This window comes from Trachurus japonicus, chromosome 20, assembly GCF_045865225.1.
Source record: "Trachurus japonicus isolate A0001 chromosome 20, Traja_1.0".
Taxonomy (NCBI): Eukaryota; Metazoa; Chordata; class Actinopteri; order Carangiformes; family Carangidae; genus Trachurus; species Trachurus japonicus.
Genome location: NC_140926.1, coordinates 4891246 through 5008166, shown reverse-complemented (window position 1 = coordinate 5008166; position 116921 = coordinate 4891246). Strand labels below are relative to the sequence as shown.

Below are 116921 nucleotides of genomic sequence, written 5' to 3'. Positions count from 1 at the left end.
AGAGACCTGTAGCGGTTCAGCGCTGTCAGTGTCAGACAGCTGAGAGCCGTCGACTACATCAGCCCCGTTACTTTAGGGACGGTGTAACGACAAAATAACGTTACTATGTAACTTCAGCGTAAAACAAACAGCAGCAGAACATATATTCATCTGAATGAAGCGACGACGACTTGGGAAAAAAAAATAATAATAGAACGAAATGAGTTAATTAAATGGTAATACCCTCCATTTAAACGTTACATAGACCTACCTATATCATCTATTGCATTTCTACCCATTTATTCTTTCTTTTTATTTTGTGTTAGTGAAGTGTAAACACAGCTGAGTTTCATTTCTATATAAAATATTCAGAAATAAAAATAAAACACTCTGGAAGGCCTCTGTCAATGTTATTTTATCTTACATAGTTTGATTTTTAGAAATAATAACAAAAATGAGCAGCTTTTAATTGCATTTGATAAAGTATACTGCTAATATAAACTTGTATTAATATTTTCTCCTATAATATCAGTGCAAATGATGATGTCATGGATGATGCCTGGGTCTTGGTAAGGCCTTAGTAATTTATAATAGGCTAAATATTAACAATGGAAATGATAATAGTCTATTTTATTAATTGTGAATTTGATTGGGAATGTGCACGATTACTGTTCACTACCAACTCCACTAGCATTTGCATATCATTTAGTCTTTGTTGTTCTGTATAGTGACAATAAAGGCTGATTCTGATTGTTGTCCCAAGAGAGAAAGGAACGCACATGGGAAGTATGCAGATACATGCAAAACATACATTGAACATATGGTCACATGTACCTATAGAAATTCACCTTCCTACATGTATAACCAGATAATTAATATACACATGGACAAACACACATATTATACACATTTTATGCAGTAAGGGAGGAGAGAGAGCGATTTGGAGAGAAATTATCATATATAGGCTACCTTAGATTTTCTAAATGTTGTGAGACGTTGGTAGAATATGTTGCACAATAAAAGTAAAATCATAAAGTAGGATGACATGACATTGAAATATTCAGCTTGTGTTGCATCACACTGCTGCATGCTGGCCTGACACGTCCTCATTCTCTCCTTGCATATAAAGGTATTAGTATTTATCTTATTAAAGAAAAGACTGTAAGCAAACCTTCCCCGGCTGAAGGCATGAAATTGCATAAAGAGAATTGTACCAAAAAAAAAGATTATATTTTTCGTATTGTTATGTGTTTGTTGATGCTGCAGGCAGCTGTAGGAATCGTATTAAAGTCCATATTAATTAACGAAATACATTATGGGGTGAGTCAGCTATGACACAACTGCATACCCGTAAACATGCATATTTAGACACAGATGTAAATTGACACGCACACACACACACGTCCTTTCTGCTGGTGTTTCACACCGCGCTCCTGGTGCAATGAAGCATGGTGTTGTTAGTTTTGCAATTTGAGTCACCTGGGGCTACGCATGTCCTGTTGTGTTAACCACTGTCACAGGTCACAGTGTATAGTTTGTGGCAGGTGGCGATGCTCTCAGCCACTGTGTTTGTTTGTGCACGAGGAAGATGACAGACAGACAGTGACTGAAAAAGGTGCATTCAGGATTTTCTCTGGGTCTTTTTTTTTCTGTCTCTACTTCACACATACACACACACGCACACTGAGACGCCAGCAGTGACAGAAGCCTTGAGAACAAAGACGTGTGATCAGGAACTTCAGTACAGGTGTTGTCACTGCTGCTTCTCTGAAAGGCTCTGTTTCACGCTGATAGTGCTCGCAGTGTAATATCAATATTTCTCATCTCCCAAAACAGGATATGAAAGAGAGCTGCTTTTTTTTTTTTTCTCCTGCTGCAACCCTTGATGAAACACAGAGGTACCACTCACGACTGTTAGACCTGATAAGATCTTCAGGTATCACACTCAAACATATGTTTAAACATCTCCAATGATATCGCTCGCTCACCTCAGCAGCATGTGAGTGTGAGTGTGCGTTTCTTAAAGGGATAGTTCACCCAAAATTCAAATTTAACCTAACCCTAACCCTCTCATTATCTACTCACCCTCATGTCAACTAAGAGCTGTGAGAATTTTCAGTTTCAGAGTCCTCCGTGCCTTCTCTGAGTTATGGGGGGGGGGTCTGTGCAGCAGTATTTGTCCATATCATGGTTGTCAATGGATACCAACTTTCTTCGTCCAAAAAGACACACCAAAAAACATCCAAATACCTCCATGCTGCTTGTCTGTAATGTCCCTCTTGTATTGAAGCCCCGACATGAGAAATTGTTCCGAAAAAGTCTATATTTTAAGTGTGTTTGTAGCGGAAGCTCCCAGTGTCTCGGTTCACTGCTCTTCCTGTGTGTTTCAGTGCAAATCTCGCGTGATTTGCACTGACTGGCGAAACTATTTCTCATGTCGGGGCTTCAATACAAGAGGGACATTACAGACGAGCAGTATGGAGGTATTTGGATGTTTTTTGGTGTGTCTTTTTGGACGAAGAAAGTTGGTATCCATTGACAACCATTATATGTATGGACAAATACTGCTGCACTGGCCCCCCCGTAACTCAGAGAAGGCACGGAGGACTCTGAAAATTCTCACAGCTCTTAGTCGACATGAGGGTGAGTAGATACATTTTTAATTTTGGGTGAACTATCCCTTTAACTATAGAAAAGAAGTAGTTGTGGCATCTCTCTACTTTGTGATCAATACGAGGATCTTTAGCTCCAGGGCCAAATAGAATTAAGAATTGCTTTAGGATAATGACAGTATCGACCAGCGCTCAGTAAAGCGTTTCAAGCTGTGTGGCAGGTTAATTCCCATCTACGAAGGTGTACAGGGAGCCAGTCTGAGTCAGGTTTGACGGTCAAAGTAATTCTCTCCACCGTGCTATAACTATTTTTCCCTCCCTTCTGTACCACACGGCTCCTGCAATATAATTCATGACCTATTCTCTGGAAACTGAGACATCTGAGAGTCTCTTTGCCATCACAGAAATAGAGAGAATTTGGCAAAAGCTTTTTCGCCTTCATAGACCGCAGTAGTAAAAATTCAACTACTGCAAGGTTATGCAGTAATTTATCCTCTCTCCATTGGCATGTGCCTACACATGTGAAAACCCAAAAAAGTCCTGAGGCGACTCGCGGGACGACACGTCATGAATTATACGTCAATATGAGTTATCGCAAGATCAGGCCACAAAGCATTAGGGCTGACACTGTAATATAACATAATAACACAATTACAGTTTACGGAGAGAGGGGGGGGAAGAAAAAAAATGGGGTTAGGCAAACAATCACAAGATGGAATTAGCTCTTTCTGCATGTTCAAACAGCCAGTTCTTCCGAGGACTCGCAGAATTACGGCGAAATGCAAAATAAGTGGTATAAGTTGTTGCCTCTAGTCCCTTCCCCTCTCCGTGCTGATATATTTTTTAAGCAGGCTACTTTGAGCGAGCATTCCTTCTTGCATATTCCCTCTGTGAATAAAAGTAATTTACCTTGCTCTTGTGTGTGAGACGTTGAGGTGTTTTGATGTTTGGAGATGAAAATGCTTTGAGATGAAATATTCATTTTTTTTAGTTGGCTTAATTATGTATGTGTCCACTGTCAAGTTGAAAACTCACTGCTCCTGTGAGGGATGTTTCAAGCGTACCTTTTTGCCATTGGCGCAGAATACATTACCTCCTTATTACAGGGATTGCCTGCATGGCGCACACTCATATGCAACCTTATGGAAATATTAAATGAAGAGGCTGCACACCTCAGTGGACACACTGAATAAGCATGAGCGGAGCGTCGTCTCTCCCGCCCCGCTCGTGATTCATAATGTGAAGGTTGGGGCTGATTGTCATTTACTACTGTCATCTATTGTTTTAGCCAAGAGACCTCTTGTCGTACAGACAGTCAGAGTCTATACCTGTACTGTTTGTTCTTAATAACCTTATTCCAACAGTGATGTAATGAACAGTGCTCTGGATTATGAACAGATGGTAAGAGGTGCCTGAGGTGTAATTTGCCTGACATCATGAAAGTCACATCCCCGTGTGTGAGTGTAGTGTGTTAAAGTGTGTTAAAGTGTGTGTGTCTGTGTCCCTGTGGTCATGTTATGAATCAAGAGGGGGTGTTTTCAAAGGGGCCGTGTCAGAGGATTAGGTCAACCAGTATACGGGAAATTCTCAAAATGTGAGATCAAAACACGGACAGACACCACACTCATCTCTGTGTCTGTGCTGTGCAGCTACAACTATCACCTTGTTTATCTTTAGCTTAGCATAAAGACTCCAGTCAAGGGGAAACTGCTCTGATGTTTGTTACTTCCCCTTTTTTTTTTGTAGCTACTGATGGTGTAAACAAGATACACAAAGGCAGTTAGTGGGCGTCAGATGTACTGCTGGGGAGATTTTGTTGCTCTCCAGTTTCTATTCCCCTTTTTTTTTTTCATCCAATGTTTACGCTAAACTAGCTAAACTGGACTAACCCTCTGGTCAGCGTCATTTAAAGATACAGATTATCAGAGTGGTCAGTGATACATTTGGAAAAATAACACATAAGCATGTTTCCAAAAAAAAAAAAAACATAAAATGTGGTTCAATAATCTTTAGCATTAAAAGTGAAACAAGAGCTAGCCTGACTCAACCGTCCACTAAAAGCTCCGCTAGAACTAAACTAGAAGCTAAAACTATGTTATTGTATCATTTTTATACTAGACGCACAGAAAAACATGAAAATATACACCAAAAATTCAAGTCTCAAATAGACCTTGATCTGCTGGGCCGGATGAACAAACTGTTTGTAAGGCTGTATACGTTTACACAGAAACAATCTGAACAGAAAACGCAAAAGTGGTGTTGCGTACTCACTTTTAATTTCGCATTCAGACCAAGGGGACAGTTGTCGGTCTGAGAAGTGAAGCTCACTTCCGCGTTCAAAAAACTGCAATCCCCTCGGCTTCCTCTGGGGGCTGGTGTCAGAAAGCAGCATTCCCCATAGACCCCCATGTTAAAATCGCCGATTTTACATCCTCAATAAACATGTTAAAAGCCTGGTGTCAGAACGTTTTTTTGTCTCAATCGATAGTTTCTACCCCAGCACACACTCTGAGGGGGGTGAATTTTTTTTAAAACTCTACCGTTTTACTGTTATTAGGTTAAAACTCTGGCCAATTAGGGCGCGGAAACGTTGAGTGACAGGTCCGAGCAGCTCCGGAGACAGGCTGCTTCGAGGCCAGGAATTCAATGTTGTATGCACGCCAGGCGCCTAGGTGGCAGTGTGCCACACAACACCACCAAGTCCGCACGCCTGTGTCTCCATCGCCGTCTAAACGAAAGGCACATCTGACAAAATATTTTGCCATTTTCATCTGCGAGCGTTGTCGTGTAAACAGGGCCTAAGCTGCTTCATTCATGCAGCTAGAGTAGCCTGATGCCACTTGCTCCGAGTGTTGAAGCCCAGACCCGATAAGGCCGGACTCAAGAGCATTAATTCTAGGCCTGAACGCAGCCAAAATAAAGGAAACCCGTGGTCGTGGTCCCACCTGCCCCAAGTTATGTTTTCGACCCAAACCCGGCGGCGTGTCCGGTCGTGTTGTTTGGCCTGGTCCATTGAGAACTCTGACTGACCCAAGGAAAGACCCGGCACATATGTACAGCCTGTGGCCGGAGCACACATACAACTAAATGAATATGTGCTCTAGATTCGGCTCTTTCCTTCTATTACTCTTTTCAACAGTAACAGAAACATTTGAGAGGATTTTCCATCTTCGCTTAAATTAACTAAAAGCCTGTCCCCTAGACGCCTGTCTCTAATATGGTCAGTTTGGCAGTTGAAGCAAATAAAAGCCCCGGCTTTATTGGTGGGTTTACGTCAAGTATGGTGCATAAGTACAGTGTGTTGATCAGTGAGCTTTCTATGTGCTAAAAGGCTGGGTTAGCTGTTTTCTCTGTTCCAGTAGAAGCTAGGCTTAGCTGAGTGGTAGCTAATGCTAACATTTAAAGGACGACTGTAGCATTTTGGTAAATATACTTTGTTTATTTTTTGAGAATTAGATGAGATGTTCACTTCCGCTCTCATACATTACGGTAACTACCAGTAGTTATCTTATCTCAGCATTTAAAGACTTGAAACAGCTAGCTTGACTTTCTGGCCTATCAAATCTCGTTAATCTATGCTGGAAGTGTGGGATATTACACATTAGTCAGTTTGTCGTGACTTTCTGGGGTCTGTGTTATTTGTCTGGAAACTTTTTACTGTGACATCAAGAGTCCGGCAGGAAGTATCCGAGTAGATAACACCTCCTGAAATGTTAGCATAATATTTACACTATGAGTGGCACTGATCTTTTTATCTAACTCTCGATGAGAAGGCAAGTGTGTGTTTCCCAAAATGATGAAATGTTCCTTTTAAACAATTAATCCCAGGATAAAATGGAAAGAAAAACTGCAGCTGACTCAGATATCTTTTCTGGCTGCGTGCAGTGTCATTTGTGCACGTGCTGTTTGTATGTAAGGTTTCCAAAGGCCTGACCTTCATGGCCCTTGTTGCTCCGTGGACTCTTTTTCTCTCTTCCAAGCCGTGAAGTCAAGGCCCTCTCGCACTCTCCAAGTTGTAAAACATGAAAATGAAACACTAGTCTATCTCACTTTCAGTTTTGTCCAGATGTCACATCGAGTTTTGATGTGCGATGCTCGCCACATGTTTCCAATAGGAACTTTTGGTGCGTGCCCTGGCTTACACTTCAGGGGTGAATGTGCACTGAACTGAACCTGAGACAAGAAGAGCATATCTCCACACAGATAAGATTACATTATACCTGCTAACTTATTCATACCCAGTGATTTACTGATGTAAACTCAGAGTTTTTCAAGCCCACAGTGTGAGATTTATGCCACATGATATATACATAACACTGTCTTTTTTAAATACTGCCAGGAGAAGCTTTAAAACCCAAATCTTGTAAACGCATCACTGATCATTTCCATAATATAAATACAACAATCCCACTTGATTCTTTTTGTTAAAGCCATCAGATTACTGAATCTACCCACTGCTGAGCAAGTCCCCCCGCTTCCTGAACACTTCATTACAAACACTAAATGAGGACTATCTCAGTGCATGTTTATTTCCAAAACTTCTTACTGGCTGCTTTGTTATTATTGCAGTCATTTCCCGTGCTGGAATTTCATTTTGGGGCTCCCTTTCCGCTCCTAAAACTTACTAGTGGCCCGTCACCCTTTCAGCACCTCTCATTGGCTCTTGTAAAGGTGTGGGTGGCCATGGTTGGACCCTGAAGTGGCCACATGGACGCAGAGCTGTGAAATTACATTAAGCCGCCAGCCTGAGGCCCATGGCAATCCTCCCTTAATGAAAACTGTTTCACAGCACTAGCTGCTCGCAGCGCCGGAGACAATCTGTTTGACAACTAGGGCTTAATATGGAGAGGTTGAGTAAAGGGACACCATAGTAATTGGCTGGCATTTTGGATGTTCATTTATAGTGCTCCGCCGCTATTCATGTGCAGAGAAAAATGTTCTGATGTTCTCTGAGTGTGTGTGGGAAAAGAGTAGGTGTGTGGTATTCATATTCATCCAGTGAAAATAGCAGTGGCCTATCGCAGACTGAAACATAAGCACATACACAAACATATACCACCCACACACTATTCACTCATCGCGCCTCACCATTGTGCCTATATAACCACACAGTTTCAGATCTGTGTTTCCTTGTAATGGAAATGAGATGTATAGATTTGTATCTCCACTCGGGGGGAATGGCAACGTATTAATTCAACTCATCAATGGAAAGTGAGCTAAATAAAAACATGTAGGCTATTTACCGTTCTTCCCTCCAGCTTTGATTCTGACCTTTGTCCACTCCGATAAAACAGAGTTAAATGGAACTTTGTTATTCTCAATCTATTGGAAAACGGCATTATATTCAATACAGTGATGGTGTTGTCGTCAGAGTGGTCACTCTGGATGATGATCCCACATTAGATCATCACCAACTCTGTATTTCAAACTCTGTAATTCAAAAAAAGTGTGGAAAGAAATTAATAGCTTATCTGGGCGGCAGACCAAAAAAGGTAGTACTGGATTGGAACTTAATATCAAGAACCAGTTAGTGAAAGATCCAGCTACCCTGGCTACAGAGTTCAATTCCTTTTTCATAAAATCTGTTCAAGAAATTTCATGTCTGTTCAAGGCTCCTGACTGTGTCTATCATCCTGTTAACCTTGAACAGCCCGTTTTTAATATAATGGAAATCTCCGAAAGTGAGGTAGGGAAAATTATCGGCGCTCTTAATAATTCTAATGCGAAGGATGATTATGGATTTCACACAAATTTTTTAAAAGCTAACATGGAGTCTCTGGTTTGTCCCATCACGCAGTTGATAAATCTGTCCATCAGACAATCTGCTGTCCCATCTAATTGGAAAGTGAGCGTTATAAACCCTATTTTTAAATCAGGAAGTAAAACTGAACTTAATAACTACAGACCCATCAGTTTTCTTCCTGTAATCTCCAAAATATTGGAGAAATGGATAGCCACTCAACTAATAGAACACATCAACAGAGGTCTTACACAATTACATCCGATGCAGTTTGGTTTCCGGACGCACCATTCAACTGAATTTGCTATAACTATGTTTTTGGAAAAAACCAAATGTTTCCTGGACAGGAATAGTTGTGTGGGAGCTGTTTTTTTGGACCTTAAAAGGGCCTTTGACACGGTCAACCACCGGGTACTGCTGGCTAAGCTGTCAAAATTTAATTTTTCTGTCCAGGCAATAAATTGGTTTGAATCTTATCTGGCTGACAGGAAGCAGTGCGTGGTGGTTGGTGGTGTCAAATCCGCTTACCTGAGTTGTCCAGTAGGGGTCCCCCAGGGCTCGATACTCGGACCTCTTTTATTTTCTTTGTATATTAATGATTTATTTGATGTTTGTAAGGGTGTTAACGCACAGCTGTACGCGGATGACGCGGTTATTTTCACTCCCGCTAAAAACATGACAGAGGCTGCACAGATCCTCACAACAGCTTTGTCTCATGTTCAGGATTGGCTCACTAATTCATGTCTCGCCTTAAATGTTAAGAAAAGTGTATGTATGTATTTTGCCTAAACAACACTCAGGCCGGATCATTCTGGTGTGTTTCTGAAAGGGGAGGAGCTTGCCTTGGTAGGCGGCGAGTTCAGATACCTCGGAGTGATTCTGGACCCTACACTTTCTTTCAGAAAGCACATTAAAAAAGTAACCAATTCTGTTAAATATAATCTGGCAAATTTTAGACAGATAAGAAATTCATTAACTAATAAGGCAGCTCTGATGTTCTTACACTGTATGATTCTCTCACACATAGATTACTGTTTTACGAGTTGGTTCATTGGCATGTACCACCGCACTTAAAACCAATAGACTCTCTTTACAAAAAAGCCCTAAAGACTCTGGACAAAAAACCTTTTTCGTTTCACATCTGCAATGTCCTTAAAAAGTACAATTTTCTAAGTTTTCACAGTTTTAAAATGTATAGAATGGCCTGCTCTGTGTATAAATGCCTTCATGGTTTGGCTCCACCACCACTGAAAGAGTTCATCAAAAAAAGAACAGTGAGAGGCATGAGCACCAGGGCTTGCGAGAGAGGTGACTGCGAGATTCCCCACAGGCGCACCTCATTTGGGAGGAACGTGCTGTCTGTGGGGGGGGAGGCATTTGGAATAGTCTTCCCTCCACTATAAGGGAATGTCCCACTTATTCCTCTTTTAAAGGGAATCTTAAGCAGTGGCTTAAGGACACACAAGAGTGCGACCATTAACTGGACCTGGGGCGATATGACTGATTGTTTACTTACTGTGCTGTCTGGATGTTGTATTACTGTTATGTCTTGCACATTAATGTTTGTCCTGTCCTAGTATCGTGTCTAACATTGTTTTTTATTGTTTTGTCTTTCTTGTTTGTGTAGTGCACTTTTATGTATTTCGCTATATGTATTGTATTTATTGTTTTGTTTTTATTCCTTGTGGTGTACTGCTGTATTTTATTTATTTATTAGGGACGTCGGACGCAAATTAGCCGCCTGGCTATAATCCGGCATATTTACAGCAGTATTTCTTTTAGTTATACTAATGTTCATTAATATGCACTGTCCCTATTCAAATAAATGTTATTATTATTATTATTATTATTGTAGTTAGTACCTCCAGTCCAACACCTCTTTTTCTAATTCAGACCCACAAACTCAACCGTCAACCCCATGTCCAAACCTCAAGCTGTAACCACAACCTATAGCCTACTATCGAGACCAAAACTGAGTTAAAAGTGAATTGAATATTTCACTTGACTCAATGTTTTCTGAATGACTGGCTACTGTGTAAATGTTTTTTGCTACCTCATTTAGCTCATGTGGCTATTTAGCTATAGCCTAATAGCCTAGCTATTGTCTTCTACCAGTCATGGGCCTTAAAGCGTGGGAGAGGTGGTGATTGTTGTTCGACAAAAGCTTCCGCCATCATCTCATTTATAATACATGAGTTTATTATATAAATGTTCACATCCTCAGGCTACAATTAGCTACAGGAAATGATAAGAAGAAGCCATGAAGCTAGCTGGTTAGCATGCTAACTTTAGTATAAGATAAGAAGTGAGGTGATAGTGTTGTGTTTGACTTCTGTAGACATCCGTAGATGAGTAAAGGAATGAAGTTTGACAGTAAACAGCTAAATGCTAATATTAGCAGCTATGTGGCAATGGGAAAAAGCTGCAGTCGGCTCCTTTAAAGGGGAACTGTAGGCTACAAGTCCGGTCTCCTTTCCCCTCTAGGTGGAAGGCCTCCATTCTCCCTGGAACTAGTTAAGTCATTGATTTAACCAGCACTAGGACTCTGGAGCTGGTTCATTAACGTAAAAATGTAGCATAGTTAAGCCAAAAATCCTGCATAGTTCCTCTTTAATGGTGGAGATGTGGTGTAGTTATTCAGAGCAAAGGTCGGCGCAAACTTTCAAACACACAAAACAAATCACAGTTTTGATTTCTTCACTGAAATTTATTTCGTACAGCTGCTCGCAGTGAGCTCATTTTGAAACGTCTTCAACAGTAAACTTAAAATCCCATTCAGCTCCATCTCAGAGCCAGCCAGGTCTCCAAAAGCTGGGCACGTAAAACACAAGCTAGAGCTCACTCACTCACTCACTCACTCACACAACAATGCAATGAACTTTTCAATTCCTCAGCGGCAAAAAACTTATGGGCAAACGTTTTCAGGACACACAGTCTGAAAAACACATCACCTGATTAATATAATAACATCATCCTGTCACTGCAGAACACCTCAGGTCACACGTGTTATTTCACCACAAGTCTGGTTTCAGCTGCGATAGAAGATGACTCCAAAAATAATGCCTTGATAGACTGAGTTTGACAAAACCTCGCAGAGCACACAAACCCTGTTCCAGCCGCAAGGACAAATGAACAGTAAAATGCAACCGGCGCTCCAATAAATACAGTATAAATTTAAACTGGGCCGTGCAAGAGGATGGCTGTCTCCCTTTGACAGTCGCAAGTGGAGGGAGAAGACCGGGGCAAGCCTGACCCGAGCGCCGAGGCCCCCGTGTGTGGGTGTATTCATTTCTATGTGCATGCATATGTGCGGGATAAAGTCTTCGCACAGCGCTCCTCAGCCAAAACAAGTATATGTCTTGGCCGGCGCTGTAGACAGGCAACGTTACGTTCACCCGCAGGTCAGGAGCGCTCAGCCCCGTGGCCACCCACCCCTGTGGAACCATGGGAGTGGAGGAGTTTATGTTTGTTTGTGTAGCTCCGAGTCTCAGGAGGGGGGCTGCCTCGTCTTCTTCTTCTTATTCTATTACTTCTTGCATTTCAAATCCTTCCTGAGAGTTATTATCTAATCCCGAAACCTGAGTCATCAAGTGAAGATGGTTTAAAAAAGACAGGAAATTAAACAAAACAAAAACATTTCTCAGTTCCAACAAACAAAGATCTGCTTACTTGCCCTTCTTCAGCCTTTGAAGAAGTTATAAAAATAACTCTGATTATACTATTGGGGTTATTTATAGGCTTATACGTTTTTTTTTTACTTTCATCTGTCATGCAACTGTAAACTGTAACATTTGAGGTGTGCAGATAGTTACCAGCGACACTCTGAGGCCTGCTGCGTCTGTGAACCAGCTGAAGTTACGTAACTGTGTGTTCGCCTCTAAAACACTGAGGCGCTGTAGTGTGTGTGTGTGTGTGTGTGTGTGTGTGTGTGCTTTAATTACAAACTTGGAGGGAGTATTTAAGTCCTTCATTCATGTAGAAGTACTTCAGTAACTGTATGCAAATATAATTTAAGGGAAAACTAGTGAAGTAGTGAATGCAGAGGGGAAAAAAACTGACCATGTGACCATGCATGTCGTTATACAATTATATCGTTACCCTTATTAGATCATGACATTAGCTCATTGTTACTGGTGCATGTGTAATGTGTAAACAGCATTTGTGGTTATAGTGGAGCCATTTGTTTTTAACTATGCTAAATAATCACAGGTAGTTGGGAATAATTCATCCTCACTATATAATTCAAATTTAACAAATTACACTAAAAACACATTTGAAAAAGTTAAAAACCATGTTTAATCTGCAGCAATTCATCATTAATCTGTGAAATTACTTGTATTTCCAGCTGTTAAATCGATCTGAATTGCAGTTTTGTGGACGTTTATAGCAAAATGAAATGAAATGTAAAGGTAAAACTACTTAAAAGGTGCACTTTAATGCAGTATTTGAATGTGTCACACTGTGTTTGACCACTAAATGCTTTAATTTCAGGCTTTGTTACAAACATTGAGACCAGAACTGTGACATCAGCTGATGTTTACAATGCGTGGAGTGTCCTTTTCTAATAAAGGGAGTATTTTTTTGGTCCAGTTGCTGCATGCTCACCTTTCCCCCCTGACTCACATGTTTGGGGTGTGACCAGCATGTCAGCTACTTCCTGTCTCAAGGAAAGGAGAAAAGAAAAAAAAGAAACCACAGAGACGGAAGCGAGTTGAGAATACTGCGGCTCATGTCGGAGGAAAAAACCAAGAGATTGACATCTAGTCCTCAAAACATTGTATTGTTGGGTTTCAGCCTGTGACAGCAGCAGCAGCAGCATGTATTCAACCACTGTGAATACTGGAGCTGATATTTGTTTTAGGATTTTTCTCCCCCCGAGGAGCCGACGTGACCCAGAGAGAGAGAGAAAGAGAGAAAGAAAGAAAGAGAAAGGGAGAGAGAGACATGAGAAAATTCTCAGGCCTCCTGCAACAGGATCTGTTTATTTGCTACGAGCCAGATTTCTGTTTAAAAGAAGCAGATTTTAAATGAAAAACTGATTTTTTTTCTTTCCCCCCCTTCAAACGTCAAACTCGACAAACTCTCACAGCTTTGTAATGCACTGTGAGTGTGTGTCCATGTGTGTGTGTGCATGTGAATGTGTGTGCTTCTCTTCTGGGGCTGAAATTGATCTTTTCTCTTCTCACAGTATCGGTTGCATCGTAGGCTCCACCTGAGCACTTTTACAGTGTGTGTGCAAATGTGTGTGTGTGTTTTAGCTGGCTGGATAAGAGCCTTGGCTGCAGCTGAGCAGAATGCATTGGTGGTGGTGATGGGTGTATGTGTGTGTGTGTGTATGTGTGTGTGTGTGGGGGTTGGTGGTCTGGTGAGCGAAGGAGGAGGAGGAGGAGGAGGAGGAGGACCTCACATTTAGCGTCCGTCTCTTGGGACAGATTAGGCAGTTTAGTCTTTGCTGTGTCTCTCTCTCTATCACTGCCACTGGCCTCAGCGTGGAGCAGGGCAGGCTGTTCTGTTCTGTTCTCTACCTTCTTCTCCTCTGTCCATCCGTCCATCGTCCGTCCTCCTTTTGTACTTTCTGTTCCCCTCTTCTACTCTCGTTTCCTCTCACTGCAAAAACTCAAAAAATCTTACCAAGAATATTTGTCTTATTTCCAGTCAAAATGTCATTTCTAGTGAAAACAAATCTCATTATACTTAAAATAAGACTCATCACATTTAAAACTAGCTTGCTTTTAGACACTTTTTACTTCTTTCAAGCATTTTTTTTACTTACAAGCACAAAAAACTTGCTTTCACTGGCAGATTTTTCTACTTATTTCAAGTGAAAATGTATGTGAAACAAGTGAGAAATGAAACATTTTGACAAGAAATAAGACAAATATTCATACTCAAATACAAAGATTTTGAGTTTTGCAGTGCTCTTCCTCTGTTTTTCTCTCCATCCTTCCCTCCCTTCATGCTCAGTTTCTGTTTTACACCCCTCTCCCTCTCCCTCTGTCTCTCCCCCACCTCACCTCTCCTCCAGCTGATTCTCTTTAGTCGACAGCCCAGATGGCACAGGGGGCCGAGTGGGTTTGTGGTCGGGATGTACAGGACCACCAACCCCCAACCTCCCTCCTCCATCCTCACTTCCCTCTCTCCCTCCTTCTCTCCCCCCTCTCTCCCCCTCTCCTCTCCTCTCCTCTCTGCTTTGCCTCGACCGTCCCACTGAGCTGATCCCTTGGTCCTGCATGGAGCAACCATGAAGCTCAACCTTTAATCTCCTAAACGATCCTGGACCTAAGAGGATCAATACTCATTTTCAGGGAGCAGCATGATCCCTTAATGTAGTGTAGGATGGCTGCTTATCCCTCACTCCCCCCCTTCCTCCCCTCCCTCTCTCTTTCTCTCTCCTCCATTCCTCAGTTTCAACTCCCCATAGGAAGAGCAGGAGTCAGCCTTTTCATTTTACGACCCTGTTCAGTTCAGACATCTTGTTTGTTTGGTTTTTTTATTCCTGATATCACCTGTGTGTTGCCTTTTACTACAAACTGTCTTTTTATTAGTTGATTGGGTTTTGGTGTGATGATTGTGTTTTTTTTTTATTATTATAATTATTATTGTTATCAAATTAGATTAATGTCTAGTGGTTGACCTGTGACCTTCGCTTTCATCTAGATTACAGGAAGCTCGCATGTGTCTAACAACTTAACCACCATTCGCTCCAGCACAAAAATACACAAAGAGGTGCCAGAGAAAATAAATCACCCAGGTTTTAGTCCGGTTCCTCTGAAACACATCAGAGATTTTCTTCGGGCTATTTCGTATTAGTAGTGGTCGTATAATTGTTATTCTTTTTTTTTCTTTCTTTCTTTCTTTCTTTTTTTTTTCCACAGACGCTGAAAAATGACTTCATGCTAATAGCGGTGTGATCCAAGGAAAATGGGAAAGATCGGACTTTCCATTGGATAACAAGCATCCTATTTTTCCAGGCTCGGTGTGTGTGCATGTGTGTGTGTGTGTCTGTGTGTGTGTGTGAGGGAGCGCCGTTACAACCGCACAGTTAGCTGAGCGTCTCATCATTGATCTTTGCTGATGCAGACTGTTTCTGAGGCCTTTTTCATCAGAGAGGGAGAGAGAAAGAGGGGGAGGCCGGGCGGGCATCCCCCCTCTCTCCCCCCTCTCCAAGTCCCTCTCAGAGAGGCTGCTGTCTATTGGTAGAAGAGGCCACCTGGAGCAAGTTTGGAGGTGTTGTTTATGCTGAAGCTATTACTCTGTGTCTGGGCAGCGTGCCCTGAGAGCGGAGCGGAGCTGAGCTGAGCTGCTGCTACTGAATTATTCACCCAGGAGATCTGCCATCCTCCGTATACAAGCTGTCACATGTGGCTGAATGATAAGATGATTGTTAAGCACCGAGGAGTCTGGAAACACAGATTGATATCAAACTGTATGTCACATTTATATCCTGCATGATTAAACAGGGGGGCCGAAATCTTGGAAGTGTAGCCTCTATAATCCAAAGTGGAGCCTATAATGTTAGAAAGAAAAGAGGCGAGAAGTCTCTTCAGATTGCTTCCAGAGAGTCATTAAACAGTCGTCACTGAGAATCACAAGACACACACACACACAGAGAGACAGAGAGTGAGGGATGATGACAACATCTGACACACCAGAGCTCCAGGAACCAGAAACCTTCAAGTCATCTGCTGCAGGAAGAGGTCACGGCCTCGAGGCGACCGCTGCTCCTCTGACCTAAAACTGCACATCATGGGACCTGCAGCAGCGTTATTTCATTCTGCCGCGCTTCATCTTCCTTGACACTACAACTTTTCCACAAGAATTCACCTCAAACATGTGATCCTAGGATTCTTTCTTTTCTGTTTACACAGAGCCCACTGTGATAAGTGCAACTGCATGTGTGTGTGTGTGTGTGTGTGTGTGTAGTGAGGTTTAAGTCTGATTGGACGCAGTCTGAACCTGCTGACTGTGCTGGCATGTCTGCGTCCTCTTCATCACCGCTGCAGTGAGCTCGACTCAGGAGAACAGCGGGGTCTTTCTTTAGGTGGAGGATTGAATCAGTGATGACAGTCTCATGACCTCTTCCTCTCTGTAACACACACACACACACACACACACACACACACGCTCTGTGTCTCTCTGCTATCCTACTGTGCTTTACAAACACACACATCATGCACGACACAAACAACAGGTTGTCCCGCCGTCGCCGTCACAGTCAGGGATCAACATCTTCATATTTGAAGAAGATGCCATCACATCATAACGGGCACCGGTGATGTCATCGATTACATAATAGTAATCATCATGACAGAAGAGAGTGAACTGATGATGTCATAATATTTCTAATCAATAATTCATAGCCTACATTGCTTTTTTTCTATAAGAAAGTATAAAAAAATATTGTAAATGAACAAATTCAGCTTTTGGGGAGAAAAAAAACTTTATTGATAACACTTTACAATAACTGTCCCTTAATTAACGTTAGTTAGTACATTATTAAGCACTAATTAACTGTTTACATATATATTAACAATCATTATTATGTTTTACTCAGGATTAGGAAACACATTAATTAATGTAGCCTATTAGTAAGCAGTTACTTAATGTTTACTACTCAAAGTTAGTTAAAGTTGAATAATGTAATTAGTTATCATTATGTATGCATTATTCAGCATTAACACATTAGTTTATATATTAATACTTAATAATGTACTAACTAACGTTAATTAAGGGACCCTTATTGTAAAGTATTACCACTTTATTTAAATTTGCATCATCCAGGTGAACAAACAGGTGCTGTAGGTAGATTTCACATAAACACTTTCTCTTTCATACCATCTAGGCTAACTTACTAACTTATTTCACATTTATTATTAATCATAATAATAAAAAAGTGAATAAAAAGCTGCATCATATGTTATAATTTCAGGAGCCATTAGTCAGAGGCTGGGCAGGTACATCATCCTCTTCCTCTTCCTCATCCTCATCATCATACATGCATCATCCTCTCTCTCTCACTTCCAGTATCTAGAATGAATGGTCCTGGCAGCGGGGAGGTGCGGGAAGGAAGGTGGTGTCGTAAAGCTGTGTGTGTAGCTGCTAGTAGTGTGTCGTAAAACCAGGTGCGGAGAAGGGGAGGTGAAGGGGAGGGAGGTGGAGAGGTGGTGTGGAGGGAGGGGAGGTGGAGGGGGGGGGAGAGGGGGTGAGAGAGGAGGTGACTCTCCGGCAGCATTTAGACACAACGAAAGGATCATGGCGGATGGCCCCAGGTGTAAGCGCAGAAAGCAGGCGAACCCGCGGAGGAACAACGGTGAGTAGGAACAAACTCCTCCCGACAACGGTGCCTCTTTCCCGGGGAGACGGCGCAGCGGCATGCCCCCCCTCTGGTGGTGCTGCTTCTTTTGCTTCTTCTCAGCGGAAAGTTTTTTTTGTTTTTTTTTTTAAAGTGAAGTAGCAAGTGAGCGCTCTGCTGCTGCTGGGTTAACATACTGAGCTGTGCCGTGCTGTGCCGTGCTGTGCCGTGCTATGCTGTGTTGGTTGGTTGGTTGGTTGCTGTACCGTTATACCTGATGGGTCGCGTCTCTCCCTCCGCCTAGACCGTTATACGCACCTCAGCCTGGAATAAAGTGGAGCCGCCTCAGCCTCCACTCCACTTTATTCCTCTTTTATTCTATTATTATCCCATTTCAGCCACTTTATTAACACCGGTTGGTTCAGTTTAATGTTAATTCAGTCGAGTTTTTTTTTGTTTTAACACCCAACTCGGACCTGTTTGTTTGGTAGAGCCATAGAGCCGCTACCTGATTGTTATTGCGGGACCTCGAGTCGACACACTATAACCCTAAACCCTACACCATGGGTTTCCTTTGCTCTTTCTTTATCTTTATCCTTATCTTTATCCTTCTTTATATTTGGTTTCTTCTCTTCTCTTCTTCCTTTTCTTTCTTTCTTTCCTCGTGTCTTTTCGGTTCCGCTCCTGTCGCGCTCGTGTAGCAGGTAGCGACCGGACACTGTTGCTGCACCACCGACCGGAGTTTCTCAACCAAACGCGTTGTGTTTTTTGCTTTTTGTTTAATTCCCCCAGTTTGTTGTGTGTTTTTTTAAATGAATCCTCACATGTTTATAGTGTTAAACAACGGGAAAGAGGATAAGAAGAAGGAGAAGTGTGTGTGGTGTCGTGTTGAAGCTCCTCTCTTCTCTCTCTGTGTCTCTCTCTGTGTGTTACATGTCTTTATTTCTCACTCGCTCCATCCTCCTCCAACTTGTCTCCAATGTTCCGGCTCTGGGTTTTTGACGCACACACACTCAGGCTCGGTTGTGTTGTGTGTGTGTCTGTGTTGTGTTGTGTAGTTGTGTGTATAGGGTATGTATGTCTGTGTACAGTGGAGCTCGGTAGAAAACATGGATGAGGTGACCGAGGTTCCGGAGAACGAGGAATATCTCAGGCGCTGTTTGCGCTGCCCATATAAGGAGAGCGGATACTCTCCAGGCGCGCGCTGGGAATCCTGATTCTTGTAGGGGACCGTGGTCGCGAGGCGAGCGAAGCCTGAAACACACACACATACAGACACACATTCACATTCAGACACACACACACGCTGTTGTTTCTGTTTCTGCTTCTTCTTTTTTTCCTGCTCGTTTTATTTCTCTCAGAAGAGAAGTGGTGCGTTTTCTGCGGTGCGCGCGGTTTCACGCACCTTTTTTTTTCTTATTGTTGTGGCGTGGAAATGTTCATGCGGTTGTAAAGTCACCGACAGGATCCTCTCTCTCTCTCTCTGTGTTTATCTCTATTCAACACTGGACTGTTTGTATTGTTTCTATTCTATCAGACGGGTGGTTTTATTTCTAAGAGACGTCTGAGTGGATTTATCTGAGTTTGTTTCTTTCGATCTGTGGAGCGACGCTGTTGTTTTTTGTCTCTTAGCTATAATAATCGATGTGATTATTATTATTAGCCTATTATTATCATTATTTATTATAAATCGAGATCGAGCCTGTTCCGTCTGAGTCTGACAACATGTGTTGTGTCTCTAACATGACCAAACACATGCTCATGTGTTGTGCCACCCAGTGTAGCTTCAAGGAAATTCAGCGAGAAACGCGAAACTCTGAGTTCAGCTTCAGTTTCAGCTTCTGCGATAAAAATGCGTTTTATTTCTTATTGTGTCAATTAACTGAGTCTCTTTCGGTTCCTTTGGATGGATTTTATTTTTATTTTCTGTTGTCCACGAGGTGCTGTTGAGCTTCCGGCTCGGACACACACTCAAACACACACACATGCACACACACACACACACACCTCAGATAACGGTCCTGCTGTCAGAAGGTGCAGGATATTTATCTCCTCCTCCTTTTTTCTCTCCTCCTATTCAACTTAACGGGCTTTCATTAAACTTTTCTCTCAGCAGTCAGGTGACCCCCCCCCCCCCTCCTCTTTTCTCCTCCTCCTCCTCCTCCTCCATTGATATTTAAAAGTCACATCCGTAACCTAACAGATGTGTTCCTTGTTACCTCGGCCCATTTGCCTTAAAAAAAAAGGTGCAGATCTTTGAAGTGGATCTTATCTGTCATGTAAATCAACTTCCTCCTGCAGCTCTGACTTTCTCTACTTGCTCGGCCCAGGCGGTGGTGATAAATAATAATATAATAATAACAATTAATTTTAATTAAACAAGTTGTGCAGTTGTGGCAGTGTGTTTAGTTTAGTTTAGGCGTGTTGTTGTGGAGCTGAGATCAAGGTGAGCTGCTGCATTCCCGCTGTAAACAGAGAGGTGTTAACAGCCTGCAGGATGACAGGTGTTTGTAATCGGCTGGATGGGGACGCTCACTACCACTACCAGTCCTCAACTATACACTACATTACTACTCTGTTTCTGCTGCTGCACAGGAATGCACCCAGTATTAACATTCCTTATAAATAAACAGGGCCGGGCCTCGGCGGCTCTGCAGGAGTCACAGGTATCTATAGTAATAATCCTCCATGCTCACACTTCACATGTTGGTGAATCATGCATCCCAACAAAAAAAGAAAAAAAAAGACAGAAAAGGGAAAATGAGGTCGGAAACAAGTCATGTAATGTAATGTGGACGTTTATTGGCTCCTGGTTGAACTAAACTTAGCTCCCTGGACTCAGTAGAAACTATAGAAATCAATGTCACGCTGCGAGTTTGTGAGGGGAATAATAAAAAATAATGGTTTACGCTGCAGCTACAGTTTGTTTGGTGAAACTGAAGTGGAGGTGGTAGTGGTGGTGGAGATGAGGGAAGAGGGGAGGGGTGGGGGGGCTATAGTTGGTGTTGATGGAGGAGGGGATTGGCCCCTGTAGGTCCACATGCCACTTGAGTTCTTTAAAAGACATCTGTTTACATTTAAAAGGGTCCACCCCTGTTGTGTGAAGAGTTTAGCAGAGGAGGAAATTTTTCATTTATCTCACAGCTTTTCACCAACTTCCTCAGCAGCAGCAGCAGCAGCTTCATTTGAAAGTGCCAAGTAAGAAGAAAATCCCCCCGCCCGCCCCCGTTTTCTCTCTAACTCCAACTCTCTCGGCTTCACTCCTCCTTCCAGAGCCCGGCCTTTTTTTCTTCTTTTTTTTCTTATATTTTCAGGAGTGGGAGGGGTCGGATGAGTGGATGGATGGAGGTGGGAGAGGGAGAGGGGGTTTGAGACACAGTAGCCAGGGGTGCTGTTGATTGCCCCCTGACCTGGGCATCCATGCGTGCCTAGAGTATGACTTCACTTTCCCCCCCTCCCTCTTCCTCCTCCCCCTCCTCCTCCTCCTCCTCCTCGCGGTGCCATTGTGAAGCTTCCAGCATGTCCAATTGTGTTTGTGTTTAAGTCTGTTCAATGAAAAGGGGGGAAGAGAGGAGCTGAGGGAGGATGGGGGTGTTGCTTTTACTCCGCTGCTCCCTCCCTCTCTCCCTCCCTCCCTCCTTTCTCTCCATCCATCCATCCCTCCCTGACCCCTTAAACTGTGGGCTCCATGTTCCCTGCAGAGAGAGAGAGAAGAGAGAGGGAGAAGAGAGGGAGGGGGAGAGAGGGGGAGGTGGAGAAGAGAGTTGGTGAGAAACAGCCGAGGTGACTAAAGAGTTTTACAACAGGTGACAACTGTGGGAGCTGCACATGGCGGCTAAAACTCACAGCGCGGCGTCGCCTCGCCAGCAGCAGCAGCAGCAGAGTGGTTGGTGTCTGTTCAGGATCAGGTTTCTGCTGCTACACACTCAGGTGGGGTGGGGGGGTTGTTTGTTAGTTTGTTAGTTTGTTTGTTGGGAGTATTTAGAAGTAAAAGTTTGAGCTACAGGATCAAACGTGATGATAACAAGACGATAAAAGTGCTGCAGTGCTTTAAAAACTACACAAACCAAACCGCCAAAATAAAAGAATCCCAGAGTTAGGGGCTGCCCCCCCCACACCCCGACCAAAGACTGTCTTGGTCGTCATTTAGAGCCATTAGTCGACTAATTGTCGCAAATAATTAATAAAATAAAAGAAATAATAAAAAAAAAAACTGGCAGTGAATGAGTTTCACGACTTCCTGTATCTGGCCCTTCAAATTAAAAGCCCTGTAGCCTTTCATACACAGTTATGTCATATAGATTTTGACTTAATTTTTGCAAGACACGGCTCCAAATGTCAATCAACCAATGAAATTTAGGTCGACTAATGATTCATTGGTCGACTATTTGGGGAGCAGCTCTACTAAGAATGAGATGAATAAGTAGAAAAAGAAATGTGTACAGGCTGCAAAGAAAGAAATAGTTTTTATAACATGTTGTTTTACACCTGGGGAGTAAAAGACAGTTAGAAATCTGCTGTTATGAAAATGCACGAGTAAAAAAAACCGTCCTGTGTAGAAGCTGTGCACCTGTGCAGGTGAAGTTTACGACCCGAGGCTGCACCGGCCCGTCCGTCCGTCCGTCCTCGTCCTCATGTGACTGTTAAACAGAGTTACAGACGATGGGATGTGCGCCCACGCTCCCACCTCGGCTTAATGATTAGCTGCTCCCATGGAGGCTGAGAGCATTAGCCTATAAAAAAGGTAAAAGAAGGGGGTTTAAAACCCAGAGTCAGTTTCAGTAACCCCCTTAACTGCGCTTGGATGTGCTTTATTGGGGTTTGTGTGGCTGAATGCCTAAATGAACCATTGTGTGTCGAGGCTTTAGTGAGAAAAGGCCCGAGGAGAAAGAGCCTAGTTACCTTTGCAGTTTGCCTGCTCTACCTCATACACTTTCAGCGGCCAAAGAAAAGGCCCATTCAGCGGCCCGGCATGGGGAGGGAGAGCCCTTTTCACACTCGGCTTGTGGGAAACTTCTCCTCCATACTGTGCATGCCATTTGCATATGACCCATTCTTTTCCCAAAGGTCCCTGCGAGGGAGGAATCTGAGGAACGTTCGCAGAATTCATCAAATCCCTCTCTCACGCCGGCCCTCGGGCTCTCGAGGGCCGAGGGCTGAGGGCCGGCGTCGCAGCAGCAGCAACAGTGTGTGTGTGTGTGTGTGTGTGTGTGTGTGTGTGGCATTTTTGTCTGGGTAAATGAAGCTCACGACAGCGTCAGACTCGCTGCAGCGCGAACGCAGCCGCTTCCCTGTGGCATCGCTGTGAGTGTCTACAGTCTGCAGCATGGGAGCTGTTTTTAATGTCAGGGTGTGAGGGCTTAATCTGCCCCCCCCCCCCCATCTCCCCCACCACCCCCCACACCTCCCCACCCCGACTCCCCAGCAGCACGGGCCAGGAGGGGTCCATCTGCATGACAGGACAATGTAGTGATGGGGCCCGCGTGGCTCGAATGATGATGATGATGACGCAGCCGTCCTCCACAGATGGCCCGACACCGTCCCTGAAAAGGACCAGAGGATCTGGAGCTGCACAGTTTTCGTAGGAGGGTGGGGTGGGGGGGGGCTGGGGGGGGGCTTGTAGCGACGCGTCGGCTCAGTGAACTGAACAAAAACTCAACCGTTGCCCCCCTCCCCCACCCCCCTAATAACGAGAAGCGCACGAACCGTTGGTTTTAGTTGTTTTGTGGCGAGATGCTGAACAGCACTGTAAAAACTCAAAATATTACCAAGAATATTTGTCTTATTTCTTGTCAAAATGTCTCATTTCTAGTCAAAACTAATCTCTTTCCACTTAAAATAAGACTCATAGCCTAAAAATTAACTTGTTTTTACATCATTTTCACTTGTTTCAAACAAATTTTCACTTGAAATAAGTATAAAATCTGACAGTGAAAGCAAGTGCTCGTAATAAGGAAGAAAAACTTGCTCCACTATCAGATTTTTCTACTTATTTCAAGTGAAAATCTGCTTGAAAGAAGTAAAAAGTGTCTAAAAACAAGCTACTTTTTATGTGATGAGTCTTATTTTAACATATAATGAGATTTGTTTTGACTAGAAATGACATTTTGACTAGAAATAAGACAAATATTCTTGGTAAGATATTTGAGTTTTTGCAGTGAGGTAGTTGTTTACCACACGTCTCCTCTTCCTCCTCAGCAGACAGGTGTGTTTATGACATGATCTCAACCTTATGAACTCCTCGGACAGGTGTGGTGGTGGTTGTTGGGGGGGTAATAATCCTGCCCCGGCGACAGCGTGCAGCCCCTCGGCTCAGGGGAGATATTAGCTCTAAATTGCCCCCGTCCTGCTGCGGGAGGTAAACACTGTTGATGTGTGTTTTTAATCATGTATTTGGTGGCTGCTCTTCAGCTCTGTCTGCAGAGGAGAGGAGACCCCTCCCCTCCTCCCCTCCTCACCTCCACTGCCCCCCCCCTCCCCCCTCCCCCCCTCCCCTCCTTGTGGTCCTCAGTGGAGCGGTTAATGAAAAAGACTGGACTGACACAATAAGCAGAAGGCGGGCCCAGCGAGGGGCTCTCAGACCTCGGGCCACCTGACCGTCAGCTTGTCATCTTTTTATTATTATTCTCTCTCTCACTCTCTTTCTCTTTCTCTCTCTGTCTGTCTTTCTTTCTTTTGGACGTAATTGTCGGACATCCACTCTCTCTCTCTCTTTTTTTTTTTTAAACGTGCGTGACCTTATTAGAGCCGCACCATGTTTCTGTCTGCGGGGATGAAACCAGATGACATCAGATGAGGAGTAATCCTGCTGCCGTGTATTATTGTCCTCTGAGCTGCTGGCTCTTTGCCAGTTGCCCCGTTATGATGATCATATTGATTTTCCTCTCGGTACTGATAATGGCACTCCTGAGGGGGTTCGCATTCATATTCACATACTGATCCCAGCAGCCGTCCCCCAAAGGGACCGCGATGACTAACAGCATCTAGTCAGAGGCTAAAGCTAAAGCTAACGCCAAAGCCTCCAGACTAACTTAGTTTATAAGGAGCACACTGACCCACTAACTTAAAATTTTAGGAGTCAAAGCAGAAAATTTAGGGGTGCACATTGTAAATCAACTTGCAAAGCAAAATATTCACATTTTCTTTTCATCAAATTTCAAATACACTGTTTCCCAACATTTAAAAATTGGTACAAGACGTTTACCAGACTGATTCAGTGTTAATTGACTTATTGAAAGGACCATATTGCACATATTGAACCCAAAACTAACAAAGCCTGTAAGTTATTGCATATAAAACAACATTAATCATTACTAAATTAAGTAAAAAATCAGTTGCATTCATTTCTTATGGCTCTATCTGCAGATTTTCATAGTAATTTCTAACAGCAATTAGATATAATCATGTGGGCCAGAGATAATTCCTGCGCCTTGTGTTTGACACATCGACCTGACACCTGTAACGACAGATTCCTGAGGCTTTGAGTGTTTTTTTTTTAAAGGCAAATTTGCTGGTTACACATGACCAAATAGATGAAAAATGTCTCAAATTTAGATTAGATTTACTGAAAGCTAAAGCTAAAGCTAAGGCTAGGCTAGGTTAGGCTAGGCTAACACTATGACAGCTCCAGCAGTGTAAAAAAAAAAAAAACCTTAGTCACCCTGTTTGTTAGTCAGAGAGAAGGCCGGCCGCTATGCTGAATGTCAACATGGATAAACATCCACAGCGGATTAATGAGAGGAGAACGGGCCGCCTGAAAACAGAGGGGGGTGGAGGAGGAGGGGGGTGGGGGGGGGGGGGCTGGAGCATCCACATCGCCCCATTTAACCCATGAACGTTTTGTTGAGCTCCCCATGACCCAGCTAGTGTTGTGACCTAACCTGAGGAGGCAGCCAAGCCGACACACACACAGACACACACAGACACACACAGACAGGCGGTGCGGTAGCTTCACTGTACCTCTGTAGAAATCTACTGTACTTCCTCGTTTCCTGTGGCAGTTTTGTTCTGATGCAGTTCCTCCTTTTTTAGAAGTTTGAGAAATACCGGTACCTGCCTCACAGAGAGGAATGCACCAAACTAACCCTTTATTCCCCCTGTTGCATCACTATGTCTCTCTCTGTCTCTCTATCTCTACGTTTCGGTGTGTTCACTGCAAAAACTCAAATATCTTACCAAGAATATTTGTCTTATTTCTAGTCAAAATGTCATTTCTAGTCAAAACAAATCTCATTATACTTAAAATAAGACTTATCGGGGCGGTGCGTGGCGCAGTGGCCGCCCCATGTAGAGGCTACAGTCCTCAAGGCAGGCGAATCCCGCGTCGGGCAGACCTTTCCTGCATGTCATTCCCCCTCTCTCTGCCTCCCCCTTTCCTGTCTATCTCACTATGTGCTATCAAATTAAGGCAAAAACCCCCAAAAATATACTTTAAAATAAGACTCATCACATAAAAAGTAGCTTGTTTTTAGACACTTTTTACTTCTTTCAAGGATATTTTCACTTGAAATAAATAGAAAAATCTGATAGTGGAGCAAGTTTTATTACAAGCACAAAAAACCTGCTTTCACTGGCAGATTTTTCTACTTATTTCAAGTGGAAATTTGTTTAAAACAAGTGAAAATGATCTAAAAACAAGTACATTTTTAGGTGATGAGTCTTATTTTAAGTGGAAAGAGATTAGTTCTGACTAGAAATTAGACATTTTAACAAGAAATAAGATTTTGAGTTTTTGCAGTGTAGTGTCGTCTAGTGTCGTGTGGTGTTATTTCTCTGCTTTTCTACTCCAAACTTCCTCTAAAACACGATAAACGGCCTTTTGTTTATTCTAGACCCCCCTTCCATCAGAGCCCGTGACCTTTGACCCGTGTCGGCCCACCTGTCCTGGCCGGCGTTCAGGTGTTTACAGTTAAAACACAGCGTGCCCCCCCCCCCCTCCTCCCACTATAAACACATGTGTGGGTGTAACTCATGTGGATCTCTGTGTGTATCCCTGTAACCGGGCGCTGGTGCATCGGTTCCTGTGTGTTACTCATGCTCATGACAGCCAGGCCCCTCCCCCCCTCTATGTCGTTACCGTGGCGCCGGCGAGTCAATGAAGCACGGCCTTTAATTGATCACGTTTGAAGCCGAGCGACACCATTAATTAGCGCTCGCTCGTCACTTGTTTGTTTGTTTGGGGTTTTTTCTGTCCCGTCATGTCATCGCTCGTCACTTCTCCTCACTTTATTCTCTCTCTCTGTTTCTCTCTTTCTCTTTCTTTCTTTGGGCCTATGCATTTGCTTTTTCTCTTTTTTCTGTCTTTCTTTGCTCAGTCTTTCTTCCTCTCATTCCTCTCTCTGGCAGCTGCTCTGGCTCCTACGCCAGCAGGTGCTGTAGGCATGCAGCAGCAACTCAGCTATACAGCGCTCATAAATAACACCTGACAAAAGTATGAGAGAGCCGGAGCGAGGGAGGAGGGAGAGAAGAGAAGAAGGAGGGAGGGAGGGAGGCAGAGATTGAAAGTTTCCTCTGGCAGGAGAACAGGGTGTGGCGCTCGGTCAAACGTCGGCCTTCTCCTCCAGAAGGACACGTTCAGAATAGAAAGAAGAGAAAACAGGACTAAAGAGCAGGAATGAGTGATTTTTCTTTCTTCATCTTTTTCTCGCCCGTGAGCGTGTGAACGTGTCGCCTTCGTTTCCCTCTGAAGTTACCACCAGCCGCCGCCTCAATGCCAACAAACCTTTCAATAAAAAAGCACCTTTCATGCAAATGTTCTGGTTTGGTAAATGGATCTTTTTAAACACAAGGCCGGCGCTAAGTGACTGGTTAAGGAGGAACTTGAATTTGAAGGATGGGCGCGTTATCTTTTCTGTAATTAGGATGTAAGAGCTTGGAACAATGTTAATTACGCTCTAAAAGCAAATGAAGAGGTCAGGAAAGAAATTATATGCACACTTTTATAATCATCATGAGTAATGAACCAGCACTCGGAATAAATGAACCCATAAATCAAAGACTATTAATGAACACGGCTCAAAATCAAAACCGAGGACGTCTCTCTCTCTTTCTCTTTCTCTCTCTTTTTTATTTTATTTTTGCCATTTCATTGCTCTTTAAAAAAAAAATAAAAATCCACCAGTGCAGAGCAGAGCAGAGCAGAGCAGGACTCACATCCTGTCTCATCAGAAGCGATCGATCAGCTTCTCCAGGGGCGAAGGTTAGTTTGTCATTTTCTCTCTTGCCTCACCGGTGGAACAAAACCAGGAAGTGTGTGAGAGATTACGGCCCAGGATGCAACCTGAAAGCCCTTTATCTCTGTGAAAACAAGAGGCTTCCTGCGGCCCTGCTCCCATCCAGGCCACCCCAGCTCCTCCACCTCCTCCACCGACCCCCCAGCACCTGTGACGGCCTATTTAAGGCTCCTCATCAGGGGCTGCACAGACCACAGACATGAAAGAAAGAAAGAAAGAAGCCTGGAGAAAGAATCAGCTCCTTGCTAAAGACGAGGAAAGAGAAAGAGCGTCTCCTTTCAGACGCATGAGAAAGATTTCTCTGTGCAAACTGAAGACTGAGCCCTGCCTGCACCTTCTCTCTTTCTCTTCTCTCTTTCTCTTTTCTTTCAGCTCACACACACTTTGATATAACGCTGAGCTGAGTAGAGGAAGATCTCTGTCGGTCACTTCCACCAGTGTTTCCAGTCACTTCTCTGACTCTGACTCAGACTCGGCCGCTCATCGCCGTCGCCGTGTCATTAGAGGAAGTTTTCAGAGTCACATCTGTTTGTCTTCTCTTTTTTTTATTATAAGAACAGTTTCATGATCCTTTTACATCGACCCCCCCCCCACACCTCACCCCCTGTCACGCTCCACCTCTCTCCGTCGGGGCAGTTTTGATGAGTAAGCAGCAGCAGCAGCAGCACACTGCAAAAACTCAAATATCTTACCAAGAATATTTGTCTTATTTCTAGCCAAAATGTCATTTCTAGTCAAAACTAATCTCATAAGACTCATCACATAAAAAGTTGCTTGTTTTTAGACACTTTTTTACTTCTTTCAAGCATATTTTCACTTGAAATAAGTAGAAAAATCTGATAGTGGAGCACGTTTTTCTGTCTTATTACAAGCCCAAAAATCTTCCTTTCACTGGCAGATTTTTCTACTTATTTCAAGTGAAAATTAGTTTGAAACAAGTGAAAATGATCTAAAAACAAGTTCATTTTTAGGTGAGGAGTCTTATTTTAAGTGGAAAGAGATTAGTTTTGACTAGAAATGAGACATTTTGACAAGAAACAAGACAAATATTCTTGGAAAGATGTTGAGTTTTTGCAGTGCAGCAGCAGCAGCAGCAGCAGCAGCAGCAGCAGCAGCGACGTCGGAGCTTCAGACTCAGAAAATCCCTCCTCGCTGCTTTTTGAGTCGCTGCCACAGCTGGCAGGAGTGGTTTGTCTTGACAGTGGCCTGTGCTGAATTTCAATGACCCCCCCCTCCTTCCCCCACTCCTCACCAACACCACTACCACCATCCAACAACTCCCAACCCCCCCTCCCCCCCTCTGCTCAGTCTTTATTATGCCATCGCTGCTAACTGGCTCCTATTCACTGCAGTGTCCTGACTTCCCAGAGGGACCTAGATAAACAAGGGCTATTCAGTGAGTGAAAAGCTTGCCCCCCACCCGAAACCCCCCCACCCCACTGCCTGCCAGGCCTTGGGCTTGTCCTTGTTTTGGTGCCAGGCTGCAGCGCGTCTCGCCCGCCACCACCAACGCCAGCAGCAGCAGCAGCAGCAGCAGCAGCAGCAGCAGCAGCAGCAGCAGCAGCAGCAGCAGCAGCAGCAGCGGGCGCCGTGCCACCGATTCTTCAGCGACACACAGCGACACTTTGAGAGGGATTAAACTTAGACTTCACTGTGATGACTGATAAACGCCGGCGTGACGTAGGAGAGTGGAGGGGAGTAGAGAGGGAGGGGGGGAGAACGGTATGTGTCTTTTCTGAGTGGGCGTGAGTGTTTCTGTATTGGTGTGTGTGTGTATGTGTGTGTGTACAGTGTGTGCATTGCAAAAACTCTAAATCTTACCAAGAATATTTGTCTTATTTCTAGTCAAAATTTAATTTCTAGTCAAAACAAATCTCATTATACTTAAAATAAGACACATCATATTAAAAAGTAGCTTGTTTTTAGACACTTTTTACTTTGTTAAAGCAGATTTTCACTTGAAATAAGTAGAAAAATCTGATAGTGGAGCAAGTTTTTCTTTATTCTACTTATTTCAAGTGAATATTTGTTTGAAACAAGTGAAAATGATCTAAAAACAAGTTAATTTTTAGGTGATAAGTCTTATTTTTCACTAGAAATGAGACATTTTGACAAGAAAAAGGACAAATATTCTTGGAAAGATTGTGAGTTTTTGCAGTGTGTGTGTGTGTGTGTGCAGGCAGCAGTTATCTGTAGGTGTGGCGCGGTGTGATGGTGCAGGCCGAGCTCACTTCCTGTTGTTACAGTCCATCAGGGAGATCAGGGTGGGGGGTGGGGGCGGGGGGAGTGGATGCTCCCATGAGATTACCCCGTGAGAGTCACATGGTCGGGGCTGCGATGCATTGAAAGGCCGTGTTATTTGTGTCTTTGTGTGATTGTTGCCTGTGTGTGTCTGTGTGTGTGTGTCTCTATGTGTGTGTGTGTGTGCATTCCTGACCCCCACCTGAATTCTGACCTGAGTGTGAACTGTCTCTGCAGCTCGTCCTCGGTTCGGTCTTTCTGTCCGTCTGTCGCTCCGTCCTTCCTGCTAATCAACAGATCTCAGAGGAGCACTGCTTCTCCCCAGGGTGCCTCCACCTCCACCTCCATCTCTCTCTCCATCTCTCTCTCCATCTCTCCCTCCAGATGTTTAAAAGCTGTTTGTTTGTTTTCCCAGTGGAAGTGGCTCTGATGTGATTGATGCCTCCCATAAAAACAGAACTAAAACGCTGACACACTGACGATGGCGACACTTTAAAGTGTTGAATCGTACAAATGGAGCGGTTTGATTGCATCAGTCACCGAGGCCGTCTTGATTACAGATGTGAGCTGCTGTTTGGAGTTGTGAGTTTTGCTTCTGTCGCCTCCGACGACTGGCGAGCGGCTTAATTTAAAGCAGCGTCCTTCTAATCGAATGTCCGTCTGATGAATCTATTGAATCAGGACAGATGTCCGCGGGGACGACATGAGGCGGCGGCGGTGACACGGCGTCTAGACCAGAGGTGTCAACACTCATTTTAGTTCAAAGGCCACATACAGTCGTCCAGACCAGTAAAATAAAAGCATGATAACCTATAAATGAAAAGAACTTTGAATTTCTCGCTTTGTTTTTGTAGATTATTGAGATATTAAAGGACAATTCCAGGCAAATTCAACCTGGAGCTGTAGTTTCATAATATATTAGGTCTAACAGAATGAATTTCTTTTTAATTAAGTCTCCTGTTCTGCAGTAGTTCTGTCTGTCCCCACATCGCCACAGCAGCGTTTAATATGAGTGGATGGATGGATCTTAGGCTGTTTAGGCTGTTTACATCCCACAAAAGCATGATTTTTTTTACACCGAGGGGTTTGTTCACTTCAAGAAAGACGATATTTGTAAACAGAACTGTGACAGTCACATTGTGAGAGTCACATTGACACGCTCAGTATGTTTACAGGTGGAATAAATAATAGCTTACTCTTACTACTATGGAAATGTTGTGTTGTGAGTTGATATTCTTATCCTTTATTGATAAAACAAACTGGAGCTTCAGACCTGCTGAGACCTAAAATATTATAGGAAACTAGAGCCCCAGGTTGAATTTGCCTGGAATTGTCCTTTAACAGTTAATGAGCTATCCTTTTACAAAACATATTATGAACATATTATGAACAACCTAAAATTTCTTGATAAAAACTTTGCAATTTCAACGATATTCTGCCTCTACTGGCTTCTATATAGTTTTCACACTTGGTTAATTCATCCTGAGGGCCGTATTGGACCCTCTGCTGGGCCGGTTTTGGCCCGCGGGCCGTATGTTTGACACCCCTGGGCTATAGACGAAGGTGGAGCAGTCGACTCCAGAGGAATCCAGAAACAAACATTCATCAGAGCTGAGTGAAGATGAGTGAGTGAGTGCATTACACTAACAAGCGAGCCGGAGCTTATATAGCGTGCTGGTCGGTTCTTATCAGGATCCCACCTGATGACGATGATGATAATAATAATAATAATAATGATTGTAGTGCCTCTTGACAGATAACATGGATGTAAAGCTGGTTATTGTTTATGATGAGTCTATTGAAGCCGTGGTGTTCGTGTCCTTGGGGAGCTTTATCCCCTCAGGCTGAGGCCCCACCTGTGTTTTTTATTAAAACCCTGGGTTTAAATGGACCAGAAGGAGGGGTCGGGGCTATGGGGGGCGCATGTGATCGACAAGCAGATTAACCGACTAATAAAACATACATCACGATATATAGAGAGAGAGAAAGGGAGGAGGAGGGGGTTTCTCCTCCTCTGAGACCACCGGCTATTAATATACAAATATGGAGGATTACTGTCTGCTCGTCTCCGTGGTCCTGGAGGAGAGGGGGGATTAGGGTCCTGGTCCAGACAGATTGGATTTAATGTGTGTGTTGTGTATGTATGTATGTATGTGTGTGTGTTGTGTGTATTATGGTCTGTATTACAAAGCCCTGATGTATGTACAGACGTGATCTCTTCAGCTTCAGACGCCACGACGACAACAACAACATCCTGCTCTTCTGTTTGTCCATCAGGCGCGGCGTCCATTACAACTTGTGGGTCGCGTCCAACCTGTTAACACACACACACACACACACACACACACACACACACACACACACACACACACACACACACACACACACACACACACAGCTCATTATTATTTCATCCTGTGATTTAATGCACCGCAGCGATAATAGACTCATGTCAGGCTGCAGAACACGTATCGACAGGTGTATCAGTTATTTAGATGAAGTATATATGTCAGTATAATGTTGACTTAGACTATAGACAGGTGCAACTCTTATGTCTAAAAATAAAAGTTTATGTCTGGATTTCACCAACAGGAGTTAACTTAATTCAAGATTTGCTGTTTTCTAGTTTAGTAAAACTAGGTTTGAATTACGTAAATTAATCCAGGCTAAGCACTTAAACCTGGTTTAACTGAAGGTTTAATCAATAGGGACAAATGTGCATAATATGAAGATTAAAGATTAAAATCCAGGGTTTAGTCTGGCCCGGTTTTCTTTAAGGAAGTTGATTTAGGTTTAAATGAACCTCCAAAACGCAGCCGTTGTAAAAGTGAAACCTCCTCAACTGGTGTTTTAACATCTAAGGATTAATCGAAATGAAGTTAAAAGCTTAATAAAGAATTAAGAACTAAATAAAGATGTTTAAATTTAATCTTAATTCACTTTAAACTTGTTTGCTGCAACTGAATTTCAATTTAAAGCAGGATTTAACCTGATTTAACAGTTAAACCTTGTCGGTGTGACCCAGATAAGATAGATTTTCTTTCCAAACTTGATCTTTAAACATCAAACCTGTGAACGTTTCTACCTGTCTCGGACCCGTCTGGACCGAGACAGAACAGGAAACAGGAGGATTCAGACAAAGAAAACACAGAAAAAACAGAAAAATAAAAAAAAATCACGTCACTCTCTTAACTTCTCATCAACAATTTCATAGTTTACAGCTCGTCTGACGCTGGGAAATTAGTCCCAGTCTGGCGTGCAGCGGCTAATATGACCGACAAATTACACCAGATAAGAAACGACACAACACAACACAACACACACGTGTAAACCTGAAAGTCTGAAGTTTCCCTCTGAGCTCTGATCTGCCACCGCTTCTTCTCCTTCTTCTTCTTCTTCTGCAAAAACTAAAACAGAAAAAACTCAAGAGATTTGTTCTAAGTCTCAACTTCCTGCCTGCGAATCCCTGGAGCGCCGCAGTCGGGATTAAAGGACAATTCCGGGTCATGTCATAAGCACAGGAATATCAACTCTTGACTGGCTTGAAGTGTACTTTTTTTTTTTTCCACAGACAGCGTCAGGTGGCGACTCAAACATGCACCAAGAAGTTTATTCACTTCGAGCAAGTCAAGAGTTGATGTTCCTGTGTTTATGACACAAACAGGAGCTTCCGACTGCACTTGAACACACCGAGCGTCGACTTGGGTCTCGCGCAAGACTCTGGGAGACTTTGATTTAGATCTAGTTTTACAAACAAACTTCTCGGTGCATGTTTGAGTCGCCATCTGACGCTGTCTGTGGCTTTGAGGGATGTAAACAGCCTAAGCAGCGAAACTTCCATCCGCTCCCATTCATCGTTGCCGTGGCGATGCGGGGACAGACACAACTACCGCAAAACAGGAGCAATTAAACTGAAAATCTTCAGATTCCTTAATTCTTTTAGACCTAAAATGTTAGGAAAATACAGCCAAGAGTTGAATTTGCCCGGAATCGTCCTTTAAGTTTCCCTTTGAAACAGAAAAAACTCAAGAGATTTGTTCTAAGTCTCAACTTCCTGCCTGCGAATCCCCGGAGCGCCGCAGTCGGGATTAAAGCGCAGCCGCGAGGGGAATCCTCCATAAAGACGCTCTGAGGCGACTTAATGCTCCACTCCTCAGTCCTGAGTTAAAAGTCCAAATGTGCAGCACAGATGTCCTAGAGATAACATAACAACCCAGTGTGTGTCCTTTACCTGTTTTAACATGCGGCCCACACACACACACACACACACACACACACACACATTCACATCTAGAGACTGTTTATTCCCAAGGGCGCCCGGCTAAAGGAGAGAGAGCCCCTTAATCATGTTCCTGTCCCACGTCCTCGTTATCAGACACGATTAATGAGCTCTCCATTAATGAAAAAAAAAAAAAAAACAGGAGGTGCCAACCGCTCCTGTAGTACAGAGAGGGGGAGGTGTGTGTGTGTGTGTGTGTGTGTGTGTGTGTGTGTGTGTGTAGGTGAGAGTATAGGGAGGGAGGGGGCTGATATTAAACGCTCCCCAGGTGCAATGACATCATCACCCTCTGAGGTAGATATGATAGCTGTCAGACGCCGCTTTTGTTAGAGATGACAGCGTGTGTGTGTGTGTTTAAAGTGTATTAATGTGTGTGTGTGTGTTTTGATTGTTCAAACCCAACCTCTTGGGTCTAATCCGTTTTGCCTTTGTATATGTGTCTGTCTTGTGCTTTTTTTTTGTCTATACGGCGTGAGGAGGGAGGGAGGGGTAGCCTACACTGCAAAAACTCAAAATCTTACCAAGAATATTTGTCCTATTTCCAGTCAAAAATGTCATTTCTAGTCCAAACAAATCTAATTTTACCTAAAATAAGACTCATCACATTTAAAAAGTAGCTTGTTTTTTAGACACATTTGACTTATTTCAAGCATATTTTCACTTATTTCTTATTACAAGCACAAAAATCTACTTATTTCAAGTGAAAATGTGTTTGAAACAAGTGAAAATGATCTAAAAACAAGTAAATTTTTAGGTGATGAGTCTTATTTTAAGTGGAAAGAGATTAGTTTTGACTAGAAATAAGACATTTTGACAAGAAATTAGACAAGATTTTGAGTTTTTGCAGTGTAAGGAGCGCTTGATGAGACAGTGGTGGGAGAAGAAGGAGGGAGAAAAGGAGGGAGGAGGAGGAGGAGGAGGAGAGGGCGGCAGGTGCAACGGACACCCGGCACAATCACCGACCGGCGCTCGGCGAAAAAAAAAAAAAAAACATGCGACAGGAAATCAAGGTTGTCTTGGCAACCTGGCACTATCGATTAAGCGTGGCCGTCTCTGGGCTCGCATCAGAGTCCCAGCGGAGACCGAGACGGTGCACCGGGTTTAGAGGAGAGAAGACGAAGAGGAGGAGGAGGAGGAGGAGCAGGTGATGAGCGGAGGTGATTGCATCCTGCTCTTACTCCTCTTCCTCCCCCTCTCCCCCCTTCTCCCCCTTCTCTCTCCTCCTCTAGATTTATGAATGCAGAATACTTCTCGTCACTAAGTCATTTCCATGCTCGAGGCCTCCGCTGAACCCTGCAAAACATTTAACACGCCCGTGTCCCTGCTCCTCCTGCCTCCTTTATACTCCCCCCTCCCTCCTCTTCCTCCCCTTCCTCCCCCCTCCTCTCCCTCCCTCCCTGTAGTACATCTGTCTCTATACAGCTCTCTCAGTGTTTCCAGACCATTAGTTCACATTGTGCCGTTTGATTTAAGGACTCGGTGGCAGTGGCACACACATCAAGAGTTTACTTTTCCATCTCTGTCGGGGGGGTGAGGTGAAGGGGTGAGGATGGTTAGGGTGGGTGAGGAGGGGGTGAGGAGGGGGAGTGAGCTCTGCTTCGTTCTGCTGGTGTGTGTCTGTGGTTGCACCAGGACCGGTGAGGTGGTGATGTTGCATAAGAAGCTGCTCTGAACTAATCGATGCTCAGTATCGACTCGTAGGGAGGGAGGAGTATTTTTGGCTGCTGCTGCACTCGGCTAGTGTGTGTTGTGTTGTGTTGTGTTGTGTTGTGTTGTGTTGTGTTGTGTTGTGTTGTGTTGTGTTGTGTTGTGTTGTGTTCTTGTGTGTATCTCTCTCTCCCTCTTTGTCTTTCTTTTCTCTCTCCTGACAGAATGTGAAATTCACTCAGTCCCAAATCCCTCGCAGATGTGTCCTCTCTCTCTCTCTCTCTCTCTCTCTCTCTCTCTCTCTCTCTGTCACACACACATTAACACACATACACAAACACACATATTCACACACATTGACACACACAAACACACAGGTGAACAGTTGCTCTGCTTTTCTTACCAAATCTCTCGTCCAAATTAGATTCAATTTTTTAAAAATGTTTCCCACCACAACAACCTGCTGGACCAACACTGGTTTCTCTGCTGCTGCTGCTGCTGGGCCGGTGTGTGTGTGTGTGTGTGTGTGTCTCTGTGTGTGTGTGTGTGTGTGTCCCTCATCCTGGTTCTATCTAAAGACAACAGGACAAAAACTCTCCCTGTTTCCATCCCTCCTCCCTCCTCCCTCCCTCTCTCTCTTCCTCCCACCCCCCGCGGTCCAGCAGTGGGACACAGAGCCGTCCTCTGTGCTGCCGTCATGTGGCTCCATCAGCCTCTTTAACCCACAGTCCTCGTCCTCATCCTCATCCTCGTCTTCATCTCCTCGACCACTTAAAGGAGCAGTTTGGAGACAAATGCTCTTCTGCCAACAGACACTAGCAGCTCCTTAGCTTAGCTTGGCTTATCTTAGTTTAGCTTAGCTTAGTTAGCACAAACACAGGGACCATACTGTAGGGCCAAAGCTAACAGATTAGCATTTAGCACTTTGTGTAAAAGTGTAAACAGCCACTTCTCTTCTCTTCTACTCTTCATCCATATTCTTTATTCATTCATTTCATTCATTTATTTATTAAGGACTGCACAACAAGTCGGCAGAATTTGCTTTCGGCACAGCATAGTAGCAGCACATAGTAGCTACTGTGTGGCAACAGACATCAGTTATACATTTAACATACATGAACAGACATCAACATCAGACCAGACATTTACATACAGACGATACATTTAACACAGATGGAGTTTGGAGATGAGTGGAGTTCAGTAGCCTGATGGCCGTGGGAAAACATCATAACATATCATAACAAAGCTGTTTACAAAGGTTTTTATAACCAACTCTGAATCATTGCTGCTGATGAAAATGAACTCTGTCCTTGTCACAGTTCACTAACAACACATATCCATATTCATTAATTTATTCATTTATTTATTTCTCACTGCAAATATGTGAATAAAATATTGTTCCTGTGCTCCAGTATGAAACAATCACACACTGAGTAGCAGATTAAACACAATAAAAACTACACATAATAACCCCGAGTCATGTCTTACAAGACATCACCGTCCTCTCTCTCCCTCTCTCTCTCATCTCTCTTTATTTGGGGCTATTCTGGGCCGGGCTAATGTGGCGGCGATGGTTGGCGTGCTGAGTGAGTCAGCGGTCATTAGGGCGTGCAGACAGCACTCTGCCAGAGGCCACAGGAGCCAGTCAGTCTAATGATGAGGCCGGCGAAGTGCTGGGGACCCTGAGCTGAGCTGAGCTGAGTGAGCGTCCTGCAGCAGCTCCGTCCAATTAGCCTCCACCACCACCACCCTAACCCCCCCCCCCCCCTGATGGCCACGCCCACAGCCACCGGCACAGGAAGTGGGATGCTGCATTTATAGTGCTCTTTCCTGTTATTAAGAGAAAAAAAAAGTGGGAGTTCTTCTCTTCTCTTTCTGCAGACGGAGCGACACACTGCAAAATCTCAGATATCTTACCAAGAATATTTGTCTTATTTCTAGTCAAAATGTCATTTCTAGTCAAAACAAATCTCATTATACTTAAAATAAGACTCATCACATTTAAAAAGCAGCTTGTTTTTAGACACTTTTTACTTCTTTCAAGCATATTTCACTTGAAATAAGTAGAAAAATTTGACAGTGGAGCAAGTTTTATTACAAGCACAAATAACTGCTTTTGCTAGCAGATTTTTCTACTTATTTCAAGTGAAAATGTGTTTGAAACAAGTGAAAATGATCTAAAAACAAGTTAATTTGTAGGTGATGAATCTTATTTTAAGTGGAAAGAGATTACTAGTTTTGACTAGAAATGAGACATTTTGACAAGAAATAAGACAAATATTCTTGGAAAGATTTTGAGTTTTTGCAGTGCAGGTTTTGGTTTTTGTTGTTCTGAGGGATGTGCAGCTCGATTTCTAACTTATTCTCATCTCTGTATCGGTCACTGTGGCATCTGACCTGAGCCTTTAGAGAGAAAGAGAGAGGGAGGGAGAGGGATGAAGGGGGGAGGGAGGCGCTCAGATCCAGTCATCCTCCCCTGGGAGAGGCTGACTGAACAGGAATGTAAACATGGCAGCTAAATAAACTGCTACGTGGGGCAGAGACGGAGAGAGAGACAGAGAGAGTGTTTGGATGTGTCAGGATCACATCAGAGGACAGACAGACGGACGATTACAGGGCAGATCTGTGCGGTTTGAAGTGGGACACACCTCAGAGCGAGGAGCAGCAGCAGCGATGGCGGCGGCGGCGTTGTTGAACGTTCCCGATGGCAGGACTGAACCTGGGCGTGGAGGAGGAGCAGCTCAGCATTCCTCTCCCTCCCTCTCCCTCGTTCCTCTTAACACCTTATCTCAACCTCTCACTCTAAAATAAGATGCACACTCACTCACACCGTGTCACATGGCAGCAAGCAGCCATCACACACACACACACACACACACACACACACATAGACATACATAGATCCTCAAATACTCCCCAGACTTTTTGAAAGCTGGAAACCGAGGGAGCGGCTGCGTTCGTTCGTTCACGCCGTCGCACGAACTTCACGCTTTTTGCAAACTAAGAAACTCAGGTGTGTGTGTGCGTTGGTTCGGCCCGAGGAGCATCTCGAAAAGCAGCTCTCTCTCCATCTGTGGCGCCCTTTGACTCCACCCCCCCCCCCCGAACCCCACCTCCTCCTCCTCCTGCAGACATTTAATCCGTGGGCTGGTTTTGATGTGGTGATCTGACTGTTGAGCACAGGTGCTGCTGCTGCTGCTGCTGGTTCACTGCAAAAACTCCAAATCTTTCCAAGATTCTTGTCAAAATGTCTCATTTCTAGTCAAAACTCATCTCTTTCCACTTAAAATAAGACTCATCACCTAAAAATTAACTTGTTTTTAGATCATTTTCACTTGTTTCAAACACATTTTCACTTGAAATAAGTAGAAAATCTGCCATGAAAGCAAGTTTTTTTGTACTTGTAATAAGAAATAAAAACTTGCCCCACACTATCAGATTATTTCAAGTGAAAATCTGCTTGAAAGGAGTAAAAAGTGTCTAAAAACAAGCTACTTTTTAATGTGATGAGTCTTATTTGAAGTATAATTAGATTTGTTTTGACTAGAAATGACATTTTGACTAGAAATAAGACAAATATTCTTGGTAAGATTTTGCAGATTTTTGCAGTGTTGCTGTCTCACTGTGGGCAGGTGGCAGCCATTACGGCTCCGTCTGACTGGCACCGACCACCAACTACGACCACCATCACGGTTCATGAACTGATCGCATCCAAATCCGACCTCAGACCTGCTCCTGAAGAATCACCTGCCCTTCTTTCTTTCTGTATTTTCTCCTACTTCCATCCCTGCGGCGCTGCTTCACATCCTCCGTGCTCCCTGCTCTCTCTCTCTCCCTCTTCTCCTTCTTCTCTGCCTTTCATTTTCTTCCAAGCTGGATCAAAGAGACGAGTTTCTATGGAGGCGTATATATAGGAACCAAGACTCGGTGTCAACAAGTCTCTTCAGAGAAAAAACACAAAGACATCTTCTGATTTCTATACGTCCCATCGTTTCCTAGCTCCTCTCATCCTTTCCTTTTGTCTTTCCTCTTTCCTCTTCCCTCCTTCCATCCTGTCTTCGACGCCGGGCGCCGGGCCAGAGGTGCTAAACAGCATCTTAACCTGGTGTCTGAGCCTCGACTCATCCTTTATTCATTCCCATTAAAGGCGCATGAGAGTTGTTCTGTCCCTGTAGCCGCTGCTGTTCCCCCTCCTCCATTAGAAAGACAAACGGCTGCAGAGCCGCTGTACCCACCAAGTCCTCCATATATAACTAATGGGATGGCTGTGAATGAAATATGCATGGAGGAGGGGTCTCTCCTGGTACCTGAGTCTGTTTTTTTTGCAACATGTCGGCCTAAACTCTAGTTTTCCTCTCTCTCTACGTCTTAAAGCGTTGATATTTTTTCTTTTTTATCTGTGTGGGTTTCTCGGTAGATCAGGAAGAACTCATCCCCCGCCACCGCTCCGACTTCAGATTCATGTTTTCCGATTAGTTTCCTGGTTATTAGATTTAGTCTGCTGCTGCTGCTGCTGCTGCTGCTGCTGCTTTCCAACGAAAAGTTAAACATTTCTGACGTGCTCCTTTAAAAGGGAAGCTCAGAGTCGAGTCTAAATATTTAAAACAAAGGAACAACAACAGAAAAAAAAGACACAAAAACATTATTATTATTATTACACACACTCACTTAGAGAAACGCACACAAACGCCTCCAGCAGTGCAATTTAACTGGCAGCTTGCCACACTGTGTGAGCTCTTAGCCTCGCTTATAGAGCACACACACACACACACACACACACACACACACAAACAATATCAGCATCTCCCACCTTTACCACCTTGTTTCCCCGTGAGTGGCCTCAAAAAGAAAAAAAAGAAGGGAGGAGATAAAGAGGAGGAGGAGGAGGAGGAGAGATAAAGGTTAGGAATGGCGATGAAAATGGAGAAAAGTGCAACGCCAGCGACTCTGGAGCAGAAGACGGACAGGAGGAGTGAGCGTTTCTGCTGCTGCTGGAATTTCGAGGGTGTAGGGAGGAGTGTGTGTGTGTGTGTGTGTGTGTGTGTGTGCATGCATGAATGTGTGTGTGCATGCATGAATGTGTGTGTGTGTGTGTGTTGTGCAGGTAAATTGAATATCAGCATATCCTGTGGCCTGTCATCCTCCTCTTTCTCCTCCTCCTCCTCCTCCGGCTGCTGCAGCATCTCAATCGATTCACGTGAACGGTCAGAAAAAGAAACTCTTATTTTGTCATTATGTGCACCAGCCAGCGTGTGTATGTGTTGATGTGTGTGTTGATATGTGTGTGTGTGTGTGTGTGTGTGTGTGTGTGTGTGTGTGTGTGTGTATTGGATTGGATTGGATTGGATTGGATTGGATGGGGCCGAGCACCTGAGCCGTAATCCAGCCGGTTAGTTTCCAAGGAGCCGTTTAAAGCGAGCGGAGGCATTAGAGAGAGAGAGTTTGGACGAGGAAGAGGAGGAGGAGGAGGAGGAGGTCAGGATTTTCCTCTTTAATCCTCACACACACACGGCCGCTGGCGGAGCGAAGGGCGACGGGGGCAGAGAGGCGGCGAACTGCACCGCCGCCGCTGTCACACTGTGTTTTTTGGAGAGGATGGGGGGATGGAGGGAGGTGAAGGTTGGCACGGCGCCACGGTAACACTGTTAGAGCCAAAATAAAAGCAACACAAAGTCAGTGGACGTTAATTAGAATCAATGACATAGATGTATACTACTACACTACACTACAGCACAGATATCACCCACAATCCCCTTTGCTTTATGGCCTGTGTCATTAATGAAAAGCTACACACACACACACATACACACGCTCGGTGGATAAAGGGGCATTACAGTAAAGTAGCAGGTGCCGAGCCACCGCGGCCGTGCGCGAGCTGATTTGATGGTAATCTGTAATCTGTGAGGCTTTGATGCGGCCGCCGCTCTTATCAGCCACGTTTGTTTGTCCAGACTCACAGCGCTGGTTTTAACAGGATGACAACACTGTGTGATTAACCTTTGCTGCTTTGTTAGCGCTGCTCTCTCCCTCTCTCTCTGTCTCTCTCTGTCTTTTTTTTATGTTTTATTCCTGTATCATCGCTGTTGCTGCTGTTTTTTATTTAATGCATGAATGGCTTCATGGGTTTACAGAGCTGCGGGAGAATGTCAGTGTGGGAGTGAGTGTTTCCCTCTGAAGAGGAAAGGTAAAATGTTGTCATAGTGTAAAAAAGTAAACGGTTGTAGTGACTCACTGAGCTGAGCTGAAGCTTCGTCTGCTGTTTGTTCACTGGCCACGGTGTTAAACATTAAATACATCCACACTGTGAAGGCATCAGAGCCTCGGTTCACAGAGAAACACACACACACAGGACTTCCTGTTACGTTGTGATGTCACAACAGAGCAGTCACACTAAGCCCCGCCCCCTTCCCCCCTTCACCTGGACCCACCGTCCGTCCAACAACAACTTGCAGGATTTTGTGTTCTTTTTGAGTGTTTTATTCTGAAATCTGCTCTGTTTTTATTCCATTGGATCACTCAGAAAACAAGTCAGCCAATCAGACGACAGGCTCAGAGCCTCCTCTCTTCTGATTGGCTGACACCGACCTGTTGCTACCAGAGCTCCAGAGAGAAGCTGTAAAACTACACTGAGATGGTTTTTTGGTTCTTAAAACCACAGATAGGCTATCTCTTCTTTACATATCTTCTATACATCAGTGATGTCATCGTCCTCCATCTTTCTTTATCTGCACCACAGACGTCCTGTTTTTTCTTTTTCACTTCTCTTATTAATCCATATGTGCTTGTTTCCGTGGTGTCACCTCGCTGCAGCAGACAGTGAAGCTGTCGGCGGTGACATGCACGGCTCTCACATGGCGCCAACTGCTTTTATTGGACAGTAATGGGAGGCTGCTGTGACTTACAGGGACGCCACAGCAGCCGTCCATATGGAGGAGGGGAGGCGGTGAGGAGGGAGGGAGGTCTCACATGTATGAACCACGGTGTGAAATATTGTATTACCCATAAAGCACTGTGGATTAGAGCTGCAACTAACGGTTATATTCATTATTGATTAATCTGTTGATTATTTGGTTAGAAAATGTTGAAAAATGTCAATCAGTGTTTCTCAAACCACAAGATGACATCTTCAAATGTCTTGTTTTTGTCATAAAAGAACAAAGAAACCAGAAATATTCACATTAAGAAGCTGAAATCAGAGAATTTTTGACTTTTTTTCTTAAAAAACGACTCAAACCGATTATTCGATTGATTTAATAATCTATTATTGTTCGATTATTTGATTAATTGTTGCGGCTCTAGTGTGGACATCAGTGTTGATACTTGCTGTTGTGCAACTTTTGCAAAAAAACAAACTGTGTCGACCCGCGGCGGCGCTCATGCCAATGATGCTAATGAGGTTAGCTTCGCCGCATCAGTGCAGGATGTGGAGGCTAATGCCGTCGCTACCTGGTCGAAATTGTCCAAATTGGACAATGAGGCGGCCGCTGAAGGAGTCAAAACCCCCCACACCCCACCCATACCACCACCACCACCACCACCCCCAGTCTGCTCATTACGCCGCCGTGGGACGGAGCGAGTCGGCTAATGACTTAACAGTGTTAGCTTATCGGATTAGCCGAGGCACGCACCTCCGGCAGGCAGCGTTACTACGACTGTACCTATGTGGATGTGTGTGTGTTTGTGTGTGTGTTTGTTTGTTTGTGTGATGCGTTCAGGGGCCACACTAACTAACAAGGCCCCTAGAACAACCTTCACCCCCCTTCCCTCCATCTTTTCTTTTTTTTCTTTTTAAACCTCCAGCTAAGTGAATGAGAACGGCGCAGAGCGAACGGAGCTGCAGTACTAATGGGATGTGCAGACGCGGTTTATCAAACTCAGCTGTTTTTATTCGCTGTCACCTGTTGGTCATCAGCTGTTGTTGTGCGAGTCACATGCTGTCTGGCTTCCTCGGCGAGGAGTCACCATCCTGTCTCCTCTCTGGCAGGTACTGGAAGTGTCGCGTCAGCCCCCGTGTCGTGTGATACCTCCACCTCCCTCCTCCCTCCTTCTCTTTAACTTCCTCCTCCTTTTTAAGATAAAACTTCCTCTTTGTTTGCAGCGCTGTGGAAACACACGCGGGCTGTGGAAAAGATATTAGGCTAGAGCGCGGTGGTTAAGGTTAGTTATGCGGTGATAAATGGGAATTCAGGCTAATTATAAATGAGTGTTTCGACCGGCTCCTCTCTGCTCTACTTTCTCCCTCCTCCCTCTCCTTCTTTCTTTCTTTCTTTCTGTTGATGTCCATCTGGGGCACCTGGGAGGAAGCAGCTGTAGGTGGTGATTACAGTTCAGAGACTCCAAAATAACCTCTCCTCCACCCCGCTCTCTCTTTAAATTCCCTCCTTCTCCACCCAGCTTCTCTTTCTTTACTCTGAATCACCTCATCATCCCCAAGAACAAATGTAGGAATAGAAGAAGAAAGACAAAAGGAAACTGCTCCAAATCACTCCGCTGCTCTGCTGCCTCTCTCATTATTGTTATTTACACTGCAAAAACTCAAGAATATTTGTCTTATTACTAGTCAAAATGTCATTTCTAGTCAAAACAAATCTTATTATACTGAAAATAAGACTCCTCACATTAAAAGTAGCTTGTTTTTAGACACTTTTTAACTTCTTTCAAGCATATTTTCACTTGAAATAAGTAGAAAAATCTGATAGTGGAGCAAGTTTTTCTTCCTTATTACAAGCACAAGATTTTTCTACTTATTTCAAGTGAAAATTTGTTTGAAATAAGTTAAATTGATCTGAAAACAAGTAATTTTTTAGGTGATGAGTCTTATTTTAAGTGGAAAGAGATTAGTTTTGACTAGAAATGAGACATTTTGACAAGAAATAAGACAAATATTCTTGGTAAGATTTTGAGTTTTTGCAGTGAATGTAGGAATAGGAGAAGAAAGACAAAAGGAAACTGCTCCGAATCACTCCGCTGCTCTGCTGCCGCTCTCATTATTGTTATGTGTGTGTGTTTTTGTGTGTGTGGGTGGGTTGGTAGGTGTGTGTGTGTGTTGCCATGTAAATAAAGTGACACACACATACACACATACTCATCAATATGAGGGACGGTGGGCTCGGCTCACACAGATGAATAATGTTGAGCTGAGAACTGCTGCACACGACGACCACCACCTCCTCTCTCTCCACCCACAGCCACAGTGTGTGTGTGTGTGTGTGTGTGTTATTGTGTGTGTGTGTGTGTGCATGTGTTTACTGTGCTAAAGCTCCCATCAATCACACGCCCAGCACCTTTCAGCAAGCCACATACACACACTACGACACTAACGCACACACACACACTCTTGCTGAGTTTATTAAAAGTCGGTGTGTTATCGCTGATCTGTCTGACAACAGCTGCACACACACACACACACAAACACTTGTGTTATGTGTGTGTGTGTGTGTGTGTGTGTGGGTCTTCAGGACAGAACTGTCTTTCTTTCCTCTTCCTCTCGGCCGTGAGCTCGTCTCCGCAGACAGTCGGACAGGAAGGTCGGAGTTGCGGGGTCACACTCTGCTCGCTGGAATTCCCCCTGAAACTGCAGGGAGCACAAAACACACACACACACACATATACACACATATACTACACACAGCTCGGTTTGACCCAGTTCAGACACCGTAGGAGCGCCAGGGAAGGAGCTCACTCCCCTCTCTCTCTCCTCTCCTCTTCTACACTGCAAAAACTCAAAATGTTACCAAGAATATTTGTCTTATTTCTTGTCAAAATGTCTAATTTCTAGTCAAAACTAATCTCTTTCCACTTAAAATCACCTAAAAGGAACTTGTTTTTAGATCATTTTCACTTGTTTTAAACAAAATTTCACTTGAAATAAGTAGAAAAATCTGCCAGTGAAAGCAAGTTTGCTCCACTATCAGATTTTTCAACTTATTTCAAGTGAAAATATGCTTGAAAGAAGTAACAAGTGTCTAAAATCAAGCTACTTTTTAATGTGATGAGTGTGTTGTGATGTGTTTTGACTAGAAATAAGACAAATATTCTTGGTAAGATATTTGAGTTGGTTTTTTTTTGCAGTGTATACCCACGCTGCTTCAGCTCGGCTCTTGGCAGAACCACGCCGTTACAACCACCACAACTAAGATCTGCTGCTCCTGTGCCCATGAATGAGCTCCAACGCTCCAGGAACTCCCACATGGAGCGTTATCTAATATAACTTATTAAAAAAAAAGAAGAAAAAAAAGAAAAAACTCAGGTCACACGCACCAGGTCAGCAGGAAATATTAGTTGCACCGGATCAGAGAAGGCCTCTCTCTCTCTCTCTGTTTCTCTCTGTGTGACAGATAGGCATCATAATCAGAGAGGTGGGTTCAACCCCCCCCCCCCCTCCCCTCCTCTCAGGACAGGCGTGTTATCAGATCGAGGTCTTTAAGTGTTTTCTACTCGACATGAAAAAGAAAGGAGTGCTCTATCCCAGAAAACATCTGGCTTGTTCCCTGTGAAATGACTTCACATCGTGGCTGACATCACATGGGATAGTCCCGGGAGCCGGCTCCAATGATTGCAGCAGTGTGTGTGCTTGGGTAATCGAGGTCCCACCCTTAATTCGCCGCTTCGCCGTGCACAAGGAAAGAAAACCCTGGTTTGTCTCAGCCAAACATCTGACCTGAGAGAGAGAGAGAGGCAGGAAAGAACATGACTAAGCTGAATGAAGGGACGGGACAGCTGCGTGTAACTCCCATAATACCCCTCTCTTTCTCTCTCTCTGTCTTTCTCTCTTTCTCTCAAAGTAAACGGCATTGATTGGTTGGAAGTTGCATTAGTCCGAAACACTCAAGTCGGGCTGCAAATCAGAACCGGCTCGACTTGTTTGTTCCGTTTCCACGCTCGAAAAGCAACAATTCATTCTCCTCCTGTTTACAATGCAGGAATGCACTAAGTGCGGTGATATAACAGAGTCCATCAGAGCAGCAGCAGCAGCAGCAGCAGCAGCTCTGCAGGAGGACGCACTGTAAAGGCCCCATTACCACCGCCATCACGCACACACACACATGCACGCACACACACATGCATGGTGCCGAGGGGGAGTGAGAGATCTGTGCCTATCGATCGGCCCCCGGCTCGACTGTCGATACTCCCCTTCAAATTCTGACACTAGACAACTAATGGTCTCCGGGGTCAGTGGCAGCCAGACACACGCCCACGGACCAGCCCAGCACCTCTGGGTGTAATGGACACACACACACACACACACATAGACACACACACAGAGAGAGAAAGGGGGCCTATCGATACGTCGATACGTGACGACCTGCATTCACCTGCTGCCTCAGCCGTTTCACCAATCAGCTGCATGTCGAGAGGCCGCGTTCACAATGGACGCTGTGATTTTTCATCCGTCCGCCTCCTGCTGCTCCGCCGCTAATCAGCCTGCACATAGGCAGAGTAGGACACACACACACACACACACACACACACACACACTAGGGCTGTCAGAAATTATCTTTAAAATGAGAACATTCGAATGTGGAAAACCGAAGTTCGAAACGTGTATCTTCTGCAATGACGCAAATTAGCATCGTGCGTCGCCATGTTCGGGGCAGTAAACATGTTGATAAAACGAAATATTGTGTTGTTGTTGTGCGACGTAGAGCTGCAGCTTCAAATTTACGAGCAAAGTTTTCCCACACTACACACACACCTCCTTTTGTTTCGTTTTTATCGATAGATCCCCGGACCACTTGCGACCAGTTGCACCACTACTTATAATGTTTTGATTTCCCTTATTGAACTTTTGTATTGCGTTTGTGAAACTTAAAGAGACACCGAGGAGTTTGCTTTTGGTTATAAAAGAGTCTCATATCAATGTGGATGAATCTTCGTTACTCACTTGTTAATTAATGGGTTCATTTTCGATAAATATATTGTTTTGTCTTTATTATTTAGTGATCGACTCGCCCAGCATTTCCTGGTTTTCTGGTCGCTAGTTGGCATCGTTTATGGTCTGAACTACAGCGGTATTTGATCGTCTTCCAACCTCCGACTTTCATTCTTGATTCATGAAAACATTCTTGGCAAATGTTTTCGCTTTCGTCGGTCTTGTGCCGGTCCAAGCGCGGCCTCGTGGGAAATGTAGTGTGAAAACACTTCCACTTTCCGAAACTCCTCATAGTCACTTTAAATGTGTTGCAAATGTTACTTAACAGATTTGGTTGAAATGCCCTTTGAATATTTAACATAAGAAGCACTAGAAATTCAGATCTGATTTGGGGGAAAGATTGACGACACACACACACACACACACACAGACACAGACGGCCTGTTCTGGTCGTTCTCGCCTGGTTAAACAAGACAGATTTCTGTAACCGTCCATCCGACCGTGGGCCGAGCGTGGGCCGACCTCATGCTCGTTTAGCAGCGGGCTAATGGGGGTTAGCTGTGCTGGTTCGCTGCTCCTCGGCTCTGGTTGCCCTGGAGGCCGCTGTTGTGAAGGTGGGAGGGAGGGGGGAGGAAGGGGAGTAGAGGGGGGGTAACCCTTCCTGATCACACGGGGAAAAGGCCACTTTGCCTGAGGAGAAAGGAAAGGACGTCGGTGTTTGGAGCTGAGGTGACAAAAGAGCTTTTGTAAGATGTAAGTTTACAGCATTAACCCCTTTCTCCTCCCCGCTCCACATGAATAACAAGAAACCACTGTGACAACTCACTGCCCCCGGGGCCACTGTGTTCGATTATGTGCCCCTGTGAGTGTGTGTGTGTGTGTGTGTGTGTGTGTCAGGGGGTTGTGCAGGCAGGACATTTGGCCTCGGGAGTCTTGTGACAGAGCTGACATTCTGGAGAAATGAGAAAGTGGTCAGCTGTTGTCAAAATGCCACAAAGAGGAGGATTTTTCCTACAAAGAGAGGAAGAGCTGCTCGATGCACTTTTTTTTTTTTTTTTCTCGCGCGTCAGTGTCAGAATTAGTGAAGCGGCAGCGGCGGCGGGTTGTCAACATGGATCTCAGGGTGCGGCGTCACCGAGGTGTATGTCTGTGTGTGTCTATGTGTGTGTGTGTGTGTGTGTCTATGTGTGTGTCTGTGTGTGTGTGTGTGTGTGTGTGTGTGTGTGTGTGTGTGTGTGTGCTGACCTGCTGATTGCTATAAACGGGACAAACTGGCAACTGTTGTAAAATTAGATGGAACCAAAAAACAAGAAGGAGCTTCTGCTGCTATTTCTGCACTTCCACCTGTCTGTGCATCTGCGTGCATGAGCGTGTGTGTGTGTGTGTGTGTGTGTGTGTGTGTTGCCTGTTGCCCCCCCGGCCCCCTCCCAACCCCCAACCCCCCCACCTCAATGGGACATCTGTCAGGCAGAGCCACAGTGTCAACACCTGACACACACACACCAATGTAAAACCCTGTCTGTCCGTTGTTGCCCTCGCTTTTTTGACTTTACATCCATTCCTTCATTTTTCTCCCCCTCTCTCTCCCTCCTCCCTCGTTCCAACCTTTTACATCTCCTCTCTCTGACAGTTTGTGACTCTCCCTCCCTCCCTCCTCTCCTCTCCTCCCCCCTGGGGGGCATCCATCACTTCAGATGAGCATCGTATGTGACAGGGCAGCTTTGTCTTTTTTTAAGCCATTAGTAGCTCTGCTCTCTCCTCCATTTTTTTTTTTACCTTTTATTCTTCTTCTCTCAACATCTTTTTTTCACATCTGCAAAAAAAACAAAACAAACTCTGCATCAATCTACATAACAAACAAAGACAGGGAATAATTGTGTCGAGTGTAAACACACACACTGCAAAAACTCAAAATCTTTCCAAGAATATTTGTCTTATTTCTTGTCAAAATGTCTCATTTCTAGTCAAAACTAATCTCTCTCCACTTAAAATAAGACTCATCACCTAAATATTAACTTGTTTTTAGATCATTTTCACTTGTTTCAAACATATTTTCACTTGAAATAAGTAGAAAAATCTGCCAGTGAAAGCAGTTTTGTTGCGCTTGTAGGAAGAAAATCTTGCTCCATTATCAAATTTTTCTACTTATTTCAAGTGAAATATCCTTGAAAGAAGTAAAAAGTGTCTAAAAACAAGCTACTTTTTATGTGATGAGTCTTATTTTAAGTAGAATGAGGTTTGTTTTGACTAGAAATGACATTTTGACTAGAAATGGGACAAATATTCTTGGTAAGATATTTGAGTTTTTGCAGTGCAACAGTGCTGATGACAGTGGCGTTCGGTTTCTGTAATGAAGAGATGCTGGTGATAAGTGTGTAAGTGTGTGTGTGTGTGTGTGTGTGTGAGAGGTAAAAAGCTACAGGTAAGAAAGATTTAATGAGATTTTTCCACTCTGGAGGGATGGTGTGTGTGTTTGGCCGTGGACTTTCCCTCCTCCCTCTTCATGGCCCAGTGTAATTCTCCCTGCTCCGTACTCCCCCACAGTAAACTGTCAGGCCTAATACAGGCAGGAATGTCCAGTCACCTGCTCCTAAAATGCAACAGCCCCGTGCTACACTAACCTAATATAGACCTGCATGACACAGGCAGGTTGGATAACACCGTTATTGCTCATTGCATATATTTAAACACACACCTCAGCTGCTGGGCTGCCGCGGCAACCAGGACGACGACGGTGACGGGAAACCAAACCCATGCTACACATTCATATGACATGATTAGATCACATTTAGATCTTCTAGTCCAGCTCTGTTTGTCCATAAAGAATGCATCATATTATATTATAACATGTAGATCTGATTTTAAACTAATGCAACTTACTGCACAGACCAACTGGAAACTTTTAAAGCACCTCGGCCTTCAGCTTTTATACACATACGATGCTATTGTGTGTTTTTCTGGTTGCACATTACATTATTATATACATTATATCTTTACAAATGCATGCACTTAAAATGTGCATAGCTTCTTATTTATTTATTTTTCTTATATGTTCTTTATATGGTATGATTTGTTATTTTTCTTATCTTAAAGAAAACATCTTATTTGCTTGTTTAAACTGAACCAATCAAATCTAGTATCAAGCCAAGATAAAGCCGACATAAAGCCGACATAAAGCCGGTATAACGCCGTCATTGTGGCTAACTTGCAGGAGTTCAGGAGTCAGACATGTGACCTGTAGCTCATCAGCTTTGACCTCCATGTTTGATGCAGAACAGCCAGGTGGATTAAAGGTGCAGCACGCAGAGCTGAATCAACAGTTCGTCCTGATAAACTCCGACCTGCTTCCGTGCTGATGTCGAGCTGCGTCATCGAAAGCAGAGTCAGATAAAAAAAAAAAGCAAAACGAGCTCAGTGATGAAGTTCGATGCGACTGATGTAAGTGACTGCATTTATAAACGGGCTGGATATACCTCCAGGCGCTCGCTCTAATAATACCCTCAGTCAGAGTGTCAGGCCTGGACGCAAACTGGGCAGAGAGGTGGGGGGGGGCAAGAGGGGCGGGAGGGCAACCTTCACATGGCATCAGTGGGAGACTGTGGGCTGAATGCAGTCTGACAGCAGAGGTGGAAGGGACGTTTCATCTCGCTCTCTGAGACCTGACGGAGACTAAAGCTGCATTAGTTTGTGTTTTAAAGTGGAGACAGAAGGGAAACAACTGTTTATCCAGGTGTGTAGCAGCAGCAGCAGAGACACAAACACTGAGGTGACACAGGAAATGCTGTTGTCGTCGTTGTGGTTTGGTGATTTCCATTTGCAAATAACATGAGAGCAAACACACACACACACACACACGGCTCAGTTTGTATGATACTGTAGATGTATTTGTAGATGATCTCACAGCTCTTTACAGGGGGGGGGGTCACGACCTTGCACAGTTACAGGTCGACCAGAGCGTTTAATTGGACGAGTGTCCTTGTCCCGCTTTACAATCACAGGAAGGAGAATCGGTTTATTGACGTCGCGTCTGTCCGACTGTACGATAGATAGATAGGTGACGATGCAACGACTCCCAGCTCGTTAGCGTCGGACGTTTTTACGCCTGAGTTATTACATCAAATTGAATTTCAAGGATAGATTTGATTCCCAATTTGACTTTTCAGACTCAAAACGTCCGATTTCAGTCGGATTAACATGTTTTTATGTGAATTTAAAAGTCTAGTTTTAGTCTGAACCAACACAACATCATGTTAAAGTTCTGACAGACAGAGACAGAGAGAGAGAGAGAAACACCTGGTGACAGCAGGGGAGGAAAAATAACATAATTAAAAAAAACAACTCCCTTTTTAACAGGAAGAAACCTGAGGGTGGGAGGGGGGAGGAGGGGAAATAATAACAGTCATACCCACAGGTGATCGAGGTGAGGTCACATCTGCTGTCAGTCGCTTATAACATAAAACTAATACTAGTAGTAGATTGATAAATAGTAGAAATATACTAATAGTTGGATTAGAAAACATCACAGTACAGAATATTAGTCTTTTTATGGTTTTAAAGATAAAAAACGATTAAAAACTACAAAATAATGAGCATTTACTCATCTATTTCCTCAGCTCTCATGTTTTCAGGTAACGTCGAAATGTTTCACATGTAAAAACAAACGAACAACTAGTTTTTTATGGTTTTTAAAGATGAAAAAAACATAAAAAACTACAAAATAATGAACAGTAACAACAACACAACCTGTAATAAATCAATTTCTAATCATATTTGACTTCAACAAAACTCTTCCAAACAGTTCAATAGAAAACAAAAGATTAAAAAAACGGCTCATGTGACAGATTCGATTCTCCGTCCAGTCTCAACCAGAAGTGGCAGAAATGATCTGAGCTGAATTAATAAATTTCATTTCATTTCATTTCATAACCTTTATTTAATATATTGAGGAGTAACCATTTACAATATAGCCAAGATGAAACATATAAGGACAGAAGACAAGACATTTGAAACATACAAAAGCATTACAGAATACCAGAATTTAAAGGTGACTATAGGGTAAATTGAAACATAGTTAAAAGCACGAGCAGTTAGAGGTCAAATAAGATGTAGTTATGGTTTTAAATTGTCCTGTTGATAAAAGTGAGGTAAGTTTCAAATGATTTTGCATAGTAATGAAAGAAAGTAGAAGTGAGTGTTTTAGAAGAAGAGGAGTAGAGCTCCAAACAGAGCAGAGCAGGAGGAAGCTGCAGGTTTTCTTTCTACAATCAACAGCAGATGTTTCCTCCCCCCCCCCCCCCACCCCACCCCACCCCTCACCTTCTGTACCCCCCCCCCCCGGTCACCTGCCTGAGTTTTCAGGGAGGGGAGGGGGGAGGAGAGAGGTCGTTCTCTCACCTCAGACCTGCTGAGTGTTTGAGACCTGGTCCAGGCCTCTTCACTGATCCAGGGTCAGATAGCCTGAGTGGGCAGCAGCTGTGTGTGCGTGTATGTGTGTGTGCATGCGTGCGTGTGTGTGTGTGTGTGTGTGTGTGTGTGCGTGTGTGTGTGTGTGTGGCTCATCTAATAGTTCATCATGTCCTTCTCCTTCTTGTGTGATGGAGGTCATGTGACCAGCTGTAACCATTAAGAGCCGTCCACATACCACGCATGCCTTTGGATGGCTTAACAACATGCAACACACACACACCTACAGACACACACATGCAAACACACACACACACACACACACACACACACATGCAAACACACACACACACACACACACACACACACACACACACACACACATGCAAACACACACACACACACACACACACACACTCCTTGCCCTCACTTAGGTGTACCAGAGTTATTACCTTGGATGGGTCTGTCTCACCTCCAACATAAACACGGGTTTGGAGACTAGTGTAAACTTGGTGGCCAGGGCATTGCTGTGAATGTGTGTGTCTCTCTGTGAATGTGTGTGTGTGTGTGTGGTGTGATCACACCCTACCAGCCCACCTGGCCTTATTTAGAAGAGCTGAGAGGAGCCAGAGGCAGCAGCAGTGTGTGTGTGTGTGTGTGTGTGGCTCATTAACCGTGCAGAGAAACACCGACTCGTACCCGGAGCTGCAGTCGCTCTATTGTCTGGGTGTCGCTGTCGTTGTCGTCGTAGCAACTTCCACTTACATACTGTATATATATCTTTATAGCAAGACATAACACAACAACAGACACACAACACAACAGACAATAAAAGAGAATAGAGCTAAAACAGAGAGATGGGGATTTACATCATTACCCTTCAAATTAAAAGCCCTATAGCCTTTCATATACAGTTCAGTCATATTGATTTTGACTTAATTTTGACAAGACACGGCTCCAAATGTTGTTTTTTTTTCCTGCGACCAATCGACCAATGAGATTTTGGTCGGCTAAATTGTATTGTATTATAATTGCATAACTATTGTAAAGCGCATTGAGTTTGCCCTGTGCATGAAATGCGCTTTATAAATTAAATTGAATTGAATTGCAGCCCTAGTTAGTGTTTGCTATCAAAATCTCTTCTTTTTTTAACCTTAATAAAATTCGAATTGAATCGAATCGTGGGTCAGAAATCGAGATACGAATCGAATCGTGACTTCGGTGTATCGTTACAGGCCTAGTCTCCAGAACAGAGACTGATACCTGGTGGAACTATAGTTGCTGTGGATCAAACTGTTGTTATCTATCTGGTTTTCTGAGGCATCAAACCGACACATACATCTATACATCAGGTTTCTGAGTACAGCGTTAAAGGTGTTGACACGTGCATTTACAAACATTTCACTCGCACTCAGCCATCAAGGTCGTTTAAGTAAGATTCTTAATGCGTCGTTATACACAACCTGTAATGTTTTCATGCTTGCTTTCTTGTAGTTAACCCACAGGTATGAAATGTACAGCAGTGAACAGTACAGATCCTCCTTGATGATAAAAACCAGTTTAATGTCGGAGGTTTGAGTCGTTTTCTCTCCGAGGTGCAGTTAAACTCTTCTTCTTCCTGGCGCTCATTAACCCCCCCCTCCCCACCACCCGCTCCTTTTTCCTTTTTTCTTTTTTCTTTAACACTTCCAAGTGTCATCATGCAGATTAAGAGAACAATAGCCTCCATTAGCATTAGTGTTATCATGGAAAGTGCTCATCAGATAGAAGCAGAGGGGAGAGGGGGGGGGGGACCAGGTGACCCATGGTGGTCTATTAGCAGCAGCACGTGTTAAAACCTCGATCAGCATCATTAAGGAAGACAAGAGCTCATTGTGCAGCAGCAGCAGCAGCTCAGTCACCTCCACAGGTTGTTGTTGTTGAAACGAGCTCCTTTTTCCCCTTTTTTCTTTGTGATTCAAACAACCAGAAGAAGCAGAAGAAATAGGAGGAAAAAGGAGAAGAAAGCTCTCGGGGCGGCTCGGGGGCTATTTTTACCTCCATACTGTGCGTCTGCTTTTTTCAGAACAATGACTAAGAGTCATTTGGGGAGTTTTCAGAGCCGTGTCTCTGTGCAGGATATGACTGTGACTGGTGTGACTGGTGTGACTGGTGGTGGTGTGGTCTCCTGAGACCTGCAGCAGAGAAAACACCGTAATGTGTCACAGCTACACCAGTTAACAGCTCGGTTTTCTTCAGATGTGAGTGGTTTTTATCAGGGTCAACACCACCAACACCATCATCATCATCATCATCATCACTGCTGCTGTGAACGAGCTAACGGTGAAAAAAAAAAAAGAAAATCCCCAATTCTTTTGTTTTGTTATCGGCACTCGAGTTGACCTTCCTGGCTCTGTGGGAGGAAGGCCGTTGTTTTAACAAAACCAGCGGCGTTTACCTCAGAGCTGAATGAGGCGCCTCACCTTGAGACGTACATACTTGAGGTTTTGAATGGCACGGCTTTGTTTTTACATTGGGGTTGGATTTTTTCTTTCTTTCTTTTTTTTTTTTGTAGTGGTTGGCTTCCATGAGAAAATGGCACTGCAGAGCGGCGAGGGCAGACTCTGTGACGGCAAGGAGCCTGTGTGCTCTTTGAGGATGCCTGTGGTAGTTTTCACCGCCGCCTGCCCGGCCCTGAGCTCCAAATGAGATAAGTGGTGTACCTCAGCGAGAGGAGAGGAGAGGAGAGGAGAGAGAAGGAGAGAGAGGGAGCTGCAAACCGAGGCTAAATATAGAGACACAAGAGAGAGAGAGAGAGAGAAGGGGGCAGACAAAAGAGTCGCTGCTGCTGCTCTCGATGAGTCAATCTGTCTAATCACAAGCAGCAGCAGCAGCGGCGGCAGCAGCAGTCGACCTCAGAAGACGTGTCAGTCAGAAATTAGTCGCAGGGACAAGAAACGCCGTCCTTTGATCTGTCTCTTTAAGAGCCAAACTGGGAGAAAAGTGTTTTGGTTGGACATTCCTCACATACCACCTACTACGTGTTCTGGTATGGAGCCGGGCCGGCCGGGCCAAGGCGGCCTATAGCTACGTCTCAGGTTCCTCACAAGACAAGACAAGACAACACAAGACGTCCTTAAAGCTAATGAATCAAGATAAAAGCCTATTTTCAGACGCTAATGTGTTTGTTCGCAGGAGTTTATATATGTTTTCCCCCCTCCTCCTGCTCCTCCTCCTCCTCCTGTCCCAAAGCATTACAGTTATTAAACCAGTCACTCACTCACACCTTGAAGGCCTCAGAGCACAGAGATAGCTACGGCTCGCTCCCACCGAGGCTGAGATACCGTCTGCCATGGAAAAAGCACAAACCAGCGCCACCGTGACCCGGTGTCGTCGCAGCGACTTGAAGTTCCTGAAATGTTCATTAATCAGGACGAAAGAGGGGGAAGGGATGGGGGGTGAGTTAGAGGGGAGATGGGGGGTTCGGATGACACGAGAGTCTGGAATAAGTGTCGGGGAGTTTGGTAGAGAAAGGAGCCAGCGTTCAGCAGATCTGTCGAGGATTACGTCGCGCCCCGTTTTTAGGAGTAATTGATACGGCGCGGCAGGTGTCATAACAACACAACACACATCCCTGTCTGACACCGCAGCAGCAGTAAAGGAGGAGGAAGAAGGAGGAGAAGGAGGAGAAGTGTGGCTGACATGAGACTGTCTTGTGTCTGGAGCAGGAGACTCCACAGATATGAGACGGTCACATGGTCGGCCTGTTTGCAAACATCAGGATTAGAGAGTTAATGCTTCCCTCATCTATCAGTTAATCAATCAATCAGTCAATCAATCAGTCAAACTTCCTTTACAGAGCATGTTTCATCATGCAGAAAGAAGCAGCACAAAGAAACTCTGTCTAACAAATTGAAGTGAGGAGTTCAGTTGTTTAGTTTATGTCGGTCTTGACATGGCACCTCATAGAAATTACAGCTCAACATAAAAACAGCAGCAGCTAGATAAAGTGACAAAACAGAAAATACGCAAATCAAACAATTAAAGTAAATAAAGAAAGTGTAGAATAGACATTTAGACTGAAAAGGTGTAGGCTGAAACTGTAGCCTATACCCTGTTACAAATAAGGTTATATTAAAAACTATACAATCTTTATGTCTCTACTGTTTCTAAAGTCAAAAAAGAAGAATTAAGAAAAAGGAAAAAGCTGTAGCCTACAGCATAGCAGGCACCACAGTTCATTGCTCTAATTTACATGAATTGATCATCCCACTTCCATTAATGAGGTTATGGTGATGCATTCTCCAGATTATTCCATAGATTGACGTCTGTTGTTTAGTCTTGGTTCTGAGGAAACACAAGAGAAAAGATAAAAATAAGACAGAAGTATAGAAGTAGAAAGAGATAAGCATCAAATAATAAAGAATAAAAAAATAAAAATGAGTTAAAATCCTGTGATACGTGGAAACTTTTGAGCTTTGACCCAGTTTGCTGCTGCATGTTTCGGAGCGTGACTGACCACCATGTGACCCGGGGGTCCCGTTATTTTCTCAGGTGTTGGAGGAACCTACAACCTACGTTAGAAAGAAAGAAAGCAAACTTTTTCAGAAGTGAGCTCTTCACTTCCTCCACCTACCACTGCTCCCTCCTTCTCTCTCTCTCTCTGAAGCGTAGGAGTCGTCCTCCTGTTGTGTGCTAGCATGCTAGCGCTAACGAGGCCAGCTGTCCAAACGCAGCAACTTTGTTGACGCGAGGTGTTACATCTACACACACTTTTTTGTTTCAACACCGCCGACCATTTGGCACAGGAAGAACCGTCAGCGTCTCCTCTCTCTCTCTGACTCTCTGACTGTCTTCTCTCTCTTTTTCTTTAACTTCTTCTCTTTTTTCTCTTCGTTGCCACCTCCCGCATTGATTTTTCTCTCCACAGCTTCATAGTCGATCATTTTCTCTTGACACCGCCGGCTCACACTGTTGCCTTTTTGTAATCGCTGACCTCAGCTCCACACCTGAGTGGCTGCAGCGGCTTCTCAGTCTCCAGCTAACATCACCTGGTGCAGAACTGGACTGTAAACCACATTATAATTTAATAATATTTTTTTAAAACAGTGTGTCATCCTGGAGAACTACAACAAAAACAAAAACAACATGGCGGCTTCGCTCCATCGCCATGTTAAAGGGATAGTTCAACATTTTGGCAAATTGGTCCATTGCTATTGCTATTTTTAGAACGGCGGAGCAGAGCCACGAGCTGCTCAGAGCTACGCTACGGAGGCTAATGGGATTTTTTGGGTTTTCCTCATCATACTCATCAAATACACAATCCAACAACTCCACAACGCTCTGGTGGACAAGTTGTGACCTGCACATTCACCACACTATGAGATAATAACACAACGTTACAAGACAGAGTTGTTTTAGAGGGAAATTCATGCAAAACCGCTGATGCGTGTTCCCGTCGGGTGCAGTTTTTCAGCAAGCAGTCTCTGTATTTCCCTCTAAAACAACTCTGTCTGGTAACGTTGTGTTATTATCTCATAGCGTGGTGAATGTGCAGGTCACAACTTGTCCACCAGAGCGTTGTGGAGTTGTTGGATTGTGTATTTGATGAGGGAAACCAAGAAATCCCATGAGCCTCCGTAGCGTAGCTCTGAGCAGCTCGCGGCTCTGCTCCACCGTTCTAAAAATAGCTTGCACCGACAATTAAAGGAACAAACATACTCCTTAGACTATAAAGATTATGACAATAGGCCAATTTGCCAAAAATGTTGAACGATCCCTTTAAAGAAAAGAAAAAAAAACACAGTGTGAAGAGGTTGAGATGGAAAAGCTCTGCTGATGAACCCCGGTAGGATTTCGCAGCTGCAGCGTCGACCCCCCGTGTACGACTCGCCAGATAACACAGCTTCTCCTCTTCCTCCTCCTCCTCCTCCTCCTCTTCCTCATACCTTTCATCCCTCCGCCCCCACACCTCCCTCCCTCCCTCCCTCCCTCCCCTCCCCTCCTCTCCTGAACCTCTGCACGTCTACCGAGTCTGTACGAAAAACACAACACCGACCGACCGGTTGTAATGACCCAGCGTGTATAGACAAAGACAAGAGACCTCACCAAAACAATTCTCATTGATTGAAACAGATCCACCTCCTCCTCTTCCTCCTCTTCCTCCTCCTCCTCCTCCTCTACCTCCAACTCTGACAAAAAAAACCAACCAAAAAACATTAGCAGCCACTTCAGAAAGAGGTGGGCGAGTGGGTGAGGTTGAGGCGGGGTGGGTGGGTGGGTGGGTGGGGGAGAGGAGAAGAGGAGAAGATAAAAAAAAAACAGAAAAAGGAAGAAAGAAAACGTTCAGGTGCTTTGTACTGGCAGTGCATATTCAGCGTAGTAGTGAATGCAGGTGGTGTGTTGTTGCCGTGTGTGTGTGTTTCTGTGTGTGTGTGTGTCTGTGTGTGTGTGTGTGTGTTTCTGTGTGTGTGTGTGTGTGAAGCCTCGGCCCTCTGCTGCTGACGGAGCTGCTCTCACTGGAGAATTGATTTGGCCTCCGAGAGGATCTGTAGCCGCCTGAGAGGAGCGGAGGGAGGGAGGGAGAGGGAGAGGGAGAGTGGGTGGAAGTAACACAGGTGGAATTGAGAGATGGAGGAGCAGGGTGGAAATGAGAAGACACACACACACAGACACACACACACACACACAGACACAGACACACACACACAAGGCTGTGGAGAAGAAGACAGTCGGTCAGGAAAATTTACTCCCTGTAATAACCCTCTCTGTAGGTCGGCTGTCTCTGTGTCTCCTGGCTCCTTCAGCCCATAACACAACCGACCGGGTCACAGCAGCGACTCCCACACACACACACATGCACACACACATGCACACACATATACACACACATATACACACACACACTTCAGCCGGCAGTCTAATGATCTCACACACCGGTTCTGTCGGCGTCTAAAGTGTGAATTTTCTCAGTTTTCCTGCAGCACGACGAGTCGACGCCGCCGTTGTTTCCAAATCTCCAACGTTCGAACCCCGACCTCAGACCTCAGATCGTCCGTTTATTCCCTGAACGATCTTCTCTTTTTCTTCTTCGTTCTTTAAGGAGTTTTCTGAGAAATGTCTGTGTGCAGTAAAACCACTGAAGCACATAATATAGCTACACCTGGCCTGTGTGTGGCGCTGTGATGCTACACACACACACACATAAACAGCAAAAACAAAGAATAAGAACTGTTATAATATTACCAGTGTTGGGCAGTAGCGGCGTTACAAGTAGCGACGTTACTAGTTTAACTACATTTCTCAGTAGCGTGGTCGTAACGTCGCTCTTTTCTACATCAAATAGCTTTTCAGTAGTGAAGCTACTTTCGTGGCCGTATAGCGCGGTAGCGTCCACAGAAGCTACAATTTCCCAGGCATTTCTAAACCTTAAACGCATCTCTCACGTCACGTAGCCTACGTACCCTACGTATCCATACGTGCCTACCTATCCTCCTGCTGATGCCCGCCCTAAGGTGCCCAGAATGGATGCAGCCGGGATGGAGAGTGCAGAGACAGCAGAGGAGGGGGAAAATACAGAGGCGTCACCCTGGCCATACCTCAACCAGTTCATGACTCTTATTGAGTCCACACAAACCACTCACACTTTCCAGTGTCTACTGTGCGGCCCGAAAAAGAAACTACTATCGACGTCCAAGACGTCAAACACCAATTTAAGAACACACATACAGGTAAGCCATCACAACTTCAACAGTTAACATAGCAGATAGCATAGCAACCGTCGTTCAGCAGCAAAAGAATAACAGTGTGTGTGTGTATGCGTGTGTATGCGTGTGCGTGCATGCACGCGTGTGTGTGCGTGCGTGCGTGTTGTGCGCGTGTGAGCAGCTAACTAGCATAGCAACCGTCCTTTAGCAGCAAAAGAATAACTTGAACGTTAGGCAGGGAGAGGTAAGAAAAATGAGAAGACAGGAGAAGCTGAAAATATAACTTTAGTGTATGTTACTCAGAAATATTACCTGTGCAGGTTTTTTTCTCTACAAAATAAAATTGTTGTGGTCAATTTAGGATAATTTGATATTTGTGTAGTTAGAGAAGCAGACACAGAATGGGGGCTAATAGATAGCCTATAGGATCCATAGCAAGACTACCTTATTAATACAAAGGGAAATAAACGGGTTGTACGTACATAACATTCAAAACACAAAACAATGAGGTAGATAAAAGAAAAAAAATGCAAGTCAAGACTGAATTACAATGACTAATTAGAATTACACAAACTGAAAAATAAAGCTACATTTAAGAACGATGACCAGTTTTGCAACTATTATACATTATTTATGTTCAGTTATGTTAATAATGTTGCAGTGGTAGTAAGACACATGATTATCCAAAGATTTTAAAATAAAGTTTTCATTTATACCTGAATAGTAACGTTACAACATTTGAAAATTTTGTTTTTCTTTTACAGAGACTCCACTCAGCTAATGTTGCCGCCCTGGAAATGGCACGCAAGAGCGCACGTGAGTGTGCCAAGAAGAGGAGTGCACCAATGGATGCGGAACACCCTGTCCCTGCCAAACAAGGCAGTGTGGCTCAGTTTTTCAGGGGCGGTAATCCCTCCGTAACCCAAGAGCGATTTGACAAATTGATCTTAAACTTCATAATTCAAGGGATGCATCCACTACATACAGTGGATAGACCAGAGTATAGGGATTTATTCCGTGAAATTTTACCATCAAGACAGTTGATTTCAAGAAGAACATTGGGAAGAATGCTTGATGAGGAGTATTCCTCAATGAAAAGCGCTCTGATTGAGACTTTGGCCAAACAAAACCATGTATGCACCACTACAGATGCATGGTCCTGTAACAACCGAAGCTACCTTGGAGTGACCATCCACTGGATTAACCAAGAAACATTAAGCATCTCCTCTGGGGCCTTAGCTTGTCGCAGGATCATAGGTCGCCACACACATGATGTTTTAGCTGAAATGGTTGAGGATGTGCACAGAGATTTCAACATAAAAGACAAAGTGACTGTCACAACCACAGATAATGGTTCAAATTTCGTGAAGGCTTTCAGTGTCTTTGCAGAAGTTCAAAGAACCATCCAAGAGACAGAAGAAGATGATGATGATGAGGAAGAGGAGGGACATCCTGTCTTCATAAATGTTTCAGACATGCTAAAAGAAACTGAGGAAGACTACAGTCTCCCACCTCATCAGCGGTGCGCCTGCCACACCCTTAACCTGGTTGCCACAAAAGACATTGAGGATGCTTTGACCCAGTCAGAATCCTTCAAAAAAATATCAAGATCAACAATCAGCAAATGCCAGGCACTATGGAACAAGCAAAACAGGAGCACACAAGCTTCCGACACCATCAAAGACAAGCTAGGTTGCCAGCTGATAGTTCCTAGTCCAACAAGATGGAACTCCACTTACCATGCCATGGAGCGCTTGAGTACCTGTATCCTGACAAAGGAACAAGACCTTCATGAAACCTGTGAGAAGCTTCAGGTTCCTCGCTTCAAAGCAGCAGAACTCACCTTCATACAGGAGTATGTTAAGGTAAATATTTCCTTGAGTTTGAGATTTACATGGAGTGACTAGTGTCTGGTGATGTAATCCATGTGTCTGTGTAAAGATAAAGGCAACTACATACCTATCAGTAAGCTTATTAGTGCAGTGATTTTTTTTTTTTTTTAACACCAGGCTATTAACTGAATATTTAACAACTACTACTATTAGGATGATGATGCTTATGAATAATAATAATAACACTGATGATGATGATGATGTTTATTTATCTAAGTAATTTTCTTTTTTTTCTGTATATCTTTCAGGTTATGGGACCCCTGGCCAAGGCCCTTGATATTTTGCAGTCCGACAGAATGGCCTACGCAGGTGTTTTGGTGCCGACAATCTCGGTTCTTCTTGAGAGGATGCAACAGATGAATGAGACGAACCTACACCACTGTAAGCCCCTGGTAGATGCCATCATCAAGGGGGTGAAGCGGAGGTTTGAGTACATTTTTCAAGAACCAAGGTTGCTGAAAGCCTCAGCGAGTCATCCCAAATTCAGATTGGCCTACATCCCCACTGAGAAGAAGCCCGGTATACTGTCGGACCTGAAAAACGAAGTAAACCTGCTTCAAACTCAATCTGCAGGTGATCACATGCAGGATGAGGATCCAAATGATGACAATGATGAAGTCACTGAATACTTCCCATCCTTGAGAACAAGAACAGCTCTAAATGAACTAGACAGCTACTTGCAATCAACTGAAACCAACCTTGTCAATACATTCCAAAACCTGCCAACGATGAAGAAGATCTTCGTCAAGTACAACACAGGAGTCCCTGCTAGTGCAGCTTGTGAACGACTCTTTAGTGTAGGGAAAGACATTTTCAGACCAAAGAGAAACCGCCTCTCTGATGGCAATTTTGAAAAGCTTCTGTTGTGTCGTGTCAACAAGCACCTGCTGTAAGCAAGATCAGGATGATGGCCTTTGTATCTTTTAAAATTGTTCTTGTTCTCGTTCCATTAAGAGAAATAGATTTATCTCTCTCTCTCAAACACACACAGGCACACATTTTGTTCTGCCAGTGCAGTGGACATGATTTTTTGCCAAGCTGTTTCTGTTTGGAGTAGGTCTTGATAATTTTGCTCCTGTGGTTTGAACAAAGTTACTGAGGTCATTTATACCTAAATTATCAGAAATCACACAGACACACACACACACCACCTGTTGTTTTGTGGTGATTATGTGAGTATAATAAACAATTTAACTGATCTGATCTGTTTGTCTCACAGTTTCATTGATCACTAGATAGCAATGACTTGGAATGAAGTTCATTCGATGTTAAAAAAAAAAAAAAGAAGCTTTGATGTAGCTAAGCTACTTTTGTCATTTTATTGTAGCGTAGCTTGCTACATTTCTCTGGTGGGTAGCTTCAGTGTAGTGAAGCTTCATTTCATGTAGAGTAACTTGTAGCTTAGCTCACTACATTTTCCAAGTAGCTTGCCCAACACTGAATATTACGATTTAAAGGTATAATATGTAGGAATTCCCCCCATCTAGCGGTGCGGTTGCATATCGGATCGTATTCTTGATGTTGCATTCACGTGAAAACTGGCAGACGTCAGACAGACAACAGACGCTGCATGTAACAGGATAAACAAGCGTCTATGTAAACAATACAGGCGTGACAATATGTTGTCATGGTGATGTGGTATTGTTTTACCGTCTTTTTCTCTGGTGGAGTAAAATGACATCCGGTTGGTTTGCCGCTGACGGCCGTCTGCCTGACTGCACCTGAATGCAACACCAGTGCCTCCGTCCTTCCTCACACTACACAGTGGTGACAGTTTTAACAGGCCGAGCCCACAGCTCCGCTCAGTTTCCGTGGTTACCTACGGTCACGCTGCCACTCAACGTTAAAAAAAATGGCGATGCAACATGGCCGCCTCGGTTCGGTGCGTCGCCCACTTATGTATTTGTAACGACTTGTAACAACTCATTCTAAGGAACCAGGAAGCTTTCATTTGTATGCAGCTGTGATTCCACTTCAGTGAAATACAGATTTATGAAAGACAGATTTGATTTTTGCTAATAAAAAGCCAAATAAGTTACACACTGGGGCTTAAATGGTTGTGTTTCATGCAGAGTCGTCCGCCATTGTTGTTGTCGTTGTTGCTAGGTGACGCCTAGCAGTGTGGCTCAGGTTGCAGGTTAGCTACAGTATGACATCATCGTCTCACAAATGGTGCGTTTTGGTTGGCTACATGGAAACACTACGACTCTGCGGTCTGTTTCCAAAAGAAAAGGAAGAAAAAAAATTCACAGTTTCCATGTGGACGAAATGATAAATATTGCAGATTTTCCTGAAGCTGTTTCCATGTGAACGGCTGGTGGTGGTGGCGGTGGTGATGCCTTCACTGTCTCATCCTCCCGCTGCTTTAACGACCTCTCCTCATGGGGATCGTTTAAGATTCATCTAATCAGCTGAAGTTGGACCATGATGTATTTAATTGGTGTTTCCCGCTTACAACCCTCCTCACTCCTCCTCCTCCTCTTCCTCTTCCTCCTTCTTCCAACCCGTTCGCTCCCTTTTAATAGTTTTGACATTTATATTTAACCTCCCTGACTCGTGGCCTTTCACATCCAGCGCTCACACACAACTACACCTCCTTTTATCTTTATTAAGGGACGGAGCGCAGCTTCTCCTCTCAGGACTAATTAAAGAGTTGACACAATCAGACGAGTCACTCTAACCTCTGCCCCTCTCCCTCCTCTCTGTTTTCTCTCCATACAGTAACGAACTACAACAATGTGGTGGAGGCCGGTTCAGACTCGGACGATGAGGACAAGCTGCACATCGTGGAGGAGGAGGGGGGCAGCCTGGCGGACGGGGCCGACTGCGACAGCACGCTGCCGGACGACGAGCCGCCCCGCGAGCACTGCTGGGACCGAGGTACGTCTACGTCTACGTCTACGTTAGGGCTGTACGATTTTGCCCAAAAATAAAATCTCGATTTTCTTCTCTGAAAAATCGATTTCCAATTACGATTACGATTTTTTTTTTTGTTAAATGACAAACTATTTTGTGTGCTGTTTGTGTCTTTTTAAATGGACCTAATGGACCGTGAGAGCTGTAACTGTGTAGTGGAAAAGGGCCGTTTGGTCTTTTTGGCAACGAAATCCTCACTGGTCTTAGCAAAATGCCGACATGTTTGTTTACACACTGCAAAAACTCAAATATCTAACCAAGAATATTTGTCTTATTTCTAGTCAAAATGTCATTTCTAGTCAAAACAAATCTCATTATATTTAAAATAAGACTCCTCACATAAAAAGTAGCTTGTTTTTAGACACTTTTTACTTCTTTCAAGGATATTTTCACTTGAAATAAGTAGAAAAATCTGATAGTGGAGCAAGTTTTTCTTCCTTATTAGTACAAGCACAAAAAACTTCCTTTCACTGGCAGATTTTTCTACTTATTTCAAGTGAAAATTAGTTTGAAACAAGTGAAAATGATCTAAAAACAAGTAAATTTTTAGGTGATGAAGTGGAAAGAGATTAGTTTTGACTAGAAATGAGACATTTTGACAAGAAATAAGATAAATATTCTTAGAAAGATATTGAGTTTTTGCAGTGCAGTGTGTGGGGAGAGCAGTGGGAGAGCGTGATGGGAGGAAGGGGGCAGCAGTCATTACGATAATTCAGCGCAGCCCAGATTCATGAACGGGGGCTTACCGTAATTACCCTAGTTGGAGTAAAAAAATCGATTTTTACGATTCCAAATAATCGCGATTACGATTTTAAATGGATTAATCGAACAGCCCTATAGTCTGCGTCTACGTCTCAGAGAGGAGCAGAGAGGAGCGCTGTTGTTACCCGGTTTCAGCAGGGTTCAGCAGGAGTGCACGTTCAATCTCATTTTCTGCTCTGAAATCAGATTTTCTCCAGAATGAGACAAAGACGCCACGAGGAGATGAAGAACAGCAAATTGATTCTGTGTTTGTCAGAAGCACAGAGAGAGACGTGACATTTACACAACAAACTCAACTACATCATCGGTGACACAGGGTAGAAACACTGCAAAAACTCAAATATCTTATACCAAGAATATTTGTCTTATTTCTAGTCAAAACAAATCTCATTATACTTAAAATAAGACTCATCACATTAAAAAGTAGCTTGTTTTTAGACACTTTTTAGTTCTTTCAAGCATATTTTCACTTGAAATAATCTGATAGTGGAGCAAGTTTTTCTTTCTTATTACAAGCTGCTTTCACTGGCAGATTTTTCTACTTATTTCAAGTGAAAATTTGTTTGAAACAAGTGAAAATGATCTAAAAACAAGTTAATATAGGTGATGAGTCTTATTTCAAGTTTTGACCAGAAATGAGACATTTTGACAAGAAATGAGACAAATATTCTTGGAGAGATTTTGATTCTTTTAGTTTTTAGATACTTTTTACTTCTTTCAAGGATATTTTCACTTGAAATAAGTAGAAAAATCTGATAGTGGAGCAAGTTTTTCTTCCTTATTACAAGCACAAAAAACTTTTGATTGAAAACAAGTGAAAATGATCTAAAAACAAGTACATTTTTAGGTGATGAGTCTTATTTTAAGTGGAAAGAGATTAGTTTTGACTATAGAAATTAGACATTTTGACAAGAAATAAGACAAATATTCTTGGAAAGATATTGAGTTTTTGCAGTGAAAGCAGAAATCTTGATCTTTTAGTTCTTCTTCGTCGTCTTCGTCTTCTTGTGTGGTGTGAGTGAGTGTTCCCTGAGCTGACGTGACGTGACGCAGGTGGAGCTCTGAAGTGTCTCGCTGACATGTGAAGTACCAGGCTTATTGTGAGGGCGAGGAAACAGGTACTACACGCTGTGGATGTGCAACTAAGGCAGGAAGTGCGATATTAAACAAAGACAATGCCAACGCAGGCAGGGAGGTAGGGGGGAGAAGGGGAGGAGGGGGGATGAGGGGGAGCGAGACCTTCAAGTACAGTAAAAAAGAAAAAAAAAAAAAAATAGCGTGTAGCTTTATGGCACTGGTGGGCATTCGACGTGAACTCCTCTTTACCTCCGAGCCCGCGGAAGTGACATCATTAGAGGCAGCTCACATCCACAGGAAGGGCTGACATCACACACACACACACACATGTATAGAGAAACACACACACACACACACACACACATAGACACAGAGAGAAACACAACAATAGCAGGTGCTGAAGGATGTAGGTGTTTCAAGGCTTCGTATAAATCTGTTTCTGCTACAGTTGTGACAGGCCTGAATGTAATTAGACGCCCTGACGTGATATAGTACAACCACAACAATATTTATCTTTGGGTGTTGCTCGCTTTGCTTTTCGTGCAGGGATTTTTTTTATTTTCTATTTTTTTGGGCTGAATTTTTCGTAGGTGAGAGATGTGCGAGGTGCAGGATGGAGCAAGAGGTCGGGGCGTTAGCTCATGCGGAAATGTCCAGCGACCCGTCGGTGTAACTTACTGCTGCAGGGAGGAGGAGGAGGAGGAGGAGGAGGAGGAGGAGGAGGAGGAGAGATGTTTGAGAAATTCCTCTCCAGTGAGTTTACCTCAGCTGGTTTCGGTTGCACATCCACACACATACACACACATACACAAACCTGTGCACAGTGTGTGTATATGTGTGTGTGTGTGTGTTGATGTAGCCACCTATTCCCCAGACCGTGCTGTCATTTTCATCAGCGCTCTCCAGCTGTACCTCCGCCGCCGCCGCCGCCGCGCGTTAAAGGGAAAGTTGGAGGAAGAATAATGTCATTGGTTTTGGCCCCGGCCTGCGAACATTAAACACTTCAAAAGCATAAGTTACACTGTAACAGCTCAGCGCGCTGGCTCCGCTCCACAGTTATGCCTGATCAGGCATATTTTCTTTTTTGCCTTCACTCATGCACACACACACACAATCGCACACACACACACACACACTCTCTCCCTCCCTCATCTCATACATCAAGCCACATCTCTGCTGTCACTCCGCCTTGGACTGATGAAACGCAGTGAAAGCCACAGTCCCTTTAAACAAACACACTTCTCTCGTCTCTCATCCCTTCATCCCTCCCTCCCTCTCCCTCTCCTCTCTGCTGGTTTTCACTAAGTCTCTGGCGCGGCCTTGAAAAATGACCACCACCCACTAATCTTCTCCTTAGCGTCGGCCAGTTTGCTTCAAATTAGAGCCTCGACACCCCGTCTCCAGAGACTGCAGCGCTCCAAAACCAAATAGTGGTTTTTCAGCACTTTGCCATCTCTCCTTTCCTTTCCTTTCCTTTCCTTTCCCTCCGCTCCACTCCCCCCCTCCCCCTCCCTCTCTGTTTTATTCTCCCTCACCGTGTCTCTTGTTCTGAATCATTCCTCTTGATTATATGGTATCACGGGCCCCCTGCTAGCTGTCATTACTCATTCACTCCTAAATGATTATATAGTAGTGGAGCAGAGTTGGTGTAGTAAACTGGAGCCTCGGTCCCCCCCCCCCCCACTCGTCCCCCTCTCCCCCTCCTCCGAGAGCCGAGCTGCCGAGCTCCAGGGGAGGAGCAGGCGGAGGCAGAGCTGACCTGGGAGGGCCGCTCCTCTGGATCTGATGAGTTGTAGAGCGTGATTACATCTGAGAGAGAAAGAGAGGAGAGAGAGAACGGGATAATGGCGATGGCTCTCAGCTGACAGCCGCCACAGCCCGGGATTAACTGCATGGAAATATATATATATAAATATAAATATATGGCACTAATGCAGCAGGATGAGTGTGTGTTGAGTGTGTTTGATGAGCACTTGAGCTTGTGCCGCGTTATTCTCCAGTTTGCACGAGGCTTTCAGCCACGATGATGCTCAGTATTTCACCGCTGGCCTCGGATGATCCACTTGGATTACGATGCAGCAACACCTACATTCCTGTGCGTTATATGTCAGGATGACGTGATGCTAAAACCTGAGCCCCGCCCCCCCTGCACTGGAGAGGCACAAACATCTTCCTCCATTTGGAAATAACTCCCATTTATTTTCTGCTTTAAAGGGATAGTTCAAGATTTTTGGCAAATTGGCCCATTGCCATAATCTCTATAGTCATAGCAGTAGGTTCGTTACCTTTAACTGTCGGTGCAAGCTGTTTTTAGAACGGCGGAGCAGAGCCGTGAGCTGCTCAGAGCTACGCTATGGAGGCTCATGGGATTTCTTGGTTTCCCTCATCAAACTCATCAAATACACAATCCAACAACTCCACAATGCTCTGGTGGACAAGTTGTGACCTGCACATTCACCACGCTATGAGATAATAACACAACGTTACCAGACAGGGTTGATTTAGAGGTAAATACAGAGACTGCTTGATGAAAAACTGTCCCTGAAGGCAACGCGCATCAGCGGTTTTGCATGAATTTACCTCTAAAACAACTCTGTGTGGTAACGTTGTGTTATTATCTATTAGCGTGGTGAATGTGCAGGTCACAACTTGTCCACCAGAGCGTTGTGGAGTTGTTGGATTGTGTATTTGATGAGTTTGACCGGCTCGGCAGTTCTAAAAATAGCTTGCACCGACAAATAAAGGTAACAAACCTACTGCTATATAGCGATTATGGCAAAGGACCAATTTGCCAAAAATGTTGAACTATCCCTTGAACCTCCATCTGATAGCAGAGGAAAGGTTAACCAACCTTTGTGTGCTGCCTGTGCAAGATCTTTGCAGATGATGCATCTTCGTACGGGTCTGGACGCACGACCGCAGGAAACAGTGAAAAAGGGGGCAAAAGGTCAAACAGGGGAGCCAGGAAATGCATCATGGGATAGCGCCGTATCACGTTGCAGCGCTTGTGGGCAAAAAGAGGAACGATGAGAGAGAGAGAGAGTGTGGGAAAGAGGAGAGCAGAGAGTGGGTGGTCTACTCTGCTGAGACGTTGCTGTAGTGTAGTGTAGTTTTCGGGGCTTCGCTGCTTTTTTAGATTTTAGATCAGAGCTGCTGCTGCAACACAACACAACACAACACAACGTCCCACTCCGCTCCCGACTTCCTCCTTGTGCAGCCGTGCGTTCACTTCACATCCCTGCGTCAGCACATAAACGGCCCGTGTGTGATGTTTCATGTCAGAGCAGCCTGATAACACGGAGCCGCCTCCACCCTCCGAGGGGCTGTGAACCCCGCTGGCCTCGCGCTGTACTCCACAAAAGACAGGAAAGACAAACACACACACACACACACAGAGACAACAGCTTGTCATACCTTTGCAGCACACACACACCCCCAGCTGGGACTCCACTTCACACACATGCTCAACATTTAGTAGCCCGGAGGTGTGAGTGTGAGTGTGTGTGTGTGTGTGTTTGGATGCGGCCGTCGTTGCTGTTGTTGTTGTTGCAGGGGGACGGGACACAAACAGTGTGGGATCGGCAGCTTCCAGCGCACGCCGCTCATACTTCACAACGTCCTGTCAGTCGTCCACTTCATTATGAAATATATAAAGCAGTTCATTTTAAGGAGTGGGTGTGAATGGAGCTTAGCTTAGTTTAGCATCAGGACGGGAGGTTTGATGATTCTCTGTCTGAGAGGATGAAAGTTGATTTTATATGATTAACAACACAACATTATTAACCCAACAACACAATAATAGCTTTATAAACTGGAACACAGTCTCCTCCTGACCTGCAGGTCATCGCACAGTCAACTAGACAAAAGTTAGAGGCTTGAGGATGTGAAAACAACTGACTACTCACAAAAAGTTAGAGATATTTGACCAGAAAGGTTCATGCTACAGTGATATTCTATCATGAAAGCCTTTTAAGTAGAAGGATGCAATGGTCATTTTCTTTATCTCAAACAAAAGCTAATAACAGTGGTGGCTATAGCAACTGTTAGAGAACAGCATGTTATTCAATTGAACTATTGGACATGTGCATTCAAAAGTTTAGAGAAGGTTAAATTAAGTTCACCTGCAAAGGTTATAGTGCATTTTAGGTGCATTCTGAATTGTTTTACTTTTTGTGAGTAGTGTATATTCATATCCAAATATAGAGAATGAACTTTGTCCCAGTGCAGGAGGGAAAGTCAGAGGTTTTCATTTTATTAACTAAATATTTGATATTAGGCTCTAAAACCTTGTTAAATGATCAGACAGAGGCTCTTGGGATCCTAATAAACATGTTTTATTTTGGTTATATAACACGTGCTTCTATTAAGATCTCATCTGAACTGATTTCTGCTGCTCAGACGACTCCAAATTATAAATTATAGCTCATTACAAATGTCTGGTTGGATGTTTTGAGCCTGATCTTGACAGCGAAGCTCCTTCTGTCTTGATGCTAAGCTAAGCTAACGGCTAAATCCTGATGTTTTCATGCAAACAACAAGAAAATGAACATGTTTCTGTTATTGTCGGGGTTTTGGGATGGGGGGGGGGTATTATTAATGTTGTTGAGGTCATGGGAGAAGAATCAGTGCGATACGTCGAGGTTATGACGCTGTAATGTTCCTGACCCTCGAGTGTGGGATGAGAAACGCTCAGTCTGACTTTTCTCAGCACCTGCTGTTACACACACACACACACACACACACACACACACACACACGTTGATCAGCAGACAACCTCTGTCTCTGTATCATCTCTCACTGGGGTTTGGTCTTTAATAACCATAGCAACAAATGACTGAGCTCGTATTGTCTCACGGCTTTGTTAAGGTGCACCAGAGGAAGCCGGAGCTGCAGCGGCTGCCGTGTGTGTGCACATGTGTGTGTGTGTGTGCACATGTGTATGTGTGTGTGTATGTGTGCACATGTGTGTGTCTGTGTAACAGCGCTGGTATTCACTGTGTGCATCTTGTTGTGAGTCATGAAGTGCTACACCTGTTCCCGTCTCGGAGGAGAACACAGCTGGCGCCGTCTTTCAACGCGCACAATTCACAAAACACAATCCTCAAATCTCGACTAAGCAGAAGGGGGGAGGTGGAGGAGGTGGGGGAGGTTGGGGGGTGAGGTGAGGGTGGGAGGCGTTTAAATCGATCCACAGGAACATCTGCCCTGTAAACAGCAGCAGCCTGAACTTTTGCTTTTAGCTAAATACTCTTAATGACTCACACACAGTCACACTAACTAACTAACTAACTACACTGCAAAAACTCAAAATCTTACCAAGAATATTTGTCCTATTTCTAGTCAAAATGTCATTTCTAGTCAAAACAAATCTCATTCTACTTAAAATAAGAATTATCACATAAAAAGTAGCTTGTTTTTAGACACTTTTTACTTCTTTCAAGCAGATTTTCACTTGAAATAAGTAGAAAAATCAGATAATGGAGCAAGTTTTTCCTCCTTATTACAAGCAGGTTGGCGGGTTTTTCTACTTATTTCAAGTGAAAATTTGTTTAAAACAAGTGAAAATGATCTCAAAACAAGTTAATTTTTAGGTGATGAGTCTTATTTTAAGTGAAAAGAGATGAGTTTGGACTAGAAATTAGACATTTTGACAAGAAATAAGAGAAATATTCTTGGAAAGATTTTGAGTTTTTGCAGTGTAACTAACTATCGGCTCCGTGGAGGAGGAAAAAACTCGGTTCCGGCTCCGTTTTTCATGCGTTTCAGGAAGAAGTGAAGGGAAAGGAAGCAGCGCTGGTGCATCCTAAACTCCATCCTCAGGTTACACTTCCTCCTCTGAAGCCGCCCGCTCGGTAATTAGTGCTGGTTAGAGGAGCAGCAGCAGCATCGAGCAGGAAGAACACGCTCAGCAGCAGCAGCAGCAGCTCTCACATGCAGCTTCTCATTCGCTCGGATATTAAGCACAGTCTGAAGGCCGAGCCTCTCCAGAGAGCCCAGAGTGTGTGTGTCTGTGTGTCTGTGTGTGTGTGATATCTATCTGCTGCAATACATAAGGACAAGATCCATCAGCTAATTATCATTCTCTGTCTCAACAAGTACCCGACCTAACAACAGTGTGAATAGAGGCTGATGCTCGTACAGTCGCCTGTGGCCTTTGATGCTAATTAGTTTTCTCGTCCTATTATGAACAACAGAACGGCTCAGCTCTCTCTGGATGTTTGTCTTTTTTTTTTCCCACCCTCTGGCTCCACGCCGCTCATTCCATGTCACGATCAAGGCCCCAAACGACTCACCTATGGAGACACGACATCACGTTTCACACAGACACACAGACACACACACACAAAGGTCGAGGTTGAAACCTGCACAGACACAGTTCAGTTCTTTATAATGAGTGTTTTTTTCTTTTCTTTTCTCTTCTCTACATCACAGTGAAGGAGGATTGTGTGTCGGACGGCGAGGACGACGGGAGCACAGACGCCCTGGTGGAGGAGATGCTGCAGCAAGGAGACACGGCCGTCATTTACCCAGAAGCCCCCGAGGACGAGCCGCAGCGGCAGGGCACGCCGGACGCCAGCATCCACGACGAGAACGGTACTAAAATACAAATAATAACTATTATTAATTAAATATCAAATAAAAAAACAAGGAAAGAAACAACAACAGAGACATTAGGCTACGTTTCCATCCACTTTTCACTAAATAAAGAGCTTTAAATTGAATAAAACCCCGTGCGTAATGACGGCACATGCTGTTTTGCAATCAAACTGGTGAATAGAATACATTTCATTTCTCATTTTAAGGTGTTTCCATTCATTTTTGCACCGAAAAAAACCAAATGTGCACAAGACTTACCTTGGAAAGCACTAAGCAATACAAAAGCCAGCCAAGTTAAGTTTTGTAAATATGGCACGAGTTATAATAGTGCTTATCTGCCAACTTATTGCGGCATACGGTAAAGCAAAAATACATAGTGGAACTGACGTAAAAAGTGATATTTAAGTGATTACACATTTATCGGGCAAAGAACTGTTTCCATCAGCGTTTTATCGATCAGGAGAAAATCCGATGAGATCAACAGGACAAATGTGAATGTTGTCGATATTCAGAACATTTTCTGTTTCCCTAAAGCTTTTTTTTTATATAATTTGTAGCTTTAAAAGCCATCAAAGCTCAGGAAACAAGTGCAATAAAAAATAATATAATAATAAAAGTAATAATAAAAGCAGGTTCAGGTGTTAAAACGACTCACACCAGAATAAACAGCAGCGTTTTGTTTCCACCTGCGAGTTCACAGTCAAAGAGCTGTTGCACCTACACAGTAATTACCCCCCCCTCAGGGTGGTTTGGCTCTACCTGCCCCCCCCTCGTCTCACCTCAGGTGTTAACTCCACCCCATTAACGCCACTCTCCGACATCATTACACACGCCGCGATTTGTTAAGTGCAGCTCACAGAGCTCTTTATGGCTCCCGGGCTTCTCCTTCTCCTTTTTTTTCTGCCTTTCACCTGCTGCTGCCACAGAATGAGAGAGGGAGGGGGGAGGAGGGGGAGGAGGGGGGAGGAGGAGGGAAGGAGAGAAACAGCAACACCTGAGTAAATTTGTCACGTCTGTGTGAGCTCTGACTCACAGCTACCTGGGCGGTTAATGTGTGTGTGTCGCCCTCAGCTCACCTGTCCCACGGGGAGGAGGAGGGGGGAGGATGGGGGTGGGGGGGTTAATACATCACCTGTTAACACGCTGAATGCTTTACCTGTGTGGGAGCCGGAGGGGTGGGGGGGCGAAGCGAGACGCTGGATGGATGCAGGCAGGTGGCACATGTTGTTCACCCAGCTCACTTTCCCTCCTGATGTGAAACAACAAAAGGAGCAAAATCAGACGCGAGAAACACAAAAATAAAAATAAAACCGCTTTCATCCATCTGATCACCTGGAGTGAAGGGTTAATAATCAATAATAAAAACAAAAAAATGCTTTATGGAAACAGGAAATGTTCTGAATATCGACAACATTCACATTTGTCCTGTCGATCTCATCGGATTTTCTCCTGATCGATAATAAAACACTGATGGAAACAGTTTTTTTTGCCGGATAAATGTGAAATTCCGATCACATATTTACGCCAGTAATGTTAACATTTTATATATATATATATTTTTTTTGTACATATTTTGATTATTTTATATATATGTCGTCTTGTTCTTGTCTGTCTGCACTGCAAAAACTCAATATCCTTCCAAGAATATTTGTCTTATTTCTTGTCAAAATGTCTCATTTCTGGTCAAAACTAATCTCTTTCCACTTAAAATAAGATTCATCACCTAAAAATCAACTTGTTTTTAGATCATTTTCACTTGTTTCAAACACATTTTCACTTGAAATAAGTAGAAAAATCTGCCAGTGAAAGCAAGTTTTTTGTGCTCGTAATAAGGGAGAAAAACTTGCTCCACTATCAGATTATTTCAAGTGAAAATACTCATGAAAGAAGTAAAAAGTGTCTAAAAACAAGCTACTTTTTAAATGTGATGAGCCTTATTTTAAGTATAATGAGATTTGTTTTGACTAGAAATAAGACAAATATTCTTGGTAAGATTTTGAGTTTTTGCAGTGTGTGTCTTTTTGACACTTGAACACAAAAAGTCTGTATGAGACAAAAAGTGCCAAAACAAGTTCCTGTGTGATCATCAGACGCGAGAAACACAAAAATAAACCAGCTTTCATCCTGGTTGATCACCTGGATGCTGCTGTTTACCTGTGGTGTTAATGTTGGGGGGGGGGGTCTCACAGTGATTAGTGAAATAGCAGGAGGGTGTCACTGCAGCAGGTCATGTGCAGCTTCAAAGAGCTCGACTCCTCCTCCTCCTCCTCCACACCTCCTCCTTTTCTCTCATGTGTCTTTATAATCCCCTCTTTCTTTCTTTTCTTTTCTTTTCTTTCTCTCTCTCCTTTGTGGTGTTGTTTCCCCCCCACCCACCTCTCAGGCACCCCGGACTCCTTCTCTCAGCTGCTCACCTGTCCGTACTGTGCTCGTGGCTACAAGCGCTACAGCTCCCTGAAGGAGCACATCAAGTACCGGCACGAGAAGACGGAGGAGAGCTTCAACTGCCCCGAGTGCAGCTACAGCTTCGCCTACCGCGCGCAGCTGGAGCGGCACATGACGGTGCACAAGGCCGGCCGCGACCAGGTAACACAGGCTCACACAAACACACACACACATTTAGACACACACACACACACACGGATGGAGATTGGTTTTTATTTGCTCTTTATGCTGCAGGTTGTGAAAGAAAATGCACTTTCTACTGGATTTAATTGCTTCTTTTGTGAAGCTTTAAAAGGACTCTGCTCCTCTGGTTCATGATATTAAAACTCTACAAGGCTAAAAACCAACAAGTGTTTTTGATATCTATATACATAATGTAACACTTTATAATAATTAACTACACATCATTCAGCACTAGTAAAACATAATTAAATATCTGATTCATGCATTCTTCCTTTACTGATACTAATTAGTCTGTAATTTATAAGCAAAGTTTAACTCATAATGAACTCATGACTTCATAAGATCATTTATAAAGGGTCAGTAAGTGTTTAGATGAACATGTATGCAGCGTCTGTGTTAATAGATGTGTTATTATAAACACAGCAAGTAGTTACTACCAGTTAGATGTACTTATTAAAATATAATAAATGACATATTTCTTGGTTAAAATGCTTAGTAAATGATTAATTTACTATTTGATATGGCTTAATAATGTGTCATTAATATGAAGTGTCACCTTATACATGTTTAATTAGCTCATCTATAATAAAACATTTAAATAACTGATACAGACTTGAGTTATAAACGATGACTCTTTCATTTATTAAGTATGAAAATACCATAATTTAATACATTCCAGATGAGATTATCAATCCAGAGTTCAACGTTTATAACTGTGTTTATAAAGGTTCAGTTTTCTTGGTTAAAATGCTTAATAAATGATGAATTAACTATTAAATAAGGCTTAATAATGTATCATTAATATATCTATAATAAAATATCTAATAATTTACTGACAGTGATCTTATGAACCTCTGACATCTCATCAATAACTGGTTCATAATTGATATAATACTTTTGTTACTTATTTATTAAACACATTATATAAGTGAATTTATTAATCCAGAGTTACATATTAAAATTACTTATTAGCATCAGTGTAGAGTTGATTGATTTATAAATAAAGATTAGAAGAGTATTGACTAATGATGAACTAATGTGTGTAATTGTCACATCTGAACTAAAACATGTGTATTGTTAATTACCTCCGTCCCCTCTGAGTCTCTGAACGATTCAGTCTCTGAACTCGCCTCCACACGATAAATAAACATGAACTTTTGCCTCTCGCGATTGATTAATGACACTGTGCCATGAATTAGTCCGAGTTCAAAGGTCGTGTGTTTTCGTTGTGTGCTGACCTCTTTCTCTCTCACACAGAGACACATCACACAGTCGGGCGGCAATCGTAAATTCAAGTGCACTGAATGTGGCAAAGCGTTTAAATACAAGCACCACCTGAAGGAGCACCTACGCATCCACAGCGGTGAGTTGAGTTAGTGAGCGCCGTGGCAACGCCCCCCCCACCCCCCTCTTCATATTTGTGTTTTATTTATGTTGTCGAGTCGATTCCCGTGTGCGTTTAGATTCTCTTTCATTGTGTCTCAGTCCATTATGTGTGTGTGTGTGTGCTGCTTTTTTTTCCCTATAATGTGCCATAATAATAATAATAATAATAATAATAACTGTGTTTCTTTTTTGCATTATGGGATGGCAATTAGAGGAGGGCAGTTCCCCACGGTGCCATTACATCAGCGTTTAAGCATCATTGAAATGCATTAGAGCTCTTTTCCTGCCGTAGTGCTCATAGCCTGGCTCGCTCCTTTAGCTTCATTCACTAATGGAAATCTGTTTCTCCCCTCTCTCCTCCTCTTTCTCCTCCCTTCTTCCTCCTCCTCGTTATTTCTCTATATTGTGGTTTTCCGTCCAGGAGAGAAACCCTATGAGTGCTCCAACTGCAAGAAGCGGTTCTCCCACTCCGGCTCCTACAGCTCCCACATCAGCAGCAAGAAGTGCATCAGCGTCATCTCAGTCAACGGCCGACCGCGGCTCGGCAACAACGCCAAAACGCAGAGCCAGGGTCCGACGCCGCTGGTGCCCACGCCGCCGTCGTCGGCGCTCCGCACGCAGATCAGGGAGAAGCTGGAGCACAGCAAGCCGCTGCAGGAGCAGCTGCCTCTGAACCAGATCAAGACCGAGCCGGTGGACTACGAGTACAAGCCGGCGGTGATGGCGTCGCCCGCCGTGGCCGCCGCCATGAACGGGGGCGTTTACAACGGGGGCACGGTGCAGGCGGTGGTGCTGCCCACCGTGGGGCTGGTGTCGCCCATCAGCATCAACCTGGCCGACCTGCAGAACGCCCTCAAGGTGGCGGTGGACGGGAACGTGATCCGCCAGGTGCTGGAGAACAACGCCAAGGGCCAGGGCGGCGCGGCGCTGCAGCTGAGCTCGGGGCTGACCGCCGGGATGCTCCACGCGCAGCCGCAGCAGCTCATCTCCGCCATCAGCCTGCCCATCGTCGGCCAGGACGGGAACGCCAAGATCATCATCAACTACAGCCTGGACCAGGGCCAGCTCACGGCCCAGAACCTGATGAAGAAGGAGCCGGACGCCGCCGCCGACGCCATCGACGCCTTCAAGTCGCAGAAACTCCCCGAGGACCTGACGATCAAAGGCGCCCGGTGCAGCGAGACGCCGCCGGACCGAGAGGAGAAGACCACTAAGACGTGTCTGCTGTGTGAGAGCTGCCCCGGCGGCCTGGAGGCGCTGCACGCCCTCAAGCACAAACACTGCAAGAAGGACGCGCTGCGGCTCAACGGCTCCGGTCTGGAGAAGTCGGAGTCGGCCGTGGCGGCGCTGCTGGCCGAGGGCGCGCTCTGCAACCAGCCCAAGAACCTGCTGTCGCTGCTCAAGGTGCTGCATTGTTCTTATTGTTGTTACATATTATGCAATGTGCATTTGTTCGCCTTTTTTTTACATACAGAGAGTCCAGGTTTTAAAAAGGGTTTAAGTTCACTTTATAATGGAGTATGTTAATTTATAGGCTCCTACAGTGTTTGTGTGCAGATAAATGTTAAAAATTCTAAAACTAAAAATCAAGAGAATCGGCAATATCGTAGAATCGCAATTTAAATCGAATCGCCATCCAAAAAAAACGTAGAAGAATCGAATCGGGAGAAAAGCATATCGTCCCAGCCCTAGTTGTTATTGTGTATTTTTGTGCATGATGTGTGTTAGATTAGATTAGATAAACTTTATTGTCCCCAAAAGGGGAAATTCGTCGTGGGCAAAAGTGCACCGTGTAGCAACAAGACATATAAGCAGCAATAAGCAGTGACAGACATACATACAATGGACATAAGTACAACGACCGACATGCAGGCAATAGACATAAGTACCGAGACAGACTTACAAACAATAGACATGTGTACAGTGACAGACATACAGGCATAGACGTACAGACGAAGCAGCATTGCACAGCATCAAAACCATAGCAGCCGGCATCAGTTCTAAAAGAGAGGTGTAAAGTAAAAAGGACAGAAGCTTGGCTTAGTAAAAACATAAATAAGGAATTTAAAAGATCCTAAGATCAAAGAAATTTGCAAGAGTAAAAACTCGAGCTTGAGTTTTTACTCTTGCAAATTTCTTTGATCTTAGGATCTCAGGTGTTTGTGGTCTTGTGTTGTCTTCCTGCTGCTGCTGGTAACATTGTAATTTCCTGCAAAGGATTGACAAAGTATCTTTAACTTTCAGGCCTACTTCGCCCTGAACGCTGAGCCCACCAAGGATGAGCTCGCTAAGATCTCTGACTCGGTCAGCCTGCCGGTCCACGTGGTGAAGAAGTGGTTCGACAAGATGCAGGAGGGTCAGATCTCTCTGGGGGCGCCGACGCCGCCGTCGGAGGAGGAAGACGCCGTCTGCGACGCCAACGCCGTGGTGTCTCTGGTCCCGGGGAAGAAGGACGACGCGTCCGCCATGAGCCCCTCCTCGGCGGCCCGGGACAGCCCCACCGAGGCCACGCCCGCCGAGACCAACGGCGCCCGCGGCTCGCCGGCGCCGCCCTCGCCGCTCAACCTGACGGCCGGCGGCCCGGTCCCGGCGCGGCCCCCGCAGAGCGCCGACGGCCCCCTGGACCTGTCGCTGCCGAAGCCGCCGCAGCAACGAGAGGAGGCGGAGACGACGGCGAGCGGCGGCGTCCAGCCCTCGGCTCCGTCGCGCGGCAACAGGGACGAACCCCTGAACTTAACTTGCACAAAGAAAGAGGCGTCGTCGCCCATCGCGGTGTTCGCCGGCCAGACGGGCGCCAAACCGCTGGACATCGTGACCATGCAGTGCCTGCGGGCGCTCGCCAGCACCAACAAACAGACTATCCTGATCCCTCAGCTGGCCTACACCTACACCACTACAGCTACAGCCACCGGCCCCGTCGCCGCCGCCGCCGCCACCGCCGACATGCACGAAACCATCCACCTCAACGGCGTCAAGGTGAGCAAGCCCCGCCCACAACGACACACTGACTCCACTGGATGTAAAGCTGCTGGTTGACACTTAGCTGAGCGTAGAGAGATTCAAAGAGGCTGCAGTTTATAGATACTGTATCTTCACCTGAGGTAGAACAAAGCATAAGTAATATTTTTTAGAAAAATAGACAAATATATGTTTTAACTCATTGAGTGCCAACCACGTAATTTCTCGTTTTTCGTTCCCATGCGTTGAGTGCCAAAAACGAAATTTTTCGTTTTTTGCTTTTTTTTTAAATTATGAAAATAGACACTTTAATACACATTATATGTAAATTTGGGGACTCTACGACGAGGAGAACTGAAATAGATGACGATCAAAGTCACATGACAGCTCATGATCTGGAAGTTTTTATCATAACTCAGCTTCTGCAAACGGAGTTCTGCATGTGGATGCAGCAGCTGCTCCGCTGCTGCTCCGCTCTCACCCGCGAGGCTGCAGCAGCTGGGAGCTGAACCAGGAAGCTCTCAGCCCACTGTCCCGCCCGGTCTTCATCTGGAGCAACACCGTGTCCTCCCCAAAGTCCTCCCGCGGTAAAATCTGATGGTCTCTGGGTCAAAGCAGACCGGCACCACCGACCCGTACCACAGAAGGACCACGACCACCGGCGGGACCGGTGTTCCCGAGCCGCTGTGGCCGGCAGAGCCTCACGTTCCGCGGCGAGAGGCTGTGACACGGCACGGTGCGTCTGTGTTATTGTTGTTTAGTGGCGCCCCCCCCGCCCCCGATGGTGGTTTTGTGAATAGAACAACAATTGTTGTGTATATTTATCTTATACGAGCCCTTTGATCCAGAAATGCGAGTGTGAGAAGAGCGACAGACACAAACAGCGCACCTTTCATAAAAGACGCTCTATCTCCTTTTCTAGAAAAAAAGGAGGGATTTTGGTGAAACCCAGCCATGTTTAGCTTGACTTTTCTCAGGAACGGAGGCACGTAGAAACAAACGGTTTGTGGCCATTTGAAGGATGAAGTTAAACCTTTCAAATGAGCCACAGTATGTGTTGGTGGCAATAATATAGAATACACTATGGCTCTAAAATAAAAAGTCAAATATGGTCTAATTTGCCGGTACACTTGACTAAAACTTTGGAAAGGAGCGCGGCACTCAATGAGTTAATACAAATATTTCATGCTAATTAGTTTATTTGGATCTTTTAATCATGAGCCCCACAAATACCGGAAAATTTGGATTCTACAAGAGAGGAAGTGTCTGTAATTTCTCATAGAAATAACGGTCAGAAACTCACCAAACTTGGCCTGAATGTCACACAGACAGGTAGTTAGTGAAAGATACAGAAAAATATTCTTGATTATTTTAAAGGAACATACTCTTAAACACAAGTTGCATATATCAGCAGATATTTGAAAATTTGTATACACCTGGAAATCAAATTATAAGGTCATGCTGTCTATCAATTTATTCTACGGTTAGCTAAGGGTTAAACTTTATTCATTTGTCACAGCAGCATAATATAAAAGAGAAACAGGACTTTATGAATAATAAACAAATGTGGTAACACTTTATAATAAATACACACTATTAAGTGTTAATTAAGCATTAATAAATACTGAATTCTTCACTTATAACGCATGAATACTCATTAGTATGTAGTTTATAAATGCAGTTAGTGCTTATTAATGGTGAGTAAAACATTTTTAACTGTTTATAAACTACATACTAATCAGTATTCATGTGCTATAGCAAAAGCTAATGGGGATCTTAATAAACTAAACTAAACTAAACTAAACTTATAAATGATTAATTCAGTATTTAATGCTTATATTATATATATCATGAACTATATAAAATGTACAAAGTATAAAATACATGATACATAAAATTACTGTGCTCTCTGCTTGGTGGATAAAAATAACAGGCTTTTCACAAGTGCACAAAATTAACAAACTATCCAATGTGAATGCAGCGCACACTCATTCTCAGGTCACACGGTGTGAACAGTTAGTGAGGGAAACAGGAAACAGGTTCTGTCTTAAATCACTGAAAACGCATGGATTTCTGGGAGGTTATCTAATGATCTATAAAATATTGATTAGTAGAATTACTTCAGCTGGACATACAGTATATTTTATGACCAGCACCAGTTTTGTATCTTGTTCTTCGTCTGTGTCTGACCCAGCAGCCATTTTGAACTAGAATCCAGCTTCGCCTTCTCCTCCTCCTCTCGCAGCGATCAGTCAAACTCCTGAGCTGCAGATCATTACTCCTCATTGTTCAAAACCACCAGAACGTGATAAATAGTCTGAAAGCATCCAAACCCTAATCAATAAGTCATATATAGAAATGTCAGAATCCAGCTCTTTGTAAAAATGATAGCCTTTAATAGTTCTTCATTGTGCCGACACCTAATGTGCCTCTAATGATGGATGTAGATCTCTCCGGGTGTGTGTGTGTGTGCGTGTGTGTGAGTGATCTTCCTGGGCCGTCGCCCAGAGGACATGAGGCTGCACTTTACTGCAGAGCCGCTATTGATCCGCTGGAATCTGTTTAAACGCTACACCTCTGCCTGCCTCATTGATTTATTGTTGTTGTATTATACTTTCGTGTTAAGTGGATTGGCATAGACCTGCCTTGTAAAAGAAAAAAACACCAAGAGGTCTGTGTATATATCCGCTCCTTAATAAGGCCTCACATCCTCCATCAGTGCATCAGTGTGTTGAGTCTCGGCAGCTGCAGGTGGAAGTGAACAACGCGGTCGAGAGCGGTCAAGTGTCCAGAGAGAGTTTATGACGCAGCAGCAGCACTTCCTGTAAATCACCGCTCTGGTTCTTTGAGTCACTCGTTTTTTGTGTTTTCGCCACAGAACAGAAAGTTTGAATTCCTCCCACAGTGTGTGTGTGTGTGTGTGTGTGTGTGTTTATATTAATGTGGTTTCTCATTTTTCCTCTTCTTCCAGGAGGAGAAGCTGGACACCGGCTCGGAGGAGCAGAATGACTCAGACTCGGGTCCGGCGAGGAAGAAGATGAAGAAGACGGACAGCGGCATGTACGCCTGCGACCTGTGCGACAAGATCTTCCAGAAGAGCAGCTCGTTGCTGAGACACAAATACGAACACACAGGTATAACAAAACACATTGATTGATTGTCTCACACACATTATATTATACACACACGCACGCACTCTCTCTTGTCTCACCAATTGCTCACTGGGAAAGATGAGTCACAGTAAAAGAGGGGTGGACACCTCCATTCCTGCAGGTATTACTCAACACGCACAGAAGAGGTCTGAGAATTTCTTTCCGCCAACTGCGGCTCCACCTCCCACCTCTGCACTGCCAGCTTCTCATGTGAAGCACCGAATGTTGCAAGAGCCGAGAGCTCTGGTAGTGATTTGGCTCCGAGAGAGTCCGACTCCGTGGCCAAGCTCAGGTCACTGCTCTCAGAGGCGTTTAAGCTTTGCTGCTTTCTTTTTTTTATTTCTTACTCTGATACCTGGCGTCCGAACGCTGCTCTCTGCTCCAGATGACCTCATCCTAGGTGAAACTACATAGTGCTTTTGGGTTTGTGTTTTTTAAAGCACAATTGTTGGGATTTTGTTGTTTTTTTTAAAATGTTTTCCTTGGATACGACTCCTCGCTGCTCTGGCATCTTCTAATGCAACAGTTGTAATGCAACCACCATGGACCAAAGCACTGTACATAACAGGCCCATATCAGACAACGCAATTAAAGCAGGATTAAAACAGTTTAGACATAGACAAATACACATTCATGCTCCAGTTCCACGCACAGATTCAACCGAGTTAAAGGCCCAAAGAGAAGAGGTTGAGTCTTGAGCAATGACTTCAATTGTTTTTGAAGTTTGTTCCAGAGCCAAAAGAAGCTGGTTCGATGACCGACTCACTCTGACTAGGGGCTTAAAGGCTTAAAGGGTCACGTAAATACGGCGGCGCTAGTCCATTTGAAATCTTAAATTCACATGGTCAGGAGGAGAGGGAGGAGGGTTAGCGGTGAGTTTTTACTTAACTTTGTAACTAGGGGGAGCTCTGTGGAGAAAAGATAAAGACCAAAACAGATAAAAAGTGACCTGCATCGTCCCCCTTTAAAATCAGGACAGGAAGCCAGTGCAGCTGAATTTTAAACTATAGTTGAAGCCGATGAAGAGTCGACTGCCTTTGCCCAACATACAGAGAGTTACAATAATCTAATCTGGATGTCATTAAAAAAAAAAAAAAGCAGGAATGACGCTTTCGAAAGTCCTCGGGAGCCAGATATGGTTTGACTCATCAATGCTGCGTTCAAAAAAACTTGGAAGTTGGAAAAAAAACAAGCTCTGAGTTGTCAAAGTTGTACTGAATGACGTTGAACTCGGAAATTACAGGTCGGAAACTCGGTATCATTTCAGAGCTCGGATTTTCTGACTTGACGTCACAATAACATCGGTTCGAATCCCGCATTGAGCGGCCCTATCCTGCGTGTCACCCCCCCCCCTCTCTGCCTCCCATTTCCTGTCTCTCTCTCAACTATCCTGTCCATTAAAGGCGAAAAAGCCCCAAAAAATATAATATACTAAAAAACATAGCGGCCTTCATCTTACAGTAAACAGCAATAATTTAAATATGAAATACGTTTATATTAAGCTGTGATTGTTGTATTGTGTGAAATAGTGGTCCTTGTATGTAAAGGAAATAATGTTTAACAGTTATGCACTCACCTGTGGCATCTCCTCTCCTCTTCATTTGCCACCAAAATAAACATAATTTGCTGCTGCATCGTTTTTATAACTTATTGTTGTGTGATGTTTATATACTTCTTGTCTTATTCTGTTTCTCTTTTTATACTGTTGCTATTTGCTGCTGCACAAATGTAAATGTCCCCACTGTGGGACAAATAAAGGAATCTTAATCTTAATCTTAAAGCAGAAGTAAGCGATCCGGTCATTTTGGCTATGCTGCGTTCCAGGCAGGCGTTTGAAACCGTAAGTTACGGCTTCAAGTCACGACTTACGACTTTGTAGCGTTCCAGGCAACCCACTCGTGTTTTTCCGACCTGTTTTACCTGTGAAAGTCACTATAACGGCCACTCGTAACTTCCAACCCGTGAACTCTTACCAGATCGAACTGGTACGACTTCACAGGTCGGAAAAACACGAGTTACGAGTTGCCTTGAACGCACCATAACGTCTTGTCAGCCGATGGAGTTAGCAGCCCCCGCCCTCGTCATGGATCTATTGGTCCTCGTCCCTGCACACACAGCCCTTCATACCGTTCTCTCTCCTCATTGGATAAAACTTGTAGGATACGAGAAAAGTTTTCTCCTCGGCTCAGAGCAGAGCAGAGTGACTGACAGACCCGTGTTTCGGTCCAAACATTCTATAGAAGTGATTGCTGTCGGAAGATATAACTATTTAAGACTTATATTAACACAAAAATATAGCTTACTTCTGCTTTAATCTTAATATATTCAGCGATGAGCCACAATATGCCAAGCATCCATGTTTTTTCTCTTCCGAGTTCCTGCAGCATGTTGTACCACACAATGATGTCAGAGTTGTTTTGAACGCACCACAAGACTTGAGTTCACTGTGTTTTGTTTTAGTTTTTCTCTAACGTGTAGGTTTTGTGTTTTGTGTGTCTGCAGGGAAGCGGCCTCACGAGTGCGGCATCTGCAGCAAAGCCTTCAAACACAAACACCACCTGATCGAACACATGCGGCTCCACTCGGGGGAGAAACCGTACCAGTGCGACAAGTGCGGCAAGCGCTTCTCCCACTCAGGCTCGTACTCGCAGCACATGAACCACCGCTACTCCTACTGCAAGAAGGAGGCGCAGACGCCGGGGGGAGGAGGAGAAGGAGGAGAAGGAGGAGAAGGAGGAGAAAGAGGAGGCCCCGGGAGCCCCGAGCTGGACGGAGAGATGATACAGGCCGAGCTGGAGGCGCTGAGCCGGGCGCAGGCGCAGCTCCTCGCCTCCTCCTCCTCCTCCCAGCTGGATCTGGACGAGCGAGGGAGCAGCACAAGAGAGGAGGAGGAGGAGGAGAGCGAAGAGGAGGAGGAGGAGGAAGAGGAGGAGGAGGAGGAGGAGGAAGGAGGAGCGGTGGACATGGACGAAATCCAGGTGGTGCAGATAGGCGACGAAGGAGGGGAGGAGGAGGAGGAGGAAGAGGAGGAGGAGGTGGAGGAGGGGCACAGGAACAAGGAGGAGATTGTAGAGAGAGGAGGAGGAGAGGTGGAGATGAAATCAGAGGAGGAGGAGGAGGTGGAAGCTGACACCAGGCAGGAGGAGCAGGAGGAGGAGCAGGAGCAGCAGGAAGGAGAGGAGGAGGCAGTGGTCGGGAGTGTGCAAGAAGACGAGGAGAAGGAGGAGGAGGAGGAGGAGGAGGAAGTCAAAATGGAGGAAGAGGGAGCGATGGATACAGAGGGAGGGGTGACGGAAAAGGGGAAAGCAGAGGAGGAGAAGGAGGAGAAGGAGAAGGAGGAGGAGGAGGAGGTCACAGAGGAGAAAACAACAAACAGGAACACGGTTTCTGAAGACAAGAACCAGAAGGAGGAGGAGGAGATGGAGGAGGAGGAAGGAGACGCTGAGTGAAGGAGGAACCAGACTCCTCCACAAGACACAATCAGAGGCCTCCTCCTCTTCCTCGCCTCCCCTGAGGAAGAGGAGGAGGAGGAGGAGGAGGAGGAGGTGATGTCTGGTCGCTCCGACGGCTCCTTTCAGTTCACTACTGTGTAGAAAATCCAGGTGTGCCTGAAAAAAATACTAGTGACTTTTCCACAGGAGAGCGACGACGTCTCACTGTTAGAAAACGAAAAAATAAAAAACAAAACCCATTTGTAAAAAAGAAAAAAGATGAAGACGAACATGAATTTTAACAAAGGAAATGCATTATACAGACTTTGGAAGCTAGAGCCGACATGTTTTAGATAATGTTTTATTACTAAAACACCTTGGGTCATTTCTTTTTATCAGTGTTACTAATTTTATCACTCATATTTTAACCTTTGAAAGCTGTACAGTTGGGAGATATTTCTATACCTTTTTATTGCCAATGAACAAAAAAAAAAAAAGTCAGTATTTTATTAAGTTGGAAGGAAATAAGTAAAAAAAAAAAAATCCTGTGCACTACAAGTGGCTTGGTTTACCAATGGATGAAGTTGCAGTTGAGTTGTGTTGTCTACCCTTCAGTATTACCGCACTAGATATACCACGCCATCACGCTAGCAGATGTTAGCATTACTTCTTTCTTCTATTTTTTTTTTCTTTTTTTTTTGTTGGTGTTGTTTTGATTTGATTGTGAGCCTTAAGAAGAAAAAAACATGGATCGGAGGGCGGATGTTGAGTCTTTTCAGTTGTTTTGTTCCATTTTTAGACTTTTTTTTTAGACACGTTGATGTCAAAGTTACGAATCTCTCACAGGAACAGTTTGACCTTTTGGGAAACACACACAAACACACACAATCTGAGAGTGAGTGTAGGATATTTTCAGGATGTTAATGCACAGAGCTCAACGCACCTGAAGTCCCTGAATGCAGCACACCATCATCATCAAAGCGTATTATGATGGTGGCGGCCCATATGCATGGTGCATTGTTTTTATATTGGATCAAATGCAGGACAGGACACAATCAATGAAAACAAGTTAAATATTTAACAACGGTGCAAAAACTGTGACGAGTTGAAGGTGAATGTTGAAAATCGGGACATTTTAGTCATGAAACTGGGACAAACTGGGCCGTAGTCTGATAATGTAGAGTAGAAACATGGCTACAACCAGAGTTTGTTTAGCTTAGCTTAGCTTAGCTTAGCTTAGTTTAGCTTAGCTTAACCTATCCTACAGAGGACCACAGGGAAACATGTTATACTTCCTTCCAGTTTACTGCTCCACTCTCTCATCCAGCAGGTGGCAGCAAAGCACCTGTTAGCTGGTTCATCAAACGCCAAAAACCCCCAAAAGAAGTTAGCTGTGCAGGTTAGCGTAGCATCTTCCCCCGATTTAGGCTAGTATTTACAGTAAAGCTAAGCAGCAAAATATTTCCAGGTTGTAGCTTTGTCAGCATGAAGCTAAAGCTTATTTAGCGCATTTCCCAAAATGTCAAACTGTTGCTTTAAACGTTCAGAGGGAGCAAAAGAAAAGAGTTTCCCCCCTTTTTCCCGCCTCTCTCCGAGCCTTATGCAAAAATAAAAAACAACTTAAAGTCAAACTGAAACCAGACGAACAAACATGCATATCAAAAGTGCCACAGAGTTTTAGCTGCTGGAGCGTTAGCGGCTAGGTTACGATCAGGTATTGCCGGGTCCCCAGATCAACTACTATAATCAATAAGCCGGGATATAGAATAACTGTTGTTGATAGTCACCACGACGACGCACAACACGCCGTAGGCTACCATATGAAGTTTAAATTTTCTAATCGTTTTAACTGTGTCCTGCCTTTTTTTTTTTTCATTCACAGCTCGTTCAGTGCACTTGTTTTTAACGCGCCGCGAAAAAGAAAAAAAACGCTCAGTCGTCTCTTCAGGTAACAAAAACAAAAAAAAACGTAGGCAAATACAAAACCCAGGAGTTCAATTCAACAAAGTTTTTACCTGTCAGTATTATTATTATTTTTTGTCTCTGTTTTTTGTTGAGTTTTGTTCTGTTCAGTGTGTGTACTGTATGTTTTTTTTTTTCCAGCAATGGCAGTATTATTATTATTATTATTACCCTACCCCTCTACCCCTCTACCCCTTCCTGCCCCATCCTACCCCTTCCTACCCCTGCCCTGACCAGATGGGTGTGTGTGTCTGTTTTAGTCCTAGAGAACTTTTATATTTATGTGTCTTATTTTTTTATATTTCTTTATGGTTATTTATTACACTTTATGTAGTGTACAATACTGTAGTTTGTATTAATACGATAATATATTTTAGTATGGAAATAAAATAAAAAAAAGGCAAATAACCACAACGAGCCTGGAAAAAGGAGACTCCGGCGTCCTGAAGAAGAAGAAAAAGAAAAAGAAGAAGTTTTTTTTTTTTTTCAAACAAGCAAACGAAGGAAGTGGCACCCTGCAGCCTGATTGGACCCTGTGACCTCTGCATCCATTCTCATGTTAGTTGAGTTTTCTTCGCCCTCTCTGATATAAAGCTACTGAACTCTTGAAAACTAATTGTATGTCTAATAGCATGAGTGTGTGCTGTTGTATTGAAGGATGATGCTTAACCACACAAACTGTCCTTTTTTTTTGTCGTTTTTTGTTTTCCTTTTTTTTTTTTTTTTGCCAAGCCAAAATAATATTGACGTATGTTTCATGTTTTTATTTGTGCCAATTTGTTACTTTATATGTCAGTGTCAACACCCCGCCTCTACACCACTTTTATATGCCCCCTCCTTCTCCTTTTAACACCCTCATCTTTTTTTTTTATAGTGATTGTTTTTGTTTTTTCTTTTTTTTTTTGTTCATTTTTTATGACTCCCCATCTCACAATAAAATACATCAATTACAAAGCTGCTTATTTTGTCGTGATGTCGTCACCTCACGGTTATTGAGCCGTTGTTGCCTGCGCCGCAATATTCAGCTAAATATTACTTTATTAAAAAAAAAAAAATCTCATAAGGGAAAATCTCTTCAATTAAAAACAAAACATGTTTAGAATTTGATTTAAATGTTTAACCGTAATAATCCTGTTTTTGTTTTTCCCCTTAATACAAAAAAGAACTTGTGTTGATTTAATCGACTGTTTTTCCTCACAAACACGTCGAAGTCGCTGCAGAAAACATCAGATGACTGGTTGTTGCTGTTTTTCCAGAGAGCGGCTGTGAAACGCTGATTAAACTGTGACTGTTGATGATGCTCTGGATCTGTGACGGCTCTTTACACTGATTTATACTCAGTCTTCACCTCTCTGCACATTCCCCAAGTCCCAAATTAGTCCATTTGGCTTGCCGTAGTTTCATCACAGCCTCGTTCAGGACTGGAGAGACTCTGAACATAAACATAAACTATGTCGTTGTTAAATAACATACAGGATGTAATGTTGTTGTTCATTAGTAGTGAGTAGTGACTCATTTAAAGACACAAAACATGCAATGCCTGCATGCAACACGTTGTTAAAGGGATAGTTCAACATTTAGTCAGATTCTCCTATTCCCTATAGTCATAGCAGTAGGTTTATTACCTTTAATTGTCAGTGCAAGCTGTTTTGAGATCGGCGGGGCAGAGACGTGAGCTGCTCAGTGAACACAATGAAGGTGAACAGTACAGGTGCCTTGTCCCTCATCAAACTCATCAAATACACAATCAACTCAACTACTCCACAACGCTCTGGTGGACAAGTTGTGGCCTGCACATTCACCATGCTATACACTAACATTACGACACATAAAGCAAATACTCTGAACTACTTTGCGCTTTTGAAATCCCTCCGCCCAGCAGCCGTGTCTGGAAAGTAGTTCCGGCTGCATTTACCTCTAAAACAACTCTGTCTCGTAATGTTACATGATTATTTCATAGTGTGGTGAATGTGCAGGTCACAACTTGTCCACCAGAGCGTTTTGGAGTTGTTGGATTGTGTATTTGATGAGTTTGATGAGGGACAGGGCAGGGGACCTGTACCGTTCACCTCCATTGTGTTCACTGAGCAGCTCACGTCTCTGCCCCGCCGATCTCAAAACAACATGCACCGATAATCAAAGATAATTAGCCTATACTGCTATGGCTATAGGGATTATGGCGACGGGCGAATTTGCCAAAATGTTGAACTATCTCTTTAAGTTAAGCTACGATAACTAGCTACAGACTGCAGCTTCTATTTTAGCACACACATACACACACAGAGCCCAGCCCAAGGTCAACCCGTATTGATCCAGATTAGGTTTCTAGAAGGGTTGACCCTCCTCCTCCTCCTCCTCCTCCTCCTCCTCCTCCTCCTCCTCCACCTGCATGAATTAATAATGGAATGGACTAAAAATCCATAGTCTGTTGAGGAGCTGAAAATGATACAATAGCTGCTGAACATATTTGATAGTTCTCTCTCCCCCCGTCCACCATCCACCATCCATCCGCCTTCCCAGAAAACTCCCCCAGCTTCCCGGGGGGGTTGAGGGGTGAGGAAGGGTGAGGAAGGAAGGTTTATAGAGCAGCTCTCACCGTGTCAAACCATCCAGCAGCGTCTTGTAATCATGCTCATTATAAATGTCTGTAACAGTGGTCACGGCAGCGACAGAGGTCAAATACACAACAACTAAACAGGGCCTGTTGCCGACGGCGCTGCTGGTGACAGTGGTGGTGCGTTCAGGTGCACCGCTGCATTTTACAGGCTTTACTGTACTCAAACCCATGGATATTTGCCGTATATGTTCTGCTGGGCTCAGCATTTCAAAGGGAAAATTGAAAAGCTATAACTGCTAAGAGGATATGGAGTGCTCTTGCCAATAATGGTGCAAAAGCCTGATGAAGTATCGTGGCTGCTGGGACTCTGACACCGAGCCAAACCCGGGGGGGTCGAGGCTCCCCGGGGAAATTTAGAGAAGAGCCACAAGGAGGAGGAGGAGGAGGAGGAGGAGGAGAAGCTGGAGCTCAGGAAATAGCAGTCACTTAAATATCATGTTCATTTACTCAACCACTAAATAGCAGAGCATACACTGACACTGTGTGTGTGTGTGTGTGTGTGTGTGTGTGTGTGTGTGTGTGTGTGTGTGTGTGTGTGTGTGCAGGTTACGTTGATTCAACACTTCTCGTGACAAATTGCAGTTTCAGAGCTCCGTTGGTAGCAGCGGTCAGCATGAGCTCACACACATTAAGTGAAAATCTATTTATGCATTTATGCACCTTCAGTACATCTGTCTGAGCGGAGAGCAAGAAACCCGTCAAACACATACACACACACACACACACACACACACACAACGTTATTGTCAGTGAAATATATTTAATATTTTACTCAGACAAACTTTGAGCTTCTGTTTTTGTGGGAATTGAACCAGTTTGTTTACATTTATAAGCAACCTGTAAGAATGAAAAGTTTGTCCGGCTCCATCTGACAGTCTTGTGTGTTCACTAATATAATAAAATATGATCATAATAATAATGATAAAACTCATCAAATACACAATCCAACAACTCCAAAACGCTCTGGTGGACAAGTTGTGAGCTGCACATTCACCACGCTATGAGATGATAACACAACGTTACCAGACAGAGTTGTTTTAGAGGGAAATACATGCAAAACCACTGATGCGCGTTGCCTTCAGGGACAGTTTTTCATCAAGCAGACTCTGTATTTCCCTCTAAAACAACTCTGTGTGGTAACGTTGTGTTATTATCTCATAGCGTGGTGAATGTGCAGCTCACAACTTGTCCACCAGAGCGTTGTGGAGTTGTTGGATTGTGTATTTGATGAGTTTGATGAGGGAAACCAAGAAATCCCATGAGCCTCCGTAGCGTAGCTCTGAGCAGCTCACAGCTCTGCTCCGCCGTTCTAAAAATAGCTTGCAACCGACAATTAAAGGTAACGAACCTACTGCTATGACTATAGGGATTATGGCAATGGGCCAATTTGCCAAAATGTTGAACTATCCCTTTGTGACCAACAGCAGCGGTCAAAGGACTGTGTGTGGGGTCACCAACATGTGTGTGTGTGTGTGTGTGTGTGTGTGTGTGTGTGTGTGTGTGTGTGTGTGTGTGTGTGTGTGTGTGTGTGTGTGTGTGTGTGTGTGTGTGTGTGTAGCACGACGACGGGGGTTGATTGGATTGTCATTGTGGAGAATTTACCCTTCAGTTTCAGTCACATGACACCGATCGTTAACCAACGTCCACGTTCAACCACAGCAGCTTCTCCACACACACACACACACACACACTCCTTCCTTCCAGCTGAATCCTATTACAGTGTTTCTCAGAGATAAGCGCGGCTGAAATCTATCTATAAATTAAATTTATGCATCATCGTTTAAGCTTGTAATTGCTCAGAGACTCTGTTGGTTTTATTAGACGACGGCTCAACAACCAACTCTGTTATTTTCTCCTCTTTTGTGCACTTTGCTTTGTCACAAGGACAATGAGTTGATAGCTGCACACACACACACACACTCACACACTCTCACACTCACATATATTTAGTATTAACTCTCTGGCAGTTTGGTGCTTTCTTTTCAGGGTGAGGTTCAGGGCCGACTTTCACCACTTCCCTCCTCGTTACCACATCAGGACTCGAGTTGCGCTAGAAAAACACCGACGTGACCACAATCACCTCACAGCTCCACACACACACACTAATACACACACATTAATACACACACACACACACACACAAAGTGCCAACCAGCCAGGGCTTTGCAGGTACGACCGGCCCTCCCACATTGCTGGGACAACATGGAGCGGCTCTCAGTCATGACTGGAATAACAAGGAGCTGCACAGAATTCAATTAAATGGTCTGCTCTTTGAAAAGCTACCACCCACCTGCCTGCACACACACACACACACACACACACACACACACACACACACACACATGCAAACACACACACGCTGGCTGCACTATGCTGTAAGTAACACACCTCCACCCAGCTACCCACTCTTGTGTGCTTTGGTCCTCCCACACACACAGGAAAAAGCATGCATGAACACACACACACACACACACATACACGCAAATATTCATCTCTCCTGAGTCTCTGAGGCTCTGTGTGTGTGTGTGTGTGTGTGTGTGTGCTGTGTGTGTGTGTGCCGTGTAATCCCATTGTCCCGTTCTCCTCAGAGAAGCTTGGACCTTCAAGTGTCGTCTCCGGAGCAGCCAGCTGATTGGCTGCCGGAGGTCAGTGGATAAGCCCATAAAAAGGCGTGACATCTCTTTACACCGCTTTAAATGTTCACCTTTTTGTCCTCGCAGGGACCCGTACTGTACCAGGAACATGTCTCTCTGTCTCTCTCTCTCTCTCTCTGCCTTTTGGGTCCAACTCCTCCTGATCTGTGTGGAGGCAAAGGACACAGATTATCTCTGTAAATAGCTGAAGATCTGAGAAGAGGAGGATGATGATAGGGATGATATTTCCTTCTGGATGGATCGGATACAGATTCACTTCCTGTCTGCCTCCTCTGACTAGTCTGAGCCTATAAACTTTCCAAACACAGAAGGGTCAAAGGTCAATGTTAGGGGAAAAAAGAAAAGAAGCTCCAACGTGCAGGAAATGATTGGTTTTATGTTTCCTGCAGAAACAGCAGCAGCAGCTTCTGCTCGATGCCATGGCAACAACAACATCCGAGCATCAAAGTAAATATTCTGATAACTGTCTTTGAATGCATCGCAGAAAGAGGTTGGAACTACAGTAAGCACTGACAGTGTTTCTACTGAACTTCTTCTTCTTCTTATGCCAGAAATATTTTAACATCTGAATTGTCTTCCATGAATTATAAAACATTTAAAGGGATAGTTCAACATTTTGGCAAATTATCCTATTGCCATAATCCCTATAGTCATAGCAGTAGGTGTATTACCTGTAATTGTCAGTGTAAGATATTTCTAGATCCGCGGGACAGAGACGTGAGCTCTGCACAGTCAGTGCACGGTACTTTTGCCTTTCCTCATCAAACTCATCAAATACACAATCCAACAACTCCAAAACGCTCTGGTGGACAAGTTGTGACCTGCACATTCACCACGCAGGCGGAGGGATTTCAAAAGAACAAGTAGTTCTGAGTATTTGCTTCATGTGTCGCAATGTTACATAATTATACATGTTTATCTCAAAGCTCAGGTGAAATATGGCCTCATGTCTTAAGAAGCCGACCTTTGACCTTTGACCCCAGGTGACCCCTCCCCCTCTCAGATCCTCACATTCATGTCTCCTCGTCCCACACAGGTTTTCTCCTCCTCCGTCCTCCTCATCCATCCTTCTTATTAGGAATCTGTCCTCTCCCTCCTCTCTTTCTCTGTCTCGTCCCGCTGAGCTCGACCTTTGGCTCGGACCCAGGTGTGCACATCTCCATGGAGACGACCTTTCACCCCGGCCTTTGTCCGACTCTTTGGGGAGACGACGGTGTGTGTGTCTGTGCTCTTCTCCTCAGCATCTATTCTCCTTCTTCAACATCATCACTCGCTCCTCTTCCTCCTCAGATACAGACCCTCATCTCTCTGTTTCATGGTCGACACCTGTTGTCTTAGATCCAACCATCATCAACAGTTTCCTCCTCTTCCTCCTCCTCCTCCTCCTCTGAGCCCCGCTGAGCTCCGGAGGCTCTGCAACGGTAAACAGCAGAAAGTGTAAATAATGAAAGAAGCTCCTATTTGCTAATTAGAGACAGGAGCTAAGAAAGGAAGTCTTGTTTTGAGATAATTTCATATCATCATGGCTGGGTGAAGCCTCGGAACAAGCTGCGGCTGCGGCTCGGAGCCGCTGTGGCTTCTTTAGTTTGATGATAATGTATTTTTAATTGGCTTCTTAAAGTGTTTTCCAACGGTGGTGGAGTTGTTTCTTTTGTTGCTGTTGCTGTTTTCACACCACAGACCGGATGGAGGAAAACACAGTGATGTGAGTGAGTCAGTGGGAAGAGGAAACCTACAGTATCAATTAAAGCAGTAATTGATAATGTGTCGTTCATTCATCCAAGAAACAGGTCGTTAACTCCGGAAGTTTGATTTCTGTTTTTAGAAACGTCGTCATTCATTCAGACACAGAATAAAACAATCTGTTGTATGAATGAACGTGTAGGAGGAAGCATGAGACTTCAAATACAATGAAACCAGGGTTTTAATTGATTATAAACTATAATAATTACAACTGTAGACTGAAACAACTGCTGCATTTTGTTGCAGATTTGATCCTGCAGAGGATTTTAACGGATGCTTACGTGCTACCTATGAAACCCTGGACCTTCTTTCATCAAAGGAAGGAGAGAAGAAAGAAATGTCCCACAATTCCTTCCTTGCAGCAGCAAAATTTAAAAGCAGTTTAGCAACAGATTTATGTTTGAGACACTGTGATGCAGTTTACATTTCAACAGCTCGCCTCATTCTCCCTGTAGCCTACTAATATTTAGTTTTTCTTATTTTAGTATAAACAATTTATTTGGGTCATTTATGTATTAAAAGAAAAAAGTGCTGGAAGAGGACAGTCCCAGGTTTAAAACTGAGAAGTTTAAAGTTTGAAGTTGCAAATTTATGAGGAAGAAAAACTCAGATATTCTGAAACACTGCAAGAAAACTTAAAGTGTTTTTTTGTTTTTTGACTTGTTTTTAATCAATGACGATCAAAAATCAACACCAGTAAACTCACCTGCTGCAGCCACGGACCTGTTGCACCTCCTCAGTTACTTCCATCTTGGAGCTGCAGCCTTCTAAAGTGTAGAAAACTGTTTCCTTCCTTAATATTCCTCAATTAAAATATCAAATGTGTGACTTTGAACTGACTTGGAAATTTCCTCTCTTCTCTTCTCTTCCAGCTCTGACTCAGCATCTCATCCTGTTTGTTTTCGTTTTTGTGGCTATGAAATGAACATCCTCAGTGACTCACGCTGTAGCTCATGTACTATTAAAGTCTTGATCCTCGACTCATATCCGACCTGCAGCACTTTTGCTCTGCAGCTCAGCTCTAATAACGCTGTCGCTGCTGTGTCACTAATAAAGTTTAAAACAATAAGTTAGAAGCAGAAGATCTTTCACATCTTTCTCTCTTTTCAACTTCATGACATTTTCCATTGAGGGAAAATGAAGAGGAAAGGAGATAATTTAACTTTAAGTGTTTGGAGTTCGTCCTGCAGGTTTCTTTCCAATCTGGAGAGGAAAGTGAAACTTAAAGGGATACTTCACCCAAAATCGATAATTCACCAATTTTCTACTCACTGTCATGCCAAGGAAGCTAGAAGTCATCAAAACACTTTAGGAGTTCCAGAGGGGGTTGGCAACGGATTTTCATATAATGGCGGTGGATAGAGTTCACTTTTGAATGGTCCAAAACACACACTATGAAACATCCGGATACCTCCATACTGCTCGTCTGTACTGACCCAAGTGTCCTGAAGCCGCCACATGAAAAAGTTGTTCTGAAAAAAATCATGTGATCTCTGTTTTTATCCTTGTTGTAGCAGTAGCTCCCAGTGAGTCTGTTCATGTTTGTGCACATGTGTGAGATTTACAGCAAATCTTACGAATCTCACACAGCTGCTATAACAAGGCTAAAAACATCAGAGATCAGATTAATTCTTTCCAAACAACTTTTCCATGTGGCGGCTTCAGACGAGCAGTATGGAGGTATCTGGATGTTTCATAGTGTGTGTTTTGGACGATTCAAAACTGAACTCTATCCGCCGCCATTATATGAAAATCCGTTGCCCCTGGAACTCCAAAAGCGTTTTGATAACTCCAAAAGTTCTCCAAACCCTTCCTTGGTATGACGGTGAGTAGAGTATGAAGGTGAATTAGGCCTATCGATTTTGTCGTTATGTTGCGATCCAAAAACCAAAACAAGGAGCTAAAAGCAGCTAAAACGCTCAGAGGAGCTTCACTTTGGTTCAGAATCAAATGAACTGTGACAGAAGCTTCACTTCCAGGTTCACGAGGCGTTCAGGGTCTCGTTCTGACTCGTTCGACTCACTCATCATCACTCATCCTGCACACAACTTGAGTCAGGCCTCGTTTCTCAAAAAAAGTGTTTATTTTAGAAACGACACAAGGAGTTCACATGCAGCGATGGATGCAAATGTGTCCTCGTCCTCGTCCTCGTCTCCGCTGCAGGAGCTTCGTCAACGTCTTCACCTGAAATCTGCCAATTACGAGGATTTCACGTGTCGCCGCAGACGAGTCGGTGCTGTCAGTGTGAAGAACACGGCTGTGTGTTCAAAACGACAATACGGCGACACAACTGACGCTAATTCTCATCGTTATCAGTCACACACACACACACACACACATACACACATATAGGCTACACACTTTCATTTGCTGAGCTTATCATAACCTTAAAACGACCCCAGACATGAGGCAGGAGGGAGGGAGGGAGGAAGAGAGGGAGGGGGGAGACAGAGGGAGGTGGGGGGGAATAAAACGAGATGATGACGAAGGATCCTAATCAGTGCAGGCAGCGTCTATTCTCTCCTTCTGTCTCTGTCTGTCCCCATTTCCTGCAGCTCTTTTCTTTTCATTAAGACACCGGAGGCTTCGTCTACTGCCCCCCCCTCCCCATCTACCCCCTCCACCTGACCTGACCTCCTGATCCTCCTCCCCCACCTCCCACCATTACCCCACTTCTACCACTTCTACCACCACCACGTGACGGCTCAGAGATGTGAGTGTGTCCAGGTCGGAGGAGATCTGCCCTACAAAGGCAAAGTGTAGTAGCCTATGTGGCATATTCTCTTCAATCTGGTAGAATTTGATATTGGTACAGGTATTACTAAAATTTCCAGAGTTATTGGGCTTTTTATTTTGCTGTACATCCAGAAAAAGCACTGTGAAACCAAGCCAAAGTGCAGTATCTGCACCAAAACCAAGCCAAAAGTGCAGTATCTGTAGCAAATACCAAGTCAAAGTGCAGTATCTGCACAAAAACCAAGGCAAAGTGCAGTATATGTAGCTAATACCAAGTGCAGTATCTGTGGCTAATACCAAGCCAAAGTGCAGTATCTGCACCAAAACCAAGGCAAAAGTGCAGTAGCTATCTGCCATAAAACGGTCAAAATTGGTCAGAAAGACAAACTACAACATACATTTAATTCAGTCCACCTTTATCTAATCAATTATAGACTTGGTAGTTATTCATAATTTGATGCTTTAAACCTGACAATGAAAAACACAAAAAGCTGTTTTTCTCAGTTTGCCATTTTTACAGATACAGATACTGCACTTTGCCTTTATAGGGCAAAGCTGCTGTGACGTCCCTCCTGTCTCTGTCATCATATACTATAAGGACGTGTGTGTGTGTTTGTGTGGGGTGGGGGGGTCGGGGGGGGGGTTTAGAGTGGAAGTGATCCAGAAAGTGAGACACACACTTTTGTCTTTAACAAAGAGTGAGGGAGAAGATAAAGAAAGAGATAGAAGAGAAAATCCCAGTTGTGCAAGAGAGTGTGTGTAATCCAACCTGTCTCCCCTGATGATTGCACTCCCCCTCCTCCCCCTCCTCCCCTCCTCCCCTCCTCCCCCCTTCCTCCCTACACACACACACACACACACACACACTCCTCCATCCTCCTCAGTATCAGTGAGGAGAACAGGTTGGAGCTCCATCTCTCCGTGCCAGATGGCTCCACATTGACAAATCAATTAGGCTCCACCTCATCACCGGGGGGACCGGGGCTACAAACCTTCCTCCTCCTCCCCCTCCTCCTCTTCCCCCTCCACCTCCACCACCATCACCCTTGGGGGTCCTCCTCTTCCTCCTTCTCTTCCTCGACCACTCGCCCCCCCACCACCACCCTGATCTGATCCCCGGTAAGCTTCACCCGGGTAAAAGAGGGCAAAGAAGACACACGGTTAAAACAAAGAGTCTGGCAGCACATGAATCAGACAGCATCAATATGGATGACTTCCATGAAGGGGGTGGGGGGTGAGGGGGGGGCCGGAGAGCAGCGGTGGTGGTGGCAAAGGCTTCATGTGTGTGTGTGTGTGTGTGTGTGTGTGTGTTTACAAGCTCAGTCAGAGCTGATTTGCCATGTGCTAAAGAGCCAAGTGTCTCTTAGTGTGTTTTTGTTTTGTTTTTTCTCTTCCCGGTGTGGAGGTGGCAGAGGAGGAAGGAGGAGGGAGGGAGGGTGGACTTTCTTTTTTTTTGGGATGGATAGATGAAGGGAGAAGAGAAGAGGAGAGGAGGAGAGGAGGGGAGGGGGGTTTTTAGTTAATCCAAGGAGAACAAACAGCCCAGCCTGGAGCAGGTATGTGTGCAGCAGCATCTGGGTCGCATGCAGAAAAAAACACAAATCTGTGTTCTTCGCTGCAGCCTAGTGGCGGAGCGGAGGAACTGCAGGGACGGATTAACACTTATCTGATCAACGCTTTGTGCAAAGGGGTCAAAGGTCAAGTGAGTTGATAAAACCATAAAACAACAAGGAATAAGGAGGAATCTCAGTTTCTACTATGACAACTTCCTGTTGAGGGGGCGTGGCCAACAACAAGTCTGCACCTTTCAAAAAATGTGGATCAGTGCTCTGCAGCTTTGAAGTTGGAGAAATGTTGGATGCTGCACGACGATGATGAAGAGGAGGAGGAGGAGGATGATTCTGACAGCGGCTGGCAAATTTTCCTGATCTCTTTTTTTTTCTTCCTTCCTCCTCCTCCTCTTTCTTCTTTTTCTTTTTCTTCTTTTCCCTCTATACTTCTTTCTTGTCTGTTTTTCCCAAAATGTGTCATCTCCATCTCCACGAGGCCGATGGTGGAAGGAGGTGGGAGGCAGGTTTTTTGGCGTAGAGGAGGAAGAGGAGGAGGAGGAAGAGGGATGAGGGGTGATGGTGTAGTAGAGATGTGTGGGTGAACCTCCTGGCTCGGCTTGGCTCTCCTTCCTCGTCCCTTTACTCATCCGATCTGGGGGCAGCAGCAAGAAGAAACAGCAGCGACGAGAAAGAGAAGGAGGAAAGGGAGAGAGAAGGAGAGAAAGCAGGGAGCTGATGCCGAGGCCCCTGGGGAGAGATTAGCGCTGACAGCACAACAAAGAAGAATTATGCCGGGGGCCCTCAGCTCTTCGACAAATTCAAATGTAATGTATGGCTTTAACTGCGCCAAAGGAGGATCAACATAATATATGATCGACCCACTTTGCGGTTTGTGCTGCTCCGCTGGCAGTGATGTAAAAGCGATTTATGCCCGTAAAAATGTGCAGGGCTAATTAAGTAAGATGTTGGCACGGGAGCAAATCAAATGAGCTTATGAGAGAGCTGGCAGAGTAGCCCAACACACACACACACACACACACTCACACACACACACACACCTCCTCAAACACACACACACACACCTCCTCCCACCAGCCACCCACCCACCTCCTCCTCCTCCTCCTCCTCCTCTCTGAGAGCTTTACCTGCAGTGAGGAGGAAAAAAACCTCACATTGAAGCTTTAATTAAAAGTCATGTTTGTGATTTGTTTAGGAGGAACTAATATAACTCAAATATCTTACCAAGAATATTTGTCTAATTTCTAGTCAAAATTTAATTTCTAGTCAAAACAAATCTCATTATACATTAAAATAAGACTCATCACATTAAAAAGTAGCTTGTTTTTAGACACTTTTTACTTCTTTCAAGGATATTTTCACTTGAAATAAGTAGAAAAATCTGATAGTGGAGCAAGTTTTTTCTCAAACTTGCCTTCACTGGCTGATTTTTCTACTTGAAGATTTGTTTGAAACAAGTACAAATGATCTAAAAACAGGTTAATTTCTAGGTGATGAGTCTTATTTTAAGTGGAAAGAGATTGATTTTGACTAGAAATGAGACATTTTGACAAGAAATAAGACAAATATTCTTGGAAAAATTTTGAGTTTTTGCAGTGTATATGGGGTGGGGGCCCCGGGGCCACTCTGTAATCACATAGGGGCCTTTTTCTTTTCTTTTTAAAAAAAAATTCATTTCTCCTCCCTCCCTCCAATCAGACGTGTGTGTGTGTGTGTGTGTGTGTGTGTGTGTGTGTGTGTGGATGAAACATCCTAATTACGGCCTCAGTGGGAAAAAGGCAGCAGCACCGAGGGAATACAGGAGCTGTCAGCTACATATTCACTTTCTGGAGCCAACAGTGTTAATGAGACACAGACCCCCCCCACCCCCACCTCTACACACACACACACACATGCATTGCACACATGCACACACACACACCTCTCATGTTAATCAGATCACCTAGTTCTTCTTGTCTCTGTCAGTTTCCATCACGGCCGGTCTCAACCTCACATCTCCATCCAGGCTGCATGGAGGAGAATCACCTGCTGCTGTTTGCAAACATATAACCCCCCCACTCCCCCTTCCCCTCCTTCCTCTCCCTCCTCCCCCATCGGTAAATAAAAGATAAGCACAGACCACTATCTGAGTCTAATCATCACTTAATGGCACCAAAAGAAAAAACACACAAAAACGCCATCGACACGACACATAAACGTCTCACACTCCCATGCAGCTCGGCCCATTTCTCTAATGAGCTGCTGAGGAGTCAGAGTCAGACACTTACAGAGGGTAACTACCATCTGACGCCCCCCCATCCCCATCCCCACCCTCCTACTCATACAGGAGACATTTATTAGATGTTAATATTACAGCCGACGGAGGAGAAGGAGGAGGTCGGAGGAGACGATGTTGCAACACAAAGCCGAAGAAGTTGTCTTTGTTGATCAGTCAGTGCATCTTTCCAAGAATATTTGTCTTGTTTCTTGTCTAAATGTCTCATTTCTAGTCAAAACTAATCTCTTTCCACTTAAAATAAGACTCATTAGCTAAAAATTAACTTGTTTTTAGATCATTTTCACTTGTTTTAAGCAAATTTTCACTTGAAATAAGTGGAAAAAATCTGCCAGTGAAAGCAAGTTTTTTGTGCTCGTAATAAGGAAGAAAAACTTGCTCCATTATCAAATTTTTCTACTTATTTCAAGTGAAAATAGGCTTGAAAGAAGTAAAACGTGTCTAAAAACAAACTACTTTTTATGTGATGAGTATATTATTTTAAGTATAATGAGATTTGTTTTGACTAGAAATGACATTTTGACTAGAAATAAGACAAATATCTGAGTTTTTGCAGTGTGTTGGTTTGATTGAACCCCCCCCCCCCCACCTCTGCATACATCCACCTCTGCAACAACTACTGTCTTGCTCCTCTTTCTCTCTATCTACAGTTAATTTCCCCAGACCCCCATAGCAGCTGCTGCAGGTAGACCACAGAGAGGTGTAACATGGGGCCTCATCTCAATCCATCTTAACCCCCCCACCCCACCACCAACCCCACCTTCCTCTCCTCCTCTCTCTCTGTCTAAACACTCAATCACAGCAGGGAAAAAAAAACACCCATCTAGGTGTGATGCTGTCAAATCTCCTGCAGCAGGTGACGTGTGTTGAGTCCGAGGCCTTTATCTGTCAGGCAGCGCCGCTACAGTCCTGCCTTGTATTTATTGCCTACTTAATGGACTTGATTGTATTACTGAAGGTAAGGAAGGAGAAAGGGAGGGAGGAGGGAGGGGTAGAAAAAAATCCATTGCCAGCTAGAAGGTACTTTCAGCATCCTGCAATTACCTTATGTAAATCCCGGCCTGGAATGTTGATCCAGTGCTTTTTAAAATGCATTGAATTTCCATGGAAAATGATCCACTCCTGCCGCCTGGAGCTCATTAATAACAACGACGAGCCGCCGCTGACGTTTTAGAATACTTACACGCTTACTTAGCATCGCCATGCATGCGAGAGTGGAGCGTGGTGGCGGTGGTGGTGGCGGCCCGCGCTCTGCCACGCGGCGCGGCAGTGGCGGCCATGACAGCAGCACATTTGGAAAAAGGATGGTTTTGAATTAAAGCGCATGCAGCGAGCGGGAAGCAGAAATTAGATGTTTCTGCAGCGGGAGGCGGTTTGTTTCCTCTCACGCCTCTAAGTGTTCACGAGATGTTTGATCATCAGGACGCAGTGCGTTGTGTTGTGTTGCGTTGCGTTGCGTTGCGTTGCAGGCCTCATGTGTGTGTGTATGCACTGCAAAAACTCAAAATCTTTCCAAGAATATTTGTCTTATTTCTTGTCAAAATGTCTCATTTCTAGTCAAAACTAATCTCTTTCCACTTAAAATAAGACTCATCACCTAAAAATTAACTTGTTTTTAGATCATTTTCACTTGTTTTAAACAAATTTTCACTTGAAATAAGTAGAAAAACCTGCCAGTGAAAGCAAGTTTTTTGTGCTCATATTAAGAAAGAAAAACTTGCTCCACTTTCAGATGTTTCTACTTATTCCAAGTGAAAATCTGCTTGAAAGAAGTAAAACGTGTCTAAAAACAAGCTACTTTTTATGTGATGAGTCTTATTTCAAGTACAATGAGATTCTTTTGAATAGAAATAAGACAAATATTCTTGGTAAGATTTTGAGTTTTTGCTGTGTGTGTGTGTGTGTGTGTGTGTGTTTGATGCCGAGCTCCTTTAATTGCAACAAGAGCCCAACAACAGGAAGTCAGCGCCCGGCCAGCTACGGCCCTGACATCACTGTAGCTGTTAGCGGAGGAGCTAACGCATCAGTCGACCTGTCAGGACAGATGTTTATACCAGAGGTTGGGTGGGGGGATGGGGGTTGAGGGGGGTTGAGGGGGATGGGGGGCTGCACTTCATACTTGTAAAACGTAGTTAATGTGTCAAATGAAAAATCACATGTAGCCGCTCCCACACACACACGATTCATCAGCGTCTTCAGGGTTTCAGTGTAGAGAGAGAAAAATATCAGTCATTTGAATCTCAGCTAAATAAATAAATAAAAAGAAAGAAATGTGGTGTTTTTTTATTATTATTATTACTTATGTTTGAAACTGGATGGTTTGTGATTTAAAAAGTGGATTTGTTGTATGTGCCGTTTGGCCGATGAGTTTCATTTTGTCTTCTGTGCTACATTTTGCACGGTTTTGTTTAGTCCATTAAAGGCACATACTATTAAAGATAAAGTTGGTTATTTACAAGATAACCTGTAGATTGTACTGTTCATTTGACCTACAGTGTGTTTTCTTTCCATTTCTTAATATTCATCATTTTGAAGCTTAATCTGTTGCATGCATCTATTTTTTTTGCACACATACAGACACAAAGTCTGAAAACAACTTGACAACACAAACACAGGACTTTGGAAATGCAATAATATCTGAATCTCACCTTATTATTCTCTTCAGTATAAACTCTGTGTTGTGAGTTCTTGATTTTTTTCTGCACGTTTGTGTCTTTGCATGTGTTTTCTTAAGCTGAACCTATGAGCTGAACCCTCTGGGCCACCGTCACTGCTCCATGTTGATGTTGCACCGTCACAGTTTTGTTTCTGTTTCGCAAACTTCATGGGATTCAAAGCTCAAAACTACTGCTCTGCACCAACACTGTGTTTTATAACCTTGTGCTAACAGTTGAGTTAAAAAAAAACGTGGGTAAAGTACAGAGGTCTTTACTACAGAGTGGTGGTGAAACATCTCGACCATTTTGTTCCTCATCCAGCCACTTTGCCAACAACAGCCCACCTGCAAATGAAGCAGAGGTGGAGAAGGGGAGGGGGTGAACTGAACATCCATAAATCTTTTATGCTCCATAATGGCTTGTTCACATTACCTGCCCACACCTCAGCCTCCATGGAGCAGATCAGGCCTTTAAAAAAAACCCACTGCGAACATATGGAGCACTTCAAACACTCAGAGCCTCCCCGGGCCCGAGCTGCGGTCGCACCCATGAATTATAGAAATGATCTAATTGTTTTCTCATTTGGAAATTCTGGGGGCCCTCCACCACGTCTCCACGTCTCAGTTTTAACGGCCTGTGGTTTCCAGCGGGGCACATGATTCAGTGCTGCCTGCTTATACCTCCAACACGTCGGTTCAATCCAAGGTGGTCCGGCCAATCAAAACAGAGCTGGAGCTTGGAGGTAGAGACACCCGAGTCAGACCTGTTGCAATAAATTAACACGTAGGCAACAGAAAGAAAGACAGAAAGAAAGAAACACAGAGAGAGAGAGAGGGGGAGGTTTAGACTGGACTTCAAAGCTGAGTGATTGTGATCAGAGGAGCTGCACGTGCGCTGTTCAATGCACACAAGTTTATTTAAGGAAAGAAGTGAGTCAGTCGTGTCACAAACTGGAACCATAAAGTGTTACTGACACGTTTCTATCACACTTTATAAACAGCCACAGAGCTGAGTCACAAAAACACGAGTCTAAAAAAAAAGTTGAAGATCTAGTCAAAGGCGAGGCAGAGGTGACGTCAGAATAAGACATTAAAAATAGCTACAGTAGCAGTTCTAGGTCAGTGTTATTGGTTGGTTTATATGATGATGTGTTTGGTGCTTTGATCACCAAATAAATTCCCTTTACCTACATTATTTTAGATTTAGAGATTTAAAAAATACAACAAAAAAAACTAAATTAGAACAAATCAGACAAAGAAATTAAGCTGTATTCATTTTTTTTTTTTTATGTTTGTAGCTTATTTTTCTGTGCCACGATGACAAACAAAGTGAGGAGGTGTTTTGTATTTCAGTGTCCAGCAGAATCTCATATTGTTCTGCCAATACTCACAGCAAAGCACAAACGTGAGCTGAAGGAAGCCATGAAACACATAACAGCATGTTTGTGTAAAGCATACTTACTTTTTTTTTTTTTTTTTAGTTTATATAGCCTACTAAATATTCCATGAAAGTATAAAGGTAGAGGTTTGTGTTAAAGCTCCATACAGTATAAAGGTAGATGTTTGTGTTAAAGCTCCATACAGTATAAAGGTAGATGTCCATGTGTAGTGTGATTATAAAGCAGCTCTAGGTTCTATATTAATACTGTGAAGGTATCAAAGCCTCAGTCCACAGAGAAATGCACACAGCCTGTATTCAGAAACTGAGCCTTAAAAAAAAACAGCCATCAGGACTTCCTGTCACTTTGTGATGTCACAACAAAGCAGTCACACTAAGCCCCACCCACCACCAACTGGACCCAACAACTTGCAGGATTTGGTTTCTCTGAGTGTTTTATTCTGAAATCTGCTCTGTTTTTATTGGATTGATTCAATAAATTTCCAGGATCAGTGTTTTTGTTGTTGTTAGCATTAGCATTGTTAGCTAACACCAGCAGATAGCAACATACCACATGATAGTTTGTGTGCGAAAGCAACATAACAACATGTCTACAGGTAGAAGTTACACACCAGTGTCACTACGACTAATTTAATGACATAAAAACAAGATTAATCAGCTGATAAACGGTTTAATGTTCAGATTTTACTCACTGTTGATCCACGGGGCGGCCATCTTGGATTTTGAACTTGAAGTTGAAATCTTGACTTCAAGGGGACATTTATGATGACGTAGTTGACTGTGAACTTGGAAAATCAGACTTGTGCAGTATTAAATCTGTGACACACACACTCTACACACACACAGAGCAGGAAAATCAAGACACAGCTTAACGTGATTGTCTGTGTGTGTGCTCGCCGTGGCCCGGCCTGCCAGCAGCGAGCAGCTTTACTCAGCACTCACACACCGACTCGACTCGTGCTTCTTAATCAAAGCTGGCACTGTGGCAATTACCTAATTAGACATCAATTAATCCACACCCTTCAGGTCCACGACCACGTCTGACCCGCGGAGTAACGACAGAGAGAGAGAGACGTTGCCTTTCGAAGAACAGAGGGAGCAGATTAATGGAGGAGCGAGGTCTTACGGTGCCGCCACCGCCACCGCTGATGCTGCTGCTGCTGCTGCTGCGTTTGAGAAACCTCCAGAAAAACACTGCGATTCATTTCCTAATTAACAGGTTGGAATATAATTGATTGAGATGTGAAAGCTTAATCACTCAATTCAATAACCAGGATATCGGTGTTGAGTAGATTAATTCAATTATGTAATTAAAGCCGAGGGAAAGGTGAAGCTTTAGAGTAGATTGAAGGTTAAACAGCAGACTCACCGTCTCTCTCTACCTTCACACACACACACACACACACACACTCAGACGGACACGTGCACGAGTCTCACGTTTCATTTGTCTTTTTTATTAGACATAGCAATTTCACAAATAGCAGTTAGCCTGAAAATTACATTCAAAATGTGCAGCTGACCATGCGCAAACACTCCAGATACACCTTCAAACAAAAGTAACAGTCGATCATGTGGTTTTCATTTTCATTTTAGTTTCGTCTTGTATTTTTTTTTTTTCACAATCTGTGCATTCTCATGTTTTTAATTCAGATTTACAAACAAAAAAAAAAAAAATCAAGAATCATCATCTGTCACTGTTTTTCCACCATTGAAGCGAACACACACGCACACACACACGCACGCACTCTTACACGCACGCACACGCACACCTCAGTCACTATAACACAGCTAACGGCTCCTGTCTCTGTACATCTGGGAGTTTTTAAAGGCTCTTAATGCTCACACACCTGGTTCCCTTCACTGAATACCTGTTAATATTAGCAAGGGTGAGTCGAGGGGGGGGTGAGGTGAGGTGAGGGGGGTCAGAGTCACAGAGTCTCACACACACACACACACAGACACACACACAGACACACACAGGTGAAATGGTAAACACACCACAGTTCCCAGAAATCCACTTTTTTTTCTCTCTCTCTCCGTTTTCCCGGTAACGTCGTGGTGTCGGCCGTCGTTTTCCTGCCACTGTAGAGAGACACTAACACTGAAGTTCATAAAAGGAGCAATGGACAATGACCCCCCCTCTCCCTCCCTCCCTCCTCCCCCTCCTCCCCTTCCTCTGTAGCTTAACTTTACCAAAAACGCACATTAGACGACACAACACAGTATTTTTTTATTTTTACAAAAGTGGCACACTGCAGAAAACTCAAATATCTTACCAAGAATATTTGTCTTATTTCTAGTCAAATCTCATTATACTTTAAAAACAAGCTACTTTTTAATGTGATGAGTCTTATTTTAGACACTTTTTACTTCTTTCAAGGATATTTTCACTTGAAATAAGTAGAAAAATCTGATAGTGGAGCAAGTTTTTCCTCCTTATTACAAGCACAGAAAAACTTCCTTTCGCTGGCAGATCTTTCTACTTATTTCAAGTGAAAATTTGTTTGAAACAAGTGAAAATGATCTAAAAACAAGTTAATTTTTAGATGACGAGTCTTATTTTAAGTGGAAAGAGATTAGTTTTGACTAGAAATGAGACATTTTGACAAGAAATAAGACAAATATTGTATTCTTGGAAAGATTTTGATTTGTTTTTGCAGTGGGACGAGGACGATGCTGCTGCTGCTTCTGCTGCTGCTCAGGGTTTATTCCATTTAGCTTAATTCATCATTTACACACACAAACACACACACACACTCTCATACGTACACACACACACACACACACACTCATTGGCAAACACACAGTCATTCAAGTCATGGGACGCTGTGTCACAGGGTTAATGGTTAACACTGGTGGAGAGGGGGAGTGGAGGAGGGGTTGATGGTGTCACTAAGGTAAGTGGGATTGTGTGTGTGTGTGTGTGTGTGTAAAGGGAGGGAGGGGGAGTTTAGGACACACACATACGCACACACACAGACACACACACAATCTGTGACTCCAGTTCATCCAAGTGCCAAAAAAAAAGACGAGTCCGTTCACATAACACTGATTATTATTTTTCCACCTGAGCGTCCGACACGTCACAGACAGAAGCTCCACGACGACGACGACACACGACGTCAACAACACGTCTCCAGTTCACACACTTCTTCCTCCTCTTCTTCCTCCTCTTCCTCCTTTTTCTTCCTCCAACAATAGAGGAGGATGATGACGAGCGAGGTTCGGTTCGGTTTCCCCAACGCCGCCGTTTTTTCCAAGGCGGTTTTTTACTGAATTTTTACTGGCCACAGGAATCCAGTGTACGCGAAAAAGAAAGGAAAAAAAAAAACACCTGAATACTGAAAATCCACCACATCACACGTCGTCATTGTCACCACGGCAACACTATGAAACAACTTGTCCATCCATCATCATCATCATCATCATCATCATCATCCAAAAGAAAAAACAAACAACTGCTGCTTGAAGGGAGTGGGTGTGAAACCTCATCTGCATCTCTCACTCTCTCTCTTTTTTTTTAATTTCATTTCTTTCTTTCTTTTTTTTTTTTTTTTAACTTCCTCTTCTGCAAAACTGTGTGTAAGTGCAACACCTGGGTTAATGAAACTGTCCCGTCCCGTATGAAGGTGAATGAGATCATCATCATCATCAGACTGCTTGGTCCACAGCTTTGTTGTTCAGTTCAGCCAAAGACAAAAAAAAAAGAAAAGAAACTCCTCCTCTTCCTCTTCTTCTTTCTCCTCTTCCTTTTCTTCTTCTTCTTAGTCCTCCTCTACCTGCCGAAGATGCTCTCGTACTCGAGCAGTATGAGCTCCACTATCTGGTTCTGGTACACCATGTGGACCGCGATGTTGCCCGTCTCGGTCTCGGGCCGCAGCAGCGTCGGGCCGAACACGATGGCCACGCTCTGGGTGGTCATACGGTTGGCCTCGCCGTGGTCGATCACCCTGGAAGAGGAGGAGGAGGAGGAGGAGAGAGGAGGGAGAGGAGGAGGAGGAGGAGGGGAGGAGGAAGAGGAGGAAGGAGGAGGAAAGAGGAGAGAGGAGGAGGAAGAGGAGGAAAGAGGAGGAGGAGGAAGGGAGGAGGAGGAGGAAAGAGGAGGAGGAGGAGGAGGAGGAGGAAGAGGAGGAAAGAGGAGGAAGGAGGAGGAAGAGGAAGAGGAGGAAGGGAGAAAAAGAGGAGGAGGAGGAGGAGGGAGGAGGAGGAGGAGGAAAGAGGAGGAGGAGGAGGAAGAGGAGGAAAGAGGAGGAGGAAGAAGAGGAGGAGGAGGTGGAAGAGGAGGAAAGAGGAGGAGGAAGAGGAGGAAAGAGGAGGAGGAAGAGGAGGAGGAGGAGGAGGAAAGAGGAGGAGGAGGAAGAGGAGGAAAGAGGAGGAAGAGGAGGAGGAAGAGGAGGAAGAGGAGGAAGAGGAGGAAAGAGGAGGAGGGAGGGAGGAAGAAAGAGGAGGAGGAGGAGGGAGAGAGGGAAAGAGGAGGAGGAGGAGGAGGGAGGAGGAGGAAGAGGAGGAAAGAGGAGGAGGAGGAGGGAGAGGAGGAAGAGGAGGAGGGAGGAGGGAGGAAGAGGAGGAAGATGGAGGAAGAGGGAGGGAGGAAGAGGAGGAGGAAGAGGAGGGAGGAGGAGGAAGAGGAGGAAAGAGGAGGAGGAAGAAGAGGAGGAGGGGGAGGAAGAGGAGGAAGAGGAGGAGGAGGAAGAAGAAGAGGAGGAGGAGGAGGAGGAAAGAGGAAGAGGAGGAGGAAGAGGAGGAGGAAAGAGGAGGAGGAGGAGGAGGGAGGAGGGGGAGGAGGGAAGAGGAGGAGGAGGAAAGAGGAGGAGGAGGAGGGGGGAAGAGGAGGAGGAGGAAAGAGGAGGAGGGAGGAGGAGGAGGAAGAGGAGGAGGAAGAGGAAGAGGAGGAAGAGGAAGAGGAGGAAGAGGGAGGAGGAGGAAGAGGAGGGAGGGAGAAAAAGAGGAGGAGGAGGAAAGAGGAGGAGGAGGAAAGAGGAGGAGGAGGAGGAAGAGGAGGAAAGAGGAGGAGGAGGAAAGGGGAGGAAAGAGGAGGAAGAGGAGGAGGAGGAGGAAGAGGGAGAGGAGGAGGAGGAAAGAGGAGGAGGAAGAGGAGGAGGAGGAAGAAGAGGAGGAAAGAGGAGGAGGAGGAGGAGGGGAGAAGTGAGGGAGGAAGAGGAGGAAGAGGAAAGAGGAGGAAGAGGAGAAGGAGGAAGAGGAGGAAAGAGGAGGAGGAGGAGGAGGGAGGGAGGAAGAAGAGGAAAGAGGAGGAGGAGGAAGAGGAGGAGGAGGAGGAAAGAGGAGAAGGAAGAGGAGGAAAGAGGAGGAGGAGGAAGAGGGGGAGGAGGAAGAGGAGGAGGAAGAGAAGGAAAGAGGAGGAGGAAGAGGAGGAGGAGGAAGAGAAGGAAAGAGGAGGAGGAGAGAGGAAGAGGAGGAAGAGGAGGAGGAGGAAGAGGAGGAAAGAGGAGGAGGAGGAGGAGGAGGAGGAGGAAGAGGAGGAGGAAGAGGAAGAGGAGGAGGAGGAAAGAGGAGGAGGAGGAGAGAGGGGGAGGAAGAGGAGGAAAGAGGAGGAGGAGGGAGGGAGGAAGAGGAGGCAAGAGGAGGAGGGAGGAAGAGGAGGAAAGAGGAGGAGGAGGAGGAGGAAGAAGAGGAGGAGGAGGAAGAGGAGGAAAGAGGAGGAGGAAGAGGAGGAGGAGGAGGAGGAAGAGGAGGAAAGAGTAGGAAAGAGGAGGAGGGCGGAGGGAGAAAAGAGGAAGATGGAGAGATTTAGTGCAGGAATGTGTCATAATTGGCTTTAGGTGAGTGTGTTTGTTTGGTTCGAGTGTAGCTTCAGGGTTTCATCTAGAAAAACAACATTAGGCTCTTTACACACACATAACACACACACACACACACACACATACACACATAAACACACACACACACACACAGCCCGGGCCGGCACTCGAGCCTCACGACACACACACTCTGTTACAGCAGCAGCGCCGTCGCTCCAGGCAGCAGCATAATAGCCTTTTTAAATAGAATCTACATCCTTGCATGCAGATGCAACAAAACAATAACATATTCATAGAGGGGAGAAGAAAAAAAAAAAGAAAAAGAAAAAAAAAAAAAAAAGGGAGAGAGAAGGAGATTAAATCCGCCCGCTGATATACGTAGACCTCCATACACTGAATGTCACGCTATAAATTTCCTCAAGAAACACCACTTCATAGGTGCTGAATTACAGCAAACACAGCGCCATATAAATGCAAATTGGAAACCAAGGCAAATGTCATTGTGAACATATGATATTGCCACTGGCGGCTGCTGCTGCTGCTGCTGCTGCTGCTGCTGCGGCGTTCGAGGCTAAGAATACACGTTAAACCTGGCTGGAGTTGGTGTTTCGCCGCCGCGGGCTGATCAGGGATCAGCAGCGCGGGGAAGGTAAACGACAGGAGGAGGAGGAGGAGGAGGAGGAAGAGGAAAAACTCAAGTCAAACAGGAGTCGTTAAGTAAGAAATAAGATTCTCCTCCTCGGCGCTGTGTGTGTTTACGAGGCGGTGCAGGTTTAAAGAGTTCATGTGAGGAGTCGCTGAGGATCATGGGAAAGTTTTCAGCAGCCGAGGATCAATAGAGAGACTGTTTGACTTGTGATGTTTATAACCTCCTCTACACAGCTGCAGTGACACATGTGATCAATGTTTATAATGGGTAATACATCTATACATGTGTGTCTTTATGCAAAATGTTTTAAATGCTTTTATTTTCTCTTAAGAAACTTGGTTCAGACAAAACCAGATGTGTTTGTGTGTATTTATTTGCACTACTGATCCATTTATCCAACCAGAACAATACATATTAAAGGACAATTCCGGTCGAATTCAACACGGGGGTGTATTTTCATATCATTTTAGGTCTAAAAGAATGAATCTGAAGATTTTCAGTTTAATTGCTCCTGTTTTGCGGTAGCTGCGTCTGTCCCTGCATCGCCACAGCAGCAATGAATGGGAGTGGATGTAAGTTCCGCTGTTTAGGCTGTTTCCAGCCCTCAAAGCCGCAATTTTTTTCCACAGACAGCGTCAGATGGCTACTCAAACATGCACCCAGAAGTTTATTTACTTCAAGCAAGCCGACATGTTTGTAAAAGTCGATCTAATTCAAAGTCTCCCGGAGTCTCGCGCGAGCCCGAAGTTGCAGTGCTGGTGTATTCAGGCACAGTGGGAGCTACCGCTTGTGTCATAAACACAGGAATATCAACTCTTTACTTGCTTGAAGTGTACATTTTTTTCCACAGACAGCGTCAGATGGCTAATCAAACATGCGCCGAGAAGTTTTTTTTACTTGAAGCAAGTAAAGAGTTGATATTCCTGTGTTTATGACACAAACGGTAGCTTTTCCCACTGCACCTGAACACACCGCGCACGGCAACTGGGTCTCGCGCGAGACTCCGGGAGACTTTGAATTAGATCTAGTTTTACAAACATGTCGGCTTGCTTGAAGTAAATAAACTTCTCGGTGCATGTTTGAGTCTCCATCTGATGCTGTCTGTGGAAAAAAATTGCGGCTTTGAGGGCTGGAAACAGCCTAAACAGCAGAACTTACATCCACTCCCATTCATTGCTGCCGTAGCAACGCGGGGACAGACGCAACTACCGCAAAACAGGAGCGATTAAACTGAAAATCTTCAGATTCATTCTTTTAGACCTAAAATGATATGAAAATACACCCCTGAGTTGAATTCGCCCGGAATTGTCCTTTAACTAAATTCCATCTGTAGGGTTTGAATATGTTTGGATGAAGTGACTCCATTTTTAGTTAAGTTAAGTTTATTGTTGTCATTGCATTAAACATATACAATGAAATTTCGTTCGGCAGTCTCCTATAGCAGCAAATAACTTTTTTAAGAAGTATAAAAGACAACAACATAGTGCAAAGTGTCAGTAATATTTAAGTATTTGCACACATATAAAGTGCAAAGTGCCAGGGTCAAATAAATAATTATGCATCAACATATTAAATGTGTTGTAATGTGATGTTTGTTCTTGTGTTTAGTGATAAAATTGATTTTTCTGACAGTTAAACATCAGATTTTAAGATCGTGTTAAGGCTTTTGCACAATTTGTAGATTTTATATATCAAAATCGATATTTGTAAGTTTGACATGAATGAGTTCAGTTCCCCTTTGGGCCATTTTCAAATTACATCTGAACCAAACTCTACACTGCAAAAAATCAAATATGCTACCAAGAATATTTATCTTATTTTTAGTCAAAATGTCATTTCTAGTCAAAACAAATCTCATTATACTTAAAATAAGACTCATCACATTAAAAAGCAGCTTGTTTTTAGACACTTTTTCCTTCTTTCAAGCATATTTTCACTTAAAATAATCTGATAGTGGAGCAAGTTTTTCTTCCTTATTACAAGCACAAAAAACTTGCTTTCACTGGCAGATTTTTCTGTTTATTTCAAGTGAAAATGTGTTTGAAACAAGTGAAAATGATCTAAAACCAAGTACATTTTTAGGTGGTGAGTCTTATTTTAAGTGGAAAGGGATTGTTTTGACTAGAAATGAGACATTTTGACAAGAAATAAGACAAATATTCTTGGAAAGATTTTGAGTTTTTGCAGTGTAATGATTCGGTAAATAAATTCAACTCTTAACACAGGATATGGTAAAAAAAAAAATACATAATCAAACTGAATAATCTGACAAATGTGTGTGTGTTTGTGTGTTTGTGTGTGTGTGTGTTACCTGCGCAGGTGCTTGAACAGGTTCTGCATTGTGTCGTGGTTCGGTTTTGGCAACTTCTTGATCAGGTCTCTGATTGAATTCAATCTCTGTTTGTAGTCGGACGATTCTGAAGCACAGACACAGACACAGACACAGACGTGAGGACACAGCTCCACCTCGTGGCCACGGTAGGGATTTAAAATTAAAATAAATATGTTATCTGTTATGTGAACAGAGGTGGAGGAGTCGGTTACTCACTGATGGCGTTGACGAAGTCGTTGAAGGAGCCGTAGGTGAAGAGCGGCTCGGGAAGTTCCCTGAAGAACATCTTGAGAGCTCCGGTGGTGACGTGGATGTCCTCCCACTTAGGGTCGTCCAGCTCCACCTTCTCATCTGACCGAGGGACGGGAGGGGGCAGACACAAAGAAAAGACAAGATAAAACGTTTTAGTGTCCTGAATAGAGGCTGTATAGTTTATGGGATGCTGTTGCTGCTGCTGCTGCTGCTGCAGGGGCTGATGGGAAACGAAGTCCTACCGTGGTTCACAGCAAATCGGAGCTTCTGTATCACGGCCAGGTTCCCGCTCACTCTATATAAACCATCGATGTTGAGACCTGCAGAGTGAAAACACAAGGAGCATCAGTGAAGAAGAAGAGGAGGAAGAAGGAGGAGAAAAAGAAGAAGGAGAAGACTTTATAGAAGGGTTATAAGTCTCACATCAATGTGATACATTAAGTTTTAACAGCAGTAAAATATGAAATAAACAATAAGAAGAGATTAGAAAACTTAATAAAACCACTGATTCATCAAAGTTTTTGGAAAGCGATCTATA

At 44.1% G+C, this 116921-nt stretch overlaps 3 protein-coding genes across 5 annotated transcripts in view; 2 read left to right on the top strand and 1 right to left on the bottom strand.

Moving 5' to 3' along the window:
• Window positions 1-17417: 17417 nt before the first annotated feature.
• zeb1b (zinc finger E-box binding homeobox 1b) lies at window positions 17418-90225 on the top strand. The gene is made up of 9 exons (XM_085763854.1): window positions 17418-17641; window positions 65596-65754; window positions 74062-74223; window positions 76610-76812; window positions 78112-78217; window positions 78662-79644; window positions 80485-81216; window positions 84170-84332; window positions 86853-90225. The coding sequence occupies exons 1-9, from the start codon at window positions 17584-17586 to the stop codon at window positions 87797-87799; spliced, it is 3513 nt and encodes a 1170-aa protein (XP_085619980.1). The 5' UTR covers window positions 17418-17583; the 3' UTR covers window positions 87800-90225.
• On the top strand, window positions 62269-63767 carry LOC146966209 (zinc finger BED domain-containing protein 4-like). The gene is made up of 2 exons (XM_085763955.1): window positions 62269-62847; window positions 63123-63767. The coding sequence occupies exons 1-2, from the start codon at window positions 62269-62271 to the stop codon at window positions 63765-63767; spliced, it is 1224 nt and encodes a 407-aa protein (XP_085620081.1).
• Window positions 90226-110948: 20723 nt separating the features above from the next.
• The window catches only part of arhgap12b (Rho GTPase activating protein 12b), a 75718-nt gene continuing 69745 nt past the window's right edge, over window positions 110949-116921 (bottom strand). For all 3 annotated transcript variants that reach the window (XM_085762948.1, XM_085762947.1, XM_085762949.1), the window contains 4 exons: window positions 116626-116703; window positions 116348-116482; window positions 116111-116216; window positions 110949-111341 (listed from right to left, as the gene is read on the bottom strand). In XM_085762948.1, coding sequence (XP_085619074.1) covers window positions 111167-111341; window positions 116111-116216; window positions 116348-116482; window positions 116626-116703 — 494 coding nt within the window. In that variant the 3' untranslated portion in view covers window positions 110949-111166. The remainder of the gene's footprint in view (window positions 111342-116110; window positions 116217-116347; window positions 116483-116625; window positions 116704-116921) is intronic.

Bases quoted from the DNA above. Each gene is read 5' to 3' on its own strand.
- zeb1b (XM_085763854.1), top strand. From the start codon at position 17,584: ATGGCGGATGGCCCCAGGTGTAAGCGCAGAAAGCAGGCGAACCCGCGG. The intron at 17,642-65,595 runs GTGAGTAGGAAC...CTCTCCATACAG, and splicing joins GAACCCGCGGAGGAACAACG to TAACGAACTACAACAATGTG. The intron at 78,218-78,661 runs GTGAGTTGAGTT...TTTTCCGTCCAG, and splicing joins GCACCTACGCATCCACAGCG to GAGAGAAACCCTATGAGTGC.
- LOC146966209 (XM_085763955.1), top strand. From the start codon at position 62,269: ATGGTTGAGGATGTGCACAGAGATTTCAACATAAAAGACAAAGTGACT. The intron at 62,848-63,122 runs GTAAATATTTCC...TATATCTTTCAG, and splicing joins TCATACAGGAGTATGTTAAG to GTTATGGGACCCCTGGCCAA.